This window comes from Phoxinus phoxinus (genome assembly GCF_949152265.1).
Source record: "Phoxinus phoxinus genome assembly, chromosome: 6".
NCBI lineage: Eukaryota > Metazoa > Chordata > Actinopteri > Cypriniformes > Leuciscidae > Phoxinus > Phoxinus phoxinus.
In genome coordinates this window covers 32,950,898-33,072,793 of record NC_136881.1, presented here as the reverse complement: position 1 = coordinate 33,072,793, position 121,896 = coordinate 32,950,898, and the positions used below count along the sequence as shown (strand labels likewise).

General features: G+C 40.2%; 3 protein-coding genes and 1 long non-coding RNA gene across 18 annotated transcripts in view; all 4 read left to right on the top strand.

Moving 5' to 3' along the window:
• The first annotated feature begins 4,734 nt into the window (after positions 1 to 4,734).
• On the top strand, positions 4,735 to 18,912 carry septin3 (septin 3). Of its 4 annotated transcripts, none has more exons than XM_079616768.1 (10): positions 4,735 to 5,620; positions 9,480 to 9,707; positions 9,798 to 9,926; positions 11,960 to 12,041; positions 12,602 to 12,739; positions 15,021 to 15,138; positions 15,214 to 15,309; positions 15,438 to 15,534; positions 16,923 to 16,979; positions 17,616 to 17,750. In XM_079616768.1, exons 1-9 carry the CDS (start codon positions 4,903 to 4,905, stop codon positions 16,976 to 16,978), a joined length of 1,662 nt encoding a protein of 553 aa, XP_079472894.1. In that variant the 5' UTR covers positions 4,735 to 4,902; the 3' UTR covers position 16,979; positions 17,616 to 17,750. The 4 variants fall into 4 exon arrangements, with proteins under 4 accessions (XP_079472894.1, XP_079472893.1, XP_079472895.1 ...); XM_079616767.1 differs by having other exon boundaries at positions 4,744 to 5,620; positions 16,923 to 16,974; positions 17,616 to 18,912; XM_079616769.1 differs by lacking the exon at positions 4,735 to 5,620 and adding an exon at positions 7,093 to 7,214 and having other exon boundaries at positions 16,923 to 16,974; positions 17,616 to 18,912.
• A 572-nt stretch (positions 18,913 to 19,484) lies between these two features.
• LOC307000847 lies at positions 19,485 to 20,869 on the top strand. The gene is made up of 3 exons (XR_013798095.1): positions 19,485 to 19,554; positions 19,849 to 19,992; positions 20,095 to 20,869. It is a non-coding gene; the product is annotated as an uncharacterized lncRNA (long non-coding RNA).
• A 306-nt stretch (positions 20,870 to 21,175) lies between these two features.
• On the top strand, positions 21,176 to 63,368 carry atf7ip (activating transcription factor 7 interacting protein). 9 transcript variants are annotated; one of them, XM_079616758.1, is made up of 15 exons: positions 47,797 to 47,846; positions 48,222 to 48,302; positions 55,635 to 55,697; positions 56,392 to 56,989; positions 57,613 to 57,788; positions 58,551 to 58,697; positions 58,932 to 59,006; positions 59,169 to 59,227; positions 60,319 to 60,380; positions 60,455 to 61,105; positions 61,451 to 61,485; positions 61,573 to 61,630; positions 61,948 to 62,037; positions 62,184 to 62,218; positions 62,364 to 63,368. In XM_079616758.1, exons 2-15 carry the CDS (start codon positions 48,237 to 48,239, stop codon positions 62,835 to 62,837), a joined length of 2,589 nt encoding a protein of 862 aa, XP_079472884.1. In that variant the 5' UTR covers positions 47,797 to 47,846; positions 48,222 to 48,236; the 3' UTR covers positions 62,838 to 63,368. The 9 variants fall into 9 exon arrangements, with proteins under 9 accessions (XP_079472885.1, XP_079472890.1, XP_079472888.1 ...); XM_079616759.1 differs by lacking the exons at positions 47,797 to 47,846; positions 48,222 to 48,302 and adding an exon at positions 21,176 to 21,467; XM_079616764.1 differs by lacking the exons at positions 47,797 to 47,846; positions 48,222 to 48,302 and adding an exon at positions 32,659 to 32,739.
• Positions 63,369 to 97,443: 34,075 nt separating this feature from the next.
• Positions 97,444 to 121,896, top strand: part of grin2bb (glutamate receptor, ionotropic, N-methyl D-aspartate 2B-b) — a 112,026-nt gene continuing 87,573 nt past the window's right edge. Inside the window, exons 1-4 of one of the 4 annotated variants that reach the window (XM_079615884.1) lie at positions 99,042 to 99,114; positions 114,011 to 114,136; positions 116,193 to 116,263; positions 118,117 to 118,761. In XM_079615884.1, coding sequence (XP_079472010.1) covers positions 118,735 to 118,761 — 27 coding nt within the window. In that variant the 5' untranslated portion in view covers positions 99,042 to 99,114; positions 114,011 to 114,136; positions 116,193 to 116,263; positions 118,117 to 118,734. Of the gene's footprint in view, positions 98,486 to 99,041; positions 99,115 to 114,010; positions 114,137 to 116,192; positions 116,264 to 118,116; positions 118,762 to 121,896 lie in introns of those variants that run through there. The other 3 variants (XM_079615883.1, XM_079615882.1, XM_079615885.1) reach the window with 3 other exon arrangements.

Sequence of the window (121,896 nt, the reverse complement as noted above, 5' to 3'; positions counted from 1 at the left end):
GGTTCGTCCCGGTCTATCTGCTGGTCTCAGTCCTGGTCCTGGCTGGTTTTGGAGCGTGCCTGTATTTCCTGGAGCCGGGTCTTCAGGATGCCCACAAGTGGAGCACCAAGTCACTGAGGCACCAGCCGCTGACTCAAACAAGGCAAACACACAGCAGAGATGACGACAGCAACGCCTTGTTGTGATGGGATGTGTGTGGACGTTTGTGCCAAATCATGCATCGATGCCACTTTATCAGAATACATTGTCTTTTTACAGGGTTTCTTTAGTTATATGCAATCAGATTACAGAGCAAAACGATATAATACACTGCAGAAGTCAATTCAATATTTTCAATGACTATTATTTGCACTAAACATTGTAATGGTAATTAAACTTAAGTTAGGTTAGTGGGAAACTGAACTCGGTATGCGGTTCAGAGTGTCGTGTTTTCAGGTGATAAATTAAACCAGTTGAATAGTAAAGTTCAGCCCAAAGTAAAAATACATATTGCTATTCTAGCATAATTTTTGGTCAAGTTGCAGTGCATCGTACAGCTAACATGTTTACTTGTTGTAGCATTTCCACATTGAGTGCATAAAATAGACACGTCAGAGAAGCACCAAATTAAGATTTCAGCCCTGCAAAACAATTAGATTTAATTCAGTAATTGTTCCCACACAAACTTCCCACACAAGTCAACGTTAGAGTAAATTGTAGTGACATCTGGCCAAACTGGAGGAACAACCTTGACATTTTGTGTGAAGGGTGGTATTGTGTGAAAAGACATCACATACAAAACAAAATGGAATGTGTCATGACGGTCATGTTCCGCGTCGCATTTTAGAACATGCCTGAACAATCTGAAAAAAGCCATGTCCCGTACGTTTACTGTGAGAGTAAACCATATGAACTTGAACTACTCAATGTGCTAAAATTGTCATTGGGCACCAAATGATGGTAGAAATATGCATGCCAGGCCAGTAGTTGGCGATGTCAAGGAACGTGTAATGAAACACTACAGTGTATAGACTGAAAACAAACTATACTCATCCGCATGATGTCACTGCTTTCACAAATGTGTGTTTTTGTTGTTTACACAGAGACGATAACGGTATTGTTTTCAATTGAAACCCAGTTTCAAAAGCTTTTGTTTTCAGGCCTTCAAAACGCTGTTGTCGTGTGAATGAACAGACAAAACACATAAAAGTTTCGTCAAGTGTTTAGTTGAAACAGTGTAAACGGCCCCTAAGATACAAAAAAAAAACAGTCTGCTTATTTGTGGGCTACTGTTCTTATGCGAGGCCTATTTGCATGTGCCAATAGTTTTGTGTCTCTTGAGTTTATTTTTGGTCAGTAACGTCTAGATTTGCAGTGATTTTCATTTACAGAATGCAACGTTTCTTGGAATAAAACAGTGTTAAACTGTTGGTTAATAATTTTTTGGACAATCATATATAATAATGTCATTCATAATAAAGTGGATAATTGTAGCATGCCCCTCTTGTAAATAAACAAACTGGTGTTTCCACTTGATTTTGGACTTTCACAAATTCTGCCATTTAGCGAGTATGATGTGAAGAGAGTGGGTGAATGAGACAGTGGAGCTTCAGATGAGAAGAATGGAGGGAATGTAAGTCTAGTACCCACCATTTCCTGACACACTCTTCCCCCTTCATTCTCTCGCTTCTCTCGTCCAGTAAACAGACCTCAGGATCACAGGTCAGTAATATTACATATCACTTTTAGAATTTGATGTACTCACACTATATGCCATAGTATTATGCAACACCTTTTCTGTATATTCAATGGAAAAAATAGACTTTGGAATCATTTTTTATTTTTTTTTAGTCCTATTTTCTATTTAGTCATGGTTCTTTTTAGTTACAGTTACATATAATTGAACAACTTACTACATATTTTGTGTTACATACTCAAACTTTTTCATGAAATCGTATAGGCTGTGTCTTACTGCAATGAACCCATGTGAGCAAGACCCGACTGGAAACACATTACCTACAGGATCTTCCTTCCTGAGTCTTGGCCCTATTTCTCCTTCCGCTTCCAGTCTCTCACCGTGTCCAGTTACCTCAACCTCCTCTCCCTCCCGTCTCTCACCTTTATCCACTCCTCCTTCTCGTCTCAGTCCATCGTCTCACTTTATTTCATCTTACTCTCCTGTTCGTCTGTCTCCTTGTCCCACATGTGACCCATCTTCTTCACCCACTAGAGTGTCCCCCTGTCCTGTGCCTCTTTCCCCCTCTGTCCTCTTAAAAAAGCCCATCCACGTTTCCTCCTTCAGTCAGACTGGCCAAAGCTTGGAACAAGAGAACCAGATTCACAGTTCTCCAACCAGGTATGTTTATCTCAATACAAATGTTTTTGATGCTAAGGACCCCAAAATTTGCAGTTCCTCTCCTTATTAACTCCTTCCTAAAATATTAAAGTCCCCCTGTGGTGAAAATCAAGTTTTTAATGTTGTTTATATGTCGATGTGGTGTTTTTAAAACGCTTTGAGACAAACCAATGTTTAAATTCGTTTAAATTCGTTTAAATTCTCAAAAACGCGGTTTGAAATCGTTGTTTCTGACGGCACAAACTATTTCGCCAACCTGTGATCGTCAACGAGTCGAGTGGATCTGAGTGAGTGGGGGCGGAGCTAATTTGCATATTCATAGAACCGCGTATACTAAATGAGGCAAGGGTATAGAGTTACATTTAAGGCATAAGGAATTTTTTTAAGGGATAAAATGATTGACTACAGGGGGACTTTAAGACTCACTGTGAAAAACAATGTGATACTAAAGCATTTCTCTTTGCCAAATTAAATATTTGGCTATTATATTGTTATTGTATCGAAACAAATTAAATTAAAATTAGGATCTAGAAAATATGTAATTTGTATTAAGTGTATTTTCTCCCATCTTTTTCAGTTAAATTAAAATGAATTTGAATAACATTTTATTGTTACTGTACCACAGCGAATTATTAAAATATTATCTGGAAAATATTTACTTAGTATTCATTTGAGTGTTTATTTTTCTCCCCACTATGTTTGATATTTATAAAAACCTAATGATAAATATTTTCAGTTAAATTCATATTTATTTGCATAGCATTACAATATCACTAAACACTAAATATCATTACAGAGCAGTTTAGTCCGCGTGAACCGGAAGTTGCAAACGACTTTTCTCAAGTGTTGTGACGCATTTCCAAGTGAAAGGGAATATTGAACAGAGGGCAGGGTTTTACTTTAGCGCTCCTCCTCTCCATCTCTCGCCCATAGCAGAGTAACGGATTGAGGGGAGTGGTTAAGCGTTTAACCAACCCAAGCCGTCAAGCCTATGTCATCAGAAAAAGAAACATTCCAGACCCGGAAGTAACTTTTCAAACTTTGATTAAAGATAACTTCGGCAAACATTTTTTTTCCGTGTATTAACTTGCACGGATTAATTGTTCACCACAAGACTAGTAATATCCGATAACAAAGTAATTACGGTCAATTTTGATTTCATGCCGACTTTAACAATACATTACCAATAAAATACATCATACTAATAAAAAATTCTCTCACATTTTCCTACGGATACCCTAGAACCCTCTTGCAACATCGTTGGGGGTCCCTGGACCCCTGTCTCCACATACTACATTATCATGTGTCAAGGTCCTTGCACACCGAGTCCGAAGTTCTCGTCCCAAATTTCGCCACGTTACAAAAAAAATATGACCTCATGTTATGTCAATCATGTTTGCACACTGTCTCCGAAACTTTCATCCATCATACAATTTTTGGGATCGGGTTCAAATTTCTGCTTTTTTCGCATCCGTAGCAAGTATTTTGAGAGGTGTTCTGACAATTCAGAGCCACCAAATGACGAATCCGGAAAAAAAAGAACGTGTGCAAGGACCTTAATTTCCAAACATTACATGTTTGCTAATATCTTTAATTTTACAATATTTTACCCTGTTAAAAAGTTTGGTAAAAGATTACTTCATTTTGTTGATCAAACTTAACACTACTCATCCATCTTCTATTGTTCTTTGTTCTACAGCATCATCAATACAGTAGATACATCCCTGAATTCATCACAATTGAAGTCAGTCAAGACCATTTCTCAAATAGAGACTACAGAGCTACCAACAAACAAAGACAAACCATTACATTCTGCTGATATACGTGGTAAAACATGGCCAGTAGACAGCAAAATATCTCGATTTTCACCCATTTCATCCCCTGAGAGAAGCGTCAGATCAATCCCCATAACCAACGCGAGGGGTCAAAAAAAGCTAACTGGCCTACAACAAGATTCACTCAGACCTCAACGGCAAGATAAACTAAAACAAACTTCGAACGTCTGCTTCAGGGAAGTTATCAAGCCTCCAACGTTTGTAAGCACAAGCCCTAAAAACCTCAGACATGTTGAAAAAAGTGAAAGCAGACCACAAAATTTAGCAGGCTATCAAAAGAAGAGGCAATCCCAGGACCCTAATCTAGTTCGAATCCGGCTTGGATTGATTAAAACAGGGAGGATTATAAACTCTACTGCCCACGTGTCTAATCTGGAGAAGATCAAGGGAAGCAGTGAAGAGAACAACCCAAAAATTCAGAGTGATGGGCATCCTGCTGTTTCAGAAAAGTTACAACAGCCCGTTCATTCAAAGATAATTTTAGGGGCAGCCACGCAGATAACAAGACCTACCATGATGTATCAGAAACCTCAATACCACCCACAAGCAACACCTATAAAACCAGTCTCATCACCTAAAGCTACCACAAGCCAAAAGGATATTTTTAAAGACCTGAAAAATGGAAGTTCTCCAAAGGAATACAGTGAACTGGATTCATCAAGCTCATCGACAAGGCAAAACCGAGCTTCAGAAGACTGTGACACCACCAATGATGGTTCTAATGAAAGTAATATGATGATTAACTCCTCCCAACACAATCAAATCAATGCCAATGACAACCAAGAGTCTAAACCAAAGATCAGGCCTCAGTCCGCAGCTTCCGAGAGAGACACTTCCGTCATCACATCCCATAACAATAATGCATCAGATCAGTGCGGCCGAATGAGCGGCTTCCAGTTCCCTTTGAAGAGTCCCAGATCATTCACCGAATGCGGTCAGCTGAGCAGAATCTGTAGACCTATGATCAAAAGAACACCTGACAGTAGACCGACATACTTCAAAACTCCTCAGGCATGGAGAAGATCTTCCTCAAACCAAACAGCGAACACAGGGAGGGATGTCAGAAATGCATCCCAAAATAGACGCAACCTTTCAGATTCAGAATCTTCTAAATCCTCTTCAAGCGAAGCGACCTTGCATGAAGATTACAGATTCGGAAGAAAATACAGGGGTATACGGTTATACAAAAAGTGTGATACTGGTTGCCCGACTAAATTTGATGGGAAGAAACGTGATGCATCTGGTTTCATGCCGCAGTGTCCAATCACTCTAGACCAACGACAAGAGCCCAAACACACACTTCATACTACAGATTGCGACAGATTTAGAGACATAAACCACCCGTGGTTAAGAGAGCAAGAAGACCCCCCACCATTACAGCCATCTGTAGTCGCAGACATGAGGAGTGGAGCTGATGTACAGTCCTGTCCTGAAGAATGCGTGTCTACAGGTAAGTGCAAAGACAAATAGCTGGAATTACATTAGAAGGATTGAATGTAAGGACACACATATATACATAGCAGCCTCATATAAATGTTGTATAAACAATGTAGAATATAATGTGTCAGGTGAAGACTTAAACTAGTCATTAATTGAGCATGTTTGGGTGTGAATCACAGTTAGTACTTCTCATACCTATAGGGTTAGGGATTTGAAACTCCCTAAGCCTAAATATTTTACTTAGGTGCATTATATAATACTTCATATTGATACCTCAAATTATGTGGCTAAGGAAAACAACCAATCATCCAGAACACTGTAGCAACTGCATCAAAAAATCACTTAGAAATTGCATAAATCACTCAGAACACTTTAGCAACATCATAGCAATGTGCTAAAACTCACTCAGAACACTGAATAGCACTGACCTGGCAATATCAGCAAGCATCACTTGCATATTTGTCAGAAAAACATGAATAATTATCTGATACTGGCCTGCAACTCTAATATTTATGAACACTCTACTTGTAATTAAAACTAAAATTGGGACAGTGATGACAACCAGCTTATGATATGTGTGACTAGGGCGTAAAATGAACACTCGCCAAGCGCCAAATGCGAGTAAAATCTGTGTTGCCGAGTATATGAAACGGTGTCAATCACCAGATGGCTGGTAGCAGTTTTATGAAGCAATGCAAAAACGTGAAGAATGCTCAGGACATTGACGGGGCAGTGTTGAATCGTCACGAAAGTTGTAAAAAATGTAAGCTTAAGAAGATGCTAAAGTGAACTCAATTCATTACTCGCATGCTATGTGGTAAGTTTTCTGTGTGAAAATATCCGTAACGCGTGCACAGAAATCCACGTCTCACATCAGACAGTGCGTGAATACTGAATTGAGCTCCCTTTCACGTCTTCTTGCACTTGAGCGGACATATCTTTTTTTTTTTTAAATACCATGTCTTAACTGAATGTAAATAGTTCATTAAAAAAACGCATGTGTAGCAGTATATTGGATCCATGCATTAGCTTAATGTGCAGCCTAGTATTCCTGCTGCTGTCTGTGTTTTAATATTAATAAAACAACAAAAAACAATCACTCATTGCTCTTGACTAAGTAACTTTTGTAACTTTAATAAGGATTAATCATTCATCTATGTTTCATACCTAAAACATATTTATGGCTGGTAAATTTTCTTAATGGACGGTGTGGCAAAAAGTTAGTTTTAGGCCGTGTGTGAGACTGCTCTTTGGGATCATGTGATTAGACTGTGATGTCACTGTCCAAAGGGTAAATGCTCAAGACTCAGTATCTATATATGAACCCTATAAACCCAATTATTCATGAGTAGGCTATACAGAGTGTTTGTTGAATATAATCCACAATATAGATGGGAAAGGACAAACTGTAAATGGTAGCGTGTGAAATAGGGTCTCCGCCTTATCATCAAGCACAGGCCTGTCTAAACACATTGAGATAACCCTGTTTTGAGGTAAAAGCCGCACTGACGCTCAACGGCACTTCAGTGGCCACTGCATACGCCACAAACACTTCACATGTGAACAGCGCGCATGAGACAGACAGGAATACAAAGCCGTAAAATGTGAGTAGGCTATAGCTTTGATGACATGAGAAGTGCAAATCAAAATTAAAGTTTTGTACCTAACCTAATGAGTTTAGGTTAATATGAAATATTTTTTTTTGCATAAAAGTAGGCTATGTTTTTAATGTAGTATTTAATATAGTATTATTTCATATAGAGTATTTCATATAGAATGGAGAAGAGAGTTGGAAAATAAGAGGACTTCAGCAGAACGGGGTATTGTTTGTTGATTTAGCCATTTAGGCTATTGTTTGTTTATGAATTAGGCCTATTTTGCTCCATAAATTCCATAATCATATATTTTGGAACCGGGAAAAAACACGTTTTCCTTAAAGAGTCCCGTTGTAATCTATTATGTCGCGTTGTTTTACACTAGTCACCGATCTTGTAATTAATTACAGTAGCTAACAGCCTAATTTTTCTGCTTGATACACCATGCTTAGTTAGGTGGCCTAAATATCTGTACAAAACAAGCTAAAACAAACACAGGCAAACGGCTAAGAGTTAAATATCAGAGTGCCGTGCAAATATCATATCACCCAACGACCCGAATCCCTAATTTCAGGTCGACCCGCGCACTGAGCATGCGCGCTGCATCCCCCAGTCTCCCGTTAGTTTCCTTGGTAACGAAAAAAAGGGTGGAGGAAGGAATGAGGTGCATCGAGCTGCGAATAGAAAGGCGAGAGACAGAGTGAAAGAAAGAGGAAGAGAGGTGAACCTGAACACATGATCATTCCCTAACGCTTGTTCCACTGCTGCCTTAGCCTACTTATAGCCTACTTTAATAGACCGTAAAACAGCGGAGAAAGGCAGAAAAAAGGACGAGAATAAAATACATCCTGCAATCGCTTCAAAAACCGGGATTGGTAAGTGGGAAGAGTGTTTCCCTTTAATTACTCGTTATCACTCGAATCCTTTTGAGGTAAATACACGAACAATTCGGGAGATTATGCATGAACCCATGAACATGCTGATGTTTGGCTTCCCCGTAATTTACAAACAGTAGTTACGTATAAAATGCGAGGAATATTAATATCCTTCTCCATGAAAGACGCACATCATGCAGAGTCGCTTGAAGGAAATGTCTCTTGTTGTGTTTAAAGAGCGTCTTAGTGCGTGGGAAAGGTCGAGCCGTGGGTGATTAATCCGATAAAGAGATTTGATGAGTGCTTCTGCCTAATAATTCATTATTTGTTGCTTATTTCATTCTGTGGCATATGGTGTTAATATAGGCCGACAACTAAGTGGAGCATTTAAAGTGGACTAGGTTGGGAAATAGGAGCACTAAAAAACAGCACACACAGGTGTTTGTCTTTCTGAGCCAAATGTTGTCTAATCTTTGTTGTTTTCCCCAATTAATCCTGTTGTTTCTGAGTAACTACATATTGTCCATGCAAAACATTGTAGGGAAGAGTGGGGTAAGCTGTGCCACTTTTTATTTAAATTGTCCGTTAGCCCAGGGAATAAGAAATAGGACTTAAATTAGATAAAAATAATATTTCAAGATTTCTGCTGTACAGTGTAATGTGAAAATAGCATAACTTTGGGCCATATATAGGCTATACAGCTTCTGAATATTATTATATTAATATATATATATTAATGTGAACAACACTATAATACGTCTTATTTAGAATTTAGAATATTTGAATGTAGTTATACCACTTACATTTAAAATAATTTTATCATAACTAATATTCATATAAACAAAATTATTTTAAGTTGTATTTTGCTGCATATTTTTTGCATTTAAAAATGTTGTATTCAGAGTATTCATTCCAAATAAATAATTACAATTATAATATTAATATAAACAAAACTATAAGTCATATTTTTGCTTAATTGCATTTAAAGGTTTACTATTCAGGATATTTGAAGTTATATATTTTGTGGTAGGATTTGTAATAGTAGATTTGGATGCAAAGCATAATGTCTCCTTTACATCTTAATAATTTGATTAATCTTTAGCCAAATAATTTGCATTGTTGTCTAAATTGGCAATTCACCAACGTGTCTGATATATACAGTATATTTTTTTTTTGTGGATACATGATTTGACATGTCATGTATGAAAATGTACTTTTACATGCAAAAATGAGTGTTTTTAGCACTAAAAATGCGTATCAATTTTCTCATGTGCAGCACCTTAAATATAATCACATGACAAAACTATGCACAGTTTGCTAGGGGTGAGGGCGGCACAGTGCAGGATTTAATATCACCTAACCTGATTATTGAATGTTGAATGTTCATTCTTTCACACAGACATGTCAGAAATTGTGCCCCCTGAAGTGAGACCTAAACCTGTCGTCCCAGCTAAGCCCTCTCATGTGGCACCACCTTCTGGCGCTCCCTTTTTGCCTTCACCCCAAGGAACAGGGGGTGAAGGTCGAGGATCTGCATTGCTTGGATACATCGGTATAGACACCATCATTGAGCAGATGCGGAAGAAGACCATGAAGACAGGCTTTGACTTCAACATTATGGTGGTTGGTGGGTGGGAGAGTGATTAAGTTTCTGTTTTTATAGTTTTTCCCGATTGACTGTTGTTTCTTACCATTCCTCCTCGCTCTCTCTCTCCAGGTCAGAGTGGTCTTGGGAAGTCCACTTTAGTGAATACTCTCTTTAAGTCACAGGTGAGCAGGAGGAGCGCAAGCTGGAGTCGTGATGACAAGATTCCAAAGACTGTTGAGATTAAATCTGTCTCGCATGGTAAGAGAATATGGATCATGAACTTTTAGCAAAGACTTTAGATATACAAAGACGAAAAGTGCATCACGCAATATGGTGGAATAAGTCCCGCCTTCTAGATAAAAGAGCCAATCACCAATTGGTAAAAACATTGCGCCACTACAGCTGCCTTTAGAAGCTCAGCTTGCTCTAGAAACAGTCAGTGCTCTGAGACGCGCTTATGACTGCACATGTGCAATGGCTGGTCCTTTTTTTTGGTCATGATTTGAGCATTTAGAAACAAAATTTATGAGACGGTTGTTGTCAGATTTCAAAGAGGAAATTTAATCATATGCTTGGTGAACAGCTATGGAGAATTTGATGTTTCCCCATTCAAAGAGATTGGAGCTGTGTTTGCATGACTGAAATAGGCGTTTCAAAGATGGCCGCCAAGTTAAATGACTTGCCTTGAGGGGCCTTTGGCTTTTAGCCACTGTTTGCTATAGGACAGGCCTTTTACCGGACAGAAATTGGCTACTTAAGAAAGGCTCAGTTAGTGTCTGCACATGTAATCAATACACCAGGAACTGGAGCACAGTGGTGACCTGTATGGTGCTTGTTGAGTAAGATGTGTGTAGACTGGCATGTGTTGTGCCCAGGGTAAGTCAGGAGTCCAGCTGATGGTGAATCTCCTTAGGTAGGTGGACAGCTGGCAAACTAAATGATACCATATGCATCCAAATGGTGTTCAGAAAAGGCACTAACAGGTTAGATATTTAATATATATTTCATGTTTTAGCCTTGTGTAGACCCCTGTGTGATATTGTTCTGAAGGTTGTGTTGAATGGAAGTCATTAGAAATCGGGTGCAAATATTTTAAATCACCATTACATTGTGTCTGGATAAACATGTCTGAATTAAAAGTATAGTTCACCCAAAAATGACAACTGTCATTATTTACTCACCTTCATGTTGTTCCACACCGGTTAGACTTTCTTCTGTGGAACACAAAAGGAGATATTTTTAAAGGGATAGTTCACCCAAATATTCGGTCAAAATTCATTCAAAACCCACAAAACTTTGGTTAATCTTTGAAACGTCTAAAAATAATCTTAATCTTCTAAAAAGGTCATAAAGGTATTGTAAAACAAATCATATAAATCAAGTGGTTTAATCCAAGTCTTGTGAAGAGATGCAACAGATTTAATTGAGGCTTTTATTGACATCTAAACAATGATAAACACATACATAGTGCACAAATGTATGCCTGTCGTGTATTGCGGTGTATTTTGGTGTATGGTTTTGCTTTCAGTAACTTACAGCGACAGATATATGAGCTGTGTGTCCCCTGAAGGTTCTAGATCCAGTCACTGTTCTCCACCGGAGCTGCTCACGTCAGTTTTGTGTTGTACGTGCGACCCAAATGCTCCGCTCTCCACCCAGATGTAAAATCAGGTATCAGTTAATGAAGATTTGACGTATGAACTCGTGGCTCGATTGGACACTTGTCGTATCAAGTGGTATGACCTTTCAGTTTTATGGACGTCGCCATCTTTGATATGACTTTGGTCACTGTCGCTTTGGTTACTGGCTTGACTAATGTTGCACGTTCATACAGACAGTATTGAAGACGCTACTGTGTAGTAATGCTGTGTGAACGGGACATTTCTGTAAGTAAATGCGGTTGTCAACCCCAAAAACTGACTGTGTAAACGTCTAAATGCCTAAGTTTTGGTTATCTGGACTATCAATGGAGGGAGAGAAACCTCTCAAATTTTCAAAAAAATAAAATAAAATAACCAAAGTCTTATTGGATTGGAACGACATAAAGGTGAGAAAATGATGACAGAATAAAACATTTTGGGTGAACTATCCTTTTTTTTTTTTTGTCCATGTAATGCACAACATTGGACCCCATTGACTTTCATTGTATGGACAAAATATTGGAGGTTATCTTGTGACATTGAACCACTGTATCCTGTCTGATCCCATATTATATTCTGGTATTTAAACAGAAACAATCACTGTGATCTAACATGCTGCATTTGTAGCTCTGATAAATGTTGATTTTGCAGTGATTGAGGAAGGAGGGGTGAAGATGAAGTTAACAGTCGTTGATACACCAGGCTTTGGGGACCAAATCAACAATGATAATTGGTGAGTATTGTGTGATTTCTGTTAAATCCAGAGGACTTAGTTATTTTCAATCAATTTAGTTTTTGCAAATCCAAAATGCCATCACTGCATCGGAGAAACTGAGGACATGCATTCGTGTCAGCCGCTACTAACTGGTATCAAAACCATGTTCAAAGTGTGAGGGTCAGTCGACTTCCAGATTTACACTTAATTTCCCGAGACAAGAATCAGATAGTTGGTAGAGATGCCAAATGTGAGTCTGGTTTGGCAGCTCGCCCTCAGTAATCACATCCAAGCGTCTCAGTAAAGCAACACAGTATTTTTCTGTCAATTCAGATGCCTTAGACAAAAATACTGCTCCGTTGGGGGTTGAATCTTCTGTTGCTGACTGTCATGACAATGAAAAACATTTCATTCATGAATAAACGAAGCATACCTAAAACTTCTACACTGTTGTTTTACTGCCTTTCACAAAGAAAGTCTGTTTGTTTCCATGTGCTTCCCTTTTGTTTCGAAGTTTCATGTACTCTAACACAACTCTCCACATGCCACACTGTTGATTTGTTCCTTTTTGTTCTTAGCTGGGCGCCCATATCCAAATACATCAATGAACAATATGAGAAGTTTTTAAAGGAAGAAGTCAACATTGCTCGCAAGAAACGCATCCCTGATACCCGAGTGCACTGCTGCCTGTACTTCATCTCCCCAACTGGACACTCGTGAGTTTACATATTTGACTTTAGCTCACTTACCATGTAAAACAGCTCACATAGTGTGTACACTTAAGCATACTTTTTAAAAAGAGACCATATTACAGAAATAATATACTTTAAAAGAATACTTAAGTTCAAACTCAATGTAATGTTTTTAGATACTTAAATGCATGTTATTTGCGATTAATTGAAAGTAAATTATTGTTTACATTCATATCAAATGCAATTAGTTGAACTAATTAAGAAGAAGTAGGACTTAAAGGATAATTCCGGTATTTAACACCTTGAGTCTATATTGTAGTTTGTTTTGGATGAACAAGAGTGGTGGACAAATTTTTTTTGACAATGGTTCCTCTCTCGAGTTTTTGACTATAAAAGAATTGGCCATGGACCCATTTAACATTGGAGTCAATGGTCATGTCCGAAAATGTCATTAAAACAGCCAATAATGTTCGTTTACAAAACTGTTAAACTCACCGAGTGATTAGTGGTGTTCGTTGATGTTCCAGAAACTAAAAGTGTTGTGAAATACAGTTTCTGTCGTGTTTTATTCGTCATTTTGTAAAATCCCATTGAATTCTGTTGAAGGACTGAGTGCTCGTTAATATAAATGCGCTACCGGAAACGGAAAGGGGGCTGTTTACATTTGGTCGATGTAGTCTTTTTGCTCGCTTCCGTTTCTCATAAGACTAGCGAGCAGAGCAACTGTGCTCCGGGAGAGTAAGCGAAATAAACAATAATTTTTTTAGGAACTTTACCGCAGTTTTTGACCGCACAAATTCTAACCATATTGAAAGACGTGACCACTGACCAGTGCAATATGAAGTTGAACTCGACTGTGACCGTGAGTGTCCCGCGAGACATAAACATCGGTTATCGCCATCAAGTGGTCGGGAGTGTGCTAACGCTTCAGATTCAAATATTGAGCGGAAGTTACACGGTTGAAGTGTCTGAAAAAATAGTTCCACTATAGCAAAATAAACGGATTGGAATCATATATTGTGACGATATATTGTTTATAATCATCAACGAACACCACTAACCACTCGGTGAGTTTAACAGTTTTGTAAACGAACATTATTGGCTGTTTTAATGACATTTTCGGACATGACCATTGACTCCAATGTTAAATGGGTCCATGGCCAATTCTATTATAGTCAAAAACTCGAGAGAGGAACCATTGTCAAAAAAATGTTGTCCACCACTCTTGTTCATCCAAAACAAACTACAATATAGACTCAAGGTGTTAAATACCGGAATTATCCTTTAAGTACATCTTTAATTTTATAATTAGTTCTATTGCTTTTTAAAGCGTATTGCCGAATGTACTGGCAAGCATTAATTATAAACTAAAATATAATGTAAAGTTATTTCTATTGAAACTTGTATGTCATGTATATATTTTAATTACACGTTTGTAATGAAGGCCTGGTGTCACAGACAGGGCTTAGATTAAGCCAGGATTTGTTCAATTAAAACTGCAACTTGAGACAAAACAATGTGACATATTACATATTTTAAGATATGTCATATTTTAAGACATGTCAGTGCAAGTTGCATTCAGTTAAAACTGTTTTATTTTAGTCTGGGACTAAGTTTTGTCTGTGAAATCAGGGGTTAAAATATTAACTTTCAATGCAATATCGAATAACATGCTACAATTCAAATTAAATGTTTTTTAAATCTTTTATTTTGACATTATTTCATAGTGCAATTTTTATAAAGTGTACACAAGTGTTAAGAAATATAGCCATGGAAGTGTACTCTCTTTAAGTACACTTAAATGGCCTTTATTTAATTCATATCATACTATCTGCAAGTACAGTTTTTTTACAAACATGTTTTTTAAAGATTTGAAGTACATTCAATACAATTAAGTGCACGTCTTTTTCATAAGGGCAGCTACCGGTAATCACATACTGAGTCAGCTCACGTATTGCTGACATAGTTCTAACTGTAATTGACTAAACTGGTCTGTAGATGATGGAAATAAGACATCTGGATTTCTGTGTGCTTCTTCACAGTATTCACAACTCTCAGAATTATTTTTATTGTTTGTCAATAATTGAAAAATGCATGCCGTTGCAGGTTTGGTAATTAAAACAAGCCGCGGTGTTGATTTAAGACCACATGCATGAGTGCTCCTCATTCAGCCATAAGGTTCTGAATGCTTGACTGAGCAACAGTAGTCAAACCGTGAACCTTAGGCAGACCAGTGTCCCGATTATAAAATAAGATTATATCAGTCTATTAAGCATATATCTTCCTCCTTATTTCCCCTTCTCAGGCTTCGCCAGTTGGATATTGAGTTCATGAAAAATCTGAGTCGTGTGGTCAACATCATTCCTGTCATTGCCAAATCGGACACACTCACTCTTGAAGAGAAAATTGAATTTAAACAAAAGGTGAGAATGAAAGACAGATTCACAGGGTGATTCATTATCAAGTCAGTTATACCGATTAACCATAATCCCTTGCAGGTGAGGAAGGAGCTGGAAGTGTGTGGGATCGAGTGTTACCCGCAGAAAGAGTTTGATGAAGACACGGAGGATAAGAGTGATAATGATAAAATCAGGGTAAGATCTCACATGCTGTTCTTTCCCTTTACATCTTTTTTATCTCTTCTTTCATCATTTGGATGCTCTCATCTGTTGGTCAATTTGTTTTCACATTATGTTTGTCCCATTAAATCTGTGCATTACAGGAGACAATGCCCTTTGCCGTGGTGGGAAGTGATAAAGAGTACCAGGTCAATGGGAAGCGAGTTTTAGGGAGGAAGACAGCCTGGGGAGTGGTGGAGGGTGAGTGGGCAGAAGTGTTTGCTGTGTTGTTTTTCTTTTTAACGCAGATTTCTAAGATAAAAAATTGTCTGTTAGTGTCACTATGCCAATAATATGTATTTCTGATCGATTAGATCAGGGATCGGCAACCTTTTTGTAATGAAGTGCCATTTTTAAGTTTCCTAGTTAATCACTGTGCCATACACTCCCGCCCCGCTCATATAAATACACATAACCCTATTTTAAAAGTTTGTAAATGGCTTAATTGAACGATTTACACGTTTTACAGTTGAAACGTGATGATCAAACATTACTTGATCAATTCAAAACTTGCTTATTTGATTAGTAAAATAGAAATAGTGCAGAACCTTAAAGTCCCCCTGTAGTCAATAATTTTTACCCCTTAAAACTCATCTTTGAAAAATAACTTCATGCCTTAAAATAGCTTGAATGTAACTCTACACTCTTGCCTCATTTAGTATACGTGGTTCTATGAATATGCAAATTAGCCCCGCCTCCACTCACACCAGCTCAGAGATCCACTCGTTGACACTGATTGGTTACAAGGTAGTTTGTCAAAAACACCAGCGATTTCAAACCACGTTTTTGAGACTGTCTTTGGTTCACTGCAGTTTTAAGGAGAAAATACTCAGCAATGGTGTTGACTTATTAATTTGGACATGTCTTAAAGCAGATTAAAAACACCACACAGACATATAAACAACATTAAAAGCTCCCACCATAGGGGGACTTTAAATATTTCTGAAGGACTTTTCCATAATTTATTTTTAAATTTGCCAAAATCCTACAAGTTGTTTGTTTTCGGGTTTAAATTAGACTTTGAATAACAGATTTCCAATGTGACCCCACTGAACCCAACTACGTGTGCACATCACTGCCGTTTTGCACAACACCATCACCTACAATATTTGGGTAATTTTCTATATATTTTAGTTCCAGCAGAAAATCAGCTTATGTTTTACTCAAAACATGGACCGAAAATGCTTCCAAGAGGATTATGGTTTAGGGTTTATATACTTGCTCAAAATAATACAAATATGTGACCACAGGGCATTTTAATGACTTTTTTTCTACCAGATGACACATTGTACCATGTCCCTATGTGCTATTAGTCACCTTTTGACATTTTATAATGAATTAAATCTCAATAAGTTACAAAAGCATACATGTGTTCTTAGTACTGCTTTCCACTGTTAGTATGTACTTTAGGGCATCTTATTTAGGGCAGGACAACATACATCTCCTATTTCAATGAAACTTTTTGTGGTACTGCATTAAAAGAATTACCTATTTTATAGTAAACTTTGTGTATTTGTACTTGTGTACAGTATATTGTTGTGTTGGTGCATCTCTCTGACAAAACAAGTTTTTTTCCCCCGTCCCTGTAGTTGAAAACCCAAACCACTGCGAATTCTCCTTACTTCGTGATTTCATGATTAGGTGATGTATGCAACTTTATTTGTTATAGTGATCTTAATAGTTTATTGTATTTACTACTGTTCAAAAGTTTGGGGTCAGTTTTTTTTTTAAAGATAATAATATTCAGCAAAGAAAGACGCATTAAATTGATCAAAAGTGACAGTTTTTAAATTGTAAAGACAATAATGTTACAGGAGATTTATATTTCAAATAAATGCTGTTATTCTGAACTTTCTACTCGTTAAAAAATCATGAAAATTTCCACAAAAAATATGAACTGTATTCAACAACATAGATGATAATACGAAAAGTTTCTTGAGCATCAAATTAGAATGATTTCTGAAGGATCATGTGACACTAAAGACTGGAGTAATGATGCTGAAAATTCAGCTTTGACATCACAGAAATACATTTTCAATACATTTTTTAAACTAATTTTGATCAAATAAATGCAGCCTTGGTGAGCATAGAGATGACTTTCAAAAACTATAAAAAATCATACTGTTCCCCAAATTTTGAACAGTAGTGTATAAACTGTCTATAATTAATTTATTCAGTCAGTCATTTATTGATATATAGGCCTATATATATATATATATATATATATATATATATATATATATATATTGCACTCGACACTAATTATGTTTTCATATACTCAGGTCTCACCTCCAGGACCTGAAGGAGGTCACTCATAACATCCAGTACGAGACGTACCGTGCCAGGAGGCTCAACGATAACGGAGGTCTGCATCCCATCAACTCCTCTGGCCACGACACACAAGAAAGCAACCTGTGAAGAAGAATAAGAAAAAAAACACACGAGCAGGATAGTAAGGATGTGAGAGGAGACATAGATTCATCTTGTAATAATTCAGCTGTGCATGCTCAGAAGATCTCATCGCTGTGGAGGTTTTGTCTTTATGCTCCTTTTAACCCTTTGTGGAACTTGTCGTCATCTCTTGTCGCACAACCTTTGAAAAATTAGAAAAAGTGTTCCCCAGTTGCTCACTATGCTGATATTAGTGAGCGAGATTGCTCGTGATAATCGTGTCCCGTCCTCCGTCCTCTACGGCAACCTCTGTTAGACACATTTGAGCAGTTTAATATAGTTAGAAGGGGGATTGCACTGCCACTGCAATCTGCAGCTTACTCAACGGGCCTTATCTATTAAAACATTTAGCACACTTTTAGTACCTGTGTCAATTGAACATGAGTTAGCCTACTAAATCTTAACATGCAAAGTGTTTTAATAAGTGTCATCTCTTTGGCCCTATAAGGGTACAGCAGTGTTTCTCTAAGTACTTTTTATCTTTGCTGTGTATCTCTGCCAAAGCAAGTCTCAGAGGACTCTGACCATTGAAGTATATTCCTACAGATGATTCCAAACAAGTGCAACAATCTAAACGCATGCCTGGATTTCCAGTGGCTAGTGCGTTTACATTGCTTTCCAGTGGCCAATTAAACTTCAGGAAGAAACTGAAAGAACACTGATTAAAAATGATCAGTTCCTTTTACAAATCAAGAAGTTTTTCTTCAGCACATTTTGTATGCGTGTCTGTTTGTGTGAATGAGTAGAAAAGTTGCGCTTAACTTAGCTTTCTCATCATTTCGCCTATGGTAATAGTGATTTCTGTCTCTTATGTGATGTAATTTTCTTTTTAATATCCCATGTGTGCCAATATTTTCAATTGTGTGTAATTACTTTTACATTCCATCTCACAATAACACTCCCACGATCTCTGCACAGATTGATACGTGATGTTGTAATCTTAGAGATTCATACTGATCTTAAATCAGTTCACCATTCATTCATCTTTTTTCATATCACATTTAATCAATGCTGGTGTGGAATAATAAAACACATTTGAACAATAATTATGAACAATTATTTATATTGTATTTATGTTTTATTTATTACGATACTTATGTTTTAATTTAATAAACATGTTTGCCATGATTGCCTTGACTTTTTTTTTCGCATCCAAAAACAGTACGGTTACCAAGTTGTCTTTTTTTCTTTTTTTACATAGTTCAGCAGTTATTTATTTCCAAACAGAAACGGAAAGAAGACTGTCATCTCGTCTTTTGCCTGTAGGGGGAACTGTATAACAAAAGACTAAATTTGCGTCAGTGTTCACAAAGCCCACTGGGTGGCGAAGTACTGAATCGTAACAACACATCAGTTCCCTCTATTCAGTTCACACAGCATTTTCTTAGTCCATCCGAATTCTTGTTTGTCGTGTGACTGGTGCCTGCCATCGTGTGTCAAACGCTGCAACTAGGCAAAAGACTTTGACTTTTGACATTTTATATGTGGCATCACAGTGTGTTCAGATAAATCTTGTAAACCTGCCCTCATATAATCATACTTGAGCGTGTTCTGGCCGGTCTGCCTCGCGCGGTGCTTTAATAACCTCTAGCACTGAGGTAACTGATTTAAAGTGATAGTCAATTTGACAGCGTTATTTATCGTGGCTTTTATACGATACGAAAATACCGTCGTCTTTCTCTCTCCGACTGTCGTTTCAGGAGCTTGTGTGCCTGGCTTGAAAAAAAGAGGCGGGGCCAAATTCTATTCCTGCTCCATGATATGAGAGAAGTTAGTAGCCTACTTCTTTAGTATGTGTTGGTTTGGGTAGTGAGTGTACACTAGTGTAGTAGTGTACTGTCAGACCACATTTTACCTCCTCTAACTAAAAAAGTTCTCAATCAAGTGTAGTCCAACTGAAACGGTTCTGCGCTTAAGGGGTTCTTAATTTATTAATGCTAAAATATCACTCCTTTAATCATTTATTTGTAATGTTTAATTAAGATAAATTAGTATATGCAAATATAGACCTAATCCTGTGAATCTTATCTAAAATTGTCTCTCTCATCTTTGTGAGCCCAACAGCTGGCAGGCGGTACTGCAGATAGTAGACATTTCAAACAGCTACACATGCTGCAAGTAATGACAAAATGGCTGACCTTCACACAAATAATAAAGCCTATAGTTGCAGTCATCGCGAACCGTTGAACGGCTCTGCAAGGTGTTTGGGTGTGTATTTTTAATGTGCATTTAACTTTTTTTTTTTTACATTTCTTCTTTATTCAGGTTTGTTAAAAAGAGGCGATCTAAACAATACTTTTTTTTTTATAGCCTGCATGCACGGACAGACGACTCCTCCCACGGGTCATCAAGCTCCCATCCCCCTCGCTACAAGTCCCCCACCCCCTCTGGGCATGTGATCCTTCCCCGTTAATATTTGAGTGACTGCTCAAGAAAATAAATAGAAGCAAAAACACAAAGAGCAATAATTATCATATGATTTTCATGCCATTCAGGTTTACTGAAGGTTCTTCTTAAATGCACTAGTAGTGGTGCAGGAAAGCTATACATGCGATGCATGTTTGAGAACCGACTGTATTCTGATTCTCCAACGGTTTTATTGCAGCATTTGTGTAGCATTATTTTTAAGCTATATATAGGCACTTGCAAGTTAATTATGCAGCGCGAAACAGCGTGACAGGTCCTTCAATTCCTGACCAAATAATTCTTTTGAATCGATTCATTCTAGAGAATCAACAAATACAGCACAATATACAGCACGTGGGGCTGCATGGGGGCTCATACGATACAGCCCAGGGAAACGCAGCACTGATTCCCGAAAATAAATACTCTTATGAACCGGTTCTTTTTGGTGAATCAACGTATAACTCACTGAAATAACTCACACAAATGATTTTCATCCCCGATTCGAATTCAACCAAAAACTATGCCGCTGGGTAAATCATACTGACTGACTGTTCATGACAACTAATGTAACTCACATTTTGCTATGATGATGCAGTTCAGAAAATGATACGGTCAGGGTTTGTGTAAAACAAAACTCGAGCTTGGTTGTTGACAGGTGCATACCTAACGGTTTGCAGTCAAAAAAAAAAAAAAATCCAGATGTTAAAAATACTAATTTGTATTGATCGTTTCGTAAATAAATTTCTATCATTTGCTAATCCACTATGTCAAACCCAAACAAAATCCATGTGTGGGATGAGAACACGGTTGAACCAGTAAGAAATCGAGATTCCCATTACAATCTGCTTATGGATTTTAAACTATGTAAAATGTACCAACGCAACGGACATTTCGATTCAACATTGTGAACGCGTTTCAGAAAACGTTTGAAGGTAGGAGGAGCTTATTTCGATTCTCACGTTGTCCCGCGAAAAGCACGTCTCCTCCCCCTGTTTTTGTTGTACCGTTGGAGAGGAGAAGAGAGCGCGAATCGCCAGGCAAACTACACTGTTGAGTTGCTGTCAGCCTGCTCACACTGTAGCCTACAGTCAGTCACCTTGTGCTGCTGCCTGTGTGACTGTATGCGATTCCGTTGCGTGACGATAAAGACGTTACCAACCGAATCCGCGTTTGCTGATGTTCTGTTTTTAAACGTATACAATACGACACATAGATCGTCGTGGTAACGATTTTTTGGAGGTACCGGTTGTATGCTCTCTGACTGATCAAAACACTGGGTGAGTTTTCACACTTGGTTCTGCAAAATTAATTGTTTGTTCTACTTTTTTTTCTGAGAATATTTGTAATATAAATTTATTTTCATTAATGTATTATTTATGTAATTTTTTTTCTTGAATTTGGGCTAGGCTATGTTTTTTTTTAAACTGTTAACTTACGATTTTACCTGTCACTAATTGCACATCAGGTGTAAACTCATTTAGAAACTCAGTTTAAATGATAAAAAAAACTCTACACAATTTAGACTATCTGCTATTTATGTTAAATTTATAAAGTGAAGTTTAAGTGAGTATCTTTTTTGTTTGTTTCACTGTAAAAAGTGATTACTACAATTCTTCTAGCCTAAAGCTTGAAAAAATCACTTATATTTACAAATCTAAAAGATAAAAAAGCTGCACGTGTATATTTAATGTTTTAATGTTGGCTGGTTGATAATATTAGTGTGAATGTAGCATTATTTGCAGAAGTTTTGTGTTACTGATGTCATTGCTGAAAAATATAAATTTTTGTCAGCCATGATAATTTATTTTCTGAGAGAAAGTGTCCAATAAGTAGTATTTGGATGGTCATGTGATCTCAATATATTGCCCCCCCCCCCAGAAGTGACCCCCTCCATGTAAAGTAAAAAGAGCTGCAATTAGGCCATGTGTCCACCAATGCATTTTTTCCTGAGGCTAGCAGATTTTTTCAATTGTTTTCAATGGGAGCTCCCCCCATTTTTAAAACACCAACAGCGTTATAGGCACTTAGCGTCTATTTCACGCTGAGCGAGTTTTTTACTGGCCGCCGAGAGAAAACGCAGCACTCATCGCTGTCACTTTTTACCCTGCCATCCAATCACAGTGGAGGAGGGACAGGACAAATACCACACCGACCAACCGCATCCTGCTTGTATAACGGCAACAGATGACAACAAGCATAATAATGGAACAAAATAATTTAAAACAAAAGAAAAAACTTTACATTGTATTGACATTTTTATATATAAAAAGAAACAAACTGTGAAATAGATACTACCAACACTTCCACCATTCCGTTTCATTGCAAGAAAAGCATCTCGACTGAAAAGAAAACGGTGCGCTGCCGAAGTGCTCTCAAACGCCAACAGCTAGCCGTTTGCAGCAAAGCGCCTGGCGTCTTCAGCTGGTTAAAAATGCTTTGGTGGACACTGGACAGCCTTAAAGCCTGTTTTATGCTTCTGCGTCAACTCCACGCCGTAGCTACACCGTCACTCCTACGGCATCGTGGCCGTTTTATGGTTCTGCGTCGGGTTGTGTTGCATCGTGGTGCATTTCACCGCCAGAACGCTAAAGGGGGTGGGGGGTATTTGTGTGTGGGGGGGTGGTTCGCGAATCTCTTTGCTAGTTTGTTTTGGTTCCGTGCGCCGGTGAGCAATGGCGAGCGAAAGAGAGAGAGTGTTGTTGCAGCTGGAGCTAATCGACGTTGAACAACAAATGATTTTATTGCAAATGTTTAATCGCAGAAGAAAAAGAAGACGTAAGACGTAAAAAGAAGACGAAAAAGAAGGGAGGGGGGAACCGGAAAAACTACAATCCGGAAATGATGTATAATCTGACCAATCACAGCCCTTGTGGTCTGCGTCGCCTCGACGCGTATTTAAATTTTTTTGGAGGTGCACGTCGAGCTACGGCGGAGGGGGCGGAGAGGGGTTCGCGTCAACGCAGAAGGGTCTGCGGGGGTACGACTACGCCGTCGATTCAACGCAGAAACATAAAACAGGCTTTAGGCTGATAAATACGTCTGCGTCGGACCTACGCCGGAGCCTCTGCGCTATAGACTATGCGTTGTTTTTCATTTACTTCTGCGTCGTTGTCCGCGTTGACGCACAATTACACGTATGCAGAGGGAGCATATGAAACCCGAGGGAGGGGTTCTAGCAGACCAATCACAGCGCTTGCGTCCGCGTAGAATTGACGTGTTAAATTTTTGGAGAAGTGCACGTCAGGATTACGCTGAAGGGTACGCGCGCTACACGCAGCCTACGACGTAGCTACGGTGTGAGTTCGACGCAAAATAAATTGGGCTTTAGGCTACGGAATCTAACTAAAGACTTAATCTCATCTTTATGCTTTTAAACCTTTTATAAGTACTAGGCTATTTATTTTATTATATTTAGATTTTTATACAACATTTAATTTAGTTTTTTTTGCTACTAGTATTGTGACAAAAAGGGTTAAAAAATGGTTTTCAAACAGGTTTTCCTCCACACATGCCTGCCATTGGTCATCAAACAGAAAGCCCCACCCCAAACTTATGCCATTGGTTGAGCCAGTGCTATGTGAGGCTGGTTGGTATTCTCAAAACAACAATGCTTATAATGCCACAGTGCTTCCCACCTTATTTTGCAATGTGAAAATAACAAAGTGCAGTAAACTATTTGCACTACAATGTTTAATGTGCACTTTGATTCTCTTGTTCTTTAAAAAAAAATCCTGATATGTCAATTTAGTTTGGAGGTTGAAGCGGGATTATCCTACCTTTTTGACTGTGGAAGCCCTTTTGGAAATTAGCAATATTTTTCCAAACCATTAGCTGTGTTGTTTGTGTTGCAGAAATGATACACTTTACCTTTAAAGATTTAATCAATCATACCTCCTACAAGGACTCTGAATGGTTAAGGATCCACTGAAATTTTATTTTGAGTAATAGATCTTGCAATTTGCCAAGTACTGCACTGTATAATTTTTTTATTTCGCTTGCAGTCATTAAGTCTAATTATACCATGGTCTGTCTGAATACTCGATTCTGATTGGCTGGAAGGTATACAATAAAACTGTTTAATGCACAGGTAGTTCCAAGTCATTTGAATCACTGTTCTATATTAATGCACTGTTTTCATTGAAGCACACACACACGTCACTCATAGATCTTGCTGCGCACACACAGAAACATTCAGGAGCACGAAACTTGTCAACGCGGAAACTTGTCAACACAACATTTATTAAAAAGGCTTAGCTACTGAATCGCTACATTATATTTTCCAGCAATGGTAAAATATTGCGCTGAACATCAATAACAGCTTTAAGTTGTCAATTTTGGCAAATGACCATGGTATAAACAAGATAATCCATGGCTAGCTGTGCATTAAATTATTTAAATGCACTTTGTGGTGGCAACCATCGTTTAATGCAGTTAGCCGTGGATTTTCCCTTGTAACATTGCTGTGTATAACAGGTTGCATGTTTCATATCACTATAGAAAGCTCAAACAGAAGAAAATGATGCCAGCAATGCCAAGATCATAGGGAATGCATGAACTGATAAAAAAGGAATACCATGAATGCAGTGTAGCCTACCTCACTAAAAGCATTTGCCAATTTAGGTCAGAGGTCTTTAGATTACATATACAAAAATGGTAATTCCGGAATGTATTATATCGAAACAATACTATTGACAAACATTTTCTGTACAAAACAGACTTATAAAATATAATCAAGTTCAACAAATGGTGTCCCTTCTTTATTTTAAACACCCATAATTGGTTAAATGAACATGACCTTTACAGATGCTTCTTTTGAAACCAAGTATTTAATGGGAGAATCACAAACCTGTGCTTCAGATTTGTTTACTATAATGAATCAGATTGATCACCGACTACTGCTTTGATCCAATTCAAACGTACTGCATTTAAAACATCTGCGTGGGAAGGGAACATATTGTCAGTAGATAAAAAGTCAATGTATCCTTCGTTTTTTTGTTTTGCACTAATTAGATTGTCCACAAGTTGCCCATGGTTGTTGTTTCACAGTATGCTTTTGTGAAGTTTTTTCAAATTGGTTGTTTTTTAACTTTCTATTCAACTGCCGGTGTTCACGCATGCTATAAAATGGAGTATTCTTTGAAAGGCTTTATGTTTAAAAGAACCGTGGACTGAACACTAACTTATAAAGTGATTTGGATCACTTGAATCAGATCAACTGATTCATTGCAAAGTTGATTTGTTTAAAGATATTTGTGCCTAGTACACAGACACCCTTTAGCTACCTTTCGTAATATTAAATAAACAATATTACTGTAACCATTCTGAGCCTGACACACTTTACAACCTCTGTTTAGTGTAGCATTCTATGAGATTATGGGCATAATCCATGTGTAAGTGAATTTGTTAGATCACTCCATCTGAGGGACACATTGGGGTCGTCTTATGCCACTGTTTGAAGATTTGACTACCGTCAAGACAACTGACATGCTGTGGCCAGTTTTGGCGTACATCTTTTATGCATTGCTTAAGAACAGGTTGCACCATTGTCTTAAATTTCATTGAGGTTGATCATCGAATTAGTAGTCTGTGGGTTTTGGAAGCCGGTGAAAAACTTTGTCTCGCTAGTAACCGTACATTACTGGGCTGGGAATGTTGTGTGGACTAGAAGACGGTAGAATGGTCTGCTGAATCATGTTACCAGGGATTGGAGCTGACGGCAGTGAATTCATCTTGTCAGATTGGAACAGATCCATTAGCTATAAGAGATTTTAGGCAAATCTTTGCGAATCATCAACAATTGTTGGTGTCAATCATTCTCTTTGTTCTGTCTTGCCCAATAACAAAGATGGTCCAGGCCTAGTTGAAGGTGCAATCACTTGAGTTCAGAACCCTGAACATGAGCCCTGCGGAGCAACATTGTGCAATCATGTCGAGCTATTGATCCACCACCAGAGAATAAGGGCGTTTTCACTCCTGGCTCGTTTGGAGTGTTTGTTTCGGAACCTTGTGCGTTTTCTCCCTTAGTTCAGTTCATTTAGGCATATGAACACGGCAATCGTGCTCGGATCCGCACCAAAGCAATTGCTCCGAGATCGCCAGGTCTTGGTCTGATTGAAAACGAACTCTGGGGCTGTTCGTTTGAGATGAGAAAGCAATCTGACCCAACAGACCAATGGACCAATGAACCAAGTGGTAATTCTTAACGGGAAATGTGTTCTATAAAAGCTGTGTCTGATTCTGTGAGTAAGCATATTAGTTATCGCAACTGAAAACCAAAAAGCACATCTTCATCTTGAAGTGATTGCGTGTCACGATAGCTACAGATAAAGCCAATAAGCTCTTGTCAATCTTGTCAAAAACTTGTCAGTCTTTCTTGATGGATGACGCAGAGAAAACTCTGACCATTAAAGGAGCATTTCACCCGTGGGAAAATTAATCTTTATGGAAAGTGGGTCATAGTTGTAGTCGAAAGGTAACACACATTTCGTATTTGGTGCCTTCTTGACCAAGGAAAGACAGAAAGTAACTTTAGGGCGCATTTGTATGGAAAACAACAACTCCCACAATGCACCACATTGCACAGCTACGCAAGCCACTCCCACTAATCCAGAGAACACCGCAAAACTAGGATGGTTTACAACACAAACCTCCGTGTTCTCGTCTGATTCAGAGATTTCGTCCAGGAGAAATTGGCATCGTTGAAATTCTTTGCAGCAGGCGGACTCTATCTCTCGGTCCGTAGGCGCACAGTGAGAGCACAGGCACCACCAGTCCGCCCCAGCTTGAGCCAATCTGGGCTCCTCGTCCGCGACAGGCAGGTCTTCTGCCTCGGCTGCAGAAGCCGCAGCAGCCGCCTCCTCCTGTTCCTCCATCAGCCTCAGCTGCTCTTCGCTATATTGCGGCTCGTAAAGATAGCCACGAACATCTGAGTCGAGCATCAGACTTTGGAAATCCTCTTCTTCCATATCATATTGAGTACCATCCGCCATTGTCGTAACTTCACATCTGCCTCCATAGCGCCTGTTAGCTTAGCTTCCAGACAAGATGGCGGATATTGCTTTTAGTTTCTGCAAGTGAAGTTCCACCCACTGATCTGTAATAGGTCTGTAGCATGAGTGGGTCCCACCCCCTGGATAAATGAGGAACGAGTGTTTGTAGTCTCAACCCCTCTACAAAGATATGGGACTTCCTGCTTAGAATGACGCAAATTTACGACTTGAAAATTACTAAATTTATGCAAATGGCTGAAGTGCTCTTTTAAGAGGACAGTTTTTCTCACACGTGACTTGCATAAACACGTTTGGTACGCTTTGAAATTTCGCCTTTTGAAAGCGAACCGAACCAAAAAGAAAATGTAACATTGTAACAAATTAAGTCACTGTTTTGGAACAAAGCAAACAATCTACAGATCTGAAAACAATAGCTGTCGGGACGCAAGAATCAATCGTTTCATCTTGTACAGTGTGTCATCGTGAACGAAAACCGACGTTGTGTCTGGGACACTTCACGGGTGAAAGACTAGCATGTTTAATTTTTTTTCCGGTCTGCCATGCTGGGTTCTGTCACATTAGTGACATTGACCAATAAGAGCACAGAAGCTATTCCGTACACAGCTTACAAACATGGCGAAATGAAAGACAGACAATGGTATTGGTGTTGCTAGGTGGAATTATGCAATAGAGGAAAGGTTCCTGGAGCTATAACAACAATACTCCTGCCTATATGATGTTTCCTGGAGGGACTACCACGCCAGAGTGAAAAAAGAGAAATGCTGTTGAATGATTGCATAGGCAACCTGGTAATTACTGGAATTAGCATTAGGCTAGTACAACCATTATTCGTTTATGCTCTTGTGAAGTCAGTCACTAGTTCCGCCTTCTCGATGACATCCCTGCACGTTGTTAAAATGGCTAGAGATGCAACATGTAAAACAACATGTAGTCTGAACATGTTGCTTGTCCATGTCACGACAAGAATTTAAGGGGCAAAATCGCATAATCTGACAGTAACTATCGCAACAGAATAAACATTTTGTAGTCTGAAAGCCGTGTACACTACTCAAATACTTTGCCACCTTTAAAAAAAAAGCATGTTCTATATTGTATGAATGTGTATTATGAATGTAATCCAGACTTATTATATTCACCTTGTTGTCATTGTCATGTGACCTACTAGTGTCAGTTGTGTCACTTCATTGCCATTCACAAATCCTGTTCTGTGGCTTCAAGGGATAGTAAAGTGCTCATTGGATGCGCACTTCAGATATCTCCGGGTATTTGTCGCCTACTTGTATTTAACGAATTCTGTGAATTCGGACATAATACCTGTTCACACGCCTACTGTTTTAACCCTACTATGTAGTTGGGAAGTATGTGATTTTGAATTCAAATTATTGACAGCCTTTGAAAATTTTAAGAATGATTGATCTTATAATAACATCTGCATCTTGTGGACGTCATGTGCCACCAAGTAGCCGTGGCTGAGAAATCCTACTTCACGTGTCTGTGTACTCTTTCCACAGTTTTCATAGTTGCTTTCATTTTATAACAGTAAAGCAATATATTCTTTTTCTACTCTGGGGTAATAGTCTGTACTTTTAATACATTATTAAACTACGCAAGTTATTTTTTTGTTCCACCCCTAAAGATATCTTAAATGGTACAGCCCTTTCTGTCAGTAATTTTCCACTCACCCATTAACATTCACTGTGGGGGAGGGGAACGGCTGTGCTTGCTTGAATCACAGAGTAGCTGTGCTGTTGTATTATGCGTTTCTCTGTGTGTTTTCCACTTCTTTGCCATGTGATAGTCGTAGACAAATAGTTTGTTCCCTGACGTCAGGTCTGAGTGTACTTTATTACAGATGCAAGCTTTGCAGTGGCAAGTAGGCTACAACGTGTTTAACTTGCGTTTCCATGAGTACATGGTTCAGTTTTATTTTCCCTTTTAAGCACTGTTAATGGGTGCTGGTATATAAAAGGTCGTGGTTGTACAATATATTGAAATGTGTTATTTCTTCATTTTTAAAATAATCTTATCAAAACGAACTCAAAAAGGGAAAAGAGAAAGCTTCTCATTTCCTGAGTAAAGAAAATAGGACAGTACTGTGTGAAACCGGGCTGATTTCATGTCGCTAGCTATTAGTGCCACATGAATATTGTGTTTTTTATTTGTACATCAGTCAAACTACATAAACTAGCCAATTTAATGCATAAAGCGATTAAACAAATTTAAGAGGTTTCATGATTATTAATACTGATGTCGATTATTAATAGTCAATTCGAAAAAGGTTTTAAAGTTTGGTCTTTCATCTCCAAAAAATGTACAAATTTTCCCATCAAAATAAATACTTGATAAAAAATAGGGTAAGGAATGGAAGGAGAAGGAGAGCTGCTCATATCCTGAGTGTAGAGAACAGGACAGAACTGGTTGAAACCGGTTGTGGTTGCACAGCTTTACTTCCTGAATGTACAGCGGCACTGTGAACAACAATGATTTCAGGTCACTAGCTATTTGTGCCGTAATGATAACGTGCTATTAATAGTACAAATTTTAAGCGCTTAAAACGATTTTGTGTTTTGGGAGATTTTACGATTTTTAATGATGTGTCGTTTAGTGACTGATTAGTTTAAGAAATGTTTTACATTTTTAAGCTAATAGAAGAACATAATGAAATAACATATCAAAAAAGAAAAGAGATACATTTTGAATTAGTGTAAATAAATCACCTGATCTCATTTTTCTCGAGGTAGCTGATGAAGATTAATTTTACATTGATTGTTTTGCAGTATATCATGAGCCTCTGTGAACAGAATAGTTGTCTGTGTTGTTGGTCTCATATCAAGAAGGCATGATTTACTATTTTTATCTTCAACATACACTAATCGTACATGATAATTGTGGTACATGATCATGTATGCATGTTATAGATCAGGGTGGATTTAGCTTTAGAGTGGCCACGCATTAGTCCCATTTAGGAATTAAAATTTGTCATCATTTAATCATTCCTAAATTGTATCACAGGAGGGTGAGTACATGATGGCAAGTTTCCTTTTTGGGTGAACTATGTTTCTTTAATGAAATAACTATGTTTCTTTCAACCAGGCTATGTGCTAACAACCAATGTAAGAGCCCATTTACAATAATTTAAGGACTTGTCAGCTTTTTAAACCAGCAGTGTACAATGAAAACGTTAATGTTTTGACACATTCGAACTGATGCTTCCTAAATATTTTTGAATAGTGCTGTTAGGGGAATTATGCTTGTTCATCTGTGCTGCTGCACATCTGTAAATCTGTGTGCATTTGATGTGGTTTTTGTGAACCCACTACACACACATTAATATGGCACTGAACTGACAGCATTAATCCAATAGCCTACTGGCCCATAGGGTAGGTGACAAACTCGTCAACTGCGCCAATGTATCATCTTTTGTTTAAATTCCATATAATAAGTGTAAAAATGTTCTGCTCATACTATGTAGTAGCATGCTCAACACCAAATATTGGCTTCAGTATACAAGCCACTGGTATCTCAATATTAAATCGAGATATTCAATTATTTGATTCAGTAATGATTCATAGTGTAAAAAGTGAAAATTTAGGTGCAAAACTTTATTGCGCTTAAAAAAGTGGCATGATGAAACATTACCAGGTTATACAACACCTAAAATCCCCTGCAAAGCAAATGGTACAGCCTTGTTTCTGTCACCCCTCCCCCACACTTTTATATCACATGTTGGCTCATGATAGAGTTCTCCTGGCTTGCTTAATTAAAATGGCGTACATAAACATTGTTACAAGATTAGTGCGTTTGTATGCATCAATATCAGGATTTAAAATGGTCAACTGGACTTTGACAAAACTGATTCAAAATGCTGCAGCTTTTTGTTCTCATTAACCATGACATGTGGTGTGGACACTCCCCTATGCACAACCACATAATGGTATAGTCCACCCTTGCCTCTGGTTTATCCACTTCATCTATTCATACATTTAACAACCATCAAGCTTTTTGCAATTGTAAATTTAGTCGTAACTAACGGTTTTGTGTGGGAACAGGGTTATTTTCTTTACAAAATTGTTATTTTATCTTTGTGTAATCTGTTCTCACCTTTTATTAAAGGTTGCTGACCTAATTAAGCCCTGGTTTGATATGAATATATTTAATCGTATGTTTCTCTACAGTATTGATTGACAGAGTAATGACTTTGTACTTGAGCGTTGTGCCGTGGGTACTCAGCTGCTTTCCAATGCTCATCTGCATATTTGCATTCCTGTGACCTTTGCATTGTTAGCGCTATGCTATGCTAGTTAAGCTACAGGAATTATGAAGCAGTGTCATAATGAAGCAGCTCTACTGTCATTAATACTGGAAGCATTTGTGGACCAAATGGGTTGTTTTTTTGCAATCTGTTTTCCCAACCAGGCTATGTGCTAACAACCAATTTAAGAGCCCATTTACAATAATGTAAGGACTTGTCAGCTTTTTAAACCAGCAGCGTACAATGAAAACGTTAATGTTTTGACGCATTCAAACTGATGCTTTCGAAAAATGTTTTAATAGTGCTGTGAGGGGAATAAGGCCTGTTCGTCTGTGCTGCTGCACATCTGTAAGTCTGTGTGCATTTGATGTGGGTTTTGTGAACCCACTACACACACATTATGGCACTGAACTGACAGCGTGAATCCAATACTGGCCCATAGGGTAGGTGACAAACTTGTCAACTGCGCCAATGTGTCATCTTTTTTTTGCGCCAGCAGTGGCACCAAATGGAATAGCAAAATAATGACAAAACGGCTTTGTCAGAAAATTTTACTGCCCTACTCACTGTCATTATTTGTGCAAACAGGTAATCTTGCCCCTAACATGCCATATATTTAGTTGAAAATGTATTTTTCAAAATATACAATTTGTGACCAAAGTAGCCTGTAACATCTACGCCTTTTATTTATTAAGTCCAGTTTTCAATATGCACACATGCAATGTTTCTGTGCTTAGATATTGGCAGTAAACCTATAACCATATGGAACCAAATCATGATTTATTATTGTACTTTTTTTTTTCTCATTGATTCATTGTTATTGGTTTTAATAATTAACATACCTGAATATCTAGGCAGTTTCTTGAAAGTGGAGGTTTTCTTTTCTCTCGCATTCTGCCCCCTGAGAAGATTTCAGATTCCTGTTTCTTTGCCTACTTTCGGTCTTCATGCTAGGTGTAAATTAGATCCTAGTATAAAAATAAGCATAACTAATCTACGAAAATTAGGGCTAAACTGTCAGCTCTTCACGTCTCATTTTATCATTAATCCCAGGACTTGATTATTTATTTAGCGACAATGACGGTTGATTGTTAGCGACAATGATTGTACAAACAGGATGCTTTCCATCTTTCGTCAACAAAAGCATTTTTCACTTTCATGTGTTATCATTCAACAATTAAGTTACTCGTTACATAAGCACTAAACGGACACAAATGGTACACAATCTCTCTTCACAGTCATATTATTACTTGGCTGTAGTCTGTTCTGCTGGAACTACAGGAGAAGGTAAGGGAGTAGATTGTTTTTACCATTCCCAATCAATGAAAACTGTGTCGTTTAATGCTGTTTCCTGCGCCTGGCTTCCTCTGCCGATACAAGATAGAGTGTCTCCCCCTATCAGTGCCTTATAATGGTATGGTCCGTACTCTCCAGTAATTTTCCATTGCCTGCTCTGCTTGCTACTTGGTAGCAAGAGGGTGGAGCTACACTGCAGTGTGACTGTGTCTCCAGAACTAGTTTCAGGTAGTTTGATATTTTGCGTAGACTTATTACGCTATTTTGAACACTTCTCTGTTTAAAAGTTTTTTCAGAGTATGTCCAGTTTAAACCCTCGCTTAAAGGGTTCATGTCTTGAGGAATCAAATTTACATTTATATTTTGGCATAAGGGGTCATTGTACACAGTGAAATTGAAAAAAAAGCATGGTCCAAAAAAGCATCTAATTATTTCACTCTGCAGTAACGACTCGTTTTAAAGAGATCACATTGTGATGTCAGGATGTGGTGTTCATTTGAAATACCCCACCCCTGCAACAAGCGTATTAGTGAATTGATAAAGAGGGCAGCTGAGGTAATCCATCAATGATAAGGCAGCAATTGGTACTGTATTTTGCTTTCCCCCCAGACATCGCTGGATCCCAAAGTTAGGAATACTTAACCATGTACCTAATTGTGTAAATGTGGGATTATTTGTTTGTTTGGCACATTTGACCATTGATTCGTTTGTAAAACACTCACAACATGTGGTAGGATTTGCTAAGTTACTTCCATTGAAAGATGGGACAGTACTATAATGAACCTGACTGTGATGACGGTAAGTAAACAATGTAATTCTAATGTATTGGTTTGTTAATATTTGTTTGAAAAGCAGGGTGTAATGCAATGCAAAGCACGTGTTAAAGCTTGGCTGATTATCACCTAAGTGCATTAAACTGATTCCTGGAGACAGATTTAGAAACTCTTCATGTTTGTAGCTGGTGTAAAGGCCCGTTCACACCAAGAACGCTAACTATAAAAACAACTATATTAGCGTCCACACCAGCGGACGATATAGTTTTGTTTATTCTAAGTGCGCCCTTGTCTGTCACTTTAAATGCTCAAGCTCGTTACATCAGGATGGATTCTGATTTGTATCGTTCATCAGTTGGATAAAATCGTTCTAAAAGTGATTCTAACGATATCGTTTCTCTGTGCCATTTTCGTTAAAGCTGTGGTGTGAACTCTGCTATTCTTTAATATTGAGAACGATTTTTAGAACTAGCTATATCTTGATCGTTATCTTTATAGTTATCGTCCTTGGTGTGAACCAAAGTCTGTATTATTGTTTAAGTCTGTATTATTTTCAGTGTTTGGCAGCTTTTTAGATGGTATAGCCTATCATTTTGGTTTTCATCAAATTATGTCTTTTGTAGACTTGGTGCCAATTTAGTACAGTTCTATCTGGAGTTTGGAAAACCGTTCTGTGCGTAATCGAGGAGACATTGATAATTTCCTTTGCAAAGATTTTAGCCAATCACAATCATGGATTTTTACATTTTAGCCTTAGCGCATAAGTGGCCTAAAAATGTAACAATCAGTTGAAGGGTAAGAGGAGGAGTAGAAAGTTTAGACCATTTTTGCAATAAACAAAGTGAACCCTTACTTGCTCAGCAAGGTTCTCTTCAAGCTAGCTACGATTACATGGACCTCTTTTGTTTCAGTCGGAATGAAATAATTCAAGAGTGATGAATTTGAACATAGTGTTTACATGAATGATAAATAAAGTCATCGGGATGATGTGCGTGTTTATGTCTCAAGCTTCAAATTGGAACTGATATTCTGAGTTGTGCAATGTGCACTGCACACTGCATGAATATACAGAGGCACAGCTGATGAGTGGAAAGAGAACTACTGCTACTGTTGCTCTATCATAACAGTTTTAGCCTCATAGGGAAGAATGGCCATAGTAGTCAATTAATAATGTCTGCTTTAGTGCCCTCAGTGGCAACACTGAGAGTGCAATGCATTAGGGCTGGGATGGTTACCGCGGTGATGTGATGCCTACTGCATTACCGCAATACCACGGTCATGTGACGCCTACCGATTGAGCTCGGACTAGAAAAGTCTGAGCTCGTCACTGTCATTACCGCAAAAAAAAAACCGTTGGCTTGCACGTGTGCACGTTGTGCCTAAAGCACATGGATTCATTGATTCTAATGACATGGATTATGTCTAATGAGACTGTGTCTTACATGGATTCAAGGTTTTCTAAACAAAACTTCCATCACAAGATGAAGCAAATCCGACCTTTCGTGAGTTGGGGCGCGCAATGTTTCATGGCACATAATAACATTCCATTGTAGAGATGCGCGGATGGGCTATTATTTCATCCGCAATCGCATCACAAAACTCATCATCCGTCCGCCATCCATCCGCACCAATGTTTTTTTTTTTTTAAACCAATTTTCAAAACCGCACCCGCCCACCATCCGCTGATTGTTTTAATGTCTATGGCCGTGTGTCCACCAAATCGTTTTTTTTCACGAGGCTGGCGTGTTTTTTCAATTGTTTTCAATGGGAGCGCCACGTTTTTAGAACGCCAGGAGCGTAACGAGGTGCTGAGCGAGTATTTAATGCTCAAGCGCTGGGCGTTTTTTACAGGTCGCCGAGAGTTGAAGAATGTTCAACTTTGGGTAAAACGCAGTGCTCATCACTGTCACTTTTTAGCCAACCGTCCAATCACAGTGGAGGAGGGGCGGGACTAATGCCACACGGACCAACGGATATTCTGTATTATAGCAACGATGCGTCTCAACTGAAAAAAAAAACTGACGCTCTCAAGCGCCAGCAGCTAGGCGACTTCAGCAGAGCGCCTAGCGTTTTCAGCTAGCTAAAAACGCTTTGGTGGACACACGGCCTAAGGGCGATGCAAGGCGCTGCTGCCGCGAGACTAGAAAAGCTCTTGGCTGTTCTAAAATGGAGACTGATCCAATGCAGCAAAGATATTTAACGGCTAAAGTGCCTAGTATAGCCTATTGGCTATGTTGTATCCCCAGAATTCCGATCGGCGCGCAGGGACAAAAATAAATAAATATTTTCACAGAGTAAAGTCTTCTCTACGAAATGCACATTTCATACGGATTACATAAGCAGAGAGTAGTCAGTTTCTTTTTCGTTTTGAGTTTTGTTTAAAAGTAGACATTTTAAGCTTTCTAATTATTTCTCATGTCAGTGAGGCAAGTAACCTATACGCTGAGTTTCGGTTCATTTATGAGACGAGCTCCAGTTCACGTGCAATGCAAGAGATCGCATCGGCGCCTCCCCGTCCTGATTATATGGCTGCTATATTTGCTTACTATACCGCAGGAATTTCTTGCTTTTCAACCGCGGTAAGAAAAAGTCCATACCGTCCCAGACTCCCAGCCCTACAATGCATACTTGCGTAACAGCATGTTTGGTATACAACAACTCTAAATGCAGTTTGAGGAGCTGGAAGTTGCACCTTAATTCAGTCTTTTATGATTGTGTATATTTGCACTGTACTTTGTTCTTATTTAAGTTATTTTCACATTGAATTGCTGTCAGAATTAAGCTTTGCAATGCATGACGGAAAATGAGAGGCAACTGTTGAAACTGTCATACTGTTTTCATTCTTAATTAGTAAGCAAGATTTTAGCAACAACAGTCATTACATTTTGCAAAAGATGCAAAAAACAACAACAATCAGATTAGGTTGTGGGATGAACCAGCTTGAATGTTTGGACATACTGTGACCTGTCTTGAATCTGTATAACCTTGATGATGGAACGGTGTTATAAGATAACAAGGCTGTTTTATAAGAAACATGCTAGATTATTTAAATCTGTAGACTAAAATTAGACAACATTTGAGACACTGCAATTTCAACTGTTTTCTTTGTCATCAGCCGAGCTGGTGGCCATTTTGTGTTATTGCAGTGCAGAGTATGAAATGGCAGAATGGGGGAGGGGCTCTTAAAGAGACCTTGCTAGAGTCTGGCTCTCAGGGGTAGCTGTAGTGTGCATGCTTCACTGCTGTTGTTAGTTTCTGGTCATTCTAGGAGTTTAAGCTGCAGTGCAAGAATATTTTTCCATTTGATGCACCTGTTTGACAATTTTGTGAGTTTTGAAATGCACAAGTGGCCCAAAATAGAATGTTCAGTCAGAGAAGTAGTGGCCCCCCTGAAAATATATTTGAAACTCTTCTAATAATAATTTTCCGCAGAATAGATACAATACCAGCTGCGCTTTCTCACTCACTCATCTCTCCGACAGCAAGTAACACACAAACCTGCCTCCCCTCACTCACTCATTTAATTTGCTCTGAATGAATATTGTTGGTGTTACTGACTTGAATTTCGGTGTGGGATTGTACGTTTTGCGCATCATTTTGCCCATACCCGCAGATTCTGTGCTCACACACAAAGTGCGCGCACATAAAGCCACCTCAGTACTAAATTGAGTTATTTTTCGCTGCTTATAAAAACAGTAAAATATACACAAAATAATGTTAAAATGGCAGTCTTGGCAAGTTTTCACGTAAACAGTGTTATATTTTAAGAAAACGTAAACCGTTGAGAAAGAAAGCACACGTGTAATAGTATAATGGATCCGTGCGTCTGGTCTTAAAGTGACAGCAGCCTAATATACCTGCTGCCAAATTATGAGATAATATTAAAATATATATATGGAAGTTTTTCCCCATTGTATCAATTGTCAAAATTGTGGCCAGTGAAAATGCTGAGTGGCTAGTAACTTTGGAAAACCACTGGACACCCGTGGCTGGTGAGCAAATAAGTAAATGTCAAGCCCTGTCAAACTAGCTACGTTTACATGGACACCTTTTGTTTCAATCGGAATGAAATCATCCCAGATGATGAGTGGAAGGAGGATTTTAGATTGATTGCAATAAACATTTATATATTCAACAACATCACCAGCTCGTTCCGTGCGTCATTACGTCATTGCACATGCGCAGAACATTCCAGTTTCGGTTTTTAATCTGATCAAGTGTTTACATGTCCTATCGAATGGATTAGAAAAGTTTGAAACCATTAGGCCAATTCATTCCCATTGACGTGGTTACATGTGACTTTTTATTCAGACTATGCTACTAGTCTGATTACAATTTAATTTTTAGGGTCCATAAACGCAGCCACTGTTGCTCTAACATGATGGTATTAGCCTCAGGGAAGAATGGCTATAGTCAGAGGTGGAAAGTCCAGGGGTCAGAAAGTAAAAGTCCTGCCATATGTTTATTCCACCCATGAACTCAGTCAGCTGATTTCACTAATTAGTTCTATCTCCTGGCTGAAAAACTGTGCTAATTAGCAAGTCCAGGTGATTGGAACAAAATACTGAGGAGGACTTTTACTTTCTGAACCTGGACTTTCCACCTCTGGCTATAGTGGATGATGTCTGAGGGCACTAATGTCTGCTTTAGTGCCCTCAGTGGCAACACTGAGAATCCAATGAGTACTTGTGCAACAGCATTTCTGGTATGCAACAGCAACTCTCGAAGTGCAGTTTGCGTAGCTGTAAGTTGCACCTTAGTTCAATCTTTTATGATTGTGTATATTTGCGCTGTACTTCTGTTCTTATTTCGGTGAGCTTCACGTTGAATCTCGTTGTCAGAATGAAGCTTTGCAATGCATGACGGGAAATGAGGCCTTGCTGTTTTCATTCTTAATTAGTAAGCAAGATTTCAGCAACAGCAGTACGTTCTTCAGAGGGTGAAGAAGCAAAAACTACAACACAATCAGATTAGGTTGTAGGATGAACCTTGAATGTTGGACAAGCTGTGTCCTGTTTTGAGGTTGTATAACCTTGATGATGGAACGGTATTAAAAGATAACATTTTTGAAAAGGACAAATAAGACCATGGGTGACCTTGACCTGAGGACAAAAAAAAAAACAGGCTTGATTATTTCAGTCTGTAGACTAAATTAGACAACCTTTGAGATCAAGACACTTTTATGTGTTCCTTCTCACTTAATTTACAGAAATACTGCGATTTCAACTGTTTTCTTTGTCATCAGCCGAGCTGGTGGCCATTTTGTGTTATTGCAGTGCAGAGTATGAAATGGCAGAATGGGGGAAGGGCTCTTAAAGAGACCTTGCTGGAGTCTGGCTCTCAGTGGTAGCTGTAGTGTGCATGCTTCACAGCTGTTGTGCCGTTTTTGAGGATTTTAAGTACTAGTGCATGAAATTGTTTTCTATTTCCTGCACCTGTTTGACAATTTTGTGGATTTTGAAAGTAATAACATTTTATGGCTCAGAATGAATTCTTCTACAATTGTAAAATTTTACTATTGAATTGTAATCTGGTAGTTCAGATGGCTAGTTTTAGTATCTTTTAACAGAAACCTTCAACTTCCGACCGATACATGAGAGTTCTATAACAACCAATAACTGAAGTAGTCTCAACTGGTTTCAGCCGGTTATATGTGAAAAGGTGCCTGAGCATACAATAGCATTGGAAAATGATATCTGTTTCTATGCAAACTGTTTTTAACTAACAATGGTCTCCGTTTTAATATATCTTGGATTTCATGTTTGTCATGGATTAGATCCTAATGCTTCTGCTCCTCTGAAATTTAGAAAATGGTACATTCCACTTCCAGACATCTCTGTTTCTACTCAGTCAGGACTGGGGTGGGGTTTTGGTTGTGTTAGCAGCAGTTTGTTTTTGCAGCTATTTCTCGAAGCCATTCTATGATATCCAGTTTAAGGAATCTATTGATTAGTATTTTGGAAATCATTTAAGACGGTTGTGAACAATGCAGTTTTATTAAGCAGAAGCAAATATCAAAGGATTGACATTTATATAAATTCAATTAACTTTGATCGAAACCAACTTAGAGTTCAGAGTAATGCCAATGCGATAATAGCAGTATTAACAACCACATTTTAAAAATATACCAGACATACCAGGGGAGTATTAATCATGAAGCTAAAGCTAACTGCAGAGTTGCACAAATCTTCATAATTCGGAGTTTCATAACACCGGCCAAATGTACGCAAAGAAAGCATAAAAAAGCATAACTTTTATTTTAGCTGTATTGTTGTCGCCATGTCGTGGAGACGCTGTGTTTTACGTTGCGAAAGCCAAACTACTTTGTTTGGCCTTCCAAAAGAGGACACAATTAGAAAACAGTGGTTAAGCTTTATTTACAACACTGTTCCAAAACAGTACAACAAAAATATCCGACTGTGTGCTGCGCATTTTTCGGAGGACTGTTTCCAGAACCTGGGAGAGTACAAGGCCAGCTGTGCAAAAAGGCTGATTCTAAAAAGTAGGACAATTCCATCTTTGCAAGTACATCCTGGCGCTTCTGACTCACAGACACATCATGTAAGTTTGTTTTCATACGACTATTGCTATATGCTATATGCTACGGACTATTCAAACGCGAGTTTTGAGCAGTATAGAGTAGCGTTTGTATGTCGTTTCTACGATCAAAAATGCAGACATGGTTTTATGTTTACATAGTGTTCTCACCCCCGTAGTGTCATTATAATCAGTAATTATGTCCCCAATGAAATAAAACATTACCGATCTGGTCCAGTCCCGCTGGCAAAGTTGATCGATCAGCTTGGTCATCTTGGTCCATTTCCGGATCAGATTCGGGCTCGAATTGATAAGGTAGTACTGACATTTTCACCCGTCATTCTTGCTTTGGGAGCTGATGTTCCAAATATGGTAAGGGACATGAAATTGCCGTCACACGCTTAAGATATTCAGGCCAATCACAATGCACTGGATCGCTGGCCAATCAGAACACAGCGTTTTTGAGAATGATGAGCGGTGTAATAATCTACGCGTTTTAGAAAGGCGGGGCATAGAGGAGCAATAATAGTGTACAGTATGTGTAAAATAATTACTTTTTTTTTTACCTAAAACCATGTAAAACATTGCATTAAAACAAATACACAAAATAATGTTTTTTTAGAACCGTCATATGAACCCTTTAAGATGTGTGCACTTTAATGATATACACATTTTTATTAACCATTGCTCATCATAACTGTCGTTATCATTGAAATCCCTTTCAGAACTATCTTTTTTTTTCTCTCCAGCTGATAAACGATAAAAACATGGACAGCCAACAGTCTTTAAAGTGCTTGAGCATTCAAAGTAGCAGACGACATAGCCTAACTGCAGCGCGCTTATCATAAACAAAATGTTATGGTGTGAACGGGGCTTAAGTCAGTTGTAGTTGTGTATTAATTTCTTCAACCTTAAATATAGAAATTACAGAATAACACTTTTGAACATTTATTTAATCAGCAATGTTTTGGTCAATGCGCTCTATGCACGTGCTGCTCTAATGTAAAGTGTGTGTATGCATATTTTTGCGTATCTCATCTCATTCAATTTAGACTGCAAGCTCACTGCTTCACTGCTCACTATCCTTTGCTATAGCGCTGTAGATTCAGCAGAGGTGCATTGGTGCTTCTAATTAGCGGTGCAGGAAACACTGTGGATACCTGTTTGAGCTGGGTAAAACATGCATGTGAGCATTCATCCAGAGAGGCAGCCACAAACATCAAACCGTTGGATGTAATGTCCGCTGAATGTTGCATGGAGCATTGCATTGCTAATTTATAAGCATTTGGGAAGAGCTTGATTCAAAATTTCATATTAATCCTTCTTGGCCAAGAAAGGAGACCTTTTGTCCTGGAGGGTCACTGTCCTGCAGAGTTTAGCTCTAACCCTAATCAAACACACCTGAACAAGCTAATCAAAGTTGCCCATCCCTGTTCTTGCCATTTTTTGGCGTAGTCTGACCCTCTGTCAGTGTTAATATTCAGAGTAAGATATGCTAGGGTTCTAGCGGCCCGGATGGAAATGGCGGAGATTATAAATAGCTTGTCGTGCTCTTCCTTACACGACTTCCTTTTAATGGATCTCTCCACACCCCTTTTTACATAATAGTACGATCCGTGCCTATCCTTTCTCCCGTTTTGACTGCAGCAATGGGGGAGGGGTGAGTGTTCTCACTTCCATGAGTTTTACCCCCACTAATATTTAAGTACTTCTGTTTCTCATCGTGATCTCTACTTGATTTGTTTGTGTTCTTGGAAATGCTAGTTTGTTCAATCGCTTGTTTATTTGTGACAAGGTCTTGCATGCTGTTTTGGTCACTGAGGGCAGTTTATTGTTTCAGTGTTTTTTCAGGATTCAATAGTGATCCAGAGGATGTTAATATTCTTTATTGGTTTAAAATGAACATGTTTTAAAGGAACCTCTGCAAACGTAATTGAGTCCAAGCTATGCTTCCCTCCCCCTTCTATCTACTCTTTGTGTGCTCCTAAACGTGTCTGAGTTCTCTCATGACTAATCCTGGGCTAAGCTTGAGAACCGCTGTATTACAGACTCATTTCCACAGTTAATTGTGTTTTTGCATTTTTTTTTGCGTCTATATGTGCGCGCTTTCGTTAAAGCTGAGGGGCACTGATTGAAGGAATTGCGACAAACTCAATACTCATTTGCGGATATGTTATGACGGATATGTTATGACCTCTGAGTAAGTAGACCTTAGAATGACAACTAGTTAATGTCTGTTTGAAACTCAAGTAGTTGAAACGTCCAAGTTAAGAGTGTCTCCCCCTCTCGGTGCTTGTAATGGTATGCTCTGTACTCCAGTAATTTTCCACTGTCTGCTCTGGTTATACTTTGCAGCAAGAGGGTGGAGCTACACTGCAGTGTGACTGACTCTGCTCTAGAACTAGTTTCAGCTAGTTTGATATGTTGAGACGTAATTTGTTTTTACAGTTCTCGGTTTCAATTCTGTTTCACTGCACATCCACCTCAGTTAATTTAGTTAAGAGTTAATTTAGTTAAATTAAAGTTAAGAGAACAATAGTTTTTTTCCCCCTTGCAGTTATATTAGCTCTCATTTTTCAGTGAGAAGTAGTTAGTGTAATTACTGATAGATATTAGTAGAATAAAATGGTAGCACCCCTGTAAAGTCCATGGTACAGCCCTAGCCCTGCCCCTCCCCCACCTCTGCTCAGTTTTACTGCTAGGCTTTTGATCGCACGACGGCTAGTCACGCTTGCAAATTTCTCCTCCAAGCAGAAGGTGGCCTGCATTTGAGGGTAGTACTGTAAGGTCACAGCTCTCTGTCTTCCTGTACTTATTTAATTGTTTGTATTTTCATCAGTGTTTTTCCGTGCATGATTTATAAGACTATGCAAAATATATGAAATTAATTAAATGTAATATCGCAGTAAATGGGGTGCTTGCGAGTCACTGCGCATTAGTATAAAAGTGTTTTGTATAAAAAACATTTTTCAACATGTATTGACTATGCTAACATACTAAAAGCAGTTGATTGGTTTTCAATCAGTTGATTTTGGCATGTCTTTCAGGTGTACTCAATCCTGCTCCTGGAGATTTTCCTTTCAGCAGGGTTAAGTCTAACCCTACCTTAGCGCACCTGCTGGTAATTTACAAGATCCTGAGGATCTTGATCAGATTCCTTGTGTACTTGTTTAGAGGCCGAACTAAACTACTTTACACAAAAGATTGAGCACCCTTCTGTTACAGCTTGAATACTGAAAGCTGTAAAGTGGCATGTCACTACAAAGTGCTTGGTCCAATGAAATGTGAACTTGAAACTAGATTTTTTAATAAAGTAACATGATAATAAAATAAAACTCCTTACATGAGCTAAAATGAGCAATTTTTTTAATTGCACATTTTTGTATTGTTTTAACTAAAGGGAGAGTAGACCAGAAAAATCAATCCAGCTGGCCTATGAGAAAAGGTTCGGAACTTAAATTATTTAAATATGAATAGTTTTGTATCAGTTGGATGGGTACAAGTGGCTTGAGTGGATGGGTAAAAGTGGCTGGAGTGGCTGGACTAGCTGTGGTGCGTGGCATACATAAAAACGGGGGTGTTTGTAAACTAAAGGCATCAGGTGCTTCCAATGTAGACGGCTTTTATCGATTAGAATGGGGGTTATTACATTTTGATGTGACGTCTGACGTGCCACTTGGATGTGTTGTGGACAGCGTGTTAGTACATGCTATTGGCTTTTTCACCTAACAATATTTCTGATACAGCATGACCTGCATTTATCTATAAAACAGAGCATGCAGTTAATGTCCAGAGACATTGCTACTATTCCATAACTGTCACTCGTTGAGTGCAAGGTGACAACGGTAAGGGACTTCTGCATGGATTGAAGAGAGAACCCTTTAAAAGCGCTCCATTAATAGGCCTACTCCAATGCACAAGTATGAAGCAATGGCACAAGACTGAAGTATGATCAGATAGGCTATCTCAGAAGAATCACAGGAGTAGCCTGCACCTGATGCATAGCGGAAACCGTCTTTGTGATCCTGAGTACAGAGGACCAAGGCTTGAATAACTGAACCGACTATGCCCTCTGGAGTAGTTGTTGCGATCTTGATGATGCAGCATGATTAAAAGCTGACAATTTTAAAAGCAAAAAAATAAGCTCCTGTGTGGACGAACTGGATGCATCTAGATGCAAGGAAAGTCAGATGTGAAGAAACATGCTACATGCATGCTAGACACTCCATCAGACAGCCCTGAAACAAAGGCACATTATTTCAATTTAGTCATTTCTTCCTGTTTAATTTACATGATTTGTGCAGCTGCAGTTGTTTGGCTTGCCAGCAGCCGAGCTGGTGGCCATTTTGTGTTATTGCAGTGCAGAGCTACTTGTATGAAATGGCTGAGCGGGGGAGGGGATCTTAAAGAGACTTCGCTGTAATTCTGGCTCTCCATGGTAGCTGCACCGTGTACACGGTTTACTGTTGTTGTGCCGTGTTTGGTTTCAGTCATTCTTGGAGGATTCAGGCTTCAATGCGTGAAATGTTTCATTTCATGCACTTGTATGATCATTTTGTTAGTTTTGGAAAGTAATCATTTATTACTCAGAACAAGTACATTTTTGATCAGTTAATTTATAAAATGTAATTTTGTAGCTTGATCCGCTAGTTAGTTAGTGTATGTTATCAGGAACAAAGACTGACACATGACCGAGATCTGACATGCAACCCACAGCTAAGCCAGTCTCAACTGGATTCAGCCGGTTTCTGCCGGTTGTGTCTGTGATTAGCTGGCTGTGCATACAGTAGCATTACAAGAGGAATGCTGTTTTTTTTGTTGTTGTTGTTTTTTTTGGCTAAAGGGAGTTTAGTTTTTAAGATGTATGCAGGTCATGTTTGTACCAATTTCACCAGAAAACCTCTTTAATAATACTAAAAAAAAAAAAAAAAAAAAAAAAAAAAAAAAATTGGGGCATGGATTAGCTTCTGTTGATGTTTGTGCTGCCCTACAAATTAGAAAATGGTATATTCCATTTGGGCATCTATGTTTTTACTTGGGTGTCTTCTCTTCATCCCAGTGAAGATTGGGGGAGGATCTTGGCATATCTTATGTTTTTCATGCTAGCAGCGAATAGTTTTTGATTGGTTAAAATGCATTGAAGAATTTCTTCAAAACTTTTTGTTGTTGTTGTCTTTTGTCTAAAAACTTTTTATTGTGCACTTCCAAATACCGCAACATTTGCATTGTTTGCATTTATTCATTTTAAATTTTTTTTTTTTTTTTTGTTGAATGGGACTGAATAAGGAGCCAATAATTTTAGCAGTCCCACAATACTGAATCACAAAAATAGATGAGAATAAAGCTATAAATAAATTAGTCTAAACCATTGTACCAATATTCTCCATAACTGTACAAATGTGTAGTTCTGGCACTCTTTAGCAAAAATCTCAGGTCTTCTAAAAGGAGATCATCTCATTTTACACCCTGATTGTAGCCTTTGCCATTTTGTTTTTGTTTTGACTTAAACATTGAATTAAATTGTAATCACCTGGCTAATGTTCATTACTAGTAGTGAGTGAGTTAGTTACTAGTACTGAGATGCCCGCACAGAACCTGCTATTGTATGTCATGTGAACTAAGTCTTCGTCAATACCACCATTCTCTGTTCATCTTGAGTTGGACATGACTAAAATGACTGTAACTGACAGTGAGACAGTGAGTCAGATGTTAATTCATCGAGTGAGTCATTAGACTGATTCAACCTGATAACTCAAGGTTGATTTTTTTTTTTTAATTCATTACAAAGAATCAGCACATTAGTTATTTGTTCACAAATTAGACTACAGAGGTATTTTTTTGTGTGCAGCCAGCGAGAACAATGCCGTAAAAATGTTTATTCGGTTTATTCATACTATCAGTGTTATTTCGCAGTTCTCCTTGGCTTCTTTCCCATCACGTTCACTTCACACTGTGAACTCACAAGTCACAACTCGGCTCTACTATAATTTCTCTTGCCGTGGTGCTGTAGATTCAGCAGCAGCGCGTCGTAGTCTCTGATTAGCGGTGCAGACAAAACCTGTGGCTACTTATGCAGGGTAAAAGCAGCATGTGGGCCTGCATCCAGAGAAATAATAAAAAAAAAACGAAAAAAACAAAGCCATTGGATACACTGTATCCTGAACCTGTATGAACAATGAAAAGCTTGCTGATATTAATTAGCATTTGGGCAGATCATTACTGAGATTTTATGAATTTGTGAATTCGCACAACTGAAACGGCTATATAGACTCAGAACATGCTCCTAAAGCTGGCTTTCTGATTATTGAAACTACTGAGGTGACCAACTGACTAGCAGATTGAGTGTGTTCTCAGCATTGAAAGCTAGTGCTACCCACGAATCGGAAAATTCCAAGCTGTTGAGATGAAGCTTGGCAGAGCATAGAGCCCCTGTTAAATTTATATCCTACTAGATCTGTAAATGCAGAAATGCACTATAATTAAATTGTGATTGTATGTTAATTTAGGCAGATTTTAATAGTACATCCCCTGTTTATTAATTTCAACCAAAAAAAAAAAGTTCTACATGTTCTGCAAAAGTGGGGGAAGCGAGAGTGTTCTCCCATTTTATCCCCTCACGATTTTTATCCCCCTAAAATTTGACAGCTTTTATTTATTTAATTTTTTTATTACATGCTTCACTTTTTCGCAATGCATAATTTAATCGAAAGCCTGCAGTTGTTGTGTGGAGTTTGGCTTTGCTTATTCAATCATGGCAAGGTCTTGCAAACAGTTCTGGTTGCTGAGGACACTTGTGTTTCTTGCTGTCTTTCAAATAAATAATAGTTGGGACCTATTAAAGTCTTACTATTTTTCTAGTGTAGAAGTCCACGTTTTAAAGACGACTGCAAAAATGGAAGAGTCCAACATGTGCTCCCCTCCCCCTTCCATGAACTCCTTTGTGTGCTCCTTGAGCTAGTGTGACTAGACATGCTTGCGTTCTCTCATGACTAATCATGGGCTACGTTCGAGAACCGCTGTATTACAGATTCATATCCCAAATTATTTCAATGTTTCGGTTTAAAAAATATTTGCGTCTGCCTTCATATGCGCTTAAAGTTGGGTCTGATTGGAGCACCTCAGTGCTGTTTGGCAGACATGGCAGACTCTCGATTAGTTGGACCTCAGATGGAAAATACCTATAATTAATGTCTGTTTGGAACTCGAACCGTTGTAACGTCCAAGTTAAGAGTGTCTCCCCCTCTCGGTGCTTGTAATGGTATGCTCTGTACTCTCCAGTAATTTTCTGTTGTCTGCTCTGCTGTGTTAGTTTGCAGCAAGAGGGTGGAGCTACACTGCAGTGTGACTGACTCTGCTCTAGAACTGGTTTCAGCTAGTTTGATATGTTGAGACCTAATGTTTGTTTAAAACCGTTTTTAGTTTAAATTCTGTCTAACATGTTTCATTCTGTCAACATGTTTTATTTAATTTGGTAAGAAAAATCCAAAAGTATAACCGGAATAAATGTATTGCTAAGAGAACAATAATTTTTATCCCCTTTGCAGTTATGTAGATATATAGGCTAGTACAGCTCATTTGTCAGTGTCAAATATTGTATATTAGTGTGTTTAATACTTATTGAAATGAATAATGGTAGCACCCCTGCAAAAAGTCTATGGTACAGCCCTAGCCCTGCCCCTCCCCCACCTCTGCTCAGTTTTACTGCTAGGCTTTTGATCGCACGACGGCTAGTCACGCTTGCAAATTTCTCCTCCAAGCAGAAGGTGGCCTGCATTTGAGGATAGCAGTGTAAGGTCACAGCTCTCTGTCTTCCTGTACTTTTGTAGTTTTGTTTCTTTTTATTAGAATCCTTGTGGGAATATGGTTTATTCTACTAGATTGCACAATATATTTACATGTGATTTATCGAAGTTAGATATGTTTTTGCGATATATTTTTTTTTTTACCGTTAGTTAAAAATGCGGGTATTTAAAAAAAAAAAATCATTTTGGTACATAATACGATGTTGATGAGTGTCTAACATATGTGCTAAAAATGTATGTTGGTTTTTAACCAGTTTATTTAGGCAAAAGATATATGGTTCAGGGGTACTCAGTCCTGAGATTTTTCTTTCATCTGAATTTAGGTTCAACCCTCGTTTAACTCACCTGTGGTAATTTACAGGTGATCCCGAGGAGCATGATTAGCTGGTTCAGGTCCTTTTTTGGAACCGAACACAATCTTGAAAATCAAATCTGCACAGAGGTAAATCTCCAGTAGGATTGAGCACCCTTGTAGTAGAGCTAACATACTTAGGCCTTTTCTGTTAACAGTGCTTACCAAATGTATTTAACGAAAATAAATAGATTAACTTAGCCATGCATGTCTAGAGATATTGCTGCTATTCTATAACTCTGACTTGTCAAGTACAAGGTGTTGAATATGAGGAACACGGATTGAAGAGTACCTATAACAGCGAAGAACTCCAGGATGAAGCAAAACCGGAAGACTGATGATAATAAATCTCAATGGAGGAACACGCACCTGACGCATCAATTGAAACCTCTTTACGCTGTCCAGAAGATAAAAGGCCACCTCTGTGCTATCATATAGCAGGTTATTTTGTGGGATCTAAAGACGTGAATGATTGAAGACACTTGAAGTTTCACAACCTTCAAGAGGATGAATTGAAGCGCCTTCTTGACGCAAAAAGAAAATCAACTGCTGGAAGGAACTCCGACGTTAGGAACCGGAGAGAGTCAGACGCATGCTCCATGCAAGTTGGCTAAATTAAAATAGACAACTTGTAAAATCAAATCAAATCTGGTTTAAGTCATGGATAGTGCAGTTGTCTGGCTTGCCAGCAGCCGAGCTGGTGGCCATTTTGTGTTATTGCAGTGCAGAGCTACTTGTATGAAATGGCTGAGCGGGGGAGGGGCTCTTAAAGAGACTTCGCTGTAATTCCAGCTCTCAGTGGTAACTGCAGAATGTGCACGGTTTACTGATGTTGTGCCGCGTTTGGTTCCTGTCATTCTAGAAGGAGTTTAAGCTCTAGTGCCTGAAATATTTTCTATTTCACGCATATGTAAGGCAGTTTTGTGGGGTTTTGACAGTGTTATTGATCAGACAGTGAGCTGAGCTTATGGAGTTTTCCATAAGAGGAAAACAAGTAAGCCTAATTTATCAAATAAAATTGACAGAAATTAGTTAATCATATTTCTTTACCAGAAACCTCCAAGTGTTTTTAGGCACATGAGAGAGATCCATGAGATCGTCTCAACTGGTTTCAGCCTGTTATTAGCTGGCTGTGCGCATACAGCAGTTTTTAAAGGAAAGCTGTTTTTAAACAGTTGTTGTTGTGTTGGAGGGTTTTAAGATGGGTTCAAGTTGTTGTAATGTTCTTATTTCACCAGTGGCCCTAAATGTTGTCAGTATTAGGCCATATCCATTGCCGGTCATCTGCGCTTGTGCTTGTAGCTACATCTGCGCTACATTCTCTTGGGACTTCTCTACTTGCGAGTTAGGAATTCACAATAACATCGGGATTCGGTTTCAAGTGATTTTGGTCGGAGTAAAATCTGTTTTTTCCACTTACCAACAAAGAAGGGAGTTTATTTGGTACTAATGCTGTATAATAAAGAGCAAAGGATGAACTTTAGGTCTGAATCTGATGCTTTATCTTCTGTTGCCACAGAAAACTATGAGATGTAGTTTGGGAGCACGTCTCATTGTAAAACAGCTGTCTCAAAGCCGTAATCATGATATTCAGTTGTCGGAATCCCCTTGGTGAAGTGAATTAAAAAAAATCTTTTTTTAAATTACACAATTAAAAATATAATTGGAATAAAACAGAAGCCATTAATCATGTACACAACAATATTAGCAGTGGCGTAATAAGAAATTTAAAATATAGACCAGAATAGTTATAGCGTCGTAAAATAAAGCTAAAGCTAGTGCGAAACCGTAGAGAGAAATGAATATAATAGATTGAATCTTTTACACCCTGATATGATAGCATACAATGTTTTAATTGTTCTCATATTAGCTGCAGTATTATGCTATCTTTTTATTTTAGTGACCGTACCGAGAAGGCGCCAGACTTCCTCTAGCTATATGAAAACAAAGAGCTTAAAATTTATCAGATAAAAGCCATGCTGTTCAGCCTCCTTCAAGGCCTTCATCAGACATTAGGAACATCGGACGCACAACTGCAAAATACTATATGAAGTTTTATCACGGTCTTCCTTGTATTAAAATTTCTGCATTTGCACACCCCTTCTTTTAGTTAGCGTACGATCCCTGTCTCTCTTTTTTTGCCGTTTCGACTGCAGATTCTTCAGCAGTGGGGGAGGAGTGTGTGTTCTCATGAGTTTCACCTCCACTCTAATGCAACTTCTTTTCCATTCCCATTTTACACCTTTTTTTTGGTGTAATTTCTCTCTGTGCAGTTTCATGGAATGCTTTTCCTAGTGGTCTTCTAAAGTTTAACAAATAAGGACTGCTGTTTTTCTGGTGTGGAAATCAATACGTTTCGAAAACAACTTTGTATGCATTGTAGAGATCCAGCAGAGAGCTCTTTTCCTTCCATTCACACTTGGTGTGACATGGCTAGACGTACTTGCACTCTCTCATGATCATGAGATGCGCCTGAGAAGTATTAGGTTCGTTGTGTGTGTATTCATGCACGTTTATTGATTGTGGATGGCGCCGAATATGTTAGTACGAAAGGGGCATTGACAAGCTCAATGCTGCGTAGGCAGACATGTCTTAACCAGATGTGGTGCAACTAGATTTCAACAGCAAGTGATCTTTGTCCACTCCAAAAGTGAAAATGCTTTGCGACAAAATCACATCAGTATGTGGTTTTTCAGTTTGCACATTCTCTTGCACTCTCAATATATTTGCACATTACTGCTGAAACTGCGTCAATCTAATGCCTGTTGCAGACTGTGTGATTTTGGCAACCCCTAAAGATCATTATGAATCACACTGTACGACATGGATCTACAAGCTTGTACAACATAGACTGTATACGGTGATGACACCTATTGAATCGTAGGCTACGACGCAAGTTAGTATAGAAGAATAAAAAGTCAGCATTTGCGAGTGGTAAACAAATAGAGCAAGATTAATCGCATTTTGGCAATTGTGGTTTTTATGTGCACTGAGAAAAAAAAGTACACAAGGAGAATATGGACTAGGGAAAAGAGACCAACTTGGCATGCCAATTTTGTCAATTGAGCTCGAGTTAAGTAGTTTTAAATTTTAGTGCCATGTCGCGTTGATCAATACGCCATTTCATGTTGGATTTGAATTGGTTAGTCAGTAGACGTAGGTTGTATCGGCAAACATACTGCGATGATCATGGAAAATTTCTGATACTGTCAGAAAATTATCACAGGCTATCTTTGGTTGCAAGACCGTGACAACGGCCATCTTTGAACCTCTCTCACTGTATGACATAGGACCACAAAAATTGGTTCGTTCGTCTGCGACAGTCCAAAATTGTACAATGTGTACCAGGCGTAAGAACCACAAACCTTGTGTTTTCATGACTTCTATGATGTGTTTCCAGGCGGCACCATTTTTTTAAATATCCTTTTGGATATTCAGGGATTTGTCATATTTGTGTGAAAAATGGGTAAAGCTACAAAAATGGAAACAGTGAGATGGGCAAAGTGCAGTGTCGCTTGTCATGGCTAGGACAGGAGTGCGGATTAATGTGGAAGAGCGCTTTGGTCATGTCGCGTCTGGTTTGGATCGTGTCAGACTTCTGAGCATGTGAAAACGCATCAGTGTTTGCTAATACTGTCTGCTGGGATCTCCATGAGTTGCAACATAAATGTCATTAGGCTTTTAGGAGATCTGTTAAATCGGTTGTGCTAATATTTCTCTTTTTTTCGTGTGTGAAAATTTACAGCAGAAATAGCAGCCATCTGAACTAGAATAGATTTGTTTAGATAAGGTCCTCTGTTTTGTTCTCAAGGACTGATTGTAGGGATTTTGTATGCCCTTTTTTCAGTTTTATTTATAGGCACAGTTGAGAGATGACAGGAAAGGATTGGGATAAAATCGGAAAATGTCATGAGCCGGATTAGTACTTGTATTGCCGGACTGAACGCTTTAGTTAAATGTGTCAGAAAACCTGCACTAAAGCCTAACAAAATATAGTTTTTGAGTGATATTTAGTCAGGATAGGTTTCCTTTACTAGGAAAACAATGAATAAAATAATTAATTTCTTGTGAGTTATTCGATTTCGCATAGTCATGAAGTATCATCACAATTTTTCTAAAAGTGTTTGAAAATGTTCTTAAGCTGAGAATGTTTCCATGTGACTAAGAGGTAGGCTAATAGTCAAAAGGCATGACATGAATATGCTTCACATTGAAAATGGTGACTATAGCTTATTTTGCTCAGTTGTTTTGTTTATGGCCGTATTTTGACCTTTTACCTTGTTATAAACCTCCTTTTGTGCAATAGCAAAGCTAATGCCAAAAGATTTTTGTGCTGTATTAGGATGTACGCTACCAAATTATTTATTGAAAAATATGGACTTAAGTAAAAATGCATATAGGCAAATTGTTGTCACTTGGTTTATTTTTAAAATGCAGAGCAGATTCAGTTTTGCTGCGCTCCCTCTTGTGTTGACACACAGTGGTGCACGTGAGACACCCCTCTTCTGTTGCAATGGTACGATCCACATCGCAGTAATTTTCCACCCTGTTTTCTCTGTGCCTGCAGCAGTGGGGGAGGGGTCTGTTTTTTGCTTTACAGCATATGGCAGTTTTTCTTTCTTGCTGCTGATGTTTTTTTCCTTTGTTCTTTGTTTTCCCTTCTTTTCTAAAGGTTTTTGTATGCATGTCTTGTTTTTGAACACCTTTAATTGCAGGTTTTAGAATACTGCTGGTCGGTCGGTCAGTGAGATGTTATGATGAGATGAATCATCTCACAGGCTTATCATGAGTCAAAATGTGACCTTTTGTTTCATATAACGCTGGCCTGATGGTTGTAACGCTACAATTGTGTGTAGCTACACTGTTTTTCTATTCTAGTTACAGCCAACACCTTACAAAGAATGTGCTCCGCCTCTCCACATGAGATCCCTTCCCCCTCCCGTTCTCTCTGTCTCTCTCTGTTCCTCTTTTCTTGTTGTGTGCGCTTTGAGCTAGTTGGAAGCTAGGCATGCTCCCGTTTTTGCGCTCCCTCCCTACTAATCAAGGCCTACTCCTGAAGACTAAACCTCAAGGTTGTTTTTTGAGCTGTTTTGGTTATTGAGGACTTCAATTTTTTCGCTTTCAAATGTAGTGTTGTGTACTAATAAGATTAATGGACATTTTGGTGGATCTTTGTTTGATTTGTTTTCAAGAACAATTCTAGATGGATTTTCATGTCTTCGTATTATCGCAGAAACAACCCTTTTTACGATTTTTTTTTTGGTCTTGTTTGTTTTGGCTGTTAGTGAGAATTGTGCAGTTCTAACATGATTGAGATCATTTGTTTTACATTTGACTGGGATATTTTGGTCATACTTTGGTCTTTGGCATTAGGAAGTGTTGATTGCGTGCAAACCGTAAACGAACGCAATTCCTTGTGATCTTTTGATATTTAATGCCTTCTATTGGAACATTAGGGATTTGCTTATTTTAGATAGAGCAAACCTTTTTTATTTTTTGTCAGCTTACCATAGAAATGATTGCAGGTGGCAGGTATTTTACCTCGAAACGGTTTTCAATACGGGATACAATGTTCGGCTATTTTGCGAACAGTTCTTTATTAGCAGTTCACAAGAGGTTGTATCGCTGAAATCACCTTGCATTGAACAGGACTTGGATATTATTCAGGCCTGAGCCTCAGGAGGAGGAGTACTGTAAAACTGAGCCTGGCTTTACACCGCAGCTCTGGCGACCATTTTGCAATGAGCGGGAACCTCAGTGTCTATGTTTACAGTTGGGGTGGGGGAGGGCCACAGTGAGGCTGTGCGCGGTGATCAACATTAGAACAAGCTTCCCAGAAGCTAGCAGTCATATTTATAAAATGAATGTATTTTCTGAGGACATGGAGGAATACAGAGATGCACTTTATTACTGTTTAGGTTTTGTCACACATTAGTGCTTTTTTGGGGGTGGGGTATGACATGAAATGTCAAATGTTTTTTAGTGTTCGTTTTGGGTTACTACATGGCTGTATGTAGTCAGCTTGCTTGACACCTTAATTTGTGTCTTGTACAACCTTGTTACCTGTCTTGCTCCTGACTCAGCAGTTTGTGGTGACACTTCAGTGTTTAGAATGGAAAATTAGTCCTAGTTAGCTAATAGAACTTTCAAGTGAATTAAGTAAAAATCTTTTTCGTAGTTGTCATGGATACCAGAACTTTGGTGGATGGCTGTTGACAGGAGGTGAAAGATTTTGCTAATGGCATATGTAAGCCGCGTCATTCACACCTGCCAGGATGATGATTGCTAATTTAGCAGCACAGCAGCAATGTGGTGTCTTGTGGATTTATGCTTGCAGATCTTGGCAAGATATTTTTATGGGATGTGTAGTAAACGAAGAAAAGATGAGAATACCTGGAGTTGAGAATACTTACTGAGAATAAGTTGATGTTAAGCTTTAGAATGAATTCAAGATGGATTAACTTTGGATCCAGTAAGGTGCTTTGATGCTAATAGCAAGTTCAATGCTAGCAGTTTGCTCAACTCTTATCATTGGGAATATTGTAAAATACAGGAAATTGTTTAATATTTTGTTTTTGTTTATAAATGTTGGTGTTGGCTGATATTAGTTAATTTTACAAGTATTGAACAGTTTAATTGCTTAAGTAACACTATATTTTTAAACTTGACAGTATTATTTCTTGTTTCAGATCACAAGTTTAAAAAAATGTAAATGCCAGGAGGCTATTCTTTTTGTATTAATTTAGAAACTTCTAGTCTCTTAAGCGCTGAAAGAGGACACCTGTATTGTAATTTATTTTTAAATGCATGTCCTCCAGTAAAATTCAGTCTTTTTAAATGGCAAATAGGTTTTAATATTACCTCGTCTTATCAGGATAACAATTTGCAGTGTACTACTTTACCACATATTGTGTGAAGCACTTAATTTGTGATTAATTTGAATTTAATTAGTTTCTAAATTGTGTAGTATTGGGGAAACATCTACTTTAATTGCAGAATGTCATCAGCTTTGTTTCTTTAGCGGTTTGCTCAAATTCTTTATTTTTCTCTGTAGATTGTTATTTTTGCACAGCTTGCAATGAGTTCACTGTATGTGGCCTTTGTCATAACATTTATATCTACAGATTCAGCATTGATTTGTAATCCATATGCGTAGAACTAAGGAAGTATGTTAACTAGATTGCTAGATAATCAATTAGAGAATATGCCAGCGCTCATCGGTTATGTTAAACTACTGGGTTATGATTACGTAACATTTTGAGAGCAACTTATTAATTACAACATGAGGGAGGGAGCTGAAGGATGTTTGGATCTGGTTATGAGCTGAAGAACTAACTTTAGCATGAAATGAGTTAGACTGTGTGCGAAACTATTTTTAACTTAATTTCATACCTAATATTTCAATTCTTTCTTTTTTTTTAGGATCCTCAAGCGACTGGCTGCCTAATCCATGAACAGGATAGTGCGAGACATTACAGAAGCCTGGTAAGACAAACTAATGTCTTTTTTGTGATGATTAACACGGAGACAGAAGTACGAGTCTAGTTTTAAGTACGATAGTAACTTTGAAAATCTGCATTATATAATGGACTCCTCTTGTCGCTAGCAGATTCTGTTGTGTGCTGCTCTTATTGGCTAAGAATTGCACCAATCATGTTGAGGGGGAGGACACGAAGTCTGCTCTCCCTCTTATTATTCTGAAATCAGATGCACTGCTGGCTGTTACGGCCCTACCAACTCGCTAGTTATGTCAATTGAACTGAGGAAGGTTATTGGTTTTCGTTAGGTAACTCTTTTCAATACAGATTTGTAGTGCTTTCTGGAGTTGTTTAATAGAGAGCTGCTTCAGCTCAGACTGATAGTGTGGATAAACAGATCTAAACAGTTTAGTACTTTTACTTTGGATGAATTACCATCTAAAAAAAGCCTTAGTCCAAGGTTATTGTTACGGTTTTGTTACAGTTAAAAGAAGGCATTGTGATTGAGGTCAAGAGAAAATTCTAGAACAGCAGGAAATGGCTTTTAGATGAATGACAGTGACACCTTGTGGTCACTCTTCAGTAAAGACACTTGTACTTGGTTAGATTAATCAGATGTGTTGAGTACTGCATGGAGCTTTTGCTAACTAGCCTGTTTAGGATATAACACATGTGTTTGACCATTTCCTCTTGTCCCACAGGTGAAAATGGAAGTAGCTGTACCTGAGGAACCTCAGAAGAAAATCTTCCGTGCAAGAAAAACTATGAAGATGAGCGATCGGCAACAACTGGAAGCTCTGCACAGCACCCTGACCACCACCAGTTCCAGCTCCGCCTCTTACTCCTCTTCCTCATCACAACCTCAGACACCGCTGGTGAATGGCACCCACACCGAGGAGAAGGAGAAAGTGAAGGAGAAAGACTTGAATCATAAAGAGGCCGACTTGATGCCACCTGCCCCGGATTCAGCTCGCTGTTCCCCTTCTCCATCTGTCTCTCGATCCCCCTCTCCACCCAACGCACAGGCTACCTCACCTTCTATGGATATGGACGACCCCCTTGTGGCCACAGAAGAGAAAAAGGAGACGAGCAATAAAAGTTCCTCCTCTTCTCTCTCTGCTTCTCCATCTGGGTTAAACTGCGATCCAGAGGTTAAAGAAGGATTTCTGTGCTTGAGCGAAGAGGATGAAATCCAAGCAGACAAAGATGAAAAGAAAGAGAGTAGCGAGGAGAAGATGAATGTAGATGACGAGAAAGAGGACCAAAAAGACGAAAAAGGCACTTCTGAAAATGCAGGAGGTGAGAATGTCTAGAAACCCAACCTGCCTGCAAACTACTGGTCAATCTCTAATTTCGGGGTGGTGAGATCTTTGTCATTCTTGCATTCCCATACAATTTATTTGTGGAGACTGTAAAAAGGCACTTCTTTGAATACTTTAGAGGGGAATATGAGCTTCCTTTTTGTTTTGTTTTCTCAAATCCTTATAATAATGAATTACTTTGCAATCTGATTAAAGGGATAGTTAATCAAAAAAATTAAATTGTCGCTATATACTCAACCACTCAATCCACTTCTGTGGAACACAAATGTTACGTTTTCTGCCATTTAATGAAAGTGAAACAAAAACATTTGACCCCATTGTATGGACAAAAAAAGCTGCAAAATTTTTCAATATATCTTTTGTGTTTTACAGTAGAAAAAGTAAAACCGGTTTGAACAAAGTAAAACCGGTTCTCGATGAGTAAAAGATGATAGAATTAATTTTTTTCTCTCAAATGATCGAACAATTTCGAGTTTCCTACCTAAGTGTCGACGTGGAGTTTAGCGTTTGAGCTAACATTCGTTACGCTAATATCCCTGTTTTAATAGTTGCAGGCACTGCCTTTTAAACCTAAACCCTTCCTCTGCCTCTACTTAACAGCAGACAACAGCTCCCCTGCTGGTACAAAGAGATCATTGTCTGAGGAGCAAGATGAAGATGACAAAGAAACCGAGGAGCGAGATGGAAAACGAGCAAGGCTTGACGGTGAGGAGCTGGAGGCTCAGCTGGAGCTGAAAATCACAGGCAATGCGGGGAGCCGCCATAAACTGGAGAAGGTTTGTTCTTGATTTGAAATCCTAACATCCATGTACAGCATATATAGCATGCAGTCACACAACAGCATGCTTTAGATGAATGCGTAAATGAGTCTAAAGGTGATGATACACGGGGCAGCTTTTTTGAGCAATGTTGCTTGGGCGCTTTGCCATTGAGAAGGGGCAACAAATTTCTATCTGGCTACTTTAGATCCTGGTTGCTCGTTTACGGCAACATTGCCCATTAACATTCCTCAAAAAGTTGCCTCGTGTATCATCACCTTTACAGGGATAGTTCACCAAAACAAATTAACATTATTCTACATTATTCCATAATTATTCCATTATCTCCTATATCCACACCTGTATGGCTTTCTTTCTTCTGTGGAACACAATATAAGATATTTGAACGGTTTTCATTCAGTTTTGGAAGCACAAATTAAGATTTAATGACCTATCATTTCTCATTTAATAGTGTTAGTTCACTCAACCAAAATTTTCAAGCTTAAAGAGTTGATTGACAAAAGTCTAATCCAAGTCTTCTGAAAAGACAAGATTGCTTTGTTTAAAGAGGACCTATTATGCCCTTTTTAGTCTTAATCTTGTTTTTGGGTTCTGCTAATATAGGTTTTCATGGTGGGATTTTCCAAATTATCTGTAGAAAAGATAACTCCTATATAATGTTCATGATAAACATAGTTCTGATGATCTGTAAAGTCTAATTCTCTTCTCTTTTGGAAGACTTAAGACCTTATTTAGATTTATTGTCTTTCTTCCTATTAGATGGTTCAGCAGTTAGTTGAGGAACGGTTACGGGTGCTGCAGTTGACCGTATTTGACCGAAGCATAAAAGAGCTGAAAGAGAGAGTGGAGAAGATCGACAATGCAACCAAACAACAGAATGCTTTGCAGCATATTAACACACTACAGGTGAGTTTACGTTTTAACCAGAATCAATGTTTGGCAAAATAATACAAGAAATATTGCTATTGTGCAATTTGTGCATCAAATAGAAACGGGTTTATCTTTCTTTGAATGCTTTTAATAACATTAAACCACAGAGTGCAATATACATATTCATGTTTTGCTCAATCTCAGTATGCAATTTTGAAAATATTATCATGCTGGACACATTACATCCATAAAATTGTGATTTAACTTTAGGCTAAGATTTCCCGGCTAGCCAAAAAGTTTGGTGCTGCTAATCAGGCCTCCGAGAACTCAAAGAGAACTCAAGAGGTAAGAGTGTGAATTTTTCTTCAGTTGTTGTGGAATAAAGATGTGGTCCTTATCTATCAATATAATACACTTCTTAGTGTTTGATTGCAGGCAAAATGTGCTTTTGAATGTGAGGTTGAGTTCACTTTTAAGGTAAAATACACTTTGCTTTCCATTAATCAGGTTCATGCTGCCTCTGCTGCTCAGGCCAACAATGCAACCAACATGACTACACCACAACGGTAAACATATCTGACATATCCTCGATTAATATTCACAAGATCATGCACTCTTTCTCCAGTACAAGATGTTGCAATCATTTTGCTTCTAACCTACACTTCTGTAAGAGTCTTCCACCCCTTTCAGTCCTTCTAAGGGGCCATTCAAACAGAATGTGTTTTTGTGTTGAACCAAAAACACAAGTCGTGGGCAGTGGAATATGAAAAAATGCAATGCCTTTAATTTTAACTTCTTTTAACATGGTGATGTGTTTCTAGAATGCTGTGTTATGCGCGAAAAACACGTGAGCTCAAAGACGTCCCTTTGGCGCAACTTTAGTGCAACGCAGTGGAATGCAAAAAACGCATTCTGTGTTAATGGCCCCTAAAGCTGTAGGGATCCTGCTTGCAAAAATCTAGAAATGTCACCATCCTTTTTCCACATTGGTTGAACAAACTCTTAGTACACTCTTAAATTGATGTTACAGAAGCAATCCCATAGAATAACCTTTTTTGGTTCCCCCAAGAACCTTTCAGTGAACCATTATTTTTTGTCAGTGGTTTAAGGTTTAAGGTTCTTCATGGAACCATAGATAGACCTTTATTTTTAAAGGGGTGGTTGATTAACTTCACTTTTTTAAACTTTAGTTAGTGTGTAATGTTGCTATTTGGGCATAAACAACATCTGCAACTGCTAACACACACACACACACACTATTGAAGCTCCGCCCTCTGTGCCGGGAGCAGCAGCTCATTTGCATTTAAAGGGACACACAAAACAACGCGTTTTTGCTCACCCTCAAAAAGGGACGATTTTAACATGCTATAAAAAATTATCTGTGGGGTATTTTGAGCTAAAACTTCACATACACACTCTGGGGACATCAGAAATTTATTTTACATCTTGTAAAAAGGGGCATTATACCACCCCCGTTTAAGAGTGTTGCTGTCAGAAGAGCTAATTCTCTATACTCACTAGTTTGGGGGAAAAAACTGCAGATATTAGCTTGCTAATTCTAATTCAAAAAGCTACAGTAAATATTTGAAATGCTTGTCCACCACTTATTTGTTTTTGCCATTTTTAATGCTTCCCTACCATTTCTGTTCTTTTACAGTACTGTTAAAACCACAATGGATCCCAAACTGTCCAGTCCACCCACTGGTTCTAATTCCACTGGTGAGCGTTTGTTCTAGTTCTTGCATATAGTTAGTAACCATTTCATCAAATAACTCTTGTTGTTCTTCCCTCAGCAATCCCAGCGCAGCCCAAACCTCTGTCCACACCGACTGCGCCAGCATCCTCCGCTTTGACCGCCTCTACACCAATTTTACAGATCATCTCCACAACCACAAGCTCTACTCCCTCATCCACCTCTTTGCCTGGCCAGACTCAGACAGGCACCCTACTACTAAAGACTGGTCCTGGTACAGGGGTCATGACTAACACCCCGGTGACATCAGGGGGTCAGTCCGTGTCTATTCAGCCTCTTTTAATTCAGCTGCCTTTAGCGATGGCAAATGGGCAGAGTGGGGCATTGGTTAATGCTGCCGGGTTGATACCGGTGTCGTCATTATCTACGGTTAGTAGCATCAATAAGGCAAAGACGACTACAGCTGCTACCACCTTCATCCTTCAAAAGCCAACAGGCAGCGTTGTTTCGTCTTCCTCCACATCGTCCGCTCCGGCGGTGTCTTTGGCGAGAGCCGTGTATCCGGGTGGCACAGGGACCGTTAGTTCACCCAGCACAGGGATATCTGTGACGACAGCCCGAACACCCATTCAGTGTGCTGCTGTTGTGGGAGTGTCTACAGCCACCTCTTCTCCAGGAACCACGGGACCAGCAGCGACAGGATCAGCGGCAGCCGCTCCACCATCAGCTTCCGCATTGGCCTCAAAGACCGGTACGAGACGACGTCTTTATTCTGTTTTGTAATTTTGCTGTTTTTCCTATGGGGGGGAGGGGTTATAAATTACATACTGCTTTAGATTGTATTACTCCATGCTATGTAAAGCATTGAATAATACCGTAAAACATATTGGCATGTACATGTAGCAGAAATTTTTAATTTCTGAAAATTCAAAGCATGTACCAGATAATAAGTTATAAAGAGCAAAATATTTTGTAGCGTATTTTGTCATTCTCACATTGCCTATATTTATTACTATGTAATGCATATTTAATCTATGACTGTGTTATCAATTCATATTTTTCATAATGTAATCATTTTAATTTATCTTTTTAACAGATAATCAGGCCTCAACACCGAAAACACCCTCTCAGGTAAGCAAGGTGTAAAACATGTCTTTGCAAATACCACTTTTGTGTAGTAAAAGTGTGGTATACTAAATTTGACTTCTCTTTCGACAGCCCGGGCGTCCTAAAGGTTCTGTGATTGATCTGACTGAAGATGATGACGATGTTCAAGGTAAAATATTGCATTAGCGAATTTTTGTGGGCAAAAAAGGTCCGTTGTCTGTTGTCAACAGTGTAGCGATGTATGAAGCACAGCTCTCACTGAAGTCAGTTTCAAACCAAGCGGCTTCCTTCTTGGTCAGCGAGGGCAAATTGAATATGACTGAAATCTGAGTGGGGAACTTCTTCGCTTTCACACGGTTGTGTGGATGAAATGCAAATGTGACTCGCACTGCTAAATGTCCTCATTATAGTTGAGGTTTTTATCTCTCTTGAGCTTTTTAAGCTACCGTTTCCTAATGCTTTTCTCTTTTTGTGGGTGCTGTGCAGTGACAGGAGTCCAGAAAGCCACTGTTTCCCCTATCACTACCCAGCGTACATCTGGGCCGCCTCCTTTAGTCAGCACTACCCCTAATGCAGGTGAGTGATCATATTTTTCTTTTCCCTTTGTCTTGCTGTTGCTGCGTAAAATATTATATAGCGTTCTACATCCCTTCAGAATATGACTATTTGTACGAATAAATTGAGTATACTATAATGATGATTTGCTTTCCTTCCCTCCCCAGGTTCAGGAGTTCGAGCTGCACAGCGTTCCTCTGTGGTGAGTGTGTGTGTGTGTGTATATAGATGATACAAATGCCATAATTTCACTTCTTTCTCTATGCTTTAATATTTTATTTATATTTTGTTAACACACATAGTGCCTATAATAATCTTTCTTGCATTCCCTCTTTGTTCTCTCTCAGGATTCTCCGTCTCTTTCCCGTCCAAGCTCTTCTTCCTCCACATCTCTCCCTCCACTACCACTGGCACCATCACCACCGGCACGTCTCCCACCCGAGGCGGGCCTCACTTCACCACCGCAGCAGCCCCAGCTCAAACTGGCCCGTGTCCAGAGCCAAAACGGGATCGTCCTCTCTTGGTGTGTTGCGGAAACGGACCGCAGCTGCGCCGCTGTAGATACCTATCACCTGTACGCCTATCATCAGGACAACCAGGGGACAGTATCGGGCACTGGTGCTTCGGCTCAGTCACTGTGGAAGAAGATCGGGGAGGTGAAGGCACTGCCGCTGCCCATGGCGTGCACTTTGACCCAGTTTGTGTCGGGGTCGACATATTATTTTGCCGTGAGGGCGAAAGATGTGTACGGCCGCTTCGGTCCTTTCTGTGAACCGCAGTGCACTGACGTCATTAATCCAACATCCGCCGCATCATCCTAAATTAATTCCAAATGGATGGTACAAAAGGATGTGGCCTGGGCCGGAGGAAGTTTGACGGGAGATTTGTAATTGTTACAAAATTGTTAACTATGCGCAGACCACTGGTTTAGTCTTGCCCTTCGTGTTAGGAATTGTAGGGAGTTCAAATAGGTTGTCTAATGCAAATGGAAAAACAAATACTCATCACTGCATACAGACACATATACACTATTTGTTTCAACTTTATTTTACAATGAGGAAGGAACTATCAAACATGCATTGTGCTTGAATTTGTATTTTCCTTGTGCAGAATGTTCAGAGTTAAGTATTGTTTTCGGAATTCTTTCTCTCTCTCTCTCTCTTTTTTTTTAAGGTGACTTTTTTTAAATAAAACAATATTCAATACATTGCACAGATTATTGTTCCAATATAGGTCCCGGTTATTAGCTACAGGACAGGAAAGCAGAGGTGTTAAAGGTTTTCTAATGTTTTTTGTCTGGTACCCAGACACTCCAAAATGACACTCAATAAAAGTATTGATATATTTAAAAAGGTCTCATTTATTATTTGTCAAAACTACAGTGTATTATTTAATGACATACAAGTCCTTTTACAAATATTTTAAATATATCATTCCCGTTCATCTCAGTGGCAGTTCATTGGTTCCCTGGAAGTATTGACCTTTTTTATTTTTTACAGATTGATGACATGTTTCAACATTTATTAACACTGTAAATTTAGCAGAGTTTTTAATATATATTTTGTGTACATAACACTATATTTGTGTTTTATTACCTGGCCATTAAATTACAAGGTTAGTTGCTACTGGAGCAAATGAGATCGCAAAAATTATATTTGTAGTAGTTTCCGTTATCCACTATAGAAGTTTACACGATGACGACTTGTGGTACATTTACACGACAACAATGAACTTAAAACGTAAACGTTGTCCCTTTGTTTTTAGCGTACTAATGACAATCCGCAAAAACAACTAATGCTGTATGCATGCCAGGCCAGTATTTGGCGATGTCACTTTACTGCGTGCCTATAGACTGAACACGTAATACACATGGGCATGTTTTAAAAAATGAGCGTTTTTGTAGTTTACCAAAGACAATAACTATCATATCAAAAATGTGCACTTTGAAACCCGTTTTCAGGACCCCAAAATGCTGCTGTTTTTTAAATGAACAGTAATATGTTATCCATTTTTATTTGAAAACGGTGTCGTGTATACGGCCCCTTAAGCTTCTGAGAACCCTGGAAATATGAAAAAGGACACCATAACAATGCCACAGTCCCAAGGCCTTTACTAGCGACTGTCCCTAGATGTGATGTGCAAGGCAATACTACGGTGGCCCAGTAGTGCACAACACAACCGAAAAAAAACAACATAAGAATAGAATGAGGCATTTCAAATGTACTACTGTACACCCAAAGCGCTTTACAATCATATCAGGGGGTCTCTTCTTAACCACCACCGTGTGCTGCATCCACTTGGATGATGCGACAGCAGCCGCAGTACAACGGCGCCATTGGGCTCACCACACACCAGCTATAGGTGGAGAGAGGAGAGGGAGTGATAGAGCCAATTCAGTGGATGGGGATTATTAGGAGGCCATGATTGGTAAGGGCCAATGGGTGGAATTTGGCCAGGACACCGGGGTTACACCCCTACTCTTTTACGAGAAGTGCCATGGGATTTTTATTGACCCCAGAGAGTCAGGACCTCGGTTTTACGTCTCATCGGAAGGGCGGTGCTCTTTGACAGTATAGTGTCCCCGTCACTACACTGGGGCGTTAGGACCCACACAGACCACAGGGTGAGCGCCCCCTGCTGGCCTCACTAACACCTCTTCCAGCAGCAACCTGGTTTTCTCAGGAGGTCTCCCATCCAGGTACTAACCAGGGTCAATCCTGCTTAGCTTCAGTGGGCAACCAGTCTTGGGCTACAGGGTGATATGGCTGCTGGCAATTCACTAAGTTCACAACTCAATGAAATTAAGGCACAACACAACGGAAATGAGCCACAACACAAATGCTCCCGACCACTAGAGGGCTCTCGGAGCGCAATGAAGTATTCCTTGCCATTGTTCTATATATTTGGCAGTCAGGACAGACGGGGACACTGTTCTATATGGCTTAAAGGTAGGGTAGGTCAGAATTGTCTAAAAAAGCTTTTATTCAAATTTGTTTAAACTGTCTTTATATACCAATACATAATTCAAATGCAAGTACTCTGAAATAGAGAGTATAAAAAACTGAGTGACTATAGTGTATTTAATCTTCAATAAACACAGCTCATTAATTCCATTCACTCCCACCTAAAAACGGGGCGCACGTGGGCAGAGCCAGTAATAGCGGCGGTAGTCATGGCGACGGAGAGTGACAGTCGCGCAAGCCAATCACTTGTTTCGTCCTGGTAGGAATTAATGAGCTGTGTTTTTTCAAGATTAAATACACTAGAGTCACTCAATGTTTATACTCTCTTTTTCATAGTACTTACATTTTAATTATGTATTGGTATATAAAGACAGTTTAAGCCAATTTGAAAAAAAGTTCTTTAGACAATTCTTACCTACCCAACCTTTAATATATCAATACCAGGATTAGTTTTAACAGTATGTAACCATTGTATATCGACATAAAAGATACTTCAAAATCACCTACATGAATGATAGCTTATAGGCTATCAGAGAATGCTTTGACGCGCTACCACAGGCATGATCCCTGAGGGAACGTCTGGCAATTCCACCAAGTGGTTAAGACGTATAATTTATGACAGGCCTAATTGGATAAATAGCCATTTGGTGAATTTCAGAATTACAGGAAAGTTCTGGCACAATTTGTCGTATAATAAGTCCGTCTGGTCACTAGGAACCACAAGCTTTAGGACATGAAAAAGAAAAAACCTTTAGGTGAATTACAGTTAGGCCTAGTGTTTTTATAAAAAACGAATTGTTTACTGTGCACACAGGGAGCTATTTGCACAATTTCACCTGTTGTAAGTCAGTCTGGTTAATAGGAACTACAACCTTTGAAACATGATAAAAGAAAAAATAACTTTTATTATATTACAGAAATTTCCTAAAAAATAATTAGGATGAAAGTCAGCTGTAGTAAGTCAGTCTACTACCAATACAACAAAGCTTTGGATTTTGAACATGTCTGGTTTTTAATGTTAAAAGTAATTTTAATACAAATTATACGTTTTAACAACTTGGCAGAAATTGGCAGACGTTCCCTTATGGATCATGCGCAGTGGTGGCGCGTCAAAGCATTCTAGAGTATGCAATGCACGTAGGTGATTTTGAATTAATAAATGTCGAAATACAGTGGTTAGCTACATACTAGTTTAAAACTAATCGTGGCGTTGATGTATTTTTTAGACTGCTAGTGACTATAGAACAGTGGCATGGAAAAAATAACTTTATCGCGCTCCGGGAGCCCTCTAGTGGTAGGAAGCATTTCCGTTGTGTTTTGGCTTTATTTCGTTGTTTTGTACATTTTCCGTTGTGTATTAATTTCGTTGTGTTGTGCACTACTGGGCCACCGTACTAGCCTGGCAAGCCAGACCTAAACGTCTAGATTTCTAGGCTACCACCGTACAATACACAGGGAAAAATATGAACCTTCCAAAACAAACAGGAACTGATAAAACTTCTATTTATAACAGAATAAAGTATAAGCAATACCTTTCTTGAATTTTTTTTTTACATAAGAAAGAAACCATCCAGACCTTTTAAAAAGTTTTTATTAGTTAATATTGCTTACAATTCAATTCATTGTTAAATGCACCCTTCATGCATCGCTTCACTGCCATTTACAACTCCTCTTCCATGGCCTAATGGGATAGCAAAGTACCCACTGGATGAACTCTTTTGTCGTGTACCATATACGTGGTAGGGTACTTTCAACTTCAACATTTATTTATTTAAATAGCACATTTAAAAACAACTTTGTTGCCCAAAGTGCTTCACAATCGTTTTAGAGGAAGGGGTGTATAAAAAGTAAAAAATAAAAGATCAGAAGCAATATAATTAAGAAAAAACATAATTAACGTTCCTACATCCAAATACCCTATAACATTATCATGCATACTTACACAGAGACAATTACTTAAAATCCCCATAAAAAGCTAGGTTAAAAAGGTACGTTTTCAACTGAGACCTAAAAACCTCTATAGATGGAGCCTGCCGAATTTAGAGCGGAAGACTGTTCCACAATTTAGGAGCAACTACTGTAAAAGCTCAGTTACCCTTTGACTTCTTCTTAGAACGAGGGACTGCCGACAACATTTATTCTGTCGATCTCAACGTCCTTGCCGATGTATAAAATCCTAAAATTACTGTGCCGTTCTGTACAGGCTGAAAACTAGATAATTGTCGCTTACCGATCCCTGAAATAGTAGACTATGTGATTTGGGAAGCAGCCAGTGTTGCCAGTTACTGTTGAGCACTTGAAGCTCAGCATTGTAAGGGGATTTACAGTCAAAGACCCAGAACCAGATATGATGAATGAAGACCCAGAGTCCGAATTATAATAAATTGAAGAAAAGTTTTACTGAAGATAGTTTGAAGTTTAATCAGCAGAAGTCAGCTTCAAGACTTACAAGGAGTTCATAGGCAGCCCCGTTACAGTTACAAAGATCACAACAGTTATACCCTTCACCAAGGTGTAAGCTACGTCCTTGGTTCAGGTTGAATGATTCTCATTGGCTAAGAAATAGAAAAACAGTAATTTCCCACACATATACAGATAGACTAAAGCATATCTCCATCGATTATGCAGCTGACACTCGAACCCTGAAGTTAGGCAAGTCGTGACTCGTGACCTTCCAGGTGCTGGGCGCCAGCCTGTCCCGAACAACAACTCAGTCAATCTCCAATAATGCCAGTGGTTCCTTAACCTGTAACCAAAAAGACTAACACACACACCGACACAATCGCTTTTCCAAGGTTGGATTTGGGCAGGCTCAAACTAAAAACAGGAGAGTCGTCTCAAAACATCAAGATAATACGCTCTTTCTCTCAAGGAGAGGACAGTTTAATCTAACACAGTAAAGTAAAGACTTTAGCTACGAAATGGTCACTCAAACTATTGGTTTCAATGACCCTTGTGACCTATAGTTGTCATGGTGAGCTAGAAGAACAGATATATATTTTAACACATGTTGAAGACCTTTCTCAAAGAAAACATCTTTCCATATTTCATTTCTGCAAGCCGGGCTAAAGGAGCAAGCACTGTTACTGCATTTAGATATCAAATACAGACATTAGAGAATACATGAAAAGAACATTTCAGTAATCACACTGATTACTGATACTTCTATAACAAAGTAAAATCTATTCAAAATTTCATTTAACTCATGTAATGTTTAGAAGGAAAAATATTGATTAATACCTTGATTATAATCACTCATTAGATATACATGGAAGCAGCCGTGGATTCCAAAATCCACCCCCCTCAGCATACTATAGTAAACCCAGAAAATAATGATTAATTAGAGGTATTTGTTTGGCACTCTGAATAGATTAAAAAGGAACCAAAATCTGATGAAACCTGGTGTACCATTATAGTGTAGTAGCAATTGTTTTATGAATGTCTTGTCTGAAAAAAATAAATAAATAAGAACATTAGAAAGAATATTGGAAATGTGCAATCAGCCTCCTCATCATCTCAAACTCAGAAAACAGACGGTACATCCACCTTGTAAAACCTGGTGAATGTGTTCTGAGAAGACCAGCCAGCAGCAAGACATAAATCCTGGATAGACATACCTCTAGACCAGGCCCACGAGGAAGAAATCGCCCTCGTCGAATGAGCTATGAGCTCTGAGCTCTGATGTTAAGGGGACAATCTTCCCCCTGGCATTAGTAAGCCAATGCAATAGTGTCCACAATCCAGTGAGAAAGTCTCTGTTTTGAAACAGCACGTCCCTTATTACATACACCAAAGCACAAGAACAGCTGGTCACACTGACGAAAGGCGGCCGAGTGATCCAAGTACATCCGCAAAGCCCTGACAGGGCAGACAGCGCTCTGTGCGTCAGCATCACGCAAGGCTGACGGCTCAATGCCTATTTTGACATGATACCGGCCAAAACAGTCCACTCCTGTAGAATAAAATGGGGGAGAGAGAAGCCATTTTCTGGTGACAAATCTGCCATTTGTGGTACTTTAGGCTGACCTCGCCATCGTTGACAGGATGAACAGTTAAGCTGGTGGTGTTTAATAGCTTGACGTCCTCGCAAGATCCAGTATTGCCTCGTTCTGTACCTGGGTGCAACAATCGTCAAAGTCTTTAATGAGAAGCTTTGTTGCTGGATGCTGCGGATCTAACACTATCGGATAAATTTGCTCAACATTTGGGCTTTCCAGTTTCCGTAATTGTCCTCCAACTCTTAGTACATTAGTCACTGGATCCCATACTGGAGCAAGACACATTAGTCGACTGTGGTTTGGTAAGAGTTTTTGTATTTTGAGGGCTGCTATTTCCTCAGGAAAGCTCTGAGCTTGACACTCTCTCAATAGGATCAATTCTGCTTCGCGATGATCAATGAGCTGGGTGTTTGTTGAATCATCTGTCGCTCTTTGACATGATAGTCGAGTTGCCTCCACCAACTCTTTCCATGTGCTGAACTGAATGGCATGCGGAAGGGTTTGATCTGGTTGCGTAGTGGTAAGGCAGCAGATAGTGAGACTCTTCAGTTCAGGTAACTCTTCTGACTTTGCCTGTTCAGGTCTCTTTGGCCAGTGTTCGGAACTTTAGAAATGGTGGTCCCTGACTCCAGCGACCAGGCACAGTAAAACTTAAGAGTGGTTTACCTCTTGTAAAATCGTCCGCTGGGTTCTGCTGCGTGTCCACGTACCGCCAAACACTGCACTCTGTCAACTCTTGTATTTCTGAGACTCGTGTTCCGACAAAGTCTTTGAATCTACAAGAGTCTGATTGTAGCCACTCCAGCACAGAATCTGTCCAGAGAATTTTTCTGCTGGATAGTGAGAGTGATCTCATCTTTCAAAAGCTTTGCTAGCTGTGCTCACGCTAATGCTGCATATAGTTCCAAGCGAGGCATGGACTGTTGCCTCTTGGGAGCAACTCACGATCTAGCAATGACAAAGGAAGTATGGATGACATCTTCTATGTACTCTACTAAGTAAGCTACTGCCCCATACGCCCTCTCAGATGCATCGCAAAACACATGGAAGTCATACTTCCATTGTACATCATTAGGAAATTATGAGTAATAGCGAGGAATGGTTATGGCACTAAGATGCTGTAACTCACTTTCCCATGTGTTCCAGGCAGCATGAAGATCTGGGGGTAAGTTTGGGTCTTCCCATTCTCTTTTTTTGGACCATAGCTGTTGAATGAGCACTTTTGCTCATGTGGCAAAAGGCACAATGCACCTCAAGGGATCATACTGAGTTGCTAGCACTTGATAGTCTGTTCTCATGGTTAGTGGGGCATGTTCAATGGGACGATAGTGGTATCCTAATGTATCAGCAGCACAATTCCACCTGAGACCCAAAGTTGGCTCCCTTGGATCAGTCCTGTTCTGCCCAAGCCATTGTTCTGCAGCCAAAGACCTTGCTTCTGTGGGTAGATGTGATATCACTGATGGCTGGTTGCTGGCCCATTGTCTGAGGTCAAATCCACCCTCTGACAGGAGATTGCACAGTTGATTGCTTGTTAGCTCGGATGTGGTTGGAAAACTTGCCAGATAGTTGTCCACATAAAAACTCTGTTGCACTGTTTGTAGAGCACCTGGGCAACTCTCTTGGTTATTGCGAGCATGCTGTTGCACAGCAAAAAAGGCACAACATGGACTGCTGGTTGTACCAAACGGCATGACCTGCCATTCATAAACGTCTGGGCAGATCTCACAGTGTAAATCTTGCCAGATGAAGCAGAGTAGAGATCTGTCCAGAGAAGAGAACCTGATGGAACATTCCGTGAATGTCCGCACTCACAGCCACATGGTGTTGTCTGAATCTCAAAAGGACCTCCAACAATGATGGGCCAAGTGCAGGCCCTGGCAGAAGCTGATTATTCAGAGACAGACCTTGATATCTGAATGAGCAAATTAAGACCAGTATTGGTTTATTATTGTGACACACCAGGTGGTGGGGCTTTCTCTGACTTGGTAACTTCTTCAGGTTGGAGCATAGTAATATAGCCTGCCTTAATGAACTTATTAATCTCACCAGAGTATACAACAGCTTTCTCTGGGATTTCTCTGAAGTTTCCTCTCTGTGCTCCTCAGACTAGGCATAACTGATTGCATCGTGCTTCTGAGTTTTGGAGCACCAGGTCTGCGGAGCAGCGGGGTGCCATAACGTTGAACTTCTTCAACCTTGATCATCTGTGTTCAGTATGTGTGAAGATCCTCTTGATCTTCCTTGGATCAAACCACCAGCTTCTCATTCCGATAAGGCAGGACATCAAGTTGCCATAACTTCTCAACATTACGACAGAGCAAATCATTGGGACAAACAGTCAACACGAAAAGACACTGCTGCACTGAGTTGTGGTTTGGTGTGCTCTCCTCGGCTCCTTGTAGGGCCCACCCCAGAGCTGTGTGCACTGCAACTTAACTACCTTTAGGTCCTTGGCGGACTTGCCAGGTGGCAAGTCCGCCAAGTCCGCTGTTAGAAGAGGGACATTGTCTGATCCAATCAGTACCAGTGGACGCACATTAGGGGTGCACGATATATCGAATCAATATCGTTATCGCGATATCACGTTGCCCGATATTATATTGAAAGTCTCGCGATAATTTTGCGATGTTTTGTTTATTATGCGTCTGACATGCACCTCTCGAAAAATACACGTCGCTTGGTAGCGTTGCATTTCCCCCGACTCCTGGTTCTCCTTCTCTATAAACAACATGCAATCAAGGAGAGGGTTAACTTTTCATGCTACAGATTTCCCACAGTGATCAGAAAGAAGACACTTTGTTTCTCTCAATATGACTCTAGTCGCTACTCGCTCCAAAGCTAATCGCCGCCACTCTCTCACTTCTCCCTCGCTCTACCACACAGTCCCCACACACACACACTTGACGCACACACCAGCGCACAAGTATAAACATCAGGCCACCTGTGTCACGGAATGGTAAGAAGTGAAGCGGTGCGAGGACTCAAGTGCAGGAGAATGATGTTTTAATTACAAAAGAAAACAAACACAAAACAAAACCCACGACGGGGAAAACATGACTAACAAATACAGAAACAGAACCAGAACCAGAACCAGAACCTGAAACTTACAGGAGACTCACGGGGAACAGGAAAACATTAGACAACGTACCGACACAGACTGCAAACAAGAGGGGACTTAAAAATGGAAACTAATCAGGAGGGAACAGGTGGATGAACTCAAACAATAATCAGATAACAAGGGGGAGGGATCAGACAATGACACGAGCACATGGCCCAAAATAACAAAACACCTATGTGCAGCACAAGACAGGACAGGCATGTGACATTACCCCCTCCCTACGGAGCGGCTACCAGACGCTCCATAAGACCAGGGCGGGACGGGAGGGACAGACCAGGGCGGGACGGTAGGAGCAGACGACCCATTGGGCGGCCAGGGTGAAGCAAACAGTCCATCGGGCGACCAGGGCGAAGCAAACAGTCCATCGGGCGACCAGGACGAAACAAACAGTCCATCGGGCGACCAGGACGAAACAAACAGTCCATCGGGCGGCCACGGCGGTGAAGACCCCTCGGGCGGCCACGGCGGTGAAGACCCCTCGGGCGGCCACGGCGGTGAAGACCCCTCGGGCGGCCACGGCGGTGAAGACCCCTCGGGCGGCCACGGCGGTGAAGACCCCTCGGGCGGCCACGGCGGTGAAGACCCCTCGGGCGGCCACGGCGGTGAAGACCCCTCGGGCGGCCACGGCGGTGAAGACCCCTCGGGCGGCCACGGCGGTGAAGACCCCTCGGGCGGCCACGGCGGTGAAGACCCCTCGGGCGGCCACGGCGGTGAAGACCCCTCGGGCGGCCACGGCGGAGATGACCACGGCGAAGACGACCACTCGGGCTGCCACGGCGGAGACGACCACTCAAGCGGCCACGGCGGAGACCTTCCCTCAGGTGGCCAGGGCGGATCCGGCTGTGCAGGCAGCCGGAACGGGGCAGGTCCTTCGGGCGGCCATGGCGAAGACGACCAGGGCGAAGACGACCACTCGGGCGACAACGGCACAGCAACAGCCACCGGCTCAGGAACAGCAACAGACACCACCGGCGGCTCAGGAACAGCAACAGACACCACCGGCTCCTCAGGAACAGCAACAGACACCACCGGCTCCTCAGGAACAGCAACAGACACCACCGGCTCCTCAGGAACAGCAACAGACACCACCGGCTCCTCAGGAACAGCAACAGACACCACCGGCTCCTCAGGAACTGGAACAGGCTCGGCGGTGGCCATCTTCTCCAGAGACACAGGCTCGGTGGCAGACGTGACGTGAACCGTCTCTAGATCGGAAGGCGTTCCAGGCCGCTGGAGCGGGGCCGGCAGGGCGAGCAGCTGGGGCGGGGCCGGCAGGGCGAGCAGCTGGGGCGGGGCCGGCAGGGCGAGCAGCTGGGGCGGGGCCGGCAGGGCGAGCAGCTGGGGAGGGGCCGGCAGGGCGAGCAGCTCGGGCGGGGCCGGCAGGGCGAGCAGCTCGGGCGGGGCCGGCAGGGCGAGCAGCTCGGGCGGGGCCGGCAGGGCGAGCAGCTCGGGCGGGGCCGGCAGGGAGAGGCACCTGAGCGGTGCGTCAGGAATGTCAGTCACCTTCGGGATGGTCTCTGGGTTAGGAGCCACCGGACAAATAGTTGAAGAGGCCTTTCCTTTCCTCCGCCGTCTACGGACTACCCGCCTCGAGACCACCGGACTCGGGACCACCGGACTCGGGACCACCGGACTCGGGACCACCGGACTCGGGACCACCGGACTCGGGACCACCGGACTCGGGACCACCGGACTCGGGACCACCGGCACTGGGACCACCGGCACTGGGACCACCGGACTCGGGACCACCGGCACTGGGACCACCGAACTCGGGACCACCGGCACTGGGACCACCGGCACTGGGACCACCGGCACTGGGACCACCGGCACTGGGACCACCTGCCTGGCAATTCTCTCCCGATGGCGAATGAGACCCTCCACCATCGCCTCAAAATTGACCCAATCAAATGCTCTTCGGATCAGCCAGTCCATTGGCTCGTCAAGCGCATGATTAAATAAATCCTTTCGAGCCTCCTCGCCAAGGTTCAGCCCCTCAGCTGCGCTACTGAACCTCCGGCTGAACTCTCTCACCTCCATCCCCTGCTGACGAAGGGAGACTAGCTCCTTAAATTGGAGCATCCGCTCCCATTGCAAACAGGAGACTGGTTGCGCAGCTCCTCTCCGCTGAGTCCTCATGGGGTCGGTACGTTATGTCACGGAATGGTAAGAAGTGAAGCGGTGCGAGGACTCAAGTGCAGGAGAATGATGTTTTAATTACAAAAGAAAACAAACACAAAACAAAACCCACGACGGGGAAAACATGACTAACAAATACAGAAACAGAAACAGAACCAGAACCAGAACCAGAACCTGAAACTTACAGGAGACTCACGGGGAACAGGAAAACATTAGACAACGTACCGACACAGACTGCAAACAAGAGGGGACTTAAAAATGGAAACTAATCAGGAGGGAACAGGTGGATGAACTCAAACAATAATCAGATAACAAGGGGGAGGGATCAGACAATGACACGAGCACATGGCCCAAAATAACAAAACACCCATGTGCAGCACAAGACAGGACAGGCATGTGACAACCTGGCCGCTTCGTGCGTTTTCTCAGATCGGATAGCTATCTGATTTATCAAAACGATTCCATTTACACCTGGTCACATAAATGTGTTTTTGCAAAACTGATATAAATTCGATCTTCAATTCCCGCCCTATATGCAGATTTAATGGAGTGCACGTCACCGAAAGCAACAGTTATGAGCTGCATTTTATTGATCGTCAGCTAAAATTTCGAAATCAAAGACCGCAATAAGAGAGAGCGGCAACAGCCCTGGTAAGATCATTTCATTTCTTTACTTTTAATAAAGATGATTGTGTGTTACTGCGACTTACTTTCACTTTGATTTGCGACAGTTTGCACGTTGGCTTGATAAATAGATGCTCAGCTTCGGTGATGTGAAAGTGCTTTGAGGTCTCAGAAAAAGCGCTATATAAATGTAACAAATTAATTAAAATTATAATTATTATTATTATGCGTGCTGCAGTAGCGTCGTCATATCTGGCTATAACATGACATATAGCCTATGGAGTCATATAACATATGGAGTCTCTCCTAACGAGCTGATGATGTGATTCAGGTGTGTTTAATAAGGGAGACATACAAATTGTGCAGAGCAGTGGGTCCCGAGGACTGGAGTTGAGAACCACTGGCCTATAACATGCTCTCACACATTACATTTTTTGCATTTTTGTTTGGAGTAAAATTTACATGTGGTTTCAACAACCAGATGCACTTGTCCAGTTTCGTCTGGAATGCGGCCCAGACCTCCAGAAGTGGTTTGAGTGATCGGAATTGAAATATCAAAATTAATATCGATATCGCAATATTCATTATCGATATCGCAATATCACATTTTGTCAATATCGTGCACCCCTAACGCACATTATGGAATGACTGTAACGGAAGCTCTCTGAGGTGAACGTACCGTTTCTGAAGTACCTGCACTGGATATGATTGCTCTACCAGGTCCAGACCCAAAGAAGTGAAGGCCCTCTTCGGTTCACTCTTTGAAGAGATTTCCAGGTTCACCTTGGACCCGGAAAGGTGAGTGATGTCGGATCTTACTGTGCGTAGAGCCAGTGTTTCAGGTTCACCCTCCAACTGAAGCTTGTGGACGGCTATTGGCAAGATCATGGTTCTCTGCGCTCAATCATCCAGTACAGCTTAAGTCTTGACAGCTTAAGGCAACACTGGTACCACTTTGAGAAGCACTCTGCAGGTCACACTAGCAGGGGTGAGGTAAATGCGACTCTCTGATGTGCTTGATGTACTGTTTGTTGGATCATCACAGGCTATACGGTGAAGCACCTGGAGATGTATTCCACCACAGTCACTGCATGGCTTTTTAAAGTTGTATATCTCAGGTACATGCAATCGTGCACATCGTCAGCATCGTTTTCCATCAGTAATCCATCTTTGTAGGTCAGCAACCGACTGCTCTTTGATGTTATCACAGAGGGTAATGTAGTGCTTTATACTGTTGCAAAAGAGGCAGTGTACCTTGAATGGTTTCTTCTGCTTGAGCTCTTTGGGACGGGAAGAAAGCACAGTCTCGGCAGGGGATGGACCATGATAAACAACTAGACTTGGTCCCTTTGTTTTATATGGGGTTTCTCTTTCCTGATCCCTGGAAGTTTCTCGTGCTGGTAGCGCTTTACTAATCGAATAGACAGTCTTTGCTGCTGTGCCTTGACTTGAAGCCATCCAGCGAAGTCCTGCAAATTATAGGGGTTAAGACTTATGGAGTTGAGCTTTCCCTGTTGTTGAAGGAACTCGATGAAGTCATCCCATAGATACTTTGGCAGCTTGCTGAGTCAGCGGTCTACATGTGAGCAGCAATTCAGCAATTCCCTCTGGGTCCCTCTAGTAACAGCAGCGTGCTGACCAGGAGATGAACTCGCAAAGCAAAGCTCTGAACGCTGTGGTTATCATTGGGCCTAACATCTGGTGATGTGAGGATGGCTGCTATCTCACTTTGAGCCAGTTGATGTGGCTAACCATACTGTAATTAAAGTGCTTGAATAGTTGCCGAATATGGATATAGGTGATGCCGGCAAGACTGCACGATCATATGAGCTTCAGGCAGTTTAAGATGTTCCAATAGGACATGATTTATATTTCTCTGTTAGTTCGGGGTAAGGCTCAAGCAAATTGTCCAATGCCAGCTTCATGTTAGCAAATTCCCTTTCACTGTCACTTGTGAAGTCTGGAATTTTAGGTTGAGGAGGGTTATACAATGTCCGCTGAGGTATATTACGACCCGGTGGAGCTGCTGTCTGTGCTGGTGTCAGCTGTGGAGAAGCGACAATTTCAGCAGGGCTCACTGAAGAGAGAAAACCAGGAATCATGTTTTGAGAGGGTAACATTGACATAATTTTCTGATAAGGAGGAACATAACTGAATGAACTATATGCATTCACTGGCTGTATCTGCGAATGTGGTGGTGCAAGATAGCTGTAAGGTGTCATGGGATGCTGATAAACTGGTACTGGCGAAATCAGCTGCTGCTCAAGGGGATGAAATGATCGTTCAGCCTTATTACAGTTTGTTTGTGAAGGGGCAGAAATCTGCTAGAATGAGATGTAACTGGCTCAGATAGTGGTGTTAGTAACATATGAGAGACTGGAGATGCTGTGCCAGAGGAGATAGAAGAATACAGTAAACCTGTAGTTTTTGATTGGTTTGGATGGAGTGGAGTGAATCCAAGGTTGCGACTCTCTACCTCTGCTCTAGGAACGGCACCTGTCCTATGTGACTTTTCCTCATGTCTCACTGATGTACATACTGTATAGTAGCCTGTTTGCCGACATGTGACACCGTCTAGAAGGTGAACTAGAACTAGAAGGTGTCGGAGAAGACTGTGGTGATGATTTAATAGCCAGTTTTGGTTCATTGTCCTCATTTTCCTTTTCTTCTCTCAAGAATGAATTGATGTGTTCCATCATCTCGTTTCGGCGGTGCTTATGTTTCTTAAGCCGATCTAGTTTCCTGAGAAGATCGTCCATTTCGAATGTCTCCTCTTTCTCCTTCTCATTCATGGATTCCATGAGTTTCGACAATGAGTCCATACTCAGTACGTCCGATTGACTCAGACTGGGCGTGTCTTGATGTCCACCTTGACTGGAGGCTGCATCTGCTTGACTGGTATACACTGCAGCTGCTGCTCCTCTCTGCTCCTCTGACTCCCTCTGAACAGGACTGGAGGAAAGGGCAGGTCAGTGATGTAAGTCAAGGATGTAATCCTGAAGACGCTTGGGGGTCTGACGTCGACGTGACTCTCTTGCTTGAGCATCAGCATGGGGAAGTGATGCTGGTTTGCCCTCAGATGACATTCTGATACAGTCAAGATCCGGGTCGAAGGACCATTTGTTGGGGATTGCCCCACTGAATGCCAGTTCTTTAATGGGCTTAACCACTTCAGTACTCTGATCAGGGAGTAGGAGTCATCATATCTTTTTCACATTTATTTTTTTGCAGGGTTTCACCATATAAACATATCAATTACGCATTGGAGGTAGGTTCTGTAATAAACAAATAAACAGAAGTAAATAAATAAATAAATGTTAAACATACATGCCCACATACTGTTGTGATAAACAGTACATTACCAATTAGACAATTTCAACAGCTCTCTCAAAGTGTGTTTAGCAGAATAAGAAACAAGCAAAAAGAATATAACAGAGCATATAAATAACTTAAGGTACATTATACAGCGTCCTCATTAAAGTATAATAAATATAGAATATCTTATACATATGCATAGCCATAGATAACCGAGGTATTGTCAATATGAGCAAGATAAGCCATGATGCTAGTGGCACTTTCACGTGCGTTTCACATGACAAACTAATATACATAAAGATTGAGAAACACCTGCGACTTACAGGCTTAATGTTAGAGATAATCTCAGCAGTATAACCATCCAGTGTTTCAAACATAAAGTCAGGAAATAAACTCACTTCTTCAATAACTTTTGTCCTGCACTCAGAGATGCTGCACGGGTGGAAAATATGCATCATATTCTGACAGCTCTGTGTGCGTAACGGAGAACGTGTCACTTACGCCAAAACCGCATCCAATGAAATTGTGGACTACATACTTTCCATATGTATTAAAGGTTGTATCAGCGATTTCATGCCCAAACATAAATTATCACATTCATCTAATCTTTTCTAACGATCCGCTAGCTGCCCGCCCCATAAGCAAGCTGTCAAAAAAACGCGTCTCTGTAGGCAGCCTAGGCTCTGAGATTTGCACACAAAAACAATTGGTTTCACCAACCAGTCAAAACCAAAATAAACAGTGTTCCAACCAATCACCGACAGGGGCTGGGTGTTGTGAGTTTTTGCGCTTGTGCACGGTGACGGCTGCACGCGAAGTCGGAGCTGAAGAAGAAGCCAGCGTCTATCAACAAGAGAAATTGAACATGGCTGAGTCAATCCCCAGGAGGAAGAGGAGGAGGATTAGGGCGAGGGAATACCATCGTGTTTATTCCAAGACACGTATAGTTATCGGGAAGGCTTTTGAATGGTGGAAAGAAATTAAAGTAAAAAAAATAAAATATATATATAGACGCGTAGGTTGCACTGTTTCTTCTGGACAGGTGAGTAGCTGCTAGTGCTGACTTATTTTAATTGACACTGACACTGTTAATTTAACATAAAAGCACGCAGGCTGCGTGCATGGTTTGCCATGACTGAATGTGCGCTCCCTTAATATTTCTTAAAAAATGAGCATCAGTTCATCGCGATCTCATACATCTCTGTTATTATCAATGAACGCTGCAAACATGTTACAAATAGAAACTCTGGCCTGTAAATCGTTTCTATTTTGTTTTAGTTGTTCTGGTTGCTCTTCTGCAACAGATGAATAACAATTTATTAGTTTTTATATGTTTTATTCATAGATATTTATATTTAATCGTTTTATTCTCCCGCAGCCCGCACACATATAGGCTACCGCCCGCGCTCACACTCGGCCATCAAATCTAATCCCGCACCGCACGTCTCTAGATCACGAGCCCGGCCCGAATATAGCGGCGGGAAATATCGGGCGGGGGCAGAGAATCTAAGCTCTAAACCGGACAGAGTAACGCGGCGGATATCGCTCATATACATTTTTTTGACGACGTAGTTAAGGTGGCAGGCGTGTGTTGCTTAGGCGGCCGCCTTAGTTCCAAAGTGCTGCGGGAAACCCTGTGTTACGTTAACATACCGGACATCTATTCAGCCTGTTGTTCTGTGTACTATTGTGGGGCTTAAAGGGATACTCCACCACTTTTTCATATTAAACTATGTTATTCCCTTAACTAAGACGAGTTGATGCATACCTCTCTCGTCTCAGTGCGTGCACTTAATCGCTCTGGCGCGCCGCGACACTTTGATAGCACTTAGCTTAGCCCAGTTCATTCAATAGGGGCCAAGCAGAGAAGCTACTAAACACCTCCACGTTCTCTTACGTAGAGTTCTCTCGTACTGCGTCGAAAGAACGCTACGGGAAAGTATTTCTTTGTCGAGATTGAAGCCTAAAAATTAATCCTTAATTTTGTAAACATGTAAAACGCTTTTCTGTAGCATACAACCCTAGGCGGAGCAATATCGCTCACCCATTGGCTGCTCCGCCAGAAAAGCACAGCCTATGCGAGGCCTGAGACGCTGACCAATGAGGGCGCTTCGCGCCCATTCTGCGTCATCTCCCGCCGAAACAGGCGTGGCCTAGGTCTATAAATACGAGCATAGCTGTCTAACACACCGATTTTTCTTAATTCACGAAGCTGCACGCATCGTTGGATTGGATTCGAGCCGCCACAGCCGTCTGAAACAAGCACCTCAGCAGGACGAGCCTTTTCTCTGAAGCCGCCGCCTTCGCCGCCTTCAGCCGCCGTTCCCTGCTGCGCTTCTCCGGCGTGGAATATCCTTTACATTATGTGTGTGTGTTTTGTGTGTGTGTTCGCCGTCGCGACACACAGTTTTTCCACCACTAAAAGAGCCGAGCGTCTTTTTCAAGATGCCTCGCACCTCCTGTGGCTCGTGTAGAGCCCCGCTCAGCGACGGGGACCACGTGCTTGTGTTTCCTGCCTGTAAGGATCACGCAGCTTCAGCTCTCGTCGATGGCGGCTGCCATCATTGTGATTGGATGCCTACGGTGACTCTGCGGACTCGCCTGGGGTTCATTACTGAAGCTGCATCTTTCCGCCCGCTGCAGTGCCGCGCCGTGAAAAGCGCCGTGCTCAGCGGAGCCCGGAACCTATCTCCACCACGAGGTGCTCGCCGCTGCTGCCGCCAGCTTCTCCGCCCGCTTCGCTGGACTCTCTGACCGACGGACAAGGGCCGCTGTGTGCCGCCGCGTCCGTCATGGACGAGGAAGGTGAAAGGTCTGTGAGGAAGGTCTGTGGAGGACGACTGCTATTCTCTCCTCGCTTCGGGTAGCAAGGGATGGGCGAGCTCCGAGGATCTCCCCTCCCCCGCCGCTCGTGAGCGTCGACGGAGAAAGACCAGCATCGATGCGCTTACTGGCTGGATGGCTGCTTTTCTGCAGAGGAACGTACGTTACCGTCCTCAAGACCCGCGCCTTTTTCTTCCTGAATTCACGAAGAAATCGCGGAGTCCCGGAAAGCCCCGTTTTCAGCCAGGATGCGCACTTCTGCTTCGAGGAAAGCTAACGTTACAGTGTTAAAATCCCGCCGCGGCCGGATTTCACTAAAATGTCTCGCTCGCACAGTCCCAACATACGCGACCGTGCCAGTGTATTTTGCAGTCACCAAATCGGCATCATGGCCCGTTTGCCTGCACACAAACGCCGTTTTCACGACGCCCCAGGTAAATCTGAAAATGTATTTTCTGGTGTCCCGGCCACGGCCGATGGTGTAATGTGTGTATCCGTAATGCCCACGACTCAGTGCCCATTCGTACACACAAGCACAGCCCTACACAACAGGGCTTGCACACATAAAATCGACTCTGTCGATTGTGCGTCACATGTAAGTTAGTGAACGTGCCCGCTTTTCAGTGCCCACAATCACTACACACTGTATGTCCCGTGGTTTCTGTAAAAACGAAACGAATGCACGGTCAGTCGGTTCTGATAGACAGTACTCTCTGTGCTACACGGTGTCCCGGCCACAGCCGATGATGTAATGTGTGTAACTGTATGCCCACGACCAGTGCCCATTCGTACACACAATACAGGGCTTGCACACATAAAATCGACTCTTTCGATTGTGCATCATATGTAGTGAGCGTGCCCGCTTTCAAGTGCCCACAATCACTACAAGCTACATGTCACACGTTTTCTATGAAACGAAACCGATGCACGGTCAGTCAGTTCTAATAGACAGTACTCCCCAGTGCTATAAATGTACCCGCGTTCACGCACCCACATTTATTCTCAAACATGCCGAGCCGTACGGGGCTCGCACCGCGCGCTCTCTCTCTCAGCTGAGAGAGCTGAGCGCGCGCGGGCTGCCCGCTCGATTAAGCGCGCCCCCCGCATAATACGCTGCAATGGCGCCCATGTTACAGCACACGACTGCTCTCGTGTCGCCGCCATTTCGCGACCAGAGCCCGGTTTTTCAACCCGTGCAAGCACAGCCCCGTACAACACAGGGTCTGCACACATAAAATCGACTCATGCCGATTGTGCTTTACATGTAGTGAGCGTGCCCACTGTCCAGTGCCCACAACCACTACACACTGCACGTTCCGCGTTTTCTGTAAAAACGAAACTAACGAACGGTCAGTCAGTACACAAACACAGTGTCCCCGGTGTTATAAATGTGCCCGCCACCAAGCGCCCACGTTTATTCACAAATATAACGAGCCCTACGGGGCTCGCCCCGCGCGCTCTCTCTCTCAACTCAGAGAGCCGAGCGCGCGCGGGATGCATACTGTGTTAAACATGCCCCCCGCCTCACACGCCACGGCGTCCATGTTACAGCACACGGTTGCTCTCGTGTCGCCGCCATTTCGCGACCAGGGCCCAGATTACATTCAACCCCTAGTCACACGTGCAGATGCATGGGAAAGACTTCCCGGGGTCTCAGAATGGGTGCTAGAGACTATAAAAAGAGGCTATTCGCTACAGTTTCATCGACGCCCTCCCCGTTTCACGGAGAAAGTCGAAACCACGGTAAAAACAGAAGTAGCACACCTACTTCGAGCCGAAATAGCGAAGCTATTGAGCAAAGGGGCCATAGAGCCTTTATCTCAAGCTCAAAGCGAAGGGGGTTGGTACAGCAGATATTTCCTGGTACCCAAGAAAGACGGGGGTCTCAGACCCATTTTGGATCTAAGACGTCTGAACAAAGCGCACATACAAATTGCGTCACGTCACAGGCGATTTTTGAGATTCGCCTTCGAGGGCCGGGCATATCAGTACACAGTCCTGCCATTCGGCCTATCCCTAGCACCTCGTACATTTACAGTGTGCATGGACGCGGCGCTGGCACCCCTGAGACTCCGAGGCATTCGAATTCTGAACTATTTGGACGATTGGCTGATTCTGGCTCAATCGCCTTCAGAACTCGCTCACCACAAGACACTAATACTCGATCACCTCGAGTGCTTAGGTCTGAGAGTCAATTGGGAGAAAAGTTCACTGTTTCCCAGTCAAAGGGTCTCCTTTTTAGGACTGGATCTGAACTCGCTGTCTATGACAGCACAGCTGTCATCACAGCGCAGGCAGGACACCCTGCAAATGGCGAAATCCTTCTGCAGCGGCCATTTAGTGCCGCTCAAGAGATTTCAGAAAATGCTAGGCCTCATGGCCTCAGCCTCAGCGGTACTGCAGCTGGGCCTGCTGCGCATGCGCCCACTGCAGTTCTGGTTGAAAGCGCGCGTACCGCGCCGAGCATGGTTGCACGGTCGTTATCGCCTCAAGGTCAATCAGGAATGCATTTCAGCCCTGACACCATGGAGAGCGTCAGACTGGTACCGGTCAGGTGTAAGCCTGGGGACTTCCTCGAGCCTGAAGGTGGTGTCCGCGGACGCGTCCACCTCAGGCTGGGGAGCACTGCTCGACGGCAGACCGTTCTTTGGCCAGTGGCCAGAACAAGCCAAACTACCGCACATAAACTGCCTGGAAATGATGGCGGTGGACTTTGCGCTGAGGCGTTTTTGTCCCCGGATAAAAGGGCACCACGTCCTGGTCCGTTCGGACAACATGTCGGTAGTAGCCTACATAAACCGCCAGGGGGGCGTGAAATCCCGAAACCTATTCAGGTTAGCGGAACGCATACTGGTATGGGCCCAGCACAACCTGCGCTCGTTGAGAGCAATGCATGTGCCAGGCCACTTGAATGTAGGCCCAGACAGACTCTCACGGAACAATGTTCCGACGGGAGAGTGGTCTCTACACACACAGACAGTGCGTCTGCTGTGGAAAACGTTCGGCAGAGCGGAAATAGACCTGTTTGCAAACCAGGAAAACGCTCACTGCCCAGAATTTTTTTCGAAGAGCACGAACGCGCTGGCCAGTGTCTGGCCCCGCCGTCCGCTCTATGCTTTTCCTCCTGTCTCACTCCTGCCTCAAGTGCTGGAGCGGATCAAGGAAAGCGGATGCTCGGTGCTACTAGTCGCTCCATACTGGACGAATCAACCCTGGTTCCCAGTTTTGATGCGACTGAAGAGTACTGCCCCGTGGCCGGTTCCAGTGAGGAGAGACCTCCTCTCGCAGGCCAAGGGCTCGATTTTGCATCCTCGCCCGGAGCTCTGGTCCCTACACGTATGGGCCATAAACGGGTACCCGCTAACCTACCAAAGGGAGTGTTAGACACGATCGAACAGGCTAGGGCTCCGTCTACTAGACGGCTCTACGCTTCCAAATGGTCGGTGTTCTCTGGCTGGTGTTCAGACCAAGGTCTGTCACCGCTTCAGTGCGGGGAAACGGAGATTCTCTCCTTCCTCCAAGAACTGTTGGATAAGGGAAGAACCCCATCCACGCTCAAAGTCTATGTGGCTGCCATATCAGCGTTCGTTAATCCAACGCTTGGCCATTCACTGGGCAGAAACGACCTGGTGGTCCGTTTCCTTAGAGGAGCCAGGAGGTTAAACCCTCCAAGGCCTCCTTCAGTCCCCGTTTGGGACCTTTCTACAGTGTTGAACGCTATGAAAGGGGCCCCTTTCGAGCCTATTCACTCAGTTGACATGAAACACCTGTCTTTCAAGACCGTGTTTCTTCTGGCTCTCGCTTCAGTGAAGCGTGTGGGGGATTTGCAAGCGCTCTCAGTGAGAGCTTCTTGTATGGAGTTCGGGCCAAACGACTCTGTAGTCGTGTTGAAACCGAAGCATGGGTACGTACCTAAGTCCCTCAACACACCGTTCAGGGCTCAGGTCATCTCCCTGTCGGCCCTGCCGGCCTCGGAGGACGGAAATAGCTCCCTTTGCCCGGTCAGGGCATTGAGAGCTTATGTGTCCCGCTCTGCTGTTTTTCGACAGACGGAGCAGCTCTTTGTTTCGTTCAGTGGGCGCTCTAAAGGGCGAGCCGCGACGAAACAGAGTCTATCTCGATGGGTAGTGGATGCCATTGCGCTAGCCTACGCATCTAGAGGTTTGGAATGCCCCCTGGGCATCAGAGCACATTCTACGAGAGGCATGGCCTCTTCGTGGGCTTGGTATAGTGGAATCTCGCTACAAGATATCTGTATGGCGGCAGGCTGGGCCTCCCCGTCTACATTTATACGGTTCTATAACCTAGAGGTTCCTGCGCTGCAGGCTAAACTGCTCTCGGTCTAGAAGACTATGTTTTAGTGTTCCTGCCCCGCGTTGCGGCCCAGGTCACTTCAATGTTTAAGCATCACTCACTGACATGGTGTCCCATGAGCATGCTATTACCCCTCATATATATATTTAATATTTTCATATATATGTTATTATGCCCTTAGAGGCACTACTATAAAGGGATGATGCTATTTTAGCCGCTCTCCCTATACTTCTTGGGGTAGGCACTTGTATGCCAGGGCGCGCGCGCCCTTAGGTGTCTGTGTCGGTCCAAGAGCACGCACGGCGTTTTACATGGGGTTCCCGTAGCGTTCTTTCGACGCAGTACGAGAGAACTCTACGTAAGAGAACGTACTCGGTTACTAACGTAACCTCGGTTCTCTCTAGGAGAGGGAACGAGTACTGCGTCTCATGCCGTGCGTGCCCACGCTGCGTCGCTTTCGTGACGAAAATCGGTGTGTTAGACAGCTATGCTCGTATTTATAGACCTAGGCCACGCCTGTTTCGGCGGGAGATGACGCAGACTGGGCGCGAAGCGCCCTCATTGGTCAGCGTCTCAGGCCTCGCATAGGCTGTGCTTTTCTGGCGGAGCAGCCAATGGGTGAGCGATATTGCTCCGCCTAGGGTTGTATGCTACAGAAAAGCGTTTTACATGTTTACAAAATTAAGGATTAATTTTTAGGCTTCAATCTCGACAAAGAAATACTTTCCCGTAGCGTTCTTTCGACGCAGTACTCGTTCCCTCTCCTAGAGAGAACCGAGGTTACGTTAGTAACCGAGTACGTTTTCCCTATTTAAATACAAGGCAAGGCAAGTTTATTTATATAGCACATTTCATACACAGTGGTAATTCAAATTGCTTTACATAGAAGAAATTAAAATAATTACATAGATAATAAAAGAAATAAGAATAATTAAAACAGTTTAGAAAATAAAATACAGTGCAAACAGTCGGACGAACAGTGGCACAGTGCTCATTCAGTAAATGCAAAGTTAAACAGTGGTAATTTAAAGTGCTTTACATAGAAGAAATTAAAATAATCAAAAGAAATAAGAATAATTAAAACCGTGTCTGAGATGGAAGTGATTGAGCAGGTTTGCGGTGCCACTGGACCTACAATCCAGGGACGTCCTCTGCTGGGGTGGTGTCTTACACCAGTATTGCCCAATGGGGCCCCCACAGAGCACGTTTCACTTTTGCTGTTTTAAACAAACAGCGAACCTCTATACTCTCCATAGTATAGCTAATCTTCACTCGCCTCGTCGGAGTGAAGCTCTCCCATTCCCCTTCAAAATCTCTTCCAATCAGACAGCCCTAAAAATTTATAAAATCTTCCTGAATCACAGTTTGAAAAAAATAAATAAAAAAATAAATAAAAATAAAATACAGTGCAAACAGTCGGACGTATTTTATATCGACCGGTAGCTATTATAGATCTTTCATTTAAAATGATCTTCTTACGACTTACATGTATCAACTTTCTTTTCTCTTTCAATCTTCTTACGACTTTCCATCTATCAACTTTCAATCTTCTTACGACTTACCATCTATCAACTTCCTTTTCTCTTTCAATCTTCTTACGACTTACCATCTATCAACTTTCTATTCTCTTTCAATCTTCTTACGACTTACCATCTATCAACTTTCTATTCTCTTTCAATCTTCTTACGACTTCCCTGTATCAACTTTCTTTTCTCTTTCATTTACTTGCACATTCTTTTCACTTTCCTTAGCCCAGCATTCACATTCTTAGCTCTTTCTCAGACTAAAACTTTAATATCGTCATTCAAATACTGTTCTACGAACAGTGGCACAATGCTCATTCAGTAAATGCAAAGCTAAACAGATGTGTTTTGAGTCTGGATTTGAATGTGGCTACTGTAGGAGCACACCTGATCTCTTCTGGAAGCTGGTTCCAGCTGCGGCTGGCATAATAGCTAAAAGCGGACTCTCCTTGCTTTGAGTGAACCCTTGGTATTTCTAGTTGATGTGATCCTAATGATCTGAGTGATCTGTTGGGTTTATATTCAGTGAGCATATCTGCAATGTATTTAGGTCCTAGGCCATTAAATGATTTATATACCAGTAATAATACTTTAAAATCAATCCTAAATGTGACTGGAAGCCAGTGTAAAGACCTGAGGACTGGTGTGATGTGTTCATATTTTCTGGTTCTGCTCAGGATCCTGGTGGCAGCGTTCTGTACGAGCTGCAACTGTCTTATGGTCTTTTTGGGAAGGCCAGTAAGGAGTCCATTACAATAATCCACCCTGCTGGTGATGAAAGCGTGCACAAGTTTTTCTAAGTCCTGACTGGAAACAAAGCATCTAATTCTTGCAATATTTTTCAGATGATAATATGCTGATTTAGTTATTGCTTTGACATGACTACTGAAGCTAAGGTCTGACTCTAGAGACACACCAAGATTCCTGACTTGATTTTTAGTTGTTTGACCTCTAGAGTGAAGGTATGCGTTCACCTTGAGAACTTCATCTTTGTTTCCAAACGCAATGACTTCAGTTTTGTCTTTGTTTAACTGAAGAAAGTTTTGGCACATCCAACTGTTTACTTCATTAATGCATTGGAACAGGGAGTCAATGGGGCTGTAATCGTTAGGCGATAGGGCTAAGTAGATCTGTGTGTCGTCTGCATAGCTGTGGTAAGAGATTTGGTTCTTTCTCATTATTTGGCTCATTGGAAGCATGTACAGGTTGAATAGGAGTGGCGCAAGAATTGAGCCTTGAGGAACTCCGCATGTCATGGATGTCCACTCAGACTTATGGTCTCCTATACTCACATAATAACCTCTCTCTTCTAAGTATGACCTGAACCATTTTAGGACTATCCCAGAAAGCCCCACCCAGTTTTCCAGCCTGCCAAGAAGTATGTTGTGATCGACAGTGTCAAATGCAGCACTGAGGTCGAGTAGCACCAGCACTGATATTTTGCCTGTATCAGTATTTAAGCGAATATCGTTTATTATCTTTATGAGCGCTGTCTCTATGCTGTGATGCGATCGGAAACCAGATTGAAAATTGTCAAAGTATCCATTCGAGCTTAAGAATTTGTTCAGCTGATTGAAAACAACTTTTTCAATGATCTTGCCAATGAAAGGAAGATTTGAGATCGGTCTATAATTGCTTAATATAGTCTTATCCAGATTACTCTTTTTCAGGAGGGGTTTGACAACTGCAGTTTTCAGGGAGTTTGGAAAACTTCCAGAGAGAAGTGAGGCATTTACCACTTCTAGTAGATCTGCTTCTAAGCTGTTTAACACACTTTTGAAGAAAGATGTGGGAAGAGCGTCAAGGGCGCAGGTCGATGTTTTAAGGTGCTGTACGGTTTCTTCTAAAATTTTGCCATCAATTTCTTTGAAATCAGACATAGTAACTACTTTCTCAGGTTGTGGTCTGATCTGTCTGACCCCAGTGCAACTCAAGGATGTGCTGATCACCTTTCTGATATTATTGATTTTCTCAGAGAAGAAAGAAGCGAACTCACTGCACTTGCTGTCTGAGAGCATTTCACTGGGAATCTGGCTCGGGGGGTTTGTCAGTCTCTCTACAGTAGCAAAAAGAGTGCGTGTGTTGTTTAAGTTGCTGTTTATAATATTTGAGAAGAAAGTCTGTCTAGCTTTGCCTAGTTCCATATTGAAAGCATGGATGCTGTCTTTGTAGATGTTATAGTGGACTACAAGTTTTGTCTTCCGCCACATGCGCTCTGCTTTTCTGCATTGTCTTTTCATATTTTGCACTGCTGTTGAGTTTCTCCAAGGTGCCTTTTGTCTACCACTCTTCCTGACTTTCACAGGAGCAATATCATCAATTACACTTTTAACTTTTGAGTTAAAAGAATCAAGGAGAAAATCAACAGAGTCAGCAGATATGCTTGGTGTTGAAGATATAGCCTTCATAAATAGTACACTAGTGTTCTCATTTAAGCATCTCTTCTTGACAGACACAGATCTAGCTTCAATGGCAGGAGAGATCAATATATCAAAGAAAATACAGAAATGATCAGACAGTGCTACATCCTTAATAACAATCGATGAAATGTTTAGACCCTTACTGATAAGTAAATCTAGAGTGTGTCCACGATTGTGTGTCGGTCCATGTACATGCTGAGTCAGATCAAAAGTTTTTAAAACAGTTTTGATTTCTTTTGCCATATTGTTTTCTGCATTGTCTATGTGAATGTTAAAATCTCCAGAAATAGCAAAACAGTCAAACTCTGAGGAAATGGTTGATAACAGTTCTGTCAAGTCCTCAGAAAAGGCTGAAGAGTATTTTGGAGGCCTGTAAACAATTATAAGTAAAATGCGTGGAGCAGTTACGCGAGTAGTGTAATTCGACCTAGGACGGTGGAGAAAACTTGGAGGTGTTTGGTAGCTTCTCTGCTTGGCCCCTATTGAATGAACTGGGCTAAGCTAAGTGCTATCAAAGTGTCGCAGTCGCCAGAGTGATTAAGTGCACGCACTGAGACGAGAGAGGCATGTATCAACTCGTCTTAGTTAAGGGGATAACATAGTTTAATATGAAAAAACGGTGGAGTATCCCTTTAATAACTTGCCTTTCCAGATTAAATGTCTGTTCTTGGACTTGGATTTTGTGAAATAAATTTCTAAATAAATGCGACTTATAGTCCAGTGCGATTTTTATATATATTTTTTCCTCTTCATGACGCATTTTTTGACTGATGCGACTTATACTATGGAGCGACTTATAGTCCGGAAAATACGGTGTATATAGAAAGCTTGAAATGTCTTTAAACGAAACAATTCAAAACGAAAAGAAATAGGCTACTCTCTCCATTATGTGCGTTGGCGCGTTCACTACGGAGATGGCGATCGTCAACTTCATCTTTGCAGCCGACAATGACACAGAAAACAGTTTATTGATGTTTATTGATGTTTTGTTTATTGAACGGTTTATAAATCAATGCAAGCGTGTCACTGGATTTACAAATGCACATCTTGCTTGTTGCATGAACACATATAATGCCGATATAACGAGATATTATGTTGAAATAAAATTATTAATAATAATAAATCTTTAAGAATATTTGATTGAATGCTGAATGTTGTGCTTGTTCAATTTAATAAAATGAAAACGGTACAAATGCTTGTACTGTTAAGTATACTGTGAAAATGTTTTTTTAAGAATTTCTTAAACAACTTCCTGATGAATTTAGTTTAAAATTTTGCAGTTTGTTCTCAAATAAAAAGAACATATGATAAATTACACTGTGTTCATTGTTGTTTAACCAAACTTGAATGTTTTCTGAAAATACATGTCTTTCCTATTAACCCACGTCCAAATAACAATATAATACAATACAATATGTTTTTCAGGGAAGGCATAAACCAACCATAGGGGTACACTGTAATACTGGTCACTTCTTTTCTACACTACTGTACATCTTCTGGAGTGAAGCTATATTGTCATTTAGTTGCTCAAATGCTCAGTACTTTTACCTAGCAGTGGTAATAGTAGTGGGTTGGTGTTTGTATATCAGTTCTAACACTGCTATTATTAGGTATCACCATATGTCATCATTCTGTTTTCTTTAGATTAGAAGATTATATGAGACCAATGGGAATGTCTATACTTAAACATCCTGGGTGTTGTGACACTGTTTTTGCTTTTAGATCAACAAATAATAACCTAAAATGATTGTCTTGATAATGTCATGCATAATACTTTTTTTTCCTGTCCTGGACTCGGTCTTGACTCGGACTCTAACCTTTTTGGACTCTGTCTTGTTTTGGACTCGAACCTCTTTAGACGTAGTCTTGACTTGGACTCGACAAAGCTGGTCTTGACTACAGCCCTAATACAATGTAAAGAATTCACAACAGTGGTAGAGATAGAGCCCACAAAACTAGAGCTAGAGCGCGGAGGGCGGCCGTGAAGGACACAATCTCCTCGCTCCCCTGAGAAATCTGATCACCAGAGCGTGCATACCGATCGATTGCCCGTCAACCGGGGAACGAAAAGCAGCAATAGCGGCCACATACACCTTCAGCATGGATGGCAAACTCCCGCTATCCATTCTGTGCTGTAGAAAGTGCAAAACATCCGACACGGAACAGATCCCTGGGTCAATATCGATGCCCTGGCACCATTTTGTAAAAACTCCCCACTTCAGAGCGTAAAGGCGCCTGGTAGAAGGCATGCGCGCCTGTACTTGTGAATGCAGAGTGTCCCGCTCATTTAAGGTGCCCGCAGAGGCCACATATGAAGGTTCCACAGCTTGGGGCTAGGGTGCCATATCGTGCCGTTTGCCTGAGACAGCAGTTCCTTCCTAAGAGGGATTTGCCATGGGGGTGCCACCATTAACTCTCCCAGGTCCGTGAACCGGGGCTGATTCGGCCAGTTCGGGGCCACGAGGATCACTGACGCTCTCTCCTCCCTGATTTTGCACAACACCATAGGCAGAATCTTCACCGGAGGGAACACGTAAAGCCTGGCTTCCGGCCAACGTGATGTCAGAGCATCTCCCATTAGCGGGGGGATGAACGTCTGAGAGTGTGTGTTTTCACTTGTGGCCAACAGATCCATTTTGGGCCGATCCGGGGTGAAGCCTCCACTCTCCTTGAGGAAACCCGTTCCTCGAAAGAATGTCCGCTCCACGGTTCAGGAGACCAGGGATGAGAGCCGCTCTTATGGAGAGAAAGTGTCGGTCCGCCCACTACAGGAGCGACACTCCAGACATACTCCCAGATATGTTATAGTCCGACTTAGTATCAACACGCTCTTCTGCATATTCACATATTCAGCGTATTCAGATGGCGAAGCAGCGTTTCCACATGACTGATTAGTACATCTCTTAAGTGGCCAAAAACGCGTCCGCCATTCAACCAACCCCGACGGTTAACAACACAAGACATTCTCAACAGAGCGTCGAATCGACGAGTCACCATGGAAACGGACGCTAAAAAAAACGCTTTTTTCTTTTTTTTCTGATTTACATAGTGGTGGTTGTGCAATCGTTTTCAATATTTTCGTTAAATAATCTTAAATCACTGTGAATAAGAACTATATTGTTTGTTTGATGCTAATTATATAATCAAAAGAAAGACTGGTTAAACTAAATAACACTGCATGCAAATGCATGGCTGTATATTATCAAAGTAAATTTTTTTGTTTAGTCATTTTGCTTCCACACTGCTTGAAAGGTAAGATATCATATATGTTTTTATTTATTAAATACATAGCATAGAATGCTGTTACAAAAATAAATAAATGTCTGAATGCAGATCAACAATGTGTGACAAGTAACATTACCTTGTTTTAATAAAGCTTTATATATCGATATAGCTATATATAATATTGAGCGCAAACTGTCACGCCCACAGAAGCCTCATCAATAAGACATGCATGCTGATCACCTCTGGAGTAAACTAACCCTGGGACAGAACCTGCTCGACTGGATGGCTTAATACCCTGACAAGCGTGTCCGCTGCACAACTCAAAATGCACGCGCACGATGATGGGCGGGTGTAGTGGCTTTCCTATAAGCCCGAGAAAGGTGGTAAGGTGATCTTCACGCATAATTAAAAACAATGTCCACACAGCGGTATCCATTTGAACAGTTTGTTGTCCATTTAATGAGATGTAGGCTATGTTACAGTTTAAAAGACATTGGTTCTATGGTAAGAACCATATATTCCCGCCACCTGTCCCTTTCTGATTCAAACCAGTTTAGGAGTTTAAATATCATGTGATTGAACAGGTGTGGCTTTCACCTGCACCACTGGTGCACACCGCCATCTAGTGGTTGAACAAATTACATTTGGCTCCTACAGCAGGAAAAGGTAGAATGATAGACAGCGATAATGCACCAATTAAAACAAAGAATCTCAAGTTTCATAAAACAAAATAATTGGACACAGTTAAAGCAACACCAAGGAACTTTTCCTTTGTGGTCGCCCTACAGGTTGGAAGCGGAATTGTCCATTACCGCTGTCGTAAATAATTTAGCCTACCGCAGCTTACTGTCGCATGCAGGCTCGCTGTTTATCCAGAAACCGGCTTTGGAATGAACGATGTCCACAGACAAGGTAGAGTATGATGCATGATTTAATGAAAGTATGATGTATTGCGACATCAGAAACGAAGAAAAACAAAATAGTGACTATTGTAACGCTTGACGTAAAGCAAGTCAAATTTGTAGTTTTTCTTATGTCTCATTAGAACTACAGAAACACGACCCGATCTGACAATCTTACATAGTGAGGTAATAGGAGACCAAAAAGCGGAGGCATAAGTGCCTTTCACCCTGTTACGACTTGATGAACCACTGAAACGATTTTGGCAGTGGTGGGCCGTCAGGGCCAGCAAGGCCTTCTCTGCTGGCCTAAACATTATCAGAATCACTGACTTGAACTTTAATATATATATTTTATGAATGAGTATTACATGATTCCCAATAGTCCATTCTCGTAATGTCAGTTTTTCTCTTGGTTGCGCTGCTTCCAGTAGTGTATGTTTATTTTAGCGCTTTTATCCAATCATATTTCAGCCATCATGTGTTGCCAGGTCAAATATATCTGCCTCGAGGCCTTCAGAATCGATAGTGCGGGCGCCTGTAGCTTAAAATGAATGGCAATGAAACTGTTGCTTTAACCAATCAGATAATCAGTCAGATTTAATAAGCCAATCAGATTTCGAGTTGAATGCACCGGGGCCATCTAGCAGGCATACAATAACGTAAGCATTTTCACGCCCTTTGATTGGATGGTCAGAGCGTGTACTATTATTACTGGTAGTCAGAGCTAGCTAACCGCATCTGTAGCGAACTGTGTAAACTAAACTAGATTTAATAGTTTTTCAACCCACAAATGTTTCTTTCCTTCCTCGACCACCAGCAGGTTCAAACCTACCGGAAAAAATCCCTTATTCAGCTTTATTCAGCTTACGCAGAGTCACGGATCTCTATCGATCAGTCCGGGTAAAAACAGAACTGACTGCAATGTAACGTTATGCCAGGGCTGATTTTGAAGCCAAAAGTCGCGCTGATCTCATTGATATCGTTCAAAAATCTGTGTGAGAGCTTGTGTCGGCTGTAACGTTACACATCGTCATGTTTTGCGGTGTTTTCCCGGTTTACTGCTTCTGTCGAGCAGACACTCGCAGCACTAAAGCCAATTAAAACTTGTGCCAGAAATACGACGGGACAGACTCGACTTCCAGCACTTTATAGCCTCGATGGCAATAGAAAAGGTTGTTGGGACTGAAACGCACAGACAACCTGTACATCCAAGTAATTTAAGTCTTTTTGAGGAAAGACATTAGAATGGATTTTGTATTAAAAAAATAGGCAGTAGTTTTGGTGAGTATAATGCATTTTTTGCCCCCGTTTTTGTCCGTGCAGAATATTTTCTTCCTAATTTTTCTTGTAAATTTATGATCGAAGCAACTTCTTTTTTCAAACATTAATACTATTGTAACCATTGAAGGACAAGACAAGGGAGTTTCCTTTTCTGAATTTATAATCAAAACGCAAGAACCACTGTAGCCTACACTTTAAAGCCGAACGCACTCGCTCGTTTCTCTCTACCCAGCCTTTCCCGAACTCACCGCATTAACCCTATAACTGCCGGTGCAAAATAAAAACAGGAATTTCACTGTTTTTCGTTATTAATTCAGGTTGGACATCACTGAAGGCCTAGGTGTGAAATGCACGGCCCGCCACTGGATTTTGGAAACATTATTTTAAGGTAAAAAAATCTTCCTTAGTGTTGCTTTAAAGGGGAAGGTAACATGACAGCCCAGTGTGTAAATATTGATCCTTAGAAGTATTTATACATGAACAGCCTGGGGCAAAAGGTACAGCGTGTAGGCTGCATAAACGGGGTGTTAAACCGGAACCGGGAACACTTCCTATAACACCCGATGTACTCGTTACATCATACGAATGGCATCTACGCTAATGTTAGTCTTTCTGCTTATTCCGAGGTTTACTGTAATCAGCTGGATCCGGGCTGTAAACAGATCAGATGGTGGACCTGCGCTTAGACACAGTAAGTGAGTAATACTTAGGCGCAGTACCAAACTTTTTCACTAGTTGACATTACTGCCCATATAAGGGCGCCTCCATTTCTATATGAATTTCTATTTTTACAATTTTCATACAATTTATGAAGTAGACATCCTAATCAGAAGTATTAGCCCGGGTGCCAGCCCGAGCCCCGCCCACAACATTTTTTGGTCGGGAAGTTCGGTCTGGACTCGATCCGTTGAGGAGTAGCTGCTAGAGTTCTTACTAGGTCAAGAAAATATGATCATATAACACCAATTTTATCATCTCTACACTGGTTACCTATTAAGTTCCGTATCAATTATAAAGTATTTCTACTGACCTATAAAACCCTAAATGGTTTAGCTCCTGTGTATTTAAGGGATCTTCTATCACCCTACAATCCAAGATCTAAGATCGCTAAATTAGAGGCTTCTAGTCGTACCTAGGATATCTAAGTCCACTAAAGGAGGGAGGGCGTTTTCACATTTAGCTCCTAAACTCTGGAATAGCCTTCCTTATATTGTCCGAGGCTCAGACTCGCTCTCCCAGTTTAAAACTAGATTAAAGACGCATCTCTTTAGCCAAGCATTCACATAATGCATCTCATACCTTTTATACTACAGTTAAATCAGATCAAATGCATTCATATGAACAGCAGCTACGCTCATTATTTCCCATCTGCTTTTTTGCTGTTATCTCAGGACGCCAGTCCCGAGATAAATAGAGTTTGCCAGCTCCGGTTATTTATCCAGCCTCTCATGGAGACTTCAGATGCCCCAACGCCTGTGAAGAGACGACTCAACGCCGGCGATATGTTATGCCCTAAATTAATACATGATTAACTAACTGAATTTTTCTATGTACATTTCTGAAATGCATTTTCTGTAAAGCTGCTTTGAAACAATATGTATTGTGAAAAGCGCTATACAAATACAATTGAATTGAATTTAACTAACAAACCCACCTCCTCCATACCGGTGATGACTCCAATCTTCAACCAGATGGAATGGGGAATATTCTGATTGTTGCAATCCAATCTGACTTCTGACCTATAATGCTGCCTGAATCATAATCATACACTGTTCGTTCATTGGCCAGAGGAGAACTGGCCCTTGACTGAGCCTGTTTTCTCCCAAGGTTTTTCCTCCTCCATTCTGCCACCTGATGGAGTCTTGGTTCCTTGCCACTGTCGCGTTTTGCGCCTTTTTAAAAAAAATTTTTTTTTAATCCTTTGTTGCCATTGGCTTTTGGCTTGCTTAGTTGGGGACACTAAATTCAACATTTAATTTAATATTCAACAATATTATTGATCTGCCTGCATTGACACCATTATATGAAAACTGAACTGAGCTTCTCCGGAGTGGCTATATAACAAAATTAATAGCTTTTTTTACAACAAAAATGAAACATCACTGAGCTTACTAGAGCTGGACTGTGACTATTTTCTTACAAAAACAAACTTTGTTGCATTATTTTGTAAAGCTGCTTTGAAACAATTGTAAAAAGCGCTGTATAAATAAATGTGACTTGACTTGATATCCTTGTAGGATACGTTTGGCCCCTTGTACATCGCATATAATAATAATAACCCTTAGGCCTATGTAATGTATCATACTTTTTGGTAATTTATAATTTACATTAGGCCTACGAAGTCGCATGCCCATAATTTTACGATCAAATGACCAACATTGTCAGAACGTCCTCAGGGTTACAAGATAACCATAACGTTCAAGATACATAATCTAGGCTGTAGGCCTACTCGTAATATATTGGTAATAATGACTTACTGGCAACGTAAATGTCATGTCATATGTGCCCGTGATTTAACATAGTTTACACGTTATGCTCTGATGCAGCATTTGCTACTTAAAATTAATTAAACGTCAGACTAAAGTTTCCCTAAAAATAAAATGTGTTTCTTTTCACCAAGTCAGACGATTATAATTTGCTCTTTATAATGATAGTGACGTGACATAAGCGCGCGCCTCCTCCACATGTGCGCGCAGTCTTTTTTTCTCAGGCACTTTCTTCGTCAACTGCGCTAAAAACCCTTTTTTAAATTGCCATAGCAACCGGGAACACATTCAAGCTGCTGGAGAGAGGACAGTTATATCACAAATGTTCTTTAACTGCGTCAGATTGTTTAAGTGCCCACGGTCTACGTACTTTTGTTAATATTTAGCGTTATGTCTCCTAATTGGTATCTTTCATCTGAATGTCTTCAGTTCTATCAAATGTTACGCTAGCATAGTAGGCTATAGGTTAATAATGATGCTCAGCAAGGTCTTACGCTTTATGTTTTATTAATAATTTGGGTGTTTTATTGTTGATTGTTGTGTGTTTTTCAGATGAACTGAATACATTTTGAGTCTGAATTCATCATTCAGCTGTTTAAATACTAGTCTTTAAATTAGTTTGGGCAAATTAGTAAATTAGGTTAAACCACTGCAGAAAAGCCACGCCAGTAGGCTGTGTGTTTTCTTGAGGAATTATTAAATCATGAGCCGTTTCATATTGTGTCCGCCCATAGAAACAGAAATAAATAAATTGGCTACTTGCCCGGAAAGTAGTTTTGTTCAGTTTGGGATCCCATTTAGTTGAGTTCAGTCTGACATTCACTCTTCTGTCCAGTTGCCTGTCTGCCCTCAGAACTCACGTGTCTTGGACAGCTCTCCTGGATTTGACCATCTGGTTTTGGAGACTCTCACTCAGTGCCTGCTTGGACTGTTGCCGTTCTGACTGTCAGATTCAGTGATCTTGACCGTGCGCTTGGATTCCTCTGACACGGTTTGCCCCTTGTTTGATCAAGTCTGCCCCCTGTCAGTATGGAAAATTGGGAAAATTAAGTATGGGAAAATTTAAATTTAAATACAGAAATGCATTGCCATTTTACATATTGCATTGTCATTTTGCATATTACAAAGTTGTTTCGAAGCCCAGCGGCTCGAGCTGTTTTATGTTTAAAGTTAAGTTGAGCACTTTTTTCTGTTTTTGTGTCCGTTCAGAAAACTTAACACTATAACCTCTCATGTATCAAACGAGCACCAGTGGCTACGTGTTAACTTCTTTATACCCAGTTGCCTTGTTTTGGAAAACTGTATTGTCCAACCAGAAGAGGCTGTTGCTGAGTTAAGGTAGGCTACTCTTAAGGTATTCTGTGTGAAGCACCCTTACAATATGAAATCTGAAAAGTGTTATACAAATAGAATTAAACTGAATTGAAATGGAAAAAGTCTACATTCATTATACAAATTAAGTTTGAACCTGCCATTTGCACTATGCAGATTTTACCCATGTTTCCCCTACATTGACCACAAGGGGGCGGTCAAAGATGAAGAATTTCTGCAGAAAATGCAGCGCAGACGTATGATCTCATGCTAACAGAAAAACTGTAGTAGGTCTATTACATCATAGCAAAGTTGCATTCCCACACTGATACCTGACAAACATTTAAATCCCATATCAGAAGTTATTTTGTAAGCGCACTAAAAGTGAAACAATTATTTTGTATATAAAGTGGAAAGTCTTTACGTTTTGAACTATTTCGTTGAAGCCATTCTAGTTGAATATGAAGCAGCCTCAGAATATGTGATGTATTGGCGCTAAATCAATATTGAATTGTGATTGGCAAGAAGAACCGCGAAGAACAGACATACGTCATTAGATTCAGCACAATCCACACAATGAAGACGGATTGATTGACTGCACCCAGTCTCTGCCACCGAAACGCGCGAGCACAGCGAATTTCTGCACAAAAACAGCGGTAAGTTATTCAAAATCACTTTTAGACCATACCGGCGACGAGTAATTGTTTCTATAAAGTTTTTTTTTCTGGCCACATATCAGCTACTCCAAACATTGTTCGTAACATTAGCCAAACTTATTCGATCAAATCTTATATAAAATTAAGAATATTTATTTAAATTATTCCTGTAACTTGTGATAATGTGAAATTGTGAAACAGAAAAGGTATTATGTAAAATGAAACAAATATGTAATAAGTCTGCCCTAGGTCGCCGTCACATCAAATTTGTAACATTGTCAAGTCAAGTCACATTCATTTATAGCTAGCGCTTTTAACTCACTGTTTCAAATTAGCTTTAAAGTGATAATAGGAAATTAAAGGATCAGAGATACAGCAGCTCTAGAATAAAGTTATTGTCCAGCTTAGTTTTGACCATAATTGACCATGTGATATCTTTTGTACAGTGACATTTTTCCAAGTTCCACGGAAGCTAAATATTATATCTGGATCATTCTCAATAACATGATTACCAGATTTTACAAAAACTTGTGGAGTTCATGCAGATGGCTACAAAAAAAAAAAATCCGAAGAAATGATCTAATTAAGAAATCTAGATTAATATTTGAGTAATATAATTTATTTCTATAATTTATAAAAAAGTTATGTATTAATGATTCGTTATGTTTAAAATGAACAAAATTCAAATGTCAATATACACCGATCCTTCAAAACGTACGTGTTTTTGTCTTATCCTGATTCACTATGGTAATACTATATTGTCTATATATATATATATATATATATATATATATATATATATATATATATATATACGGCATCTCTGCATCGCTTTTACAAAATTTCAAATCCCTCAGTTCTCGCCATTTACGAAAACCCAAGCCAATGTTGATTCTTGTTTTATTACGAGCTCTGTCGCTTTCTCTTTTTGCAAATCTCGACAAACCGGATATGTAAATGTTATTGGAAAAGAGATACTAATATACTATAGTGGCTATAGCTAGCAACTATCATCATATCACAGCACATTATTCACAATCAACAGTGAGTGCGTTTGCAGGCACGTTCTTAACCCGATAACGCTTAATAAGCCGACAACGTGTGTGGTAATGTAAACGACTTGAACCGCAGACAGGAAAGCGTCCTCATACGGAAGATTTAAAGGCCGTGTTGCAGGTTTAATTTTTCAACGAATTTGTGCAATTTGCTTGTTGGTAATGAACATTTAAACTGTTATCCATTGTATTTTATGTTGTTGGGTATCACAAAACGGAATATAATACGAAAAAGTAGGTACTACCTTACAGAGGCAACGATTCTCCTTTCCGCCACAATGCATTGCATGACGTCACTTTGGGGAGAGAGTTTACCAAAGCCCGCGCTGAGAGTGACTAGAGAGACGAGTAGTAGACGAGAGTATTCAGATTATAGAACATGATCATTGTCTATACAACACATCTCTTGTCACCTATAACTGTTTAAGTTGGTTTATAAGACTTCGTGAAAAAAGTAAACAAACAACATACTCGTGCGTGCTGGCTTGAAGGGGACCATGATCCTGCCTGAGATGTGTGTATGCTATCTTCAGCACAAACGGATTCAGGCAGCATGTATTCAGCATTCAGTCACATCTGGTCGCGGGGTGAGCTCCTCGACCAGCGACCAAAACGCACTCACTGCCCTACAGCACAAGCTTTCCAACGCAGTTTCCACGGGACGGCACCGCCCGCACAAGCACCTGCCAAACACCGCGACAGACACGCGGCGGCTACGTTTGCAACAACATTTTCACCGGAGGAAGAGAAACGCTTAGAAACGCCCATATAGCTAGCACGATACCTTCTATTTCTAGATGACAAAGACAAAGTTTACCAGTACTATGACAAAGGTTACCGGTACTTATCTGAACTAACGTCATGATCACTGCCACTATAAAGAAAACGTTGATTTTTCACTCGGTGCTGTTCAATGACAGTAAAAAAAAAAAAGTGTCGTTATCTCATTGCTGCGTTGCTAAATGATAGCAACTCACCAGGACACTTCACCAGGACACTTCACCAACTCTCCACTCATTCTCCTCGGACCATGCATTTCATCGGCTTTGACGGCCATCAGGCTACCTTCCCTCCACTTCTCCCCAACGTGACGTCATCACCGAATTGCGTAAAAAAACCTGTTAATACCAAAAACGTAAAAAAATGGTATTTAAGACCATTTTTGAAACATTTTAAAAATGATATACATATCTTGAGTGATTTATGTACCCATTAATCGACAGTGGTGGTTAACCTGCAACATGGCCTTTAAGCGCATAAGTGTTTCGTGTTAGAGGAGGTGAAATATCAACTTTTTCTTGACCCAAGAAATTTAAAATTGTGTTCTCATTTTGTGTAGCCAAAGGACAAATTGTACATTTGTAGAAACTTCAAATACAAGAGGAATCAGTATGTGGGAGTTTCCCACTGACATTTTGAAATATTCAATTCAAATTTATTTGTATAGCGCTTTTCACAATACATATTGTTTCAAAGCAGCTTTACAGAAAATACATTTCAGAAATGTACATAGAAAAATACAGTTAGTTAATCATGTATTAATTTAGGGCATAACATATCGCCGGCGTTGGGTCGTCTCTTCACAGGCGTCGAGTAGGGCTGTCACTTTTGTGAAAAAATCCTTTTCGATTTTCGAGACATAAGTGTTCATTGAATCGATTGTAAAATCGATTTTCCATGTCTAAAGACGTTTCCATTTTCAACGCCAAATATAGGCCAATCCACGGACAACTAACAGGCATTAGGACAAACGTAAAGAGGGCGCTTGAGACGCACAATATTTCTGATGATTTATTGGCATGAAATTTTGTGTACAATTTCAAACAGGAGTGTAACATTCTCGAAAAGCAGAGTGGACTGCCATAACATCAATGAAAAACATTACTGCATTCACGATTAGAAATGTCAAACAAATTTCACCTAGCCTGTAGCCCGAGTCTGTAAGCTATCTTTAGCCTATGCTTGACATTTTCTAAATACTGGCGACACCTTATGCAGAAGTAGGCTATAATTTGCTGTTATGTGTGTTTATCAGAACCTGCAGTTGCTGTGTGATGCGCGTTCGCTGCGGGCGTATCGTGACGAGCTGGACGCGCTCTGAGAGAAAGCGCCTTTCAGACAGGGCACGGCATTCGCAGCGCTATGAGACCCATTCATTTCAATGGCTTGCGAGACATTCTGTTTTCTGAAAGCAGCTCTTTTGTTTTTACCTCCAAAACACACCAACAATTGGTCTGATCTATGCCATTGGACTGTGCGGTTCAATGGCTGAGCCATTCAATAGGCTACAGATAGCGCGAGACGTTTTGTTGCTGGGGCGCACGCCGCGGTCAAAGTTCAATCGCGCAAATCGCGTTGTATCTGAAGCGCAACGCTGGACCCAGCGGCCAGCGCCGCGCATTCTGCGTCCTGAAAGCCGTTAAAATCGATTACCTATTTTCATTTTCGAAACTTGTGTTGGTTGGTCCGATCGATTGTGCAATCGATTTTCGAACAAAAAGTGACAGCCCTAGCGTCGAGTCGTCTCTTCACAGGCGTTGGGGCATCTGAAGTCTCCATGAGAGGCTGGATACATAATTGGAGCTGATGAACTCTATTTGATTTTGAGTTATCAAAAAAGCCAGTCAGGAAATAATTAGAGTAGCTGCTGTTCATAATATGAATGCATTTGATCTGATTTAACTGTAGTATAAAAGGTATGAGATGCATTATGTGAATGCTTGGCTAAAGAGATGCGTCTTTAATCTAGTTTTAAACTGGGAGAGCGAGTCTGAGCCTCGGACAATATCAGGAAGGCTATTCCAGAGTTTAGGAGCTAGATGTGAAAACGCCCTCCCTCCTTTAGTGGACTTAGATATCCTAGGTACGACCAGAAGCCTTGAATTTAGCGATCTTAAAGAGTGCGATGGATTATAGGGCGATAGAAGATCCCTTAAATACACAGGAGCTAAACCATTTACAATACTCAGGGGTTTTGAATGCTTTAATGAAAACCAGACCTGTCGGGTGGTTTTCGCATAAAATTGCATACGTCACTCGCCCGTGCGTTTCTCGTCACATCCGTAAATAGAGAAAAGTTGATCCAGCTCTAATAAAACTAAAATCAAGATTGGCTTGACTTTTCGGAGATGGTGAGAACTGAAGAATTTGAAATGTTGTAAAAGAAATGTGGTAACAAGAAACAAGCATATTTTCTCTTTTGGGATGGACTTCAAAAACAAAAGCAGATTTTTGACACTACCATTGTACAATTTGATTAGGGAAACTGTTAGTTCAGCTAAGTTAGCAGCTGTATTATGTATGAGGATGACAGCAAAGTTGGCGCATATAGTCGCCATGTTGCCAAACAGATGGGGAAGAGAGAGATATGACCATTAATTGAGTGGGTTATTTGACATTGAGTGATGGGAGTGCTAAGAAATTGATGACTGTTGCTTACCAATGTGACTTGTGTATTTCCCACGAGAAGAAGGGTGATGTGAGAGAACAGGACCAATTCGCTGATAACTACCAAAAATCAGTTTATTGAAATAACCCGATTTTATGATAATAAATAACCCAGCAACCGCGTTTACAAGACTGTATTTAAAAAAACAGGTTAATGCCCTGTAGTGGCGTCAAAACGTAAGCACCGATGTAGCTACTTCACTCTTTTTGTTATGTGTTGTGATGTTAAATCAAGCATTCAAAACCCCCAGAGTATTTCAAAATGTCAGTGGGAAACTCCCACATACTCATTCTCCTCTTGTATTTGAAGTTTCTACAATTTGTCCTTTGGTTGAGAACATATTTTTTATATTTCTTGGGTCAAGATAAAGTTTATATTTCTCCTCCCCTACCGTGAAATAAGGACACTTTCCTGTCACATATCACACATGCGCACTTCATTTAGCCGACAGAACCCAGGTTAACATGGCGGGAGAAATCAGGGTAATGGGAAAAAATCTAGCTCTGTCGATCGGTTTATTCTTATGGTGCGTTCACATGACGCGCGAATAGCGCGTCAGGCGCGAGTGATTTCAATGTTAAGTCAATGCAAAGACGCGTTACGCGCGCAAAAAAATCCTGCGGCGCGAATGAGGCGTAGAGTGCGGCGCGGTAGACGCGAATACGCATAATTCGCGCGTCAAGTTTGCGCGAATTGAGCGTCTGGCGCGTTATGCGCGAATTATTTTATAGTGCTTTTTGTGCATTCACGCGTTTGACGCGAATTCGTGTCTGCCGCCCGAGTTGAAAAATCTTAACTTCTGCGTCAATTCGCGCCGTGTTAACCAATCGGAGCCTGCTTGCTGCTGTCACGTGGTGAAGTGACGTGATAAACGAGGGAATGCCCGATGTCATTTAAAATTTTAAATAACTTATGTTTGGCCTTAATAAATTATTTTGTAATGACTAAATGCCCGCGTGAAAGAAGGAATGATATTGTTCAGATGTTAACTATGAATGTGACACGACACTGACTGAACACTTGCAGTCATATACATTTCTGAATGAGATGAAGAAAAACTCACATAACGTTAATTAAAGAAGTCGTTTGACCTACGTTATAACGAGTCATTAATGTATTTTAACTTATATTCATATAATAGAGCCGAAGCTATAGATTGTGAATTTAAACATTTCTGGTTTACCAGCGGCAGACGTCAGGAGGACTAGCCGAGGTAAGGCTGCTCCAGGCGGGTTACATGAGCGCTGAGCGCCCGGTGATCGCCTGGATCTCACAACTCCGAAACGTCAGATAAAATTTTTTCTTTATACATTTTTTCTTCTTATAATTCTTTATAAACAAACCACAGATTTGAGCTTTAAACAACTACATTCTCGACTGAACAACTCTTAAAACTACATGTCGTGACACAATAACAGTAGTATTTTTTTATTTCCCGCAGCACTTGCCTCTCCCAGAAGAAGCGGATTTCGCCTCGGACGTGCGTCAATTTCGCTCCAAACACTTGCTTTTTATGCGCGTGTATTTCGCTTTGGACGCGCGAATGCATTCAAAATGTTCAAGCGTCAAACTAGACGCGGCAGGCGCGAATTTGACGCGCGCTATTCACGTCCGGTGTGAACGCACAGTTAAGCTGTTAATGACAAAGGAAAGCGGTTTAAGGCTGTTGATTGTGAATAATGTGCTGTGATATGATGAATATTGCTAGCTATAGCCACTATTAGTATTTTTTGTATCTCTTTTCCCATAACGTGAACATAATCGGTTTGGGGAGATTTGCCATTGAAGAGCTCGAAATTAAAGGACAAGTTCGGTATTTTACAATTAAAGCCCTGTTTAAAGGCGAAATAAACCTAAAATTCTCGGTACAGGAGCATCCCAGCCAACACACCCATGTGGGGCCCAAACGGGCTGCAAATGGGCTGATATCCAGGGCCCACCCGGGCTACCCAGCTGGGACCCAGCTAATTTTGGCCGCAGTTTCCATGGAGGCCCCACATGTGTTTGCCCAGATGGGTTGATGATGGGCTCTTGGTGGGCTCCATATCGGGCCCATAGGGGTAGCCTAGGTAGTTCCCATTTAGGGCCTACAGGAGTCTGCCCACATGGGATGATGATGGGACCCATATAGGTCTTATCTAGGGCTCTTATGGGCCACAACAGGTGTATATATGGGCTACCATATTTGTCTTTTTGGGTTACCTTATTTTACAGTAAACCCCTAAATATAAACATTATATGTAATCAATGAACAGAAACAATTACTTCATGCTTTACTTTATTAACATAATATTTATTAACATATTATGTGTATTAACAGACAAGTATCAAAAGTGAAAGCTTTTGACAAACTTTATATTTCACAAACAAAACAAAAGTGCAGCTTTTCAGTCCTCTGTCAGACAACTCTATATTTCACAAACAAAAGTGCAGAATCTCAGTCCTCTGTTGTCGCTCTCCCAACGGCCCTTTGAAAAGAGAAAATAAATAAATCAACCATTTTTCAACTTTTGCAATTCCTTTTCTCACAGTTCAGATGTCAGGTTAGTCTTTTGGTGCTCCAAATCAAGCTTATGTAGATAAGGGGTTTTCAAACCTGTCCCGGAACACTGCACATATTGGAGGCACAAGATAAAAATTTTGACCAACTTTTACCACTTCTTTACCCTCTTATCGTTGATTGCTGAGTGCTATACACTCGTGTTAATTATCTGAACGTGCTCCTCCCGAACTTAGTTAATAAAACTTCATTTTAAGTAATTTCTAGAAATTAGTATTGTAGTAATTATTATATTCCCTTTGTTGTCACCAATGCTCTCTCTCCTTTGGTGTAGATCATTAAACCTCCTAAGTCTGTCTAAAATCAGTTTTGTGTGTGTGTGTGTGTGTGTGTGTGTGTGTGTGTGTGTGTGTGTGTGTGTGTGTGTGTGATTTTGGTTGGGTGACAGTTGTAGGTTAGCCTACAGTTTGACAAGAGTTTAAAGTTTGACAAAAGCACAATGTTGTGTTTTACACAAATATATAGGCTAAACGTGCCCTCGCTGTACGGTTTCCTCCCCTGTCCCTGGCACCAATTAGCCACTTTGACACTGCCTTTTCAGCATCTCTTCTAGTAATCTGGTTTGTAAGGGCATTTTTTTTCAAGCTTCCTGTAAAAAAGATAAAGAGCATTAGAGTGAGATTAAATTCCTTATTTGAGCCCTTGCAACAAAGCAGAAATCTCCACCATGTTATTTTTCAGGTAATACAATAATGGTATCAGATATAATATTCTGTCAAACACGACATTTTTGCTGCAAAGGTTTATTAACCAAACAAACAAGGGACTGGTTCTGTACCTGTACCTGAAAACTACAGTTAATTTAATTTAGTAACTTTTGTTCTATTGTATTTACCTATGCTTGTAACTAGTGTATTTTTACTTATTTTATTTGTAGAACCTCACTTGTATTTAATAATGATTTAACTTTATTATAAACATTTTAATTGAGGGGCCACACACATGATGAAGTCATTGATAGATAATGCTTAGTTAATGATGACTACTGTATTTGAATGGCAACAAAATTGGTGTGCTATGATGAGCTGTGATTGGTATATTGATTGGTATATTTTGGGGTCTATTTTTCAAATACAGTAGTCATCATTAACTAAGCATTATCTATCAATGACTTCATCATGTGTGTGGCCCCTCAACTAAAATGCTGACTAGGTCCTTTGAAACACTGATGAACAATATGGTGGCATAACTGTAAAAAAAGAAAGAATCATGATCATGCGTAATAAATCATATTTCATGATGATGTACTCATCTTAGTTAATGTTTTAATTAAGGTGTTGTTCATCCATTAAGTTGTAAATGAAAACGTTGAACTTGTGTTAGGCTAGTTCCTGATGATTCATGAGATATTAATGCATGAATGAATGCATAATTCATGCATGAATTTATACATGAATTCATGATAATTCATGTAGGCCTGTCACGATAACAAATTTTGCTGGACGATAAATTGTCCAAGAAATTATCGCGATAAACGATAATATTGTCGATCTGAGACCATTTTCATCTAGAATAATGATAATGGCATAATAATGCAACTACCTTTCAAAATTCAATAAACGTTTATTTCCAAAGACTATTTAACACTGAAAATGGAAAACATTTTCAATATCCACAATAACAATGAACAAAACAACCAAAAACAATAAAAGCAATGGACTCTCAGTCTCTCAGTTCACATATCTAAAAATGAACTAGTTCACATTCATTTGTTAAATTCTTTTAACAAAGAGGCTATTATTAATAATAATGTTATTTCAACACAATATCTCGTTATTTCTAAATAATATGTGTGCGTGCATCTGTAAATCCGGTGACAGACACGTGTATTGATTTTTATTAATAAACAAGTGTTTTCTCTAAAAGTGTCGACTCGGCTGCAAAGATGAAGTTGACGATCGCCATCTCCGTGTGAACGCGCTTATAGAGAGAAATGCACATAAAGCCTAATAATGGATTACATAATCAGAGAGTAGCCTTTTTCTTTTTTCTTTTTGAATTATTTCGTTTAAAGACATTTCAAGCTTTGTGTATGGTGTATTTGTCATGTCTGTGTGAGGCATATAGGCTACACTGAGTTTCGTTAAGTTATGATGTGCTCTATGTGCTTCTAGCGCGGGCGCCTCCGTTATATTTGTTTCGTCGGCCTATTCATTAAATACAGGCAATTGGTTGATGAAAAATTTATTAAAATTAAGATACAATTTATACAAAACGAAATTCACTTTAAAGAAAGGCTTTCTATAACAACTTCAACTTCAACGGTCAAAATCATGTCTGACCCGCTCCATGTCTCATATTGCGCATCCTATCTCGGTCGTGCTGTTCACTTTTCATAAATCAACATAAATGGAAAAAAAAAATAACATTATAATATTTTAACAAATATGAAACGCGCTTTTTTTAATGGCTATAGTATAGTAGGCCTACATATCCTACTCTCTATTTGTACAAATTTCTGCACATTAATTTAATTCTGAATTTTGCACACACAAGTTGAAAGGCATTTGTTCAAATCAAGTTCACGGATAATTGTGCGTGCATTTATTAGCCTAATCATTATGATACTAAAATCCTAACAAATATGCTATGTACAAAAAATCAGATGAGTTCTCTCGAAAAATCTCTTTCACGTTCATTGTATGAAAAGTGATTTGTTCAGTTCAGCGTTCGGCGAAAATATGAACGCGTTCATGCACAACACTGGCGGTTTTAGTCGATACTGTATTACAACAAATGCGACATACCGGCTCCTCAGGTTAAGTGGTTCACCACGGTCATTCGGTTTGAATCCGAAGTGCTCCCACACTGAAGCTGTCGCGTTTGGCTTTGAAACCAATTCCATGTCACAACTTGCGTCTCGTCTTTTCGCTCTACTCGGCAGTCGCCTCAAGCACTCCCGCCTTCCCACACAAAGTCCATGTGACTGACAAGCGCCGCCTCCCCACACAAAAGACAATGGAACTGACAAGAGGGCTCACTTCTCCTACGCTAAGGAAACGAGAGTTGTCATTCAGTCGCGGATAACAAACAAGTATGCAAATGAAATTATCGCGGCTAGAAAAATTATCGAGGTCATTTTTTTTTATCGTGCGATTAATCGATTTATCGACTATCGCGACAGGCCTAAATTCATGTACCCTTACCGTAAAGTGTTATAATAGTTAATATTTTGAGTAAAACTTTAGAATACTCTTCCATCATCAATGAATAACTACACAGGAACAAATGAGTAAAACACTATCTACTAACTAATATTAACTAACAAGGAACTCTGATTAATGAAATAGTAATAGCCCTCAGTTGAATGTGGTAGTTCTATAACTAATCAATAACTGCTGTTTTTCATACAGATAACTACTATATGAGTTCATAATGCATAAATTACGAAGGAATTGGAACAGTATTCTAAAGTGTAATGTTAACTATATATAGCCTATTTTGTGCCATTTGTTATTTGAATTAGCACTAACGTTAAATAAAAAAAGGAAAAAAAAGCACAGGCCGCGCAGATGGTGTTAAAGCTTCTCGAATCTCATAATTAAGCGGATACTAGTTGTTCTGTGACGAAATAGACATTTATTAAAAATTAATACAAAAAATAACATTTGAGAAGGGGATTTTTTCATTGAATGTGCACACTTTTAAAATAACAGCTAACGTTAGCTGCTGAAATGGTCGCTGTATGGCGTTGTTCTGTGATCACAAAATAAACGGGAGCAGACACGATTAAACAGGCTTGTCTTGTAATTGCATTCGAAAAATTAATAAGGAAATGCTTTCCTTTTGGCTGTTTGATGTGCACATCGATCTTATACAAATTAAAAAATTGCTGTCATTGTGGGATTTAACGTTATCGTAAAACAGTGGTAAAATTGTAAAGTTGGAGTCTCAACTCCAATCAATTTGTCATAACACAGTTGGTGTATTAACAATAACATAAAAAATAAGAATGTTTGTTAACGTTACAGATCTTGGCGCCAGAAATAAGGGAACATATTGCGCGATCTGGAATTCGAAATTCTAAAGTGACAAGCTTTTGGTTAACATCGTGTTTTGAAAACAATGTATTTGAATTAACATTTATATTGTGAAATGTAACTTTCTTACCTTGACTTAGCCTTGACTACGAAGACAGCGAGAATCTTCCAAATCTCCTCCCGAAAATTTCTGCAGAGAGTGAGTGAGAAACTAGAGAGTGAATGGTGTTGCGGGCGCGAAAAGGGCGAGGGGGATGGGATGGCGCTGAATGAAATCTCGCGAGATCCATGGGATGGCGCTGAATGAAATCTCGCGAGATCCATCCTGCAAAAGTTTTTTTATTTTTATTTTTATCTGTCACCGTGTCTGTACCTGTAGGTCTTTTTGTAACTGTTTAAATTATATTCTGAGTAAAAGTGTGCATACTTTTGACTGCACCACTGTGACAGTATCTGCAGGGTATTGGTCCTTTTAATTGCCAGAAAATTGGTTAAAATGGCAATTTTGTTGGCATTTGTATAGATAAAAGTAATTTCAAAGGTGCATATGTGTGTACTATCTGTAAAAAAACAACAACTTTGGGTTTGACTGTTTGCACTTCCTCTGTAAACTGATCCCCAAGTGGGCCCCAGATAAGAAGCCCATTTTGAGCCCATGCCCACTCTGTACCCCTGTCGCCCATTTGTAACCCATATGGGCCCCACATGGGTGTGTTGGCTGGGATGTGTCCAAATTTTAATCTTAACCGTTCTATTTCATCAGATACGATCTGTAAACAGGGTTTTAAGTGTAAAATACCGAACTTACCCTTTAACTGTTTTACTTGGTAGCACTGGTGCTCCCAACTTCAAAAATTTAGGAGTACCCACTCAAACTTAGCATCCATCTTTTCACATGCAATAGAAAGTCACTCTGTGTGCATCTCACAACAGTTCCTATGCGAGCGATTTATAGATTATCATGACAGAATATGCTAATTGAACATAGTTAACTCCACATCAGCAACATAAATTCATCAACTAACCATTTAGAGACGTCCTGTTGCATTCTACATGTTGTCACTTCTTCTTGAGTCTATCCATCTTTGTCTGACTCCGTTTTAACAGGCAGAACAGTTTCTGTCATTTTAGTGTGTCTGTGAGGTAATCACAGCCATAGATATACATAATAAAGGCTAGATGTCTTATGGCGGAGTCTCGAACGGCATCACCCGGTGGCCATCTTGTCACAGGGAAGCTTTCTGTAAGGTGAGTGATCTGCACGAACACAAATCCTCTTATCTCGCTTATTAACATGGCTATAATTCTGGATGCTTGAACATGTTGGAATATATAATATTATAATTATTCATAAATACGCAGTGTCATAACTACATCTCTGAGGTTTATAACAAACCAACATGTTTGAAAATCGGTAGACAATTGAGCAAGTTATGGTTATTTAAAAAGTACATGCACCATTAAAACAATGTTACGAGTGAGCGAGCCCCCTGTGGCAAGATGGCCGCTGTGTGCGGACGTCGACCTCCATTAGCCAGCAGCGCGGACGAGACATCTAGCCTTTATTATATGATATCTATGATCACAGCTGCTAACACACCGCCCTCTGCAGCAGCTCATTTGCATTTAAAGGGCCAGGCACAAAATGGTGTGTTTTTGCAAACCCTCAAAAAGTGACAACTTTAACATGCTAAAAATATCTGTGGGGTATTTTGTGGTAAACCTTCACACACACACTCTGGGGACATCAGAGATTTATTTTACATCTTGTGAAAATGGCATTTTACCACCCCTTTAATAATCGAACCTGATTTGTTTGCCACATACACATACTCACTGCATTTTTTGTGCTTGGCACTCTCTTCGTGTTTAACCAAGCTCTCGCCCTTAAAATGTATTGGTCTTCGGTGGTGGCCGACGGACACTGTCATCCTTTCTTCTTTTTACCACTGGATTTCATAGTTTTGTAAGATAAAATCCTTTGCTAGACCTAATAATTATTTTGGTATATAATCATATTAATATAAAAAACTAGCATTAAAAGTTTATTTTAACTAATAGTCTAATTTTCTACCATATACAATTGAATACAATTAGCAGCTAGCTAACTACAACTTGCTTTGCAAATATTTTTAGCATAATGTTAGGTAAAAATTAATATTTAAGTCGTTAAGTTAAAGTTAATGAAAACTCATCTCTCCTCAATCATTCTCCATTCACGATTCAAACAGCGCGTTGCGTTCGGTTACAAGTAACACGATGACACTCTCTAAGATCAATGTTCACATTATTATACTTTATTTGTAGATAAAGGTCTATGGTTTGCATAAAATGACTTTATCTTACTGGAGTTTATTGCGTTAGTTCTGTTAGATTACAGCACTGGAGTAGAGAGCACTATGAGTTGTTCTTCATGCGCACTGTAACTGAAATTTAAAACTGTTAAAAGAAAAGGCTCAATAAACTGTTGCATAGATATAATACACTAAGCATCAAATATCTCTTCGCTTTGTGCTTTTAACTTTTCAATGCGAAGCGCTGCACGCTGTGACTTCGAGTTGCTTCAAGTGCATCATTCGGCGCACGGGATGCGCATAATCGCTTTGCCGCTGTAAATTGGAACCTTTCATATTATAACTAGAAAAACAATTTTTCGATTAATCGTTTTTTAAAATATGGTCAATTCAATATTGATTCTCAAAGGCTATGAATCGATATTTTTCCCCATATTTATTTATATATCACCCAAAAGCCAGTATTAGTTTTCCTACACTTCATAGGCTTGCAGCCTCCATATTACTCTTATGCTGTGCTGTGAGATTTTGTGTTTGTTTTATCTTAAACATAAAATAACCTGATCCTGTTTGATCAAGGCATGAGACTGTTCTGACTTTTTCAATAATCGATTTTTCATCTTGCATCAAAATCCTGTCTATGCATTGTATGCATTTGATATATATGGTTGGGTTCTGTTTTAATGTACCCAAGTGTACCTAAAATAATAAGAGTTTAATATACTGGCTCTTCATTTCTTTTTATTAATTAACCACTCGTAAACTTATGTTCACTGTTCTTTTTTATAAATATAGGTTTTGTGTTAAATCTATATTCATTGAGTCGAATCGAGAATCGAAATTGAATCGAATTGAGAGCTTGCGAATTGAAATCGAATTGGAACATCTGAATCGATACCCATCCCTAATTATAATACTTAGGGGAGGTTTAAACACCTGGGGCAAGGGGGCTTGGCCCATGGGAATATCACTCATGGGCGGCGCCCCCTCCCCCTGGGGAAATGGGGAAATGGGGAAATGGGCCTGCCACCACAGCTGGAAAAATCCTAGAGGAAACACTGGTTATATATATAACTTTTGGCCGCTGGAGGGTCAAAAGTTACGTAGTGTACCTTCAACATGAGTATGTTTCTATTATCTTAAAAGATAGGGGTAAATGGTGAAACCCGTTTGGCTTATTATCCATGACAAAAGTGGTGGGGACATGTCCCTGCAGTCCCCATTTTAAATAATGGCAATGATACTGCCAGTATTGATTCAGTTTTCTATTCAAATTGTTGGTAGGCTACATGAATTCCAAACAGGGTTGATAGCTTTTTATGTAGTGCTTTATGGCTAGTATTTATGATTGGTGTTTTTTGATTGATGTGCACTCCAGATAGTGCTCCAATATCTATTTATCTCAGTTACTGGGCCTGAGGTGGTAAAAAGTTTAGTAGTAGCCTTTTCAATAGAAATTGTAGAAAAATCTTTAAAAAATTGAAAGCCCAAATCGCACCATTTCTATGGCCCTTCTTTAACTTTCCATTTATTTTTGTCTATTTCAAAATGATCAACAGAGGGAGAGCGCAACAGGCAGACAGACTGTGTGAGTTTTAAAAAGGAGTGGAAGACAGGTGCCAAGAAACTGCGGATCAAAAGCACAGTGATCAGTAGTTCAAGCCAAGAAACCAGAGAAAGAGAGAGTGAGCCCTTGAGAGAGCAGACATCTGAGAACCAGACATCCACATGTACACAGAAAACTTAGACCGATGACAGATGGAGTGGTAGTGCACCGGTACAGAATCAGTGCCTAAGTAGGACTGGGCTATATCTATCTAGAATGAGGAATTGGCTCAAGCTGGAATTTTATTTGATTTATTTGATTACCCACATACATACAACAGGATGTTAAAGAGGAATTTTATTGAATTGCAATTCAAGGAAATTGAACAAAGTCACACAACAAAGGGATTTAATTTCTCTTTGGATCAAAACATTAATAATTACATAAGTTAGACTAATTTAGCTTATTTCTTAATATGTAGAATACATATAATTTGTTCCTATGTTTGGTAAAGATTTTGGTAAGAATTAGAGCTGAAATGTGGTGCTTTTCCACCCAGGTCCAACCCAATAAAAGTTAATTTAGTGTACTAAAAATATATATGCACAACTTTTCCAAAGTTTGATTTTTAATCAATTTTAATTTTTAACTTTCATTCAGCATTAAATTGATTAAATTGACATTAAAGATGTTTGTAATGTTCCAAAAGATTTCTATTTCAAATAAATGCGGTTCATTTAAATGTTCTGTTCATCATAGAATCCTGAACAAAATGTATCACCTTTTCAACAAAAAATTTAAGTAGAACAACTTTTTTTCTACATGGATGATAATAATAATAAGAAATGTTTCTTGATCAGGAAATCATCATTTTAGAATGATTTCTGACGGATCATGTGACACTGAAGACTGGAGCAATCATGCTGAAAATTCAGCTTTGATTACAGGAATGAATTACATTTTAAAATGCATTACACAATAGAAAACCGTTATTTCACAATATTACTTTACTGTGTTTTTGATCAAATAAATGCAGTCTTCGTGAGAAGAGACATTAAAAACAATAAAAAAATCTTACCAACCCCAAACTTGGACTTTTTGAAATTTGAACTGTAGTGCATTCAAAATTTTATATATATGTAACTATATATATATATATATATATATATATATAATTAGTAAATTTGTTTCAAACTTTAATTGGTACCATCATTATGATTATTAGTATCATCTAATGTCATGCTTTGCAAAATATAAAACATTTTTTTTTTTTGCTTATTTATACTGAATAATTTTGCTACTCATTTCTATTACTTTGAACTGGAATAGAGAAGACATTCTTAGCTTTTCCTCTTTCCTCAGTTGTGCAGTAATCCTGTAGAGGGAACCCTCTCATTCTGCTTCCTCTGCCTCACTCCTACTCAACAGTGTTCTGTCAGTAAGGGAGGGGGGAGAGAGAGAGAGAGAGAGAGAGAGAGAGAGAGAGAGAGAGAGAGAGAGAGAGAGAGAGAGAGCGCACAGTCTCGTTGTGTGGAATTCTTGGGCAGACATCGCAACCGTTACACCTCTTCCTACTGTTCTGCCTCAGTCGCTGTCTGTGGAAAAGGGCTATTACTTACTGCAAACGGAGGACTCTTTCAGAAGCCAAAAGAAAGGGAGAGAAAGAGAGGAAAAAAGAGGGAAAGAAAAAGAAAAAGATGAACTAAAGCAACAACTGGACAGCAGGAACAAACTGACTGCCTTTCCTGTTTAAAAGAAAGGAAGGAAAACGGAAGCCACTGGAGTATTTGTTTTTTTCTTTCGTTTTGTTTTCTTCTTCTTTCTCATCGTGGTGCTGGGAGGCACATCATCTTTTCATTTGTTCGCTCTCTCCATCATTTGCCTCCTGATCTATTTCTCCATCTATATGGTGTATAATTTTGTCTATTTATGACGAGACAGGCGAGAAGAGAAAGAAGGGGCAAGTTTTTTTTTTACTCTTTCACAAATTTTTGACTATTTATGTCCCCCTTCGTTCCTTCACCTGTCCCTCCTTTCCATCATCCCCTCTTCCTCCCATCCCTCCCTTCATCTCAAAAGTGTGACGCTCCCTGAATGAAAGTTGGTTAGATTTGCGAAAGAGACTCCAAAAACCATCTCCACATCCCCTTATCAGTTTTTTTAATTCTTTTTTTCTTTCTCTCTTTTTTAAACAGTTCTTTTGTCCTCCACCATCTACCCTCACGCATCACTCTTTTTTTCCCTGGATGCTTTAATATTCTTCTAGGTAGGTTTAACGGCTCGTTTAGTGTCTGTCCGGTCTGTTTGTCTGTGTGTGTGTACTTGTGTGTTCTTTTTTTACATGTACATAAAACACACATCGACACACACATACACACATGCATTAAACTAATGGACGGCCAGGTGTCAAAAATTAAATGTCACTTCTCCATGCCCATTTTTTACTCCTCTCCAACTCTGTCCATCTTCCACTCTCACTTATGAACAGAAAGACATTTGTTTCCTGCCATTCTTTCTTTTGTAACACACACTCTTACACATTACACACACTTAAAACACTCACACACATCTGGTCTTGGGCTACCCGGTCTAAAAACATCCTCCATTCATCTCCAGTGTCCAGTGCAAGCATCAGTGTCTTCTATTTTCTTTGAGAAACCATTGCAGACACATTTCTGAGATGAGGTTCTGCTTCCATTCATTGACAGAGATGGGTGAGGTTGGCATGACTGCTTAATTTGTGCTTCCTGGACACATTTTGAACTTGTGATTTGAGTTGTCGACAGCCTCCTGATGAGCTGTTGAAACGTGAAAACCAGAATTGTGAACAATAAATTGGCATTTGCTCAAAAGATTGATTAGGGTTCAGTACAGCAGTCCCCCCCCCCCCAGTTTCACCTGCCTGTGAGCTCGAGTCCATTTGCGCTGTTATGATCACACCTTCGTTTTATTGAGTGTTTAATTTTCTGCTGTCACTCGCCATCTTTTCCTCTCATTTTATCCGTTCATCGAACACCTTTTGGACAGGCTGTCACCTCCACTTCTTTTCTTATCACCACCTCTTGATTTTCTCCATTCATTTAGGGTCCCTGTTTTTAGGTGTCGTGCATGACCACTGTATGCCTGTAATCTCAATAGAGAATGAAACTTTTCACTCCCCACTGTAAGCTATTTATACCCCACCCTCCTTGAATGATCATTTTGCACTTCATTTTATACATTTTAATTCAGAACTGCTTTTTCTGATTGACTGATTGATATTCTTGATTAGTATTTTGATTTTGTTGCTTGTAATATATTATATATTTACCTCTCAATATTACAAACAGGAGTCAAACAGGGTTGTTTTTTTTATTTTTTTTATTTCATTTTAAATGAATCTGAGAAAGGGATCGTGATCCAAAAAGTGACGTTGTGTCACAACTTAAGATGGAAGGAAACCTGAACATCTCCTTTTTCCATTCATGTTGATATTTTATTTCTATGCTTATGCTTTCCTCTCAGCGACTAGTTTGAAATCTCAATTAAAGTTCAGTTTCAGCTAGAAATTTTCCTTTAGACATTTCAAATTCATCATCTCCCTCACATTTTTTTCTTATATATGGACTGTTTGAAAAACAAACAATCAAAAAGGAAAAAAAAAGCATCTCACTTGCCTATTATTGGGCGAAATGGACAAATCAGTGGAAGGCGACCATCTTGTCTTACGTTTTTGAATGCTTGCACTCGCCCTCTTGTCTTGTGTATCACATTTTTGTAAACATTACCCAAATAATAATGATGAAATGCCACAGGACAGTTAGACTGGTAAGTAACACGGTAAAAATGTCACACATAAGTATTTGTATGCATTTGTAAGTGTGTTACTGTGTGTGTTTGTGAAACATGCCTGTCCTTTCTATGGCTCGAAGTTGACTAAAGTGCATCTTTTTCCATATCAGTTAACCAATAAGTTTTGAGCACTGCATATTAAATCAATTGAAAGAAATAACAAAGGGGAAAAAAAGAAAAAATGTCACTCAGTTTTCCAAAATCATCATCAAGTTTGATCTTTACTCAACATCATTAGCCAGAAAACCTGTGGTTAAGATACTGTTCTCTTCTTTTCCCTTCCAATAGTGTCATGAGAAGGACCCAGCGAAGGACGTTCATGGATACTTGAACCAATGAGAATTTAAGACCAGACGTCGCTTCTCCGGCCCTCTCACTGCTGGACTCTGCTGGGCGTCAAGCAACTCCAGAGCTTGTGGACTTGTTCACCGATGAAAATGAACTTTTAAAAACATTTGATCTTCTTCTTTTCACCTTTTTCATTTTATATCACATTTTGTAGGCCTGACTTGGTCCTGGTTCGTTTCAAGTTTTACGTACATTTCTTAGATTTGATATAAGACTTTTAACTTTTCTTGAGTGACTGAACATCATTCGCATAGTTCAAGCATTTAAAGTTTTACTTGTCTTTGATTTTGTCTTCATTTGTGAGCCAGGCGTCATTCTTACTTTTCTTGAGTGATTTTTCTTAATAGTTTTGATTTGATATACAGTTGCCTGTGCTCAGTCATCCAGCCTGGATTTACAGTAGGGACCAACACTTTGATCCACGGTCTCTACACCAGTCCTACTTTTTCTTACCAATCCCTCAAACTACTTCAACGGTCAGTCACTCCTCCATCCAGGGCTATGAGAGGAAGAGACAAGACCCAGCTCACATCATCATGCAGGAGTTGAGGAGACAGAATGGGAGTTGGGCTGGCAATGTTCAAGGTAAGAGATACACCTTTCTTCTCTAATGTTTATCCTCGCTTTCTCTGGATATGTTCGTAATGAAATACTAGCTAACTACCAGTGCTGGGAAGATTACTTTCAAATTGTAGTCGGGTTACTGATTCCAAATTACATTCAAAAAATTTAGTTAGTAACATAATCCATTACATTATACATTTAAGGTAATGTAATCGGACTACTTTGATTACCTTTGACCTAATTTGTTTATCACATTGATGTAAATAGAATCATCTTGTACCATATTGATATAAAAAGAAAAAGAAAATCTATTCTAATAACAATACGTCAGAGTTTTCTGAGGGTTTGTGAGTGTATTAAAATAAAACACTTTCTTAAAAAGATGAAATATTTCATCTGTTTATCTGCATGTCATGTGAAAACTAACTGACATCAGAGGTATGAACTTAATTTAATTATTTATTATCATTATTATTGATTTAATGTTATGGCCACACTTTAGATTAGGGTCCAATTCTCACTATTATCTATTAACTATGACTGTTGCCTCAATAAACTCCTAATTACTGCTTATTAATAGTTAGTAAGGTAGTTGTAAAGTTTAGGTATTGGGTAGGATTAAGGATGCAGAATAAGGCATTACTATCTGCTTTAATAAACAGCCAATATCCGAGTAATATGCATGCTAATAAGCAACTAGTTAAGATTGAGAATTGGACCCAAAATCAAAGTGTTATTATTGACCTTATTATCTCAGGGGTACTTCAAGTAAATATATGAGGTAAAATAGGTTCAGCTGACTAAGAAGTTGGGGAATCCATGCATTGCATGTAAATATGAAATTATGTGATTTTGTACATTTTAATGTTGAAAAAACACGAAAAAGAAAAAAGATTTCTGTAAATCCAGTGATCAAATGCTGTGTGGGTCTCAGTTTTCAGTGGCTGGTCTGTGTGTGCATTAAATAATGCATTCATATAAAAAAAAAAAAAGACAGTAAAGACCTTTAGAAATGGACATTGTTAAAAATTTCTATTTCAAATAAATTCTGTTCTTTGAAAATGTTTTTTTATTAATCAAAGAACCCTTAAAAAAAATCATGGTTTCTATAAAAACATTAAGGAGCACAACTGTTCTCAACATTGATAATAAATGTTTTTGAGCAGCAAATCATCATATTTGAATGATTTCTGAAGGATCATGTGACACTGAAGACTAGAGTAATGATGCTGAAAATTCAGCTTTACCATCACAGGAATAAATAATATATGAATAGAGAACTGTTATTTTAAATTGCAATAATATTTCATATTATTTAAGTTTTTACTGTATTTTTGATCAAATAAATGTAGTCTTCACCATCATTGAGCAACTCAATGGAGAGAGATGCTTTTTGCCGGTAGTAGCAACATCTACCAGCTGGGCCTAAATGGACCATGCTAACCAGCCAAATCTGGGATATCTTGGTTAATTGCTTTTTCAAAATCAAATTTGTGAAAAAAATTACACATTTTGGCAGTTCACTTAAACAATAGTTGGGCTATTATAAAAGTCATAAAAGAGTCAAAAATCATAGCTAATTTTACGTTAATTTATCACAGAGAAAAGGTTGTGCATTACATTGTGGGATACAGTACCCAGCACTATGTACTTTATTATATGCTGCCCATTTTGGCAAATGTAATAGGCCATATTCAATGCATACATGAGATTTGCACAGAATACATACTATGGCTGGGTTAAAAATATTGATTTCTCAACATTAATCAATTCTCATTTTGATGAACCGAAACCGATTCCTAAATCCCAAGAGTCAACCTTTTAGTCTATGTTGTTTTCAGTTGATAAATGAAAAAATATTTGTAGTGCACCTCCTATTCAATAAATTGCAATAAGCTTTGTGCTTTGTTACTTTTTTTATATGAAACAAACTCTCAGCTTTTAAATTGCATCAAATTCAATAAATACCGTTTTGGGGCTCTTCAATATGGCGTGACAGATCGCACTGCTATAACACGAAATAAACATCAGAAGATATGTCGAAAGAGACAGTACAACTTACTGAAATCCATATCATGTCAATGAAACCGTTTGTAAACAGTGTGATTTAATGCTACATTCAGTGCACATACTGTAGCTCGATAGTTAGCTATAAAAATTTACTATAGAGAGGAGATTTTGCTCAATATATGCTCTAGATTTCATATTTAACACGTTCTTCAAAATTGAATGCATGTTTGAATAAATCCATCATGAAAATTTTAATGTTTTTATGATTTACTGACAGGGTTCCTAGTTTACAGAATTTGAGAGATATTTTTTCCCTTGAGAAAATTCGCCATGTAGTCCCCCATGTACAGTACATCCAAATGACTCGATATCGAATCATATCGGAATTGAATCGAATCGCAAGCTTGTGTTGTGATTCATTATCTAATTTAATTGTGAAATTTTGTGTCAATACCCGGTCCCAACCCTAATAGCCTACAAACTATGTGCTGCAACTATATCAAAAGTAGTATGGTAATATAGTATTCTGAATAGCTTGAATAGTTGACATGCTTTCTTTCGCTTTCTCTCTCATCGCCATTTTACCTTCTTCTCCCACTTACTCGAAGGCCTAAACGGCACGTCTATTTTTTTCTTTCAGGGCTCTAATTTTCTGTTGTCTCAATGAATGTGTGCGTTTCTGGTACTCGGCTCCCCATTGTCTTGTTTTCATGCAGGCATTCGCCCAAATTGCACTTGGTCGTGCTGCCTTCGATCCAGTTTGAGTAATGTGCCTGTGGTCTGGGTCAGACATTGCAGCTAAGTGGGTTAATGAAAGATAGAGTAAGAGCGATAAATACTGAGAAAGAGATAGAGGGTAAGAAAATAGGGTGAGAAACAGACGGAGAGGTCGAGCTGCCTTTTACTCTCTTGCTCTCTTTTCTCAAGCTGCTCCACAGGCGCTCCTGCTAGCCGTTAGACTCAATCCTGGGAAAACAGGAAAGTCGTTAGTCGATCTGAAAACGTCTGATGATGTATCGCCCTCTTAAGATGTGCCGCTGATGATTAACGTGAGGTGACAGCGTTTTTTACCCACGTCAGGGGGGTCGAAGCAGCTGTCAATCAAGCTCGACACTGATTGACAGGGACCAGAGGGATGAGGACAGT

Excerpts from the sequence above, each read along its gene's own strand:
- septin3 (XM_079616767.1), top strand. The coding sequence starts at position 4,903 with ATGATGATTAACTCCTCCCAACACAATCAAATCAATGCCAATGACAAC. Across the intron at positions 12,740-15,020 it reads ATCTCCCCAACTGGACACTC|GCTTCGCCAGTTGGATATTG; the intron begins GTGAGTTTACAT and ends TCCCCTTCTCAG. Across the intron at positions 15,139-15,213 it reads AAATTGAATTTAAACAAAAG|GTGAGGAAGGAGCTGGAAGT; the intron begins GTGAGAATGAAA and ends AATCCCTTGCAG.
- atf7ip (XM_079616758.1), top strand. The coding sequence starts at position 48,237 with ATGATTAGCTGGTTCAGGTCCTTTTTTGGAACCGAACACAATCTTGAA. Across the intron at positions 57,789-58,550 it reads GCCGCCATAAACTGGAGAAG|ATGGTTCAGCAGTTAGTTGA; the intron begins GTTTGTTCTTGA and ends TCTTCCTATTAG. Across the intron at positions 61,106-61,450 it reads CGCATTGGCCTCAAAGACCG|ATAATCAGGCCTCAACACCG; the intron begins GTACGAGACGAC and ends TCTTTTTAACAG.